The 122,606-nt window shown below is 37.2% G+C and overlaps 3 protein-coding genes across 3 annotated transcripts in view; 1 reads left to right on the forward strand and 2 right to left on the reverse strand.

Moving 5' to 3' along the window:
* Positions 1-4,129, reverse strand: part of LOC121425987 (ficolin-1-A-like) — a 6,465-nt gene extending 2,336 nt beyond the window's left edge. The window contains exons 1-2 of the mRNA XM_041622116.1: positions 4,010-4,129; positions 1,787-2,048 (exon numbers count right to left, since the gene is read on the reverse strand). Coding sequence (XP_041478050.1) covers positions 1,787-2,048; positions 4,010-4,096 — 349 coding nt within the window. The 5' untranslated portion in view covers positions 4,097-4,129. The remainder of the gene's footprint in view (positions 1-1,786; positions 2,049-4,009) is intronic.
* Positions 4,130-25,747: 21,618 nt separating this feature from the next.
* On the reverse strand, positions 25,748-29,590 carry LOC121425988 (fibrinogen C domain-containing protein 1-like). Its single transcript, XM_041622117.1, has 3 exons — positions 29,477-29,590; positions 27,787-28,048; positions 25,748-25,980 (listed from the first exon to the last, which is right to left on the reverse strand). Exons 1-3 carry the CDS (start codon positions 29,561-29,563, stop codon positions 25,748-25,750), a joined length of 582 nt encoding a protein of 193 aa, XP_041478051.1. The 5' UTR covers positions 29,564-29,590.
* Positions 29,591-61,295: 31,705 nt separating this feature from the next.
* Positions 61,296-120,190, forward strand: LOC121426392 (polypeptide N-acetylgalactosaminyltransferase 1-like). Its single transcript, XM_041622680.1, has 11 exons — positions 61,296-61,412; positions 71,053-71,401; positions 76,410-76,581; positions 78,119-78,285; positions 99,012-99,219; positions 106,520-106,690; positions 107,676-107,793; positions 108,273-108,590; positions 109,261-109,359; positions 110,764-110,895; positions 115,623-120,190. Exons 2-11 carry the CDS (start codon positions 71,191-71,193, stop codon positions 115,755-115,757), a joined length of 1,731 nt encoding a protein of 576 aa, XP_041478614.1. The 5' UTR covers positions 61,296-61,412; positions 71,053-71,190; the 3' UTR covers positions 115,758-120,190.
* The last annotated feature ends 2,416 nt before the right edge of the window (positions 120,191-122,606 follow it).

Here is a 122,606-nt window from a genome sequence, read left to right on the forward strand (position 1 = left end):
TTTTCTTGGGGTGGACCTGTCCTTAAATATTTAGGGAATATTGGACGGCCTTGAGTTGGATGCGTAGAAATATTGTTCTCCAGTGAGTATTTATACGCATCTAACGCAACCGGGTCATCCATGATTTATTATTTAGATGTAATCTATATAGTTGGAAAAGTCAGCCCAATCCGCCCCTTTACCCAACAATCAATAAATAGTTTAAAACTTCTGAGGGGTTAATGCACCGTACCCATTATTGTCATAGGTTAGCAATTAAAGGTATTGCGTCTGTACCAGCTACATTATTGATGTACAAAATATAATTTCATGAAAAATACATTAAGCGTATAATAATAATAACAATAATTTCAACATTTTAAGGATTAAACATTTTTTTATTTTTTATTTTCACACGGATTAGAGCTCATTATTCTGATTATTGATTAGTTACAGGTATTATAACAACAAAAGTGTAATCAATAAAACCAATAATAATTGAATGAATTACCAAATCTTAGGTTACACAAAAACAAAATGTAACCAAAGTGTGCACATCCATAAAGACCAACCCACAGCTGAAAGTGGAAATATCTAGATATTAAAAAGGTGGATCTTTAGCAAGGTCTTAAATTGATGGCCGGATTTGGCATTATGGGTGAGTGATGGCACTTAATTCCATTGGATTGGGGCAAGAACAGAGAATGTTCGATCACTATAACTGGTATTAGTTCGGGGTCCTATAGCATGTATAGGGTTAGCTGCAAGGTTGGTGAAGAAAGAAGTGGTCTGAGAATGGTAGAAGAGCGTATATAGTGAGAGAGATTCAGGAGCTAGGTCATTGATGCTTTTATATGTCATGAGAAGAACTTTGGAAATGATGCGCTGCCGTATTGGAAGCCAATGAAGTGATTTCAGAATTAGTGTAATCACGAGCAGATCCAGGATTTTCCAAAAGTGGGGCACATTCTTCCGAGGAAAAAGTTGACAAGCAAAAAAAAGAAGGATTTTAACCCAAAATTAAGGATATTGCTACGGTGAAAAAAAAATTACATGCAAAAAAATAATTTTCAAGGGGGAGGGCACACTTCTGTTTCAACGGCATTTTACATTACATATTTTAATTTTGCTTCTCAAAAAGGAGGGGGTATAGGCCGGCTGTGCCCCCCTGGATTCACCATTGGGTGTAGTATGTTCAAATTTTCTATATAGATAGAGTCACAAATTAAGCCTTGCAGCAGAATTTTGAATTCTTTGTAGTCCGGGTGTAAATGTGTGGGATTTCAGAAAGAGCAGAATACATGCACTAATGGAGGTGGTAAGATACAAATTAAAGGAATGGGTAAATTTAGCAGCTGTGAGTTGGTCGAATAGCTTCCTGATTTTTCCAATCTTGAAAATGCCTATTATTCTTAATAATTATGATGTTGAAATGTAAGATTCTTGTCGATTGTCACCCCAAGATCCCTTATCAATTCGCGATAGATCAAAGAGTATTGCACGCGTTACTTGTGCTTGGGGAGGTTTCTGTGTTTATAAAATAAGGCGGAGAGGAATGCATAAAATAAAAGCTCCCGGCCTCCACAAAACAGCAATACATTCAAGCAAGGGAGCAAGGCGAGCAAACTAATTTTCAGAGAGTTTCGTTTGTTTGTGTGTGTTTTTTTTCGGGGGGGGTATTATAATTAAAGGGGCATACATTGGGTGACTTTTGTGAAATACACAATTCAAAGATCCAACGGAATGTGGCAATTTCGGAGAAGCCTTAATGCGCCCCCCTAGTTGCGTACAAATTATTCTAAATTACCTGCATTGCCCGAAAAGCCACTGACACTCAGTTTGTAGCGAAGTGTTTCATTGTCGATTCGAAACAGGGCATAATTTGCATATGCAGTATTTTCTCCAAAGTCTTCCAGATCAACCCGCAGTTCGTAGTTCCTCTGATTCGATAGTTGATGAATCAGATCGTTACCTAGCCAGTGCTCGGAAGAGATACTTCCAAAACCAGTCTTGTAGTCAGACCAGTTTCGGTTGAAATTCTCAGAACCATCATTTCTACGTTGGAAAACCTGTTGTGTTTAGGAACGAAAGTTAATTATCAAAATTTATCATGGTATATCAAATGTAATATCAGACCTACAGAAGAACTTGTTTATTTCAACATTTTCCAATGATACACCTATGGTTTAATAAAATATTTGTTTTCTGTTTTCTGACTGTTTCGGGGGAAATCTACGTTATGACCTTTATGCACTAAGGAAACGGGTGCTAAACCGGGGTGCTAAAGGTTCAACTTTGCGGGAAAGGTGCAAAGCGAGTAATCGTGCATAGTAGAGTTGCACCTTTCACTCGCCACCGTGCCTGCGCAGGACTGCAGCGGGTGGTTTGGGTGCAAGTTTGAAACTTGCGTATATACATTGTAAAAACTGTGGTGTTAAAACTGACACCAATTGGTGTTAATAGAGGACCACACCCTGAGGTTTTAAATTACACCCTAGAGATTGAACATAACACCAAAGAGCGTAAATGTAACAACCATAGGTGTTGTAATAACACCTGTAGGTGTAAAACTAACACCACCAATTTAACACCGGTGTAAAATAACTGGTGTGGTCTTCTATGTACACCGGTTAACACCACAGTTTTTGCTGTGTATTGTTTAGGTCCCTGTCATACTTCATACTTGTCAAAATGCTCGGCAATGAAAAAAAACTTTTTTTTTGTGTTTGTAGGAGTGTGCGTCTTGTATACGTGTTAATAACAAAAAAAGTATTATTTACTTTAATGCGAAATTGCTCCTAAATAATGTCGTCTAGACTTATGGCCTGAGAACAATCTACGTAGAAATCGCCCGAGTTGAGGGGTCTGTTAAAGGTCAAGTCCACCTCAGAAAAAATGTTGATTTGAATCAATAGAGAAAAATCAGACAAGCACAATGCTGAAAATTTCATCAAAATCGGATGTAAAATAAAAATGTTATGACATTTCAAAGTTTCGCTTATTTTTAACGAAATACTTAAATGAACGAGCCAGTTACATCCAAATTAGAGAGTCGATGATGTCACTCACTATTTCTTTTGTTTTTTTATTGTTTGAATTATACAATATTTCAATTTTTACGAATTTGATGATTAAGACCTCCTTGCCTGAAGCACAAAATGTTAAAATAATGGAATTCCACGTGTTCAGGGAGGAATTTCACATGACAATGAACAGAAAATCAAAATATTTCACATTTCATATAATAAAATACAAAAGAAATAGTGAGTGAGTGAGTGATGTCATCAGTTCCCTCATTTGCATACCGACTGAGATGTGCATAAACTGTTTTGTGAAATGAAGCGAAACTTTAAAATGTCATTACTTTCTTATTTTACATCCGATTTTGATGAAATTTTCAGTGTTATGCTTGTTGAATTTTCTCTTTTTATTAAAATCAAGTTTTTGTTGGGGTGGACTTGTCATTTAATATGTTCAGATGTCACACTGGGAGCACGTTCACTAGCGAACCTTCGAGGGAGGGGGGCAGTCTGCCCCCCCCCCCCGATGAACTTTAAAAAGACCTTTTTTGCCCCCCCCCCCTGACGAGGTTGAAGACCTTTATTGCCCCCTCCCCCTTTTTTTGCTTGTCAATTTTTTGGGTGGACGTTTTTGCCCACCCCCCCCCCTGTGGAAAATCCTAGGTACGTCACTGAGCACGTTTACGGTGCAACATTGTATCTTTTTGGAAAGGTACAACTTTGTACTTCTCTTGAATGTTCATTTGGGGTGCAATTCTGCACCTTGTATGTGCAACTTTGCACCATTCAGAGAGGTGCAAAGTTGCACCTTAAAGGTGCTCCCGGTGTGACATTTGGTCTGCATCTTTAAATGTGTAATGTTGAACCGATTTTTGCTAGTGTATTTCATAATATTATTATCCTTACTATAATCATTATTTGTATTATGAAAGAAAAATACGTTCGGAAAGTACGTTCAAAGGAGAGTTCTCACTGATGAATAACTGAGTGTGGCAAAATATTCTACTTACGGTCCAACCTCCCCTATCGGTCTCCATGTCACAATAAACATTGGTATGCTTCCCAGGGTATATGGCATAGACACCACTGACATTCATCCCACGAGCCTGGATGTCGGCACAGTCTACTGGTTGGCCAAGATCCGCGGATGGAAATACTTTCTCATCTTGAAAACAGAAAGTTCATATAGATATCCACACAACTACTCAAAATCATGCTTTTAGAATTATACTGACATCGCAATTCATTAACCCCATAATCATGATAATACAGAATAGACCAAACTGACAATTTTTCATTGGCCCTGACTTCGACATGGCTGTGCCCTTTCTCACTTTTGACAAAAGATAAACGCTGCGAAGAGGGCAATTAACTGTGATCACGTTCACACTGAAACAAAAAAGGCGAGTTCGACACGGCCCACGGTTCACGAACGGAAGTACAACAGACGTCAAAAATATATGCCGTGTTTGATCTAGGTCATGCGGGTTCGACACGGCTTTCTTTTTACACACGAAAAAATGGGGAGTCTGACTCTCGGCTCGCGGGTTAAAACGGCTACGATTTTGGCGGATCAAAAAAATCCGTGTTCGACACGGCTCGCGGATCACATGGATCGCGTTTACACAGCATAAAAATGCGATGTTGAGCACGGCTCGCGTGTCGAACCCCCGAGCCGAGTCACTGAGTAAACACCGTTTGGTGGTGATACAACAGTAATCACCCTTGCGTGCTTTCTAGTAATTCTTTGATAAGTTCCTCTTCATAATGATGTATGTTTGATTTGTATTATACTGTTAATGATTGAAATGAAAAATAAAACTTGAACTTGAATGTATGAAAATAACTGACCGGGTAGGTGATAAGAGCAAGCCTTGTAGCACCCTCCGGGGTGGAATCTTGCACCCAAAGTGAGTGCGGAAAGGGTGCGGAAACGTAACTGTGTGTATGGTTCAAATTTGCACTTTCGTTAAAGGGTTCATTTACACCCTTTATCATGTTATGCACATTACGACCCCTTTTGTGTTGGGATTGTGCCAACTCGGGTTCAAATTTTAACTCCTATCTCTTTAATAGTATATGCAACTCCTTGGGAGGGCCCTGGGAACGATTTTTCTAGTTGGGTACTCAGGGTGCTGATGTTAATTTGACGATAAAAAAGCGGGAAGGTTTCACTTCAAAATGAAAGTCATTTTGGTACCTAGAAATTATAAATTCGACAACCAAAAAACAAACAAAGGGCTTCACTAACAAAGGGACAATTTTTGTTACATTTATCAATTTTTCACACCCACCGGAATTCCAGGGGCCCGTTGCACAAAACTTTTTACCTAAGAAAACTCAGGTTGTTTTTACCGGAGTTTTTGCCCTGTGCTAAAGTCAATGGCGGAAATCAGACTAACCTTAGTTTTCAGTTTTTACCAGAGTTTTCTCAGGTACAAAGCTTTATGCAACAGGCTCCAGGGGTATTGAGAATAATGCACGAAGCAAACCCCCCCCCCCCCCCCTCTGGTGACATAAGTGCGCACGGGCACTTATGTCACCAGGCGCCTGCATACGTAGAAACTTTTACCATTAAACCCACTCTGGCGAATAAACAAAAAACATAAACTGGCAAACCAAATTCTGCCATTGACAGTAACACAGTGAAAAACTCTGTCAACCTAAATTTTCCATTAATGCAACAGGCCCCAAGACGCTTTTACGGGAATTATTGCCAATTAAATTGAGGCGTATTCGTGACTTTCTTGGAAATTGTGCACGTGAAATTGGCAAATAGATATTATCTTAACATTTCTTTAATTGAGCCTGCTCGTGATAGAATACAATTGAACCCCCGGGAACGTTTCAATGAAATTTAAAAAGTAATTTTGGTACCGAGAAATTATAAATTCGACAAGCAAAAAACAAACAAGGGCTTCACTAAAAAAGGGACAATTTTTGTTACATTTATCATTTTTTCCACACCTACCAGAATTCCAGGGTTATTGAGAATAATACACGCAGTTCCCCCCCAAAAAAAAAAAAATCTTAGGGGTACTTCAGCATCCCCCCAGCCCCCAGCTACCCAGAGCCATGTTCGTTGGCTGCACACGAGCACTAGTGTCGCCAGGAGCCTGCATTCGTAGAAACTTTTGCCATAAAAAACACTCTGGCGAATGAACATAAACAAAAAACATAAACTGGCAACCCAAAGTCTGCCATTGACAATAACACAGTGAAAAACTCTGTCAAAATAAGTTTTCCATTAATTAATGCAACAGGTCCCAAGACGCTTAATGACGGGAATTATTGCCAATTAAATTGAGGCGTATTCGTGACTTTCTTGGCAATTGTGCACGTGAAATTGGCAAATAGATATTCTCTTAACATTTCTTTAATTGAGCCTACTCGTGATAAGAATACAATTGAACCACCAGGAACGTTTTAACAACGTATTAGGTTGGTTATCAAACAATTTTCCATTAACCAACCTTTCGCAATCGTAGATTCCATGTTAATGGAGATATTTTTCAATTAGTGTTTTATCACTCTCTAAACAGCTAGTCTGGGTAATTTAACTTTCAGACAGATCTTCAAATACCAGGGAGATGCCTCGAAATTTTGGGTAAATTACAACGATATTATCATTCCAAAAAGACCGTGAACTACCCCCACCAAAATGTAGACACTAATGATGATAGCATTCATATTCGTTTTTCTTAATGTACTCTGGGACATCTCCTGCAAAGCATGTGCAAAGTAATTATTTAATAATAACAGCAAACCCCCTACCGGTTTCGCACTGTTTTCGTTGAACAGGGATAGACTTCTTTCCAGGCCGTCCATAAGACCGTTTGTCATCAACATTGTATTTGACCGTCTGGGGCATTTCCTTCCCGTCCTTAACGGCTGGTGGACAAATGTCTTGACTTCTCTGTCCAGAAGATGTCCAACCTAAAGAGAATCCAATTGAAATAGTGTGAAGGGGTGGGTTTAAAAAATGCCCTCAATTGCTCGCCAAATGTTCCTCTAAAATGGCAAAAAATTGATCATAAGTCATATTAAATAAATATTTGGTAATGCAAAATCGTAAAATAGCCTCAAATCGGACATACTTAAGCTTTTCGACATGATCATAATGATAGTAACAATAAGTGGAGGTGCCGTGACCGAGTGGTCTCAGGCGCTTCTCAATTCACGACACGGGACTTACGTTATCCATAGCTTCTTTTTTTTTATCGTACATCAAATAAATGAAAAATGCTATGTGCATTATGAATACCAATGTGTGTTTGTGTTTTTTTTTTTTAATAATAGCAATATAGCGCTTGACATTTATCAGAACCCTCTAAGGCCGTTTTCATGATGAAGGCGAAGTGGAGTTACTCCAAAGCCGGGCTCCAAAATAACTCCGGAATGAGTTGATACGATTGTACTGTGGACCGACATTACACCTCCTTACAAACTGGGAAGCTCCGCAGGGAGCGGTGTATCCGCAGTCGTTTCCGTGGTTTCCAACCGAGTTCACGCCATATATCTGTGGCGCGCGGAAACTCATGATGCGGAAATGAATGAAGTTACGCGTGAGATAGGCGATACCGCACTTCGGTCACGCGGACTAACTCCGTTTGTAACTCTCTTCTTGAAGTGGGTTGAGTACTCCGCTTTGAATCCAGATTGAAATAATCCTAGAAATTTCATACTGCACTCCAAAGTGGAGTATCTTCCTGGACTCTGGAGTAACTCCACTTTGTCTGTTAGTATGAAAGTGGTATAAGCGATCTAGAATGACACTGGCGCTAGCATGTTTAGCAGGCAAGGCCCCGGGGGGGGGCACTCAGTATATAATGCACAGTGGGTATGTGCCGCGGAGGGGACCCCCATTTTTACACTCAAATTTCCGTTCCAAGGCATAGCATTTTTGCCTTGTTGAGAAAAAGAACAAAGAAAGCCGCTCCAAGGCATAGCATTTTCTTCTTATCGCAAAAAAAGAAGAGAGAAATCCGCTCCAAAGCTTCGCATATTTTTCGTTACGCCGCTCCGATCGCGTTGAATGAGCTGCAATTTTGGTGAAAAGCGGCCGCAGAGCTCCCCGGCGGAGGCCGCGCTAGCTGCATCATGCACGTGCATGACCGTTCCGTAGGGATGCATACGCGCTCACACGCTGGCGATCCGTTCCAAGGACCCCGTTTTCACAAACATTTGTCGTTCCGAAGCCCGTTCCGAGGACCCTGCTTTTTACAATAAGCCCGCTCCAAGGCCCCCGTTTTTTGTCTCGCCCGCGGCACACCCCCACCACTTTTTTGGTCGAGTGCCCCCCCCCCCCGAGGCGCTGTTAGCGTTTGGTATTTCTGTGAATAAATTCCTGCCAGCTCATTGACCACACATAATTTCTTGCCAATGTGCAATAAATCGCTTGATTTTGGCGACTATACTGACTCCATAAACGGAGATCCGAACCAACCGTAACCATAATTACCCCAACCCTAAGCCTAACTCACTTTGTTCTTATATATATAGACACGTTTATCATACACAATCAGGGCCAATTTTGTCTCGAGAAATTTGACAAGCAAAAAAGGGGAGGAGGATTCACTAAAAAAATGAAGGTTGTTTTGGTCTCGAGAAATTTGCCAGGCAAAAAAGGTGAAAATCATTATAAAATTAAGATAAGTTTTGGTCTCGACAAATTTGAAAAGCAAAAAAGTGGAATTCAATTCAAAATCAAGGTTGTTTGGTTGTTATCTTTCTCTATTTTGGCGCACCTTACCCCCGGACCGCACCTACCTTACATAATTCCAGGGGGTGCTGCCAGCTCTATGGAGAATAACACACTCAACACCCCCACTAAAATATTGGGGGTGCTTCAGTACAGTTTGGTGGAAATAAGGTATATAAAATGCCATCTACCGGCATGAAATGCTGGCAGAATGCAGCGGATCGCATCGTCACTTTGGCAAATAAACGCTCTCATATCCATGATATTATCACTCCCATCTTGAATTCGCTGTATTTGGTTCTGGCAGTCTCGCCTGCATTACTCAATTCGATATAGCAGCACTGCAGTGCTGCCTTTGAAAACAGCTAATGAATAATTATTCACAGAAGAAAACACTAAAACGATACAGTATTATGTCCATTGGCCCAAAATAACCTTTAACCATTATCATGTGACCTAATTATCCAAAACAATCACTCTTAATCTGTTAATTGATTACCCTTATGTCGACGTTTCATGAGCTAGATCCATTAACTTTATGTTATGATGCCAATTCAACACATACTCCCAACACGGTCAGAGTTCATTGACCTTTTAATGACCTTGGTCTTGTGACCTGAAACTCGCACAGGATGTTCAAGGATACTTGATTGTTCTTATGTTCAAGTTTCATGAACTAGATCCATTTACTTTGAAAGTTATGATGAAAATTCCTCAAATAACCCCTTCATGGCCAAAGTTTGTTGAACCTAATTGACCTTTGACCTTAATCATGTGACCTGAAACTCATGCAATATGTTTTGTCTAAGTTTATGAACTGGGTCCATATACTTTTGAAGTTATGACAACATTTCAAAAACTTAACCTTGGTCAAGATTTCGATATTGATTCCCCCAACATGGTCTAAGTTCAATGACCCTAAATGACCTTTGACTTTGATCATGTGACTTGAAAATTTAGTAATACTTGATTACCCATATGCCTAAGTTTCATGAACTAGGTCTATGAGGACATTTCAAAAACTTAACCTTGGTTAAGATTTCAAGGCTGACGACTCCGCCGTCGCCGCCTTCAGAAAAGCGGTGCCTGTATAGTCTCACTCTGCTATGAAGGCTAGACGAAAATCGGGTAATCTTAAAAATGTATTGCTTGCTTTTCATAGCATTCATGTTTCAGCACCACAATACAGTATTTACTTTATCATTTGCTTTACCAATATTCTAGCTCATTGCGCTCAGGATCATCCACTTCTAGCTACCTTGTTATTCCAAAAGTTTAAAAAACTTGGGGGGATAAAGCCCTCCTAAAGACATCTAAAAATGTACCTCTGTCGAGACTTCTAAAACAAAATAATTTGGCGCTTTATAAGTCACATTATTATTATTTACATCATTATTGAATGTTGAGATTTATGGAACATCCAGGAAATGTCGTAACCCATAACTTACCCTTCTTAAAATAAATGATAATCAGGACCGTAACGAAAATTCCTCTAACTCTATGACCAGCCATTGTAGAAAAAAATTATGTATAACTTAAGGCAGATGCATGCAAGGAGCGTCAGATGACGTGCAAGTTTCGATTGAGAGAACCACCTCACGGATATACGCCAACTCATGTCTTTTTGTTTAGTTCTTTGAGCAGATGCGCACATCAATTTTAACGATCCCCAAACCGTGGGCCCCTACACTGTTTTATTATCATTTTCTCATTAATTTTCAAGATGATAGAGATAGCTATAAAGATGAGCGAGTATGACTAAAAGCACATGACATTTCAGGTTGAGACTGGATGTGTAGTGTTTTATGATAGGGAATGTTTTGTGTGCAAGAGTGTAGGCCTCTATGATGTATGTGGGTCAGTGGGTGGGGTTGTCTGTATGACTATTGCGCGAGTGGGTGGGCCTTGGGTGGGTGTAGGTCAATGCGCAGTGTCTATAATTATAAACGGGATGTGCTTAAAATGTCTGTGAAGTTACCAAGCCTCAGTGTATGACGAAGAACATGTAAAATATACTTCTTTTTTAACTCCTAACTTTCATGAGATAACGTCCCATCAAATGTGTCAATGGGCTTGACATAAAAGTTCGAGTGCATTAAATTCAAAATTCGGCTAAATCCCCGACGATGGCCAGTCGATAACATAATCATATCTGTAATACCCCCTTCACACCAGACGAAGTTCCCGCTACGTTCTTGAAGTTCAGAAGAAACTCTGGGACGTGGCGCCAACTTTGTTTGAATTTCTCTAAAGATGTGAAATTGTCACGTGCGTGCTACGTCCGCATCACGTTAATGTGACGTTTATGCTGCGTGTGCCCACAAAGTTCATTCTGCGCGCAGAGCCGGTCCATGCTGCGTCGAAACGGTTCCCGCTATACGTTTCGCTACATCCAGCAGATTGCGCGACTTTCTGTACTTCGTCTATTTGGACGTAGAGCCAACCGAGTTTACGTGGTGGCCGCGTAGTGGCAGTACAGTAGACATGGACAGAGTTGTTGCCACGTTTTTTCGGTGTCCGCTACGTCTATGAAGCTGTTGGTAGGTCTTTACTGCGTCATTACTACGCTCGGTTTAGACGGCGCTTCCGCTACGCGGACTTTGGACATGTTCAAAGTCCACGTAGCGGAAAATTTGTTTTCGGAGATCATGCAGACTTTGCCACGTCAATAACAGTTCTCTCTACGCTCTCAGTGCGCTGCAGCAGTTCCCACTGCGTCATGGCAATTTTTCTTTCACGTAGCGAGAACTGCATGGACGTAGCGTTGGTGTAATGGGGGTATAAACGAGCGGGTGCGGGCTATATGCATGCGCATGCGTTAAACGTACGTCGTATGATTGTATGAATTTTCTCTATTTGTAGACCTTGTTTTCAAAGCTGAAGAAGGGAGAGAAATGATCTGTTGATCATAAGGAACCGATTACAAAAGATTTTTTTTTTTTTAGAATCAAATCATCGACAGCAAGTATACGGTAGGGGGCGGGAGCTTCAATACAGGGCTTCCATGGACCTTATGATACAGTTGTCATCTAAAAAAAAAATTTTTAGATCAGGATGTAAAAAAATCATGTATTTAGTTACGTAGTTTGTTCACGATCACAAACATTGCCCAGAATGCTCAATTTTCATTCAGGACAAAATACATGAAATTTCAAAAAATAGAAATTTGCTCACGCTTTTCAATCAGGGCTTATATGAGATTAATATTGTCAGAATAGGAAGTGACTGCTAGGAATTCCCCTTCAAAGAAACAAAAAAAAATCGACTTTGGGCGGCCGATCGGGGATACTTGGGCGATTTCTTTTCGCCCCCCCCCCCCCCCCCTGTTGGCGAAAACTGGATCCGCCCCTGTGAGCAGATGCCTTCATCAATAAGTGGTGAAAACAGCTTGTCTATCTACACAGCCTAGGCCTACAGCACCGCCCACTTCCCCTGATTACATACAACACGATTTTCTTTTGTTACTGATGAACATGACTGTGGCAGCCATTGAAATAAAAATGAAGTATAAGAATACATACGAAGACATTCCAAGGAGCCTTCCAACATTGTCATCGAAATTGAAGGTAAATTATTAGACCAGACAGTAACAAAATTATGTCATTATTTTGATACCCGATTAAACTTGACATGCATTGATAAATTTTTTTTTTGAAAATGATCAAAAGACCCCATACCCCATTTTATAAGGCAGCATCTGTTTGTGACTTTTAAAAAGGTTCAATTTGGAACCCTTTAAAATTTTGTGTTTTACTACCTCAAAAGATTGAAGAAAAAAATCATACCATTTTTAGTTTTGAAGCCCCTACGACGTTTTATTATCATTTTTCTCATTAATTTTCAAGATGACAGAGATAACTATAAAGATGAGCGAGCATGACTAAAAGCACATGACATTTCAGGTTGAGACTGGGTGTGTAGTGTTTTATGATAGGGAATATTTTGTGTGCTAGAGTATAGGCCTCCATGATGTATGTGGGCCAGTGGGTGAGGTTGAATGGCATTTATTTAATCACGGTTAAAAAGCCTGCTTTCAGCTAGAAGCTGCTTTAAGTAAGGCCGTGGACAAATTATAAAAACAAATAATATCAACATAAAACAAGCATACAAAAATAAGAACAAAAAATAGAATAAATCAAAGCATGGGTAAAATACAATTGGCAAAAGTAAAATTGGAGTAAATGAAAAATAAAAAGACGAAAATAATAAACAAAGTTATGTAAAAATTAAACATAAAAAATGAAGTTATATAATGCCCTATCATCAAGGGTGATCGGGGTGGAGAATTAAATTAAGAAAGTGATATTAGACGTGCAAATGTAGTCGGGTTTTTTTCTAATCGGGTTGGTGCGGGTATAGGTTATTGAATAATTTAGAAGCTGAATAAAGGGGACTGTTTTTCGTAGATGATTAGAATGAGGCTTCGGTAATTGAATTTGTCGGTCTATGTTTCTTAGAAGACATTCTCGTGATTTAAGTGTGTTTCGAGTACAAAGAACAGATGGAGCTAGATTATTGACCAATTTAAAAATGGTAAAAAATGACTGATTGTTCCATCTCTTGTTGAGTTGATCAACCTTTAAAATAGCATATAATATTCGCTGTACTAAATCTACTGTTCACTTCTAAGACAGATTTCAGTGCCCTGTTTTGTAGAACTTGGAGACGATTTAGTTGGTTTTTATTGCCATTTCTCCAGATTGTACAATAATAGTCAATTATCGGTTGGATTAAAGCCTTATACAACATAAGAGCTGTGTTTTGGGGGTATATAACATAGAATGCGTTGTAAAGAATAATATGTCTGTAAAACTTTTTTCCTAACAACGTCAATTTGGGGGGTCCAGGTTAGGGAGCTGTCTATTATTACACCAAGATATTTACATTGCCTTACCCTTTGCAATTCATAATTTTGCATTTGTATTTTTATATTATCAAATAGACTGAGCTTTGCTTTTGATCCTAATAACATAAATTGACACGAGGTTAATAGTTCATTATTAGGAAACCATTTAGAAATTAACTTTAAATCTCTGTTAATAGTCATTTCTAAATTTCTGGGCTCTTTAGATGAGATCCTCCTTTAGCCATATTTTCGGTCCGTTGGCATTTTTCAATTTCGCTCTCGCCTTGTAGACGTCATTCCTCATGTTGTACGTGCTAAACTTGACTATTATCGGTCTCGGCTGGTTCCTCCTTGAACCAGTTGCGTATGATGACGATTCGTGTCTCTGTTCATCAACTTGCCTCGGACGTGGAGAGATGCGATAACTGCAATCAATCACATCTGGTGGAACTGTAAGACCAAGTTTGCTGTTAAAAACATCCAGGATGAGCTCGTCAGTCCTTTCTTCTGGTCCTTCAGGAATGCCATAAAGTCGCAGACAGTTTCTTCTGCTGTATTATTCTGCCTCCTCATTCTCGTCTTGTAGCATTTTTGTTTCCTGCTTCATTTCAGACATTTTCTTTTTCATAGTTTCGACTTCTTCCATGTACTTCTTCAAGTCCAAGTTGACAGCTTTGTACACCTTATCCACCACTTGTTCTTCCAACTTTGCAGCTATAACGTCATGTACATCATCTGCTATGATATCTCCTTGGTTTGATCAGGCTCGATGAACGTAGTGAATGCGCAATCTGTTTTTCAGTGTGCTATCAAGGAGCTGGCCCCTTGATTCATCCGCTACAGTTGAGTGACCAGCTGAAATTGTGTTATCATGTCCACCATCGTCCCTATTTTCTTCACCAGAGTCACCGGCTATATTTTAATATCGGCTCGAAAATCGTGTCTTCGTAAGATCTCTTCTTTTGCTCTTTTTGGTGGCGGTTTTATTCGACTGTTCTTGCAGAATTACGCTACTTGGAGGTTAAAAAACACCAGATGTAGCTTACCAAGATAATGAATATCACCGGCGTTTACGAGATATGAGGCAAGAATATCACAAAATGTTGAAAATAGTTGAAAATGTTTGACAGTTTTTTGTCTGTGTCCGTCAGAAGCGTATGCAGTGTATGAACGGGGATGTGCTTAAAATGTCTGTGAAGGTAAGCCTCAGTGTATGACGAACAAAAATATAAATTTACTTCTTTTTTAACTCCTAACTTTTATGAGATGACGTCCCATCAAATGTGTCAATGGGCTTTCTCCTGTGGACGACAAGAAAACACTTGTCGAAACGTCGAGATTGGGTGGTCCTTTTCAGGACCAACACTTGCCCAAGAAAGATACCTAGTGTATCGTGAAACCTACTATACACTATTCTTCTTCGCCATGGAAACCTTCAGAAGTTACAAGCAAAAATCATTTGCTAAGTTGAAATGCCATTGTTTCTAATGTCAAACGAAAGGAGCGAACGAAATTATTTTTTATCATCATCCATGGCTGTCTTCGTATTAGTAATAATTCAATGAATATCATACCAGTTATTCTGACTGGTCCACATGGCAATTGAAAGTATTGGTAAAGGGACCACAGATGAATCAACCAACTGATAATTAAGTGAACCATTTTGGTTAATTTCAGTGATTAGACGGGCCAATATATTGTTTGAACCGGAAAAAATGCAACAAAAGGTTTTTGTCTCACCTGCATAGCAGAGTGAGACTATAGGCGCCGCTTTTCCGACGGCGGCTGCGGCGTCAACACCAAATATTAACCAGAGGTTAAGTTTTTGAAATGACAGCATAACTTAGACAGGATATGAACCTAGTTCATGAAACTTGGCCATAAGCTTAATCAAGTCTTACTGAACATCCTATAAGAGTTTCATGTCACATGATCAAGGTCAAATGTCATTTAGGGTCAATGAACTTAGACCATGTTGGGGGAATCAACATCAAAATCTTAACCTTAGGTTAAGTTTTTGAAATGTCATCATAACATAGAAAATATATGGACCTAGTTCATGAAACTTATACATAAGGTTAATCAAGTATCACTGAACATCCTGCATGAGTTTCACGTCACATGACCAAGGTCAAGGGTCATTTAGGGTCAATGAACTTTGGCCGAATTGGGGGTATCTGTTGAATTACCATCATAACTTTGAAAGTTTATGGATCTGATTCATGAAACTTGGACATAAGAGTAATCAAGTATCACTGAACATCCTGTGCGCATTTTAGGTCACATGACCAAGGTCAAAGGTTAATGAACTTTGGCCATAATGGGGGTATCTGTTGAATTACCATCATAACTTTGAAAGTTTATGGATCTGACTTGTGAAACTTTGACATAAGAGTAATCAAGTATCACTGAACATCCTGTGCGAGTTTCAGGTCACATGATCAAGGTCAAAGGTCATGTAAGGTCAATGAACTTTGGCCACGTTGGTGGTATTTGTTGAATTACCATCATATCTCTTTAAGTGTATTGGTCTAGTTCATAATTAACGTGGAAATAAGAGTAACCAAGTATCACTGAACATCTTGTGTGAGTTATAGTAGTTTTCAAAATCAGCACTGCAGCTATATTGAATCGCGTGATGCGGGTGAGACCGCCAGAAGCATTCCACTTGTTAAACGTTTCTGGCAGTATTTGACCTCAGGAATAACATACTAAAAATCTACCAAAATCCGCATCCGGGAAAGTGGTTATTTTTAAGATGGCGTCCAAGATGGCCGTCATTCACTGAAAATTGATAGAACTCACTCGTTTTCTACCCTAGAATCCTATGTCGGTTCATATTTCATGGTCCAGTGGGTAAAAGAATTTGTTGATACAAATTAGAGTGAATATTAGCATTCCAGGGTACCATAAAAACTCCAAGATGACGCCCAAAATGGCTGTCGTAGGCTAAAAACTGGATATCCAGCTAAACTCTCTGGCGGCACCGGCCAGCTCTCTCCCGGGCAAGTCCCGCGATGCGTCGGCGCAGGCACTAATCTGCGTTCCGCTGAGTGCGGTGGCTCGGAGAAAAGTAGGTAATTCAACGCAAGTAACCGGACTTTGCAAGCTCAGCGCATAGATTTTGGTTATAAATTATTAAAAGTAGGATATAAAACAAATATATCAGGCGTTTCATTCGAAAGCATAGTGGAAATTATTAATCCTCGGTTGGACTGGCAAAACTACTATATATTTCCCTCGGGGCTTCGCCCCTCGGGAAAAATAGTAATTGCCAGACCAACCTCGGATATAATTCGACTATACTTTCTCAAAGCCTGATATATTTGTTTGATATGATATAATGTTAAACGCAGAAACTGATGCAGAAAGATGACACACGACACCATTCCTTGTGTTCCTGTTCGTTTAATAATCGATGGATCGTTATATACAAAATTCGAAATACAAGAACAAAAGAAAAAAAACGGTAACTAAACCCCTGCAAAAACCAATAAGAATAAAACGATTAAATAGAATGATGATGTATATATATATATCATCTTTATTCGCCAAATAATATACATGTAACAAATTTATGTGGCACTTCTATAAAAAAAAGAGAGAAAGAACAAAACAAAACAAATTATACACAATAAATCACAATTAATAAAATATAGGGAGAGAAGATAGATTAAATTGAAGCTAAGAAATACATAGGTATTCAATCAACTGACCCAATTCTGTTTGAAAAACGCACAAAATAGAAATATACACATATTTGTTTGTGACTCTAAGATAAAACATTCATCAATATGACGTCATGTAGACTCGTAATAATAAATGATAAACATGTTATATCCATCCATTAAAACCTAATCAATATTGCCTGAATTCAACTCATCTAATCACAAATTCAGTTCCTCCATCGTTATGGATAACTCTTCCAACAAGTAAACAAAATACAACCATTCAGTGAAGTTTACCAAACAACAATTAAAATATGCCAACAAATTAACATTGAAATACAGTGGTTTATAAATGATAACCACTCGATCACCCTGGCAATCTGGCGTAGAGGACCATATTTCTTCTGGTGATAGCCTCACCCGCTACACGAATGTCATGTCAAATACCTTTAAAAGGAAAATAACAATTATTACACATAGTAAGCAATCATCGTGACCCTTTGCGCTGAAAACACTAAAATGAAACATTGAATTAACAATTCAATAACCAAAATTAATTTGTCCAAAATCTTTAGACTCTAAAGATCATTTTACTAAATCGTTTCGTTATAAGATTAGAACCGAACACATTTTATGTTTATAACTACATACTACAATCAAGTATACAAGTAATTAATACAAAATATAACAAAATGACATAAAAATCATCTGAAGTAACAAAGACAGATGCATAACTGATAAATTATTTAATTCACAAAACCCCTTTAAAATATGACAGATAAAACGCTATGCTAGCAAAAATAGCACTTTAATATAACAGAACCTCTTATTCAAAACAATAGAAAATACATTGTGAACCAACTTTATAAACTATTATTCAAAACTAACAGAATTGACAAAATATGATGATTATCTTAGCTAAATTCTGACCCAACAATGAAGAAGCCTCTCTGCCTGCCCCATGAATGCGGTGCAGTGCAGGAGTGAATTGGAGCAAAATCCTTTCTCCCTTTTATGCAGTTATCACTCTCCATTCACAGATGCTAAGCCTTGACCATACTTATCTATGTCATACGTAAGCTCATAGCTCTGGAAATGATGTTTTAACCCAAAGACCGTTCAGCATCACTCTTACCCTGAAAGGGTGTGAATCGTACTTCTCAAAAAGTATGAAGACTGTTAAACATTTCTACTTTCTACTACTTCCTGTGCACTTCCTGTGAAGGCATCTATTATACTTATGCAGACAAATAATTTAGAGTAATGAAAATATATGAATTTCCATTAAACAGTTCATTTTGACCTGTTAAAATAATACAATATGATTATGATATGATATAATATAATATGAAACAAAAACTGGCTATAACGTATAACAAAATAATCATGTAATGATATTACAAAATTATATACATACAAAAAATAGGCTACTACATTATTTAGTGATTCTTGATTACAACAAAATCAAAGCTATCAAAGTTAATTACATTTTAGCAGGCGTTTTATGAAAATGTATAAAAAGATGTTTTAGGAAAATATATTAACATCATGCGGACGAATTCTTATGAAATATGTTTGTTATAATATACAACACACAATTGGTTCATTAGTTAAAGATAAATTCCAGTTTTGGTAACGATCTCAAAATGACTTTTTACAGAATCTAATATAATGACCACCCAAGTGTCTGTTTGTATGAATAAAAAATATGTGCCAAAGGATTCTGGGAGAAATTGTGTAATTGCTGAGAAATAAGCAAAATAAGCCCGGATTCGGTCAATTCCTTCGGGTCTTTATTCCAGCAATAATAATACACTGTCCCACGTGTGCCTATCTTTGTTGGTGGTCTTCAGTGTGAACGTTTTTCAGCGTAGATTTCAAGATTTCACAAAGTTCGTTTTATGTAACTGTACCAGATCTAGATCCTCGATGATATTCTGACAATTAAGCCTGGTTTTACAGACTTTCTCATTAAATCAGTGTTTACTGCACTACTGGCATTTCTCTTTAAGATATTGGTTTCTGGTATGTACCTTTTGTAATAGGATTCACATATAAGCACGCAAACTATATATATTATATATGTATGAACGTAAGACGTAAGTACTTTCGCGATCTCACACACTCACGCACCACTACACTCCCACATTCACGCACCCATTCATGCATACACATAAATTATCAATCCTAGATACACTTCAGAGAGCTAATAGTATGTCGAAAAGCTGTAACAATAATGAAAATATCAATAATGATAATCAAATTCAACATTCATATTTATATACTTATACATAATATAATACAATGTATTACCCCCAGCTTTAGCAAGGCTACGCTGATCGGACGCTCGAGCATTGAAGGAATTCCTTCCTACAGGGTACCCGTTTACTACACCTGGGTGGAGAGTGGCAAATGTAGATGAGCGCCGTGCCAAAGGATGTGAGTGCTGCGCTGGGATTCAAATCCTGGACCTTATGGTTCAGAGTCCGGAGACATGTCTACTGAGTCACAACACCTCTACGTGTAGTCTTGCTATGATAAAATGGTTTATATACAGTACATTGCAGATTTCTTACCCCAGATTTCATAGTCAATGCTCGACCATTACTTAGGCGATGTGTGGGTCTATATATATATATATTCAGGTGTTGTGTCTCAGTGGATATGTATCCGGTCTCTGAACCACAAGGTCAAGGGTTGTATTAAACTTTTATACACACACATATTATATATGAAAGAATTTACCACAAAAGATTGATTGTAAAATGGATGATGGCGATGATAGCCATGACAATATTTTTGTTTCATTAAGTTAAAGTTCACCCCCCAAAAATGTTGATTTTTAATCAATAGAGAAAGATCAAACAAGCATACCGGTAATGGTCCGGCAGCCCGAGAGGTTTATTCGACCGAAAGCCGGACAAGCAAATGACCCTATAGCTGGATGGTATGGACCCTGAAGTTTTCAAAATGCATTGCTACCGGGTTCTATCCGTGGTCTTCCCTCCGAAATGACGTAATATATGACGTCACTACAAAATGGCCCTATTTCACAATTTTTAAGACATTCTACACATAGCATGAAGTCAAGGGAGAATATCTCAGCCAAATCATGCTTTTTTTGTATGAAACTTTCGAAATATATTGTTCAAGTAGTGCACAAGAGATACGCAAAATTTCACGAACAGAAATTATTGTTTACATATGCAAATTACGTAATGAAATTTGCATATCATTAGTTTAGGATATTTCTTGCATCAAAAATTGTCAAAAATCAATTTAGAAATTTAATTTTCGTTTTTAGTGTACTTTATTTGATATATTTTCTCTCAAGCATAATATTATTCTCTTTATCTATATCTCTACTTTAAGAAAATATATGTCAGTAATTGGAAATGACATGATAGACTATGATTTCAGCCCCCTTTTCAATATGGTGCGCACATAGAAATCGTGCGGGTTTTTTTGCCTATGTTCACCATATAGCTGAGGTGTGCGAACGATATGCCTACTTTATTGACGTTTCCTGCAGTTTGCATGGTATTGAATCTTCCAAACAACATATTCTCCTCTTCATTATGTCTCTGCTGATAAACCAATGATTTCAGCAAAGATTGATTACCCACCATGCCCACTGGGCAGTCTATAAGGTACGTTTTCAGCCTAGTTTTCAACAAAGAACCTATACCATGTATGACTGCATCGTTGTAGTCGAGTTAGATAAGGGGGTTCCTATGTACCATCAAAATATTTTTATATTTGCCTTAAGTGTCTAGTTAATGAATCTTGATGTTCCCTTTGTAAAATCGTGTCCAACAGGGTTCAAAATTGATATCTTTGGCGGTCCCCTTGGACTTGTTTTTAATGAAAGTCAATTATTTTCATATTTTGTTGCACAGAGTCTGACAATGGGAAATCTTAAATCAATACGTATTTCACTATGATTTGGATAGTATAAATCGGTTGAAATTGTTTTCTGAATAGTCCGGTTAATATATTTTGAAAAAAAAAAAAGATCATAAAAAAATTGAACCAAAATGTTCATGTGCATTGACATCTATCTGTTTTATCTTGCATCGCCTTTGTTGAAATGCCTATACATGCAGAAATGCATGTAATGTGCTTAGCGATCGATAGAAAGATATGTATTACTTGTACCAGGTGTACGAAGGTAAACAAGGGTTTTCTACACAAAGCAACTTTTATAATAATGAAATCTCTTGAAAAAGACAGAGGATCAAGGCATTGCTCTGCATTTTCATTTTGCATGCAATTACTCTCGGTACCAGTAGAAGGTTATATACCACACCCTTATCCGTAGCTTGACTATTATGATATCGTGCTTTTCGGAGCCCCCAATGTGGCAAAATCTTGTTTTGGGTATGTAGTTTTTTCCTTTAAATCGCTTAGAGACAAAAGGGTAGGCTTTTCTCTATTAGCTACATATAAATAAGTTAGGGCATACCAAAGCCTACCCCTCAGGGGGCTGCCAAACTCACCCAATCTTTTTTTCGTATTTTGCCAATTTCTCGGAAAATTCGTCATTTTGGAGAACCATTGAGGCAAAAAGTACTTGTGCCTGCCTTGCAGAAAAGCCCTTGTGTTTGTTTTGTAACCACATAAAGATGACAAAGTAGGATCTTCTTTATCAGTTACATGTGGTAGCACACTGAAGCCTTCCCCTTCAGGGGCTGCCGAACTCTTCCAACTTTTATGTCTATTTTCCCTCTTTATTGGAAAAAAATGCCGTGTTTGAGCCCCCATTCATGCAAAAGGGCATTTCTGCTTTATAGTAAAGCTAGTTCTGATTTTGGAAACCACTTGGAAATAAAAGAATATGCTTTTTCTATCAGCTACATGTAAAGAAAAGTGCTGGAATATCGACTTCTACCTTCTTCAGAAACTCCAAGATTGGCAGATTTTCCCCATATATTGGAAAAAATATGAAAAAGGAGTGGGTGACTTTCGGAACCCCCAAAGGGGATAGGCTTTGCTGTGCAACCACTTATTAGCAGCAGATAGAAGTCTACTCTTTTAATTCCACGTAGTTTCAAAACCATAAAACTGGCTTTACTATGTAGCAGAAACACTTTTTGCCTCAATGGGGGCTCGAAAATAGCATGATTTCCCATAAATAGGTAAAATATGGAAAAGGGGTAGGTGATTTTGACGACCCCCTTAGGGGGTATGCTTTAATATGCCAACACTTCTTTATATGTACCAGATAGAGGAAACTCGACCCTTTTGTCTCCATATAGTTTAAATAATATAAGTGGCCTTATTACATAGCAGTAACATTTTTGCCTCAATGGGGGCTCGAAAATAGCACATTTTCCCATAAATAGGAAAAATATGGAAAAGGGGTAGGTGATTTCGACGACCCCCTTAGGGGGTATGCTTTAATATGCCAACACTTCTTTATATGTACCAGATAGAGGAAACTCTACTCTTTTGTCTCCATATAGTTTAAAATAATATAGGTGGCCTTACTACATAGCACCAACACTTTTGCCTCAATGGGGGCTCGAAAATAGCACATTTCTCCATAAATAGGTAAAATATGAGAAAGGGTTAGGTGATTCGACGACCCCCTTAGGGGGTATGCTTCAATATGCTAGCACTTTTTATATGTAGCAGATAGCCTTTTATCGCAATGCCGCTTTAAAAGAATGAAAGTGGCTTTATTCCACATCAGAAACGCTTTTGCCTCAATTGGGGCGCCAAAGTGGCACATTTTCCAATAAATGGGTAAAATTCGTAAATGGGGTGGGTAACTTCGGCAGTCCCCAGAAGGGATAGGCTTTTGTACCAGCACTTCTTTATATGTATCAGATAGAAAAAAAATCTACTCTTTTTTTCCCTAAGTGATTGAATAAAAATGACCTAACTGCAAAGCAGAACGCCTTTTCCCTTCGATGGGGCTCCAAGAATGTCGAATTTTCCAAGAAATTGGCAAAATACGAAAAGAGGATGGGGGACTCCGGCAGTCCCATAAGGGGGGTAGGCTTTGATGCGCCCTCATTTCTTTATAATGTAGCTAATATGGAAAAATATACTGTAACAGAGGTTGCGTTTTGGTGTCACTTGGTGTCGCAATATTGAGTAATAATGGTATTTGCTCTTTTAATAAGCAAATTAAACATACATACTGTCATGAAGCGTTTCTGTATTATCGGTATATTTTATCCTCTTTCGTGTCGAATGCTGATATTTTGAAATAGTTGTTGATGTTAATGATTGAACAGATAAATATCAATGCTCATGCAAATTTTTGACCAAAATCATGCCGATTTCGGGATAAATTTTATTTCAAAATATATTAGCTGTCCAGAAAACGAATTCAATCGATTTCTACTATCCGAATCATTTAGTGAAATGCGTATTGATTAAGATTGTCCCATTGTCAGACTCTGTGCAATAAAATATAAAATAATTGTTTTCATTTTTTTTAAGTCCAAGAGGGCGGCAAAAGACAAAATTTTGAACCCCGTTGGACACGATTTTGCAAAGAGAACATCAATACTCATTAACTAGACACTTTAGCAAATATAAAAACATTGACTGAAAAATATTTTGATGGTACAGGAACTTAACCCCTTATCCAACTCGACTACAACGATGCAGTCATACATGGTATAGGTTCGTTGTTGAAAACTAGGCTGAAAATGTAGCCTATAGACTGCCCAGTGGGCAATCAATCTTAGCTGAAATCACTGATTTATCAGAAGAGACATAATGAAGAGGAAAGTATGTTGTTTGGAAGATTTAATATCATGCAAAAGAAAAAACATCAATAAAGTAGGCCTATCGTTCGCACACCTCAGCTATATGGTGAAAACGCACGATTTCTATGTGCGCACCAAATTGAAAAGGGGGCTGAAATCAAAGTCTATCATGTCATTTCCGATTACTGACATATGTTTTCTTAAAGTAGAGATACAGCTAAAGAGAATGATAATATGCTTGAGAGGAAATATATCAAATAAAGTACACTAAAAAAGAAAAATTCTAAATCGATTTTCGACAATTTTTGATGCAAGAAATCTCCCAAACTAATGATATGCAAATTTCATTACGTAATTTGCATAATTATGTAAACAATAATTTCTGTTCGGGAAATTTTGCATATCTCTTGTGCACTACTTGAACAATATATTTTGAAAGTTTCATACAAAACAAGCATGGTTTGGCTGAGATATTCTTCCTTGACTTCATGCTATGTGTAGAATGTCTGAAAATGGTGAAATAGGGCCATTTTGTAGTGACGTCATATATTACGTCATTTCCGAGGGAAGACCACGGAGAGAACCCGGCAGCAATGCATTTTTGTAAACTTCAGGGTCCATGCCATCCACCTATATGGGGTCATTTGCTTGTGCGGCTTTCGGTTGAATAAACCTCTCGGGCTGCCGGACTATAACGCTGAAAAATCGGATGTAAAATAAGAATGTTATATACCGCAGTTTAAAATTTCGCTTAGTGTTCACAAAACAGATATATGCACAAGTCAGTGAAATGCTAATGAAAGAGTGGTGGATGTCACTCACTATTGCCTTTGTGTTTTATTGTTTGAATGATACAATGTTTCAATTTTTGCAGATTTGACAATCAGGACCAACTTGATTGAACCATAAAAATATGTTAGAACAATAGAAACCGGGGAGAAAATTTAAATATTTTATATCATGAAATGCAAAAGAAATAATGGGTTAGTGATGTCATCGATCCCCCTATTTTGCATACCGACCGGGATGTGAATATATTTGTTTTGTGAAATTAAGCGAAACTTGAATATGTCATAACTTTCTTATTTTACATCCGATTTTGATGAAATTTTTAGTGTTGTGCTTTTTGGATTTTTCTCTTTCTATTCAAATCAACGTTGTATTGCCGTGGACTTGTCCTTTAACAACAATGATAAATATAATGTTTAACTTTTATTGTAATCTTTTTCTACACAGAGAGATTATTAGACCGTATGAAAATTAGACTAAATAGTCAGTAGCCTAACTGATTATTAGACCAAAATGGCAGTTAGACTAAGTTTATAGGTATACCATATGATATCAGACAAATTGGGTGTAGCCCAAATTAATATTAGACCAAGTGGCATGTAGACGAAGTGAATGTTAGACTGTCTGGAAATTATACGAAGTCGAAATTAGACCAGTGTTAGACAAACTGGGAATTAGACTAAATGGTTTTAATCCAACTGTTCACTAGACGTATGCATATTAGACCAAGTGGGAATTTACAAAATGGATAACAGTCTTACTGGTTGTAGATGAAATGAATGGCTTTGATGCCTTTCCTAATAATTTGAAGACACAAAGGCCAAAAAGGAGCTGCGCCCTTTTTGCCTGATGCCTTGGTGCCCTGTGTTCCATTGAAAAGTTCATTTTAGTAATGGTGTCCTTTTAATTGCCTTTGATGCCCCATAAGTGAGCTCCGCGTTCCTTTTCTGTGCCCACTGTCCATTTGAATTCTTAATTCCAGCCCTGAGCATGCTGAGACATCGTCGTTAGTCGGTTTCCTAGGGCTTTACTGGTCGAATCTTCATCTCACTCATTTTGAAAGTGTAATGCTTCCACATTTTCCATTTAATGCCATTTATGCCATTGGCCTCACCACGGAAATAGACGCCATTGAGGTTACTTAAAAGGCAGTTGCGGAACCACCATCCTGATCTAAAATAATGGGCGCAATTCAAGTAGTCACGGTCATAGGTACTAAACTTCATCCCGTTGTGGTAACTAAGACTATCGCCTGCGATAAAAAGATAGAATATCATCAAGTATTATGGCATTGTATTATATTGTATTAAATTAAGGGATGTGTGGAATACTTTAAAGCATCGATGTAAAAGAAAAATAGATGGAGCAACAACGCGGTATTTCGAGGTCACCGGAAACAATTAAAAGTACATCTAATCATACGGTCTTAAAGCGTGCAAAGTTCCACACCTTTTGAAAGGTCAAGTGCACCTCAGAAAAATGTTGATATGAATCAATAGCGAAAAATCAGACAAGCATTATGCTGAAAATGTCATCAACTGAAAATGGGATTTAAAATAAGAATAAAAAGTTATGAGTTATTTCAAAGTTTTGCTTATTTTTCCAAAAATAGTAAAATGCACAGTTAAGTCACTTGCAAATGAGAGAATCGATGATGTACCTCACTCACTATTTCTTTGGGTTTTTTTTGTTTTAATAATATAGTATTTTATTTTTTGCAGATTTGGCAATAAGGACCAAATTGACTGAACAATTAAATGGTAATTCAACTTGATCTGGGAAAAATAAAACTTTGCTTCACAGGACAATGAAAAGAAAATTAGAATATTTCATATAATAAAATACAAAAGAAATAGTGAGTGAGTGATATCATCAGTTAACTCATGTGCATATAACTATTTTGTGAAATTCAGCGAAACTTAGATATGTCACAACCGTCTTATTTTGCATCCGTTTTCGATGAAATTTTCAGTGTTATGCATGTTGGATTTTTCTCTTTTTATTTAAATCAACGTATTGTTGGAGTGGACTTGTCCTTTAATTGCGTGTGTGTGTTGTCTCTTAATACTGTCAAGGCCTACATTTCCTGTAGCTTCAAGGTGGTGTGTGTGGCAGCATACATTCGTAATTCCGAAGCTTCGTTATTCCGAAGGTTCGTTAGTCCGAAAACGAAATGAGGTTCGTTATTCCGAAGGTTCGTTAGTCCGAAAACGAAATGAGGTTCGTAATTCCGAAGGTTCGTTAGTCCGAAAACGAAGTGAGGTTCGTAATTTTGAAGGTTCGTTAATCCGAAAAAGAAATAAAGGTTCGTAATTCCAAAGGTCCGTCAGTCCGAAAACTAAGTGATTAACGAACCTTATTTCGTTTTCGGATTAACGACTTTTGGAACAACGAACCTTATTACGTTTTCGGATTAACGAACCTTCGGAACAACGAACCTTATTTCGTTTTCGGATTAACGAACCTTCGGAACAACGAACCTTATTACGTTTTCGGATTAACGAACCTACGGAACATCGAACCTTATTTCGTTTTCGGATTATCGAACCTTCGGAACAACGCCACAAATGTTCGGATTAACGAACACTTTTACGTTTTCGGATTAACGAACATCGAGGTATAGGTAATTTACATGTTTCGGAATTACGAACCTTCAAAATAAAGAACCTTCGGAATTACGAACCTTCGGAATTACGAAGTGTAACCTGTGTGGCAGCATACAACTAACGAACTCTTCTTTTTTTTAAATATCGATGGTTGCAATAGTGTGAAGGTGGCGGGAAGGTGGATGTGTGTGTGTGGGGGGGGCTACCATGTAACACAACGAACAAATTTCGAAGAAGGCATTTAAGTGGTGATAGTAATTGGATGATGTCCTCTTTTTCTTTTTTAATTTTCTTGTATTTTGTTATTTCCTCCCGTGTTTGGGCGGTTTTTCGAAATTAAATTCAAGTAATCAGCACGCTTCAAGTGTCACCTTTTTCGTTTATTTCTTGTCGTAAAATGAGCTACATTTGAGATGGGGCAGTGCTGAAACTTGGAATTCATTAATGCTTACTTGCATTGCCAGAATGTCCTCTAATGGTCAACTTGTAATCCAGTGTCTCATCCTCAATTCGAAAGAGGCCATAATTTGCATATCCAGTAATTCCTTTGAAGTCTTCCAGATCAACCCGCAGTTCGTAGTTCCTCTGATTCGATAGTCGATGAATCAGATCGTTACCTAGCCAGTGCTCGGAAGAGATACTTCCAAAACCAATCTTGTAGTCAGACCAGTTTCGGTTGAAATTCTCAGACCCATCACTCCTGCGTTGGAACACCTTTTTAGTCCAGGTCAGAAGGGAGAACAAATAATTTCATAAAACCCAATTTATTATAATATATTTGTTACATTGTGATGATTCAGCAGTATATTAGAAGACAATAAAAATACAACATAGATATTCATTAATTTGCAACCAAAAACATTAGAATAACAAAATATATTTGATATGAATATTGAACGCTACATGAAGCTTTAAGCGCCCAAATTCCTCGATTAGTACTTAAACCAAATTCCAGCCCCAACAATCATGACAACAGGTTGATAAAAACATAAATATAAACATAATATAGGATTTGTATAGCGCACGTATTCACCTTGCTAAGTGCTGAAGGTGCTCCTATATTACCCCGGCTACCGATTCCGGTGCTTCCTGCCGGTAACCATTTACCGCACCTGGGTTGAGTACAGCACGATGTGGGTAAATTTCTTGCTGAAGGAAAGCACGCCGTGGCTTGGAATCGAACCCACGTCCTTCAGATTGAAACACGAGAGTCTTTACCACAAGACCACGGCGTCCCCACATTTAAAATGAAACAGAAAACCAAACCCCCGAGGAAGGTGCTTGCTTGAATTTTCTCAACTTGTTTATAATTATGTGTATTGGAGAAAAATAATTATTTGGTTCATAAACCTAGTTTGCAGTCGTCTGCCCATAATTTCTATCAGGCATGTTAAGTTCTTCCTAAATCATGTATTTTTTTATAACCTCCAAAAGAAATAGGAAACCTCTCTTTAATCCCGAATCTAAACCAAGGTAACACCCTTGAGTGAATGTTGTCGTGTGATGACGAGGTAGCTTCTACCAAGTATCACGGTTCCAACCAATTTGAAGAGTGGGCAGAATCCGCAAGAATCGTCAGAAAAAAAGGCACACTCAACGAGGATCTAGGGACAGGCTGGTAGGACACCCTAAACACTACTGTGTGTAGATGTCCCATATTTCACACCTTAAACAGTGATACGTCTGATTATTCGTACATACTCTAAACCAGGATGTTGCATTTTCATACAAGAACTATGCGCTAATTACCCTTTCTTGCCATATATTGTACAGGGGCGGATCCAGGATTTTCCAGGGGGGGGGCATTTTTGTACAGGATCAATTTTGAAAGCAAAAAAGGTCCTCATATAGGAATACATGACAGACTGACCTGTTTTGTTGTGGCTAAATGTGCAAGGCATTCTTGGCATTCATTAAAATATGACGGACTTGCACTGACCCCTGAAATCATCCAAAAGTATGAATAGAATATTGATTGGGGCAACTTGTCACGAGAATAAAGATAAACAGCTCCGTTATGCCCTCGAATTTGTCAATTTTGACGCACTTTGAATGAATGAATGAATGAATGAATTAATTAATTAATTAATAAATGAAAAAAATGAATGAATGAATGAAAAAAGAAAAGCTTGCAGTACTTACAGTCCAACCGCCCCCATCGGTCTCCATATCACAATAAACATTGGTATGCTTCCCAGGGTATATGGCATAGACACCACTGACGTTCATCCCACGAGCCTGGATGTCGGCACAGTCTACTGGTTGCTCAGGAACCACGGTAGGCAATAAACTTTCATCTGTAATCAGAGTAATAGATAGATAGATAGATAGGTCGGCACACATGTAGATAGATAGATAGACGGACGGACGGACGGACAGACAGACAGACAGACAGACAGACAGATAGATAGATAGATAGATAGATAGATAGATAGATAGATGGACGGACGGACGGACGGACAGACAGACAGACAGACGGATGGATGGATGGACGGACGGACGGACAGACAGACAGATAGATATATAGATAGACAGATAGACAGATAGATAGATAGATAGATAGACAGACAGACAGACAGACAGGTAGATAGATAGATAGATAGATAGATAGATAGACAGATAGATAGATAGATAGATAGATGGATGGATGGATGGATGGACGGACAGACAGACAGACAGACAGACAGACAGACAGACAGACAGACAGATAGATAGATAGATAGATAGATAGATAGATAGATAGACAGACGGACGGATGGACGGACGGACAGACAGACAGACAGACAGACAGACAGATAGATAGATAGATAGATAGATGCATGGATTAGAAAAAGATTAACGTTAATAGATTGCGTCAAAAAAATCAAAGTTATCAGACAATAAAATCAGGAAAACAGATGTGTCAAGTTTGTAATTAAAAGAAATTAGATTTGGAAAAAAAACTCTGCCATAGTGTTATTCGCATTACATAGACTATAAGCACATTAAGGATGCTATTATTACAACTTTATACATTCAAACGTAATGATTTATCGATAAAGAGGCAACCTAAAAAAAAATCGAATTCACTGATCGACAATATACCCTACTGTGATCAGATGCTTGTACAAAAAAAATAAGTTCGGCATCTATTTCACATTGATAAACATTTCACTTATTGCTTTGTTTAGAATTATCCTTCATTGGCCCATTAGTGCCATTACTTAACTGTCAGTTTAGTTTTATATTTTACTGTTGAATTTCATGTCAAAGCTGAATGAAATAAGTCATACGTTTCATAAACTAATCTCACAAACTCCAAATAGTTGCAATGTGAAAATAATACGAACTGACCGATTTCGCAAGTTTTCCGCTTAACAGGAATAGCCTTATTCCCAGGCTTTCCGTAAGAACGTTTCTCATCAACACGATACGTCGTCTTTCGAGGAACTTCTTTCCCATCCTGGAGGACTGCCATACAAGGATCGTTGCCATGGTTTCTCTCTTTCTCTAATTTGCTAGATGATATCCCATCTGAATAAAATGCATAATATTCTATTAAAACACATGACTGTGGAGAGGTGAAGGGTAGTCACTAGGCACTAAGTTCCATTTAAATATTTCATGTGTACTTTTATTTCAAATTAAAAATTAGAATAATTATTCTCACTCTTTCGGTAAAAACTATCCCCAACATCTCCAATGATACCGTGAGATTTCATGCGTAATAAATTTTGTCTATTTTCAATCTGATTTGAACACGCTATTATTACATGAGTAGCTTAATATCATTGGACTACATATGATGCAGACGATATAATTTTTCACTGTTTCTTTATAGACTTTAGCATTGCAATGCGATCAATAAGAACAATGTTGGCCCTAGCGCAGAGCGTTGTGGAACTCCTCGTATCCAGTAGTAATATCACAAGCAACCTCCAGGGGGGCGTTTCATGAAAGGACTTGTCGGACATTTTATCCGACAAGTCCCATTTTATCTGACAGTTACCATAGTAACAGTACCTCTCAGCCAATCAACATCAGGGAAAGATGTCAGATCTGACAACTTGTCGGATGAAAATGTTGATGAAACACTCCCCTGAAGTCCAGAACACTTTTACCATGTTTACAGTCACTCGTACAACATTGCTTTCCCTGCAGATATTACACCAACCACAAAATAATGAATTTTGCAAAATTCTGGAGCGTTCCATGAAAGGAGTGGTCAGAAGTTTTATCCGGCTATCCCATTTTATCCGACAGTTATAGTAACAGTGCTTTTTAGCCAATCAGAATCAAGGAGACATGTCAGATCTGACAACTTGTCGGACAAAATGTTGATGAAATGCTCCCCAGAAGTGCGGTGAATGTTCATTCCATGGCTTCCTATTTTAGTCTCCTCGCAACACGTCAACTCATATTTACAGTGTATCCCCGTAACCATGGTAACAATATAGAGATGCTTACAAATTGATATCACGATACCTTGCGAAGAATACAAATATTGCACAGGCTACCTCCTTTGGGTGATTTTATTCCGATTGGTCCACTGCCACAAGTACATTGCCTACATCGTCTAACATCGTTTGGTCTATCATGTCTATCGTCCATGGGCAGAATTCCCAGGGGGGCAGGGGGACGTGTCCCCCTACTCCAAATAGTAGGGGGACACAATATCAAATGTCCCCCCTACAATTTGTGGTCGTTTATGATGGTAAGAAAAAAAATCATTCAAAATCGAAATAAAACATCATTTTAGGTAGGACGAGATTACCTCACTTTTTGGATGATAACTTTTTTTTTTGCGTGTCAAATTTATTTTCGTCGAAATCACCTTGAATTTGGGGTGCACACTTTTTTTCCTTGTCAAATTTCCCAGCCTCTTGTCCCCCCTACCTTTTGGGAGAGATTTCCGCCCCTGCTATCGTCTATCAACGATTCAAGCAATGACCAATGTGGTCTATATCCATATGTCCATGCGTATAGGTCTAAATACTACCTAGTATATTATTCATCTTTTCCATTATACCGTTTGGCTAAATGTGAAAATTTACACCATTCATCTTTAATGTGGTGATTGTTTGTTTTGAATAAAGCTGGAACCAGACATAATGAGCACTGGGCCATTGTTCATATTGATGTAGAATGATATAATTAGAAAAAAAAAGTTTTATGAAGACTCCACTATTACATCAAGTCCCGCTAGTAAACCTTAGTTTTGTGGAAGCGCCGTGGTGTAGCGGCTCTGACTCTCGCCTGGTAATCAGAGGGTCGTGTGTTCGAATCCCACTATGGCCTATCGTCCTTTGGCAAGGCGTCAATCTACAATTTACCACTCTCCACCCAGGTGTTAAATGGGCACCCGGTAGGATGCGAAAGCCTATGTAGTATGCGTAGCAATTGAGTCATACAGTGGCGGACCGTGACCCAGAGGAGACAAAGCATTGGAGGGGCCACAGCATTGTTCACAGACAATGCAATGCCCCCCCCCCCATGTTTGTCTCGTCCGGGTCACGGTCCGCTACTGGAGTCATGTAACTCTTGTTGGAATGCTCCCCAGGGTGGAGAAGGTGCATACATTGTATGCGGGGATCCGATGCGGGGATCCGATGACCGGGATAATAATAAAACTGTAATACACTTGTCGTTCCGATGTGTTAAGCGCTATAAATGCGGATTATTATGATTATTAATTACATATTTATTTCTTTAATTCGGATCCGATCTTTTATATCTGATCACACGACACTAATTCTATATTAGGAAAAGGGAAGAAATCAATATTCAAAGTTGAACGAAACTGATTAGCGAGTGAGGGGAAAGGTCGGAAACGTGTGCGTTATCACTTTTCACCTTGATTGCTGTTTTGTTTTATTTTATGAACCGTCATGAACCTACGCAGTGAGCAATAAACAGAAATTGAAAGCGCTTTAAAAATTTATCTCACTTGCTGAGCACGTTCGCTATATACTCAAACGAATGAAGTAATAAAAAAGAGCACTTTCTTATGTGGGTAATGACGTAATATATCTGGACTGTGATTGGCCAGAAGTAAAAAAAAAAAACCGTGTGTCATGCTCTGACAATGGCTTGCTGATCGATCTGCCAATCCGGCAAATTACGCCGTTGAAGTGGGAACAGTTTAATATGATTTAGTGGTTGTCGAATGGGGGGGGGGCCTTGCCGGATTGCCATGGCGCCGTGCACGGTCACCATGCCGAATGCAGTGTAAAGCGGGCCTTTATTCTGAAAGACGTGAAGATAAACATGCTAGGCCTGTTTCACGTACCATGACTCTTGCACCGCTATAGATTCCACACACTAATGGAATGGTCAACTTCAACACTGAAACTGACAATACATCCTATCCTAAACGTAACCCTAAATCTATACACTCTAAAAAATAATCAGTCAAAAATGGGTGCAACTGTTATTCTAGTCATATTTGATTATTTTCTAGTCATATTTTAGTAGAACAGAGTTATTTTTCACTAGAATATATGTCAGAAATGTGAATAACAGTTATTGCCATATTATCAGTTGCTCCCAGCTGACTACTGGTCTAGTCAATTTGACTGATTTGTTTTAAGAGTGTATCTCAAACGAAATTATGCCCGAGGCATCAGAGTTTCACCGTGTTTTGCGATATCCAAACCGTGATAAATAAAAAGTATTTTCAGGGCATATATAGTTTGTTGGTGTATTGCATGGTCTAATTGCATTATATGCCTACTCTCTATAAAAATTGCAACTTTCCACTTTTAGAGGTGCAAAAACAGGGACCTGGTACATGTTTCATAAAGCTATTTGTAAGTTGCCAATGTCTGGTGATTTTCTTACGCTAAGTTGTATCCCCATGTACCTGACAATGACAATGACAATGACATTTATTCCCATGTCACCCATAGAGTGGGTATTGGAGAAACAATCATATAAATGTACAAAATCTTAAATAGTATTTCATCAAGTAATTTACAACTCATTTAGAGTACATTTAGAAAAAATAAAAATAATACAAATTTTAGCATTAAAAATAATTTTATGATTACATTTAAAATATTACCTTGAAGCTTCAAAAATATAATCAAAGTTTACATATGATTAAAAAAAAGATAAATCATATAGTAACGACATTATCGCATCGTTGGATATTAAACCACAGCCTTTGAAAAAGCTCAAAATTTTCTATTTCGAGCGTGTCAAAGTTTAGAGAATTTGATAAGGCCTACAGATGAGATAATGGATAAATTAAAGTTTAAAAACCCAGGTTATTAACATTATAATTAGCATAAACATTTGTTTAATATAAGGCAAGTAATGGCATCAGCATATGATTGGCTGTTATACCACTTCAATTACAGCTCAAAATATTGAATTTAAAGCATAACTTATTTAGAAACGAAGCATAATTTTCTTGCAAAATTTTACAAGGTTGGAACGGATTTCTGGTTTTTCACAGCTAAATAGCTGATTCATTTTGAGTGTATTCGGTCTATCAGTGTAATATGTTTTAAGATGAAACTTTCTTTCTTTAGCAAAAGAAGGACAAACGAATATATAGTGAAATTCATCACCAATTGATTGAAGGTTGCATAATGTACAAAGCCTCATGTTTCTTTGACGGTTGTAATTTCTACCTGAGGTAATAGGAAGTCAATGATTTCCACAACGAAATCTACAAAAATTGATTCTATCTTTTTTATTCATATTAATGAGGTAACTTTCTAGATCTACAGCTTGCTTTACCCAATTTCTGCTCGAGGAATCAGAAATGTCAAATAAATTTGTCATACCCAATCTATCAAGAGTTTGCTTTATCTTTGTTAACCAGCTTGTCTGATATACATTGGCGGCGGAAGCCAAAAATTTTAGGGGACAACCAAAAAAATTTTGACAAGCAAAAAAAAAAAGCTTCTCAACCCAAAAATTTTAGGGGGGACGTAGGAAAATAAATTGACAAGCAAAAAAAAAAAAAAAAAAAAAAAAAAAAAGGTCATCAACAAATTTAGGGGGGACACGACCCCCCGCCCCCCCCCCCCGCTTCCGCCGCCTATGCTGATATATACCTTGATCAGAAAGTATTATTACAATCTCATAAATCATACCAGACATTTTTGTTTTACTAAACTGTGAACTAATCCACACCAAAAGTTTATCATTCTATTTTCAATATATTTATCTTTCCAAGTTCGCCTAAAACCATGCAGTTTGCCGTTGATTTATTAACTTTAAGAATCTGCTTGCAAAATTTCATGTGAAACACTTCTAAATCTCTAATCACATCGAAACCCCATATTTCTGACCCATAGAGGAGTATCGGTAAAACAAGTTGATCAAATAATTCAATTTGGATATCCACTGGTAAATCAAGATGATAAATCTTATTCAACATGCTATATACATTGCTCTTCTTGCTTGATTCAGTTGTTTAGCTTGAGCTTTCCGAAATGAATTATTATAATTGAAGGTAATTCCAAGATATACATAGTCATCTACTACTTCAAGAGCGTGGTTATTAAATGTAAATGAACCAGTTTTCCTTACTTTGCCACGGGAGAATATAACAATTTTCGTCTTGTCTATATTCACATTTAAATACCATCTTTTACAATAATCTGATACTGCATTGAGCGCACATTGAAGTTCTTGCTCAGATTTGGCAAGGACAATGGTATCATCTGCATATAGTAATGTAAATAACTTCATGTACACATCAATTCCACGATCTAGTAATGATGACTGAAGCTTCTCAGGTAAGACATCAAGACCATCATAACATTCACTGATATATTCTTTAAAATCATTTATGAACATAGCAAATAATAATGGTGATAAATTTTCTCCTTGACGTACTCCGATATTACAGTCGAATAGGCTTGATTTTTCACCATCTTTGATAACACACGATTTAGCTTGTGTGTACATATTTTTAACCACTTTGAAAAAGTTTCCATTTATATCACTTGAAAGTAATTTGTTCCAAAGTGATGTCCTATCAACAATATCAAACGCCTTACGATAATCGATGAACGCACAATATACCCTTTCTCTGCCAAACAAGTATAATTCAAGTAACGAATGTAAAGTAAAAATGTGATCTAGCGTTGAATGATTATTCCTAAACCCTGCTTGTTCATTTCCAATCTTTTCACAGTCTTCTAAATATAAATTCAGTCGATGATTTAAAACAGCTGTGAATAGTTTACCCAGACAACTCAATAAAGTGATACCTCTATAATTGTTTGGATCATCCGGTTTCCCCTTCTTGTAAATTGGCCGTATTAAACCAATAGTCCAATATGTTGGTACAATTCCACTTTCAAACACAGCATTGAATAATTCAAGAATAAAATGAAGCAGAGAATTAGTTGAGTTCTTCAAAAATTCATTCGGTAGCAAATCTTCACCATGCGCCTTACCGGTTTTTAATTTTTTCAACTGAGTGATTACCTCATCTCTGTCAATTGGTCTATTTAAAACTGGATTACTTGTTGGCGATTGAATGATTATTTCACTATTTCTTTCTTTGTGATCTTGATTCAAGTTTCTGAAATGTTCACAAAATGCTTCAATTTCAATATTACCTGACCATAGCGCCTTGGTCGTGCGTATAAAAGTTGTGCGCGTAATCTTACGATTAGATACATGTATATGAAATGACCGCCTGGGCTGCCCGGGATTCTAATTGGGATGATATTTCTATATGTAAATCATTTGTTGAAAAGCGATTATATCTAATTTCAAATTAATTAAAGAAAAATTGTTCCAAATATCACCCAATTCCTCTTCTTCGTAATTTGGTAGAAATGTTCTTCACATTCAAATATTGTTCCATGTTTTGCTTGTGATATAGTTAGTGGGTTTTATTTTTCCTTCTTATTCTAGCGCCGTTAGTGAAGGTGATTGGCAAACTATATCACTTGCGAGGCCAGCTGGATATGAAACTTTTTCTCCGAATCAAATCCGGGTAAATCATGCCCTTGGGAAGCAGGGTTTATGAAATAACTTTTACCCCCCCCCAAAAAAAAAAAAAAAACTTCAAGTCTTTCTTAACAAACAGGAAACTAGCAGCTCTTAAAAAAATTCGTTCCCAGTCTCCTGGTGTTTTTTTTAACCTAAATAACTTGATCACGTCATTAGCATGACCAATCCATAGTCAATTAGATTCTTCAAGTTCAAGTTCATGTATTCGAAACCCAAAACATCACATTATAATCAAAATAAATAGCATAGAGTACATAAACACGTATCAATTATATTGTAGCATAGACGAATTGGTGTTAGGACCCCTTTAAAAGCAAGGCCCGTGAGCGGGGCCCTGGAATACTTGACATGATTTTAAAAAAATATATAGGATATACTAATCTACAAAATACAAAAAGAGAGAAAAACAATTATGATAAGGTTAAGATGCTAAACTAGAATGGAAAACTATTTACAAACACACATATACGCGCACACGCACCGACATCCACCCACACATGTACACGCTTAGTATTAATGAGTAGGTCATCAACTTAAATGCAAACAAGTACTAAAATACATATTGAAGGAAAATTTTCATAATCTTTCAAGAAAGTATTGGATAACCTTTTGAAAATGCAAAGAGTTTTACTATTTTCTTTTATATCAACAGGTAACTGTTCCACCCTTTTAAACAGGATATATGAAAGGAGGACAGAGTGGCATTTGTTCTTGCAAATGGCTGACGAACAAGATCCCTTTGACGTGTATTATAATTTTGTATTTATGAGTTCGGAAGAAATAATTTTTTCGATGTACATTCTGGAGGCATTGATTGTAGTTTGAACATGAACAATACGCAACTGAACGACACCTGTTCATTTAGTGGTAGCATTTTTCAGACAAAGAGATATCGGAGAACCCCGGAGAACTTGTATGTATATCATTAGAACTCTTGTTCTTTAAGATGTATCAATGTTTTTACTTGCACATCAAGTATCAAGTAGAATTTGTTATAAGTCGTTTTTGCCCTTCTATGCCACATTCTCAACATATCAAGGTAAGACTTGTGTCCCCAGGCACATTACACTATGTCAAGTAAGGTAGAACAATACTATTATAGATTGTTTGTTATAAGTATCATTTCAGGAAAAATTGATTTTAACCTACACTGCGAGACACTTTTGTGCAGACACCATCTAGATGATTTTTCCAGGATAGGCGCTCATCGATATATAATCCAAGGAACAAAATATTGGCACAAGGTTCAACATTATGACACCTTATATGAAGACAAGTTCTCGAAGCTTTTTACCCATAGAGCGGAAAATTATGCACTTTTTAAAAAGATTTAACAATAGCTTATTAAAACAAAACCATGCATACAGCTTCTTAATTTCTCGATTTGCAACTAGTAACAAATTTTCTACTGACTTATCAGCTAGCATCAGAATGGTATCATCAGCAAACAGGGAGTATGGGAATAATGTTGATGGGTGGATCATATCATTTATTTCGATCAGAAACAACAGGGGGTCGAGGACAGAACCCGGAGGTACACCTTATTTGATCGTATCATGTTTGGATCTAGATCGATCTATTACACCAAATTGTGTCCTGTCACATAAATAGCTTCGGAACCATGACAATGCTACACCACGAATTCCATAATGCTCAAGTTTCCTGAGAAGGATATCATGGTCAATGGTATCAAATGCTTTTGACAGTTCTAAAAATATCCCCAAGCAGTATTTGTTTCCATCAATCGCTTTTATGATATTACTCAATAAATTAAAGCACACATTTGTGTGGAGAAGTTTCTACGAAACCCGCACTGCTGATGAATCAAGAAATTCTTTTTAGATACAAACTCATTTAAACGTTTATAAATTATTTTCTCTAGAATCTTTGAAAAAAATTGTAATAATGTAATCGGCCTATAATTTATGATATTCTTACGATCAGAACTTTTTATACACCGGCACAAGTTTAGCTACCTAGTTTATCTGGAACGATCCTCTGATTTTACATAAAGGTTTAGCAAAAAGATGATTGCTCTCCTTTATAATTCGAGGTAAAATATCATCTGACTGTGCGGAATATAATGATAATATAATCGTCTGAATATTCAACTTATTTTACATATTTTGCCAACCCTCCCCACCCACCCATCCCCCACCCCCACACACACACACACACACATCCCCTCACCCATTTACGTGGGTTTTTGGGGGGTGGTGGTAAATGGGGCTTGAAGCATCCCAGTCTCAAATCTGGAGATTTCATGACAGCTCGTGTTGTTGGTTTTTTACTCATATTCTACATACATTCACGGTGATACAGCTTTTTTACGGTTGCACTTGAGTTCTGTTTCATAACACTTGTTGAAATAACAAATCTACATTGACAGTTAAAGGCTACTGAAATCCTCCAATTTGGTTGGTTGATAATAGTTTCTTTACTGTCCATTTGTTGTTGTTGTTATTATTATAAGTGTTCATGAAACAGCGCTCATCAAAGTCCCTAAAAGACGCACTTCAAACTCGCGTGACTTACCCATGTTGGAGAGAACTGTAACTAGCACAAAGACAAAAACACATCTGCATGTTGCTATGGCCATAGCGAGAGAAGAAATGCAGGGTAGGCCCTATCAGCTAGGAAAAACCTAAAAAGATGAGCCAAAACAACACCATCATATCACCTTGTTATCAAATGCTATCAGGTGTATTAGAGAGTGAGTTTTATCTAGAGGGAGAGAGTGTCTGTGCGTGCTCTTTCGTTAGGTTTTCGATCAATATCCATATTTTATAGCTCCTAAAAATCCTCATCAACTTTGTACATCCCTTTTTACCTATCATAATTAGAACGTTTCTGTAGACTTTGTAGAAATGTAAGTTGTTAGTGGATGCTGGTTCCATTTTCTAATGAACTAAGAACGGTTATTCAAATTACGAAATACAGGTGAAGTTTGAAAGGTATAAAAGAAATATACACAATTCCAATACATTACCAGTGTACCATATTTGATATCCAAGTTTAACTGTTGAAAACAGCTTGTTCATAGGTGAAAAGGAGACCCCCCCCCCTTAAAAAAAAATGAAAAGATTTTGTAAAAAATTGAAAAACAAGAATTCTTTTTTTCGGCTAGAAATGGGTGTCTTCGTAATGACGAGCTGCTTTCATAATGACAAAGGGCACAAACCGTACTTAATTTGGAGTTCCTAAAATTCTACGACATAAATCGGTTTTAAGAAAGTACCCCCAACGTCCTTTCTGATGAAACCTAGCTTTATCCTCCAAAGGCTTATCATTGATTGTCTGATTGACTTAGGGCCATCATATTGTACATTCCAAAACTAATAAAAACGGGGGGGGGGAGGAAACGTGAATTTCAATGTCGAACATGAATTTTGACGGCGAGAATGTTATGGGCGTTCCACTTGTTTAATGTGGTAACATAAGCGTAACAAAAGATGAAAGATGTTGTAGACCGTCCAAGAGAACTGCTTGTTGATTAAGATTTCATTAAGGGGTCTGTCTGCGGACTGGCATGTCCCAGTTCCTTTCATTTCTTTCATCTATATTGTCATAATTATGTGCCAACTATCATCCTTTTTATTACCACTGTTCGTTTCGGTTGTGTTCTGTTTATACCTTTGTTTTTGTTTTTGTTGTTATCTATATTGTCTTTGTGATATATAATTTTGTTCTTATTGTGATCTTTTTAACTATCTACGGCAGAAAAACTATCCATTGGCCAAGATTTAATTATTATGAAAGATTTCTGCCTAAATGAGACAAAAAATCGTGTACAACTCTTGAACGCACACACAGGTCACGGAGTGACCCTGAGTGCAAACAGCTGACTGTGTTACAACTTGGGGAGTGATACATTTTTACAATAGGGGTGATCAAACTCACTGGAGGGACTTTAATTCACTTAAACAAAGAAATGCTAACTACAGTACTCATGATGAATGCTCTGATGAAAATTATATGAGTTTCACATTCATTTGAACGAGAAGACAAGATTATTGTATATATCCAGTGCATTATGCGTGAATCATATTACTATTGCGACCCCTGCCCTGCCGATGGTTCAGGCATGGCGATCCTGAGTGACGTCACCGATAGAGACCTCAAATGCTAGGAGAGCCGATTCGACAACTAACTTCATCTAAAAAACACGTATTGAAGAAAACATCCAATGGGGAAATGGTTTTCATTTTCGTGAAATATACATTCCATTTTTCAATAAATCGTTCACCCGTCGTTAACTGCCCATTCATTCTCGAGCAATGGGGAAATGAATACAGAGTGTCTCAAAGTTTGTGTGAAAAAAGGTGCATTTTCCATAGAACTTCTGCCAAAAAGCAATGCGTAAGGGAAAGATTAGCCCCAAAACACGAATAGATGAATTAATCAACTGGGATGAATCATAAAAATCAGTGAAATATAGTTTCTTCTGTCCTTATTACTGAACGCCCCGACTTGATACGATTAATTTTCCCCCCTCTCCATCAACTTTTAAGAAAAAAGGTGCATATTTTCGTAGAAATTCCATGTGTTATATCGACGGACACCCGTGCGTACGAGCAGGAGGAAGCCAAATGTCTCGTATTTTTCATAAAAAAAAACAATCGAGTAGATACACGAAAACGAACCTTCTGTTTATTGCCAGTTTAATGGATTCAGTAATTTCCTATAATACTTTATCAGGGCACCACCTTTGACACGTCGCGAAGTTGGTAATATTTTCATCATTACCTATACAGTGCGTATAAAAAAACGGGACAGTTTTGAAAAGTCTATAAAAAAAGATTTGTTTCAAATCATTATATCTATATTTTGATGTTAATAGATGCTCTAAAATCCTATCTTTGAAATGCCATTTAAAAAAATAAATTTTGTTCATGCTTGAGCGAACACGGGACGTTTTTGTCGGGGGTTCAAAAAGAGGCTTGCGCCAAAATGGCAGAAATGAGAAATTTGATGATTAGACTTTTGGCTAATCAGCAGACTTCCTCTTAATCTTTTCATTATCTTTGCCATAATTTTCGAATTATGCTGTCAAATTTCATTTACAAATTTATTTATTTACCTGAATTTTATTGTTTTTCATTTAAACTTTTTTTACCCTTGAATTTCCCTCATAAGTAAGAAAAGAAGAGACTTTTTGTCAACCCAAGTAAGAAGATTCGCATTAATTGGGAAAATTGGTAATTATTCAAATCGTTTTATTATGTGAAACAAAATATGTTATGGTACCTATATGGCAGATCGGGTAAAATGTATTAAAAAGTTGCGAAGCGAGCAAGCAAAAATTTCCACTTTTTTATCAAAATATCCAATCTTGTGATTTTGACACAATATTCAGAAAATTATATCATACTTCACTTTCTATGTTTTCTGTTATTTTCCTTTTCCATTTTTTTCCTTGGTAATATTTTTTTATTGGGGGGAGCAACCCGAGCCCCCACCCTCAGTATGCCACTGTTCAAAGGCACCATAACCTTTGTAGCACATAATGAAAGGATTTGAAAAAAAAACACGCTCTCCCCTACTTTGGTTTAAAAAAATGTTCTTGCCTAAAGAAGGAATAATCAAAGCTAAAAGAGAACAGATTAAAAAGAAATGACAACAGAACTATTCAAGCAAATAAGTAGATTTGGAAATGAATTTTGACTGCATAATTCGAAAATTATGGCAAAGATAATGAAAAGGTTAAGAGGAAGTCTGCTGATTAGCAAGAAGTCCGACCACCATATTTATCATTTTATGCCATTTTGGCGCAAGCCTCCTTCTTTACCCCAGACAAAAACATTCCGCGTTCACTCAAGCATGAACGAAACTAAATCATTTTAATGGCATTTGAAGGATAAGACTCCAGAGCATGTATTGACACCAAAATATAGAGATCATAATTTGAAACAAAAAAAATTATTGACTTTTCAAATCTGTCCCGTTTTTTTTTTTTTTGATACGCACTGTATAGCTGACTACCAGGGTTACAAAGCCGAGCAGTAAATGAAGATCGAGAACCCACAGTAGACCATAAACGCCTAATGACCATAATCGTTATTTTTTTGTTTAATCCTGCACCTTTACCAATAGGTATGATAGGCAGTAGATGGCACAACAGAACTCCTGATGTTATGTAGGATTAATCGTCGTCGTATCCATGGTAACTCCCACTATAGAAATGGCTCTTTGTAGGTCGATGAAGACGTGTTTTCGTTATCGTCCTTGTTATTTCTCAGCTCGACAAAGATAAGTCGTCTCTTTCTGAATTCAACTATAATATATATATGTAAATATGTTTATACAGTGCGTATCAAAAAAAGTTTACACTTAGAAAAAGTCCTGTAAATTATACGTTTGGAATATCCTGAAGATTTTTCCACATTAATTGGTACAGATCCATTTAATCAAATGACGATATAACTGTCGAAAAATATTTCCGCTTGAGTGAGCACCACTTACTTTTGAAAAGCTGGTGAAAAATGATTTGCGCAGAACTTTGAAATAGTTATGCAAATAAAAGTAGACCTTAATCATGAAGAACACGTGGAATTTAGCTAGTAAAATTGATTTGAAGATCTCTTTAACCTTTTTAAACTAGTTTCCTTTCCCAAAACCCTCCAAAGAGTGCATTGCGCCCCACCCAACTCCCCCACACACCGAGTCCATCGTAACGATATTTGCTTTACACTGAGCTGTGAATTACATGAAATAACTTAAGCTTGATTTTCATTGTGTTAATCATTTTCAAGCTTGGGAAAAGTGTGGAGAAATAAGTATTAAATGAAAAATGAAATGTAAGCCCACTTTAAATGATAAAAACTTAGTGAAACAATGCTAGAGATGTCTGATTTAATTTTTTCAGATTCACTTATGTCCTCAGATCCAGCTGGCACAAAAATGGTAAAGGTTGTGCTTACTAAGCGTTGAAATTTCAATTTAGGTGGACAATTGTTACAAAACGGTTGAATGTATCCGTTTTATTTCAATTGACTGAAAGTGCAAAAGAAATGTATGAGAAATGTTTCGCAAGGTAAGTTTGATTTCGCCCTTTCCCCTTGACACAGCGTGAAAACGAGCATTTCTGCGCAAACAGATTTCTGCGAGCTTTAAAAAAATGGACAGTGCTCACTCAAGTGTAACATTCTGTCAAACTTTTACTTTTATGTGATAGATGAGACCCTGACCCAAGATTACATGTCAAAAAATCACCCACATGTTGTATATTTTTTAATTCCCAGAGCTTTTTCAAAGTGTAAACTTTTTTTTTGATACGCACTGTATATTAAAAAATGAAGTTACAAGGCCTACAATATTGAATGTGTGACCAAGGCGAATTTCCATGTGCTTTGAAATAGGCTCATGATGAAATGAACTGAATTGAATTAAATGAGATACAGGATTTCTCTATCTGGCAAGCTGTTGGAAACCTTAGAGCGAAGACGGAGTTCCTCAAGGATGATTGCCCTCGCTTTTTTTTCTTCCACGTAATATAATGGATCATGAAGATCACCATGGCCGAAGACGGAGTTCCTCAAGGATGATTGCCCTCGCTTTTTTTTCTTCCACGTAATATAATGGATCATGAAGATCACCATGGCAGACAGGAATAAAATTCAATAGTGTTGCCCTGGGCCCTGAAAGAAAACCATTGAGAAAATATTGCACATTGACCATTATATCCAATTAATTAAAAATAATTTCCCAAAACAGTTATATGCTCATCTTGGTTGGTACGCTAATGAGGGGACCAATGACATTACCCACTCACTATTTCCTTAGCAGTTTATCATTTGAATCATGAAATATTTCAATTTTCTCCTAATTGTCTTGTGAAACAAAGTTCTATTCTTCCCTGAACATGTGGAATTACCATTGTTTTAACATAATATGGTTCAGTTCAGGGTTCTTATTGTCATATCTGTAAATATTAAAAATGTTGTATAATTCAAACGATAAAAAATAACGAAATAAATAAAATATAAATGAATAAATAAGAGTGAGTGACACCATCGACACTCATGCATTTGCATATCACCGAGTTGTGCATATAACTGTTTTGTGAAATGTTTTAACTTTCTTATTTTTTGGATGACATTTTGATTTTCTCTGGTGATTCAAATCGGCTACTTTCTTGGCTGGACTTGACCGTGAGGTAAGAACACCCAACAGACATGTAACAAAGGGAGAGTATGCTCCCCTGTTTCCAGTAAGAATTTTTTTTTCCATCATAAAAATCTTGTGATCATCGATCGTAATCTTGATTAGCTGAGTTTCATCACGTGATAGTCAGGTAATTTAGCCAACAGGCAAAGTTTCGAATCACTATACTTCTATTGACCAGTCATGTTTTTTGTATGAAGACGATTTATCAAATAACTATAATTCAAATCATCTTATAAAACACGACTATATAGTACGCGTCTTTCTGCCCGGGTATTGGAATGATAATTTGTACCCCTTTTATACACATGATTGGGGTTTCAGAACACATCGAGAACCGTTCCCTAATACAAATAAGCCTGTTTCACATTGGTTATTCACGTAAAACGAGTCACCTGACTCTTTAAGTCAAAATTTTCTATTGTTCATTAGCAATAACTATTGCTCGCTGCAATGGTTCTTGCCCCCCCCCCCACAAAAAAAAAAAAAAATCTTAACCTATAGAAAAAAGAGAAAGTGACAGAAAAGGAAAGAAAGAAGGGTGGGATATATCATTAATTTCTGATTATCATGTCAAAATCTATCGCATATCGCAAAATTTGATTTTTATAATAAAAATGTAAAAATTCTTGTTCGCCCGATTCGCTCGCTTGCAACTTTGTCTAGGAAGTGTCTTGATAATGCAATATAGAATATGATTAAGTCCATTTATAAATTATATAAGTAAAGAAAATTTATGAGTACGTAATGGGCATATTATTGTACAATGAAAACAAAGAATACAAATTTGTAGATGTTGTTTTTAGAATACATACCTATTACTATAAGCCTATCTATTACTTTTGATGGGTGCATACAATTTTCTTAAGAGATGTAAATACCTACTTTTATAAGCCCAATCTATATCTCTTTATTATATAACGTTCTATTTATCTATGTCAGACATTTATTCAGTGAGTTGTACTCTCATATACCCTGAAGTGGGTCGAATAAAATCTTATAAAAGTCTAAGGAGGTGTTGCAAGAAAATATTTGCGACCAATTGCAAATATTCTGTCGCAATTTTACAATTGACAGATGAACGTTAGCTATAGCGAATCAGATTAAACTTTTTTGTTTCAAGGAGCAGATTAGCAATCAATCACTATAATTTCCGATTACTTGCGAGATATATGATTGATTTAGGGACTAAAAAAAGATTTGCAATTGATCGCAAGTTTCTTGCAACATCCCATAAATCTAATCTAGTATTTGCATCAGTGCATGGACAGTAGTAGGTCCATGATCAGTGGGAATGTAGGGGCGGGTTAATAAACTATTTGTATTTCAAAAGAATATTAGATTTAACTTATTATCAATCATTTTTTTGCGGGCAGTCTTACGACTCAATGAATGCATTTGTTATATTCAATGTTACGATACTGCAACAAATAACAATAAAACGATTTGAAATTTGATTTCCCTTTTTTATTATTACAGGAAATAATTAACCATATACAAACAAATCATAAATGATAATGGTCTTACGTCTCTTGATATCAGTTCTGGCGATTATCCCAAATGATAGTATCCAGATAAATGTCCAAGTTGGCTGGCGAAAATTCCTTAAGTTAAAGTTCACAATGATGGCGATGATGAAACTGATGTTGAAGCACGATGAATAACAAGAGTCACTGTAAAGAGTTGAAATGTCCATAGAGACGATGTTGATGATGATTATATATATATATATATATATATATATATATATATATATATATATAATATATATATATATATATATATATATATATAATGCACCTGGATTTTTGTATGCTATAATACATATCATGACTTCGTTTACCCAATAATTTAGAAAGTCGATCTTTTTTTTTGTAGTTTTTTTCATTGTAGCAGTAGTTACTATTTCTTTGTATGACTAATTCTGTCATGTCTCTTTTGTCTATAGGTACGATTAATAACACAACCGAAATGACGTCAAATGTCATCCTAGCTACGTTTGTTCTCTTATTAATCTCTTCGGATGGTGGATTCATTGGATCACTCTTCGTCAATGGTAGGCATCTGAACATGATTTCTCAATTAATACTATGGTATTTCTTCTTTTTTTAGAAAACGCAACGGGTACTCCTCGGGCCAGGCTGAAATCGGAAAAAAACTGTCAACAGTTTCATTTAAAAAATGACAAGAGAATTAAGCTATCAGGTTATGAGAAATCTTGGATTTTCCATTTTTTTGTCTTTTTATGTTACAGAAGTATCGAGCAGTGATCATAGGCGGCGGAAGCGGGGGGGACGGGGGGTACGTGTCCCCCCTAAATTTGAGGAGGGGGGACAGTCCCCCCCCCCCTAAATTTGTTGTTGATGACCTTTTTTTTTTTTTTTTCTTGTCAACATTTTTTGGGTTGTGATCCCCTCCTAAAATTTTTTTTGCTTCCGCCGCCAATGGCAGTGATTATGACTGATATGTCTATGCGTTGAAGCTTGTAGCGACAGAGCGAAAAAATTCTTTGACATTTCAAGATCTTTAACATCAAAAATATTCACCTCAGATCGCCTAACGGGCTGAATGGAATGCAGTCAATATTTTGCACACCATTATCAATAAATCTTTGTCATGATGTTTTATATTTTAATGTTATTGTCCATTTCATTGCGCTGAAATTATGTAAAGTTGGTTATAAAGCAATGTTTCTACTTCCTTTTGAAGGTTTTTCCGTGGAGGAACAAGAACGTCCTGACAGTTCTGCGATGACTGAACAAGATCGTCCCAACAGGACTAAAAATCCAAAAGGGCAAATTCTCCCTTTTGGATCCGAGACATTGAAAGAAAAAGAGTCATGACGGCTCTGCATGGTGCGATAGCCGAGCAGGAGCAGTCGCCAAAAGCCACTGTAATTCATCCTGGTTTAGGGCGATTCCACACTAGAACTTCAAAAATGTCATAAATTTCAACATGCTTTCAATAAGTCATAAGTAGTGTAATATTTTACTATGATACCTAAATTTTATGAAAATTATGAGTTTTAACTAAAATTGAAGACAGATATAGTTTTTTGGGGGGAGAACAATGGAATTTTAAATTTTCAATAATTTTGCTCATTGAATAGTCAAGTACAAATTCCACCTGAAACAATTATTTGCAAAGCAAGAGAAGATTGAAAATATTGCAGGTCAATAGAATAATATATCATTGATGGTTCCAAATAATATCTACAACATTTTCATGATCCATAATAGGGGCAGCCCTGATTTTTCCGAACCTATTTTTGGCAATGTCCCGTACGACACATGACAATGCAAAAGTTTTTCCTACAATTTTATTTTTGATGATGCAATTTCATAAAATGAGTTTCTCTTTGTTTGACCCATGGGTGATCAATTTATCCCATAAGGATCTAATTACTGCCCTTCATTTTTCAATTATTGTCCTATTAAAAAATGTCCCGTACGACACACAATATAATAATGCATTTAATTGCAGGATTTGAATTCAGAAACCATAAATAGTAGGCATATTTAAATTCATTTAATTGATTTAACATTAAGTGAACTGAAAAAGTACTTTGTTTATCTCCACAGAACATGAAATAGGTGATTCTAAACATTTTAATTGATTTCATGTAGGCTTATTCTTTTGTGAATCCCTTAAGCTAAACTGGTGATTTTCACTGATCAGAGCAGGTTAATTTCTTTTCATTGAGCATGAAAAGAAAACTTTTATAATTATTTCAACCTAGCCGGGAAGATGACTCCCTCTTGCATGCTAATGTGGAATTATTATAAGATGTAAAAAAAAATACATATCAATCATCATGATCATCTATTTGGACTTCCCTTGATGATCACTATTTTTTATATACAGTATTGAAACTCCTTACTTTTTTCAAGTTGTAAAAAAAATCTGGAAAATAAGACAAACCATATGGTTTCATGAAATGCAGATGGGTTTGAAAAAGTAGAACCGCATTTCTTTAGAAAAGAAAATTGTGACCAAAAAAGCAAAAAAAGTGACAGTTGTGACATATATCATGAAGATATACATTTTATATAAAAAATCATAACATCATCATTTTAGCCCCATAATTTATACAAAGTTTCATTCATTTATAGTTTAAATAATGTTTGGATATCATCAATTAGTTCCCTAAAATATAACTTCACACGAAACCTGAAGTTTTTCAGCTCGTAAAAATGCTGTGAACACTTGTTCATTTCCCATCATGAAAAAAATTATAACATATTGCTCCCAATTGTATATATTGAGGTTACTTAATTGTATTGTCCTGAATGACTGCTTATTAAAAGATTATTCATAAATAAGCAAGAATTTAGGGGTAATGCTCCTTCTGATTGATAAAAAGTTCATGTTTATTTATTCAGGCTGCCCAGTACAACACGCAAGTGCCTGTACAACACACAAGTGTCCCGTACGACACACATGTGTCCCGTACGACACAGAAGTGTCCTGTACGACACACAATTGTCCCGTACGACACATTATTTTGTTTATGATATATTGACAGAAATATTCACCTAATAGCGGTTTCTAACCTAATGAATGTCTTAGTTTGATGGGATTATCATTATCATCAACCAAATAATGTGATTGAAGAAGTCAAAGTGACATAAAGTAAGAAAGTTTGGCTTCAATTTAGAGATGTCCCGTACGACACATTTTGAATGTCCCGTACGCCACAATGTTCTCGAAAATTATAATTTGCTTTATTTATTCATGAATGTTTATTTTGCTTTCTTTTATAAATGTGTTTGTTCTTGGGTAATTGAGTGTCAATTTGAGTTCAGTTTCTATGAAATTTATCTGCCCAACTCACAGACTTTTGAGTACAAACTTGAGGTTTCTAAAAAAGCCACTTTTTCTGCGTCCGTACGACACATTACTATTTTTAATCTGTATTATACAGGATGTGAATTCAAGTCATGTTAAGTCTTGGTTTTTCTTACACTCTGGTAGTAGTTGATGACCACCTATAGTTACTGGAATATTTTTTGTTTTTTCTTGTCAAAAACTGTCAAATGTTCTCTAAATGTCCCGTACGACACGTATGGAATCACCCTTTAGCGGCATTGAGAGAACAACCGCAACCTAGCGCTTAAGAATTTTTTTCTTCTTCCCAATAATTGTAATTCATATTCCTCCCAAATTACGTGCCAAATCACAAGATTTGGTATCAAGGATAGGTTCAATATCTGGATAGGGGTGTACTATCGGGATTTAGATATTCGTGAATGCAAAACATCAAGGAAACACTTTTCATCATTTCACTGGGGGATTTCAGTGACATGTTATAGAAAAATTTGGTGTACACTTTAATGTATCAATAGGCGAAGGGGCCTGTTACAACCGATATTCCCGACCTTTCGTTTGAGGACGCGGACGCTAATTTACAACGGTAGTTGACTTTGGAAGAGACTTTTTGGGCCCGTCGTAAAACTCTGGCCGGTAATGCAAATTGTGTGACATGAGATTTTTTTTTCGTTTCGCATCTGCGACGGAAACATTCAATATGCGTTTCGTGTGCAAAATTCTGGTTGCTACTATGGTAACAGCGATTTATCCGATTGAGGACGACTTTCCAAAGCCACATTTGACTCCTCCTAGAGCTCGAGAGGCCGCCCGGGGGCCCACTTCCATTGATTAGTGGATACCAAGAGCGACCACGCGTAAAAGGGGACAGAGTGGGCAAGTACATTACGTATAGACCTATGTAACGTTATAAAGGTGTCAAAACGATGTTTAAAATGCTGAAAAAGGGATACATATCCAATACTTGTAGGGTTTCACACTTGTTAAGAGATGCATTTTCATAATCTGGAAAATAATTAATTGCTTCCCTTGTTTAGCGGGGTACTGTTCGAAACCCCATGGTCGTGCCTGGTATCCACTCATCAATGGAAGTGGTCCCCCCGGAATTTGAATCTAATCCACATTTCTGCGGAAAGTAAAACATAATGCCCATTACATCGTGTGCTAGAGGCATATCGTTTGTGTAGAAGGGGTTAAACAAAAGAAACCCGCGAGGTCAACACGTCCCTGGTCAAACGTATTGCATGCTGTGTACATACGTGTATCAACGCATGCGAAATGAAATGTTCGGCTGGAGAGGTTGATCTAACCCATGAAATCAATTGCCAGTGATCCACCAATAATCCACATTAAATGCAATATCGATTCGATGGACTGTAATGATCTATATCTAAGCCTTCATTCAGTAAGTTTTTCCTCTCTCAATATGTAGTCGATTTTTTTGAAAAACCACTTTCTTATCCATGTCATAATTTATTTTAGGTCCTGCATTTCGAATATCTCCAGCCATCAGTCGTAATATACATGACACATATGGTGCGGGTGTCGCGGGAAAGGATTTTGCACACGAAAGGCAGATCTGTAGGGCCTGTAATCCCCCGGTAACACAAAGCTTTGCATTGATTGTAGAACAGTTTTCTACGTTTGATTCTATTGACTACAATGTACAATCAATCTTAAAAATCAAGTGTATGATTAAGCGTTAACATTTGTGTTAGGGGATCCTAATATCAGCGTCGGTGAAGATTGCGAAAGGTCCCAAATGTCGCACCAAAGCATAATGTCGCAGCAACGCATAATGTCGCAGTTTGCGACATTATGCCAAGAGCGTCCGACGCATAATGTCGCAGTCAACGCATAATGTCGTAGTTTTCTAACGCATAATTGGGACCTTTCGCAATCATCACGGACGCTAGTATTAGGGTCCCCTAACACAAAAGTTAACGCTTAATCATACACTTGATTTTTAAGATTGATTGTGCATTACAGTCAATAGAATCAAACGTAGAAAACTGCTCTACGATCAATGCTAAGCTTTGTGTAACGGGGGTTACAGGCCCTACAAATCTGCTTTTCGTGTGCAAAATCCCTTTCCGCGACACCCGTACCGCATACATGCATGTATATTACGACTGATGGCTGGAGATATTCAAAATGCAGGACCTAAAATAGATTTATGACATGGAGAAGAAAGTGGTTTTTCAAACAAATCGAGAACATATTGAGTGAGGAAAAACTTACTGAATGAAGGCTTAAATATAGATCATTACAGTCCATCGAATCGATATTACATTTAATGTGGATTATTGGTGGATCACTGGCAATTGATTTCATGGATAAGATCAACCTCTCCAGCCGAACATTTCGCATGCGTTGATATGTACACATCATATGCGATACCTTTGAACTCGTTTCCTTTTGTTTATTTTGTTTCTTTGTTTCTTTTGTTTACTCCTTATACACAAACGATATGCCTCTCGCACACGATGTGAGGGGCATTATGTTTTACATTCCCCAGAAATGGGGATTAGATTCAAATTCCGGGGGGACCACTTCCATTGATGAGTGGATACCAGGCACGACCATGGGGTTTCGAAAAGTACCCTAAACATGCTAAACAAGGGAAGCAATTCTTTTCCAGATTATGAAAATGCATCTCTTAACAAGTATTTGGCTTGTGAAACCCTACAAGTATCGAATATCCCTTATTTCAGCATTTTAAACATCGTTTTGACACCCTTATAACGTTACATAGGCCTATATACGTAACGTACCTGCCCACTCTGTCCCCTTTTACGGGTGGTCGCTACTGGTATCCACCAATCAATGGAAGTGGGCCCCCGGGCGGCCTCTCGAGCTCTAGGAGGAGTCAAATGTGGCTTTGGAAAGTCGTCCTCAATCGGATAAATCGCTGTTACCATAGTAGCAACCATAATTTTGCACACGAAACGCATATTGAATGTTTCCGTCGCAGATGCGAAACGAAAAAAAAATCTCATGTCACACAATTTGCATTGCAGGACTGAGTTTTACGACCATGATGACGGGCCCAAAAAGTCCCTTCCAAAGTCAACTACCGTTGTAAATAAGCGTCCGCGTCCTCAAACGAAAGGTCGGGAATGTCACATGTCGCAACGCATAATGTCGCAGCAAATTGTCAACGCATAATGTCACATGTCGCAACGCATAATGTCACAGCGGTATTTTCTTTAGGACTCGAGCTACAGATAAGATATAAAATATGCTTTCACTTAGTATTTTGAGACACGAGAAAGAGAAAGGAATTATTTGGAAATCAGGATTACTCTTTGTATGGATATTTATCGGTTTATTGCCATTTCGTCTACTGCCTTTTCCCCCACTATCGCATGGTCTGATATCATTTCGACTACTATTAGTTAGTCAACTATCAACATAGTCCAATAACCATTTCGTCTAATTACCATCTCGTCTAATAGCCAGTTGGTCTAATAGCCGTTTTGTTTATTATCATTTAGTCTGATTGTAGTTTTTCAATTGGTCCGATATCCACTTTGTCCATTATCATTACGTCTATTACATTTTGGTCTAATAGCCAATTGGTCTAATAACCACTTTGTGTACTCTCATTTTCGTCCATGTTCCATTTGGTCTAACTTCAGTTGGTTCGCTATCACTTCGTCTAAATCCATTTCTGCTAACAATCATTTGGCATCGTTGCCATGGGTCCAATCACCAATAGGTCCGATCACCTGTTCTAGGACAATTACCCCCCCCCCCCAAGACAATCACCTTCCGGACAACTACCCCCCTGACAATGGGCCCCCGAGGACAATTACCACCTGGAAAACTTTCCCCATCAGACAATTATCCCCGAACAATTACCCCCCAGCAATTGCTCCCGAGGACAATGATTCCCCAGACAGTTGCTCCCGGACAATTACCCCCCCCCCCCAAATAAAAAAAAATCCCTTAATGTGGGGACAATTTCCCCGGAAAATCCCCCCCCCCACCTTCTCTCCGGCATCGATGTTAGAATCAAGCGTGACCACGGGGGGGGGGGGCACTCGACAAAAAAGTGGTAGGGGTGTGCCGCGGGCGAGACAAAAAAACGGGGTCCTTGGAACGGATCGCCAGCGTGTGAGTACGTATGCATCCCAATGGAACGGGCATGCGTGCATGATGCAACTAGCCCGGCGGCACGGCCACCGGGTGCGCTCGCGCAGAATCGATGGTCGGACAGCGCTCTGCGGCCGCATTTCACCAAAATTGCAGCTCATTGTAGCAGATCAATGCGACCGGAACGGCGTAACGAAAAATATGCCACGTTTTGGAGCGGATTTCTTTCTTTTTTCTCGATAAGAACAAAATGCTTTGCTATGGAGCGGCTTTCTTGGTTCTTTTTCTCAACCAGATAAAGATGCTATGCCTTTGAACTGAAATTTGAGTGTAAAAATGGGGGTACCCTCCGCGGCACATACCCGGCCACTATGCATTATATACTAAGTGCCCCCCCCCCCCCGGGCGTGAACCATTCGTGAGTCTTAGTCGGTGGCACAGGTTTCAATATATTTAGAATAGTTGTCCAGGAGGTAATTAATTGTCCGGTGGGTAGTTGTCCGGGGTTATTGTTCTAGGGGGTAGTTGTCCGGGACTAATTGTCCTCAGGGGATAATTGTTCTCGGGGTAGTTGTCTGGGGAAAATTGTTCTCGATGATAATTTTTCGGGGGTAATTGTCCTCAGGGGGTAATTTCCGGGGTTAATTGTCCTGGGGGGGGGGTAATTGTCCTCAGGGGTAATTGTCCAGGGGTAATTGTCCTCAGGGGGTAAAATTGTCAGGGGGTAGTTGTCCGGAAGGGTGATCGTCCGGGGGGGGGTAATTGTCCTAAAACGGGTAATTGGACCTATTGGTGATTGAACCCATGGCAATGATACCAAATGATTGTTAGCCGAAATGGGTTAAGACAAAGTAATAGCGAACTAACTGAAGTTAGACCAAATGGAACATAGACGAAAATGAGAGTACACCAAGTGGTTATTAGACCAATTGGCTATTAGACCAAAAGGTAATAGTAATGAAATTGGACAAGGTGGATATTGGACCAACTGAAAAAATGCAATTAGACGAAATAATAATATAAAAAAACGGCTATTAGACCAACTGGCTATTAGACGAGATGGTAATTAGACGAAATGGTTATTGGACTATGTTGATAGTTGACTAACTAATAGTAGTCGAAATGATATCAGACCATGCGATAGTGGGGGAAAAGGCAGTAGAAGAAATGGCAATAAACCGGTAAATATCCATACAAAGAGTAATCCTGATTTCCAAATAATTCCTTTCTCTTTCTCGTGTCTCAAAATACTAAGTGAAAGCATATTTTACATCTTATCTGTAGCTCGAGTCCTAAAGAAAATACCGCTGTGACATTATGCGTTGCGACATGTGACATTATGCGTTGCGACATGTGACATTATGCGTTGACAATTTGCTGCGACATTATGCGTTGCGACATGTGACATTATGCGTTAGAAAACTACGACATTATGCGTTGACTGCGACATTATGCGTCGGACGCTCTTGGCATAATGTCGCAAACTGCGACATTATGCGTTGGTGCGACATTTGGGACCTTTCGCAATCTTCACCGACGCTAATATTGGGGTCTCCTAACACAAAAGTTAACGCTTAATCATACACTTGATTTTTAAGATTGATTGTACATTATAGTCAATAGAATCAAACGTAGAAAACTGCTGTACGATCAATGCTAAGCTTTGTGTTACAGGGGGGTTACAGGCCCTACAGATCTGCTTTTCGTGTGCAAAATCCTTTCCCGCGACACCCGCACCATACATACATGTATATTATGACTGATGGCTGGAGATATTCGAAATGCAGGACCTAAAATAGATTATGACATGGATAAGAAAGTGGTTTTTCAAACAGATCGAGTACATATTGAATGAGGAAAAACTTACTGAATGAAGGCTTAGATATAGATCATTACAGTCCATCGAATCGATATTGCATTTAATGTGGATTATTTGTGGATCACTGGCAATTAATTTCATGCGTCAGATCAACCTCTCTAGCCGAAACCATTTCTGTACACATCATATACATGTACAATACGTTTAAGCACGGACCCTATTGGGTCCATGGTTTGAGCTAACGGGTTTCTTTGTTCTATTGTGTACGCTTTCTACACAAACGATATGCCTCTAGCACACGATGTAATGGGCATTATGTTTTACTTTCCCCAGAAATGGGGATTAGATTCAAATTCCCGGGGGACCACTTCCATTGATGAGTGGATACCAGGCGCGACAATGGGGTTTCGAAAAGCACCCTAAACAATGGAAGTAAGTCTTTTTCATATTATGAAAATGCATCTCTTAATTAGTATTTGGATTGTGACACCCTACAAGTATTGGATATGTATCCCTTTTTCAGCATTTTAAACATCGTTTTGACACCCTTATTACGCTACATAGGTCTATACGTAATGTACTTGCCCACGTACTCTGTCCCCTTTTACGCGTGATCGCTCTTGGTATCCACTAATCAATGGAAGTGGGCCCCCGGGCGGCTTCTCGAGCTCTAGGAGGAGTCAAATGTGGCTTTGGAAAGTAGTCCTTAATCGGATATATCGCTGTTACCATAGTAGCAACCAGAATTTTGCACACGAAACGCATATTGAACGTTTCCGTCGCAGATGCGAAACGAAAAAAAAATCTCATGTCACACAATTTGCATTGCCGGCCAGAGTTTTACGACGGGCCCAAAAAGTCTCTTCCAAAATCAACTACCGTTGTAAATTGGCGTCTGCGTCCTCAAACGAAAGGTCGGGAATATCGGTTGTAACAGAGCCAAACTTTCATAAACTGTATCAAAACTTGATTCATTAAACTGAAGCTTTCGAAATATCCGGAAATATCTGTCGCCACTTCTGTTAAAAGTGCCACGTATCTTTTAACTTATTGTTTGCTTGACTGATAATTCGCAGAACGCAATAAAAAAAAGTTAAAGTGGATCTTTAGACACGTTTCCTATAAAATTACCCATCGAAAATTATTTTCTTCTCTGGTGTATTAAATCATTTGAAAAAAATCCTGAATTTTACCGTGTATTAAGGCTGACTTGAAACACTAAAAATTGCAGTTCAAATGCCAAATGCAATCCATGCAATGTGGAGCTTATTCAACAACATATTGGTTTTGCATGAAGGGAATGAGAGAGGAGATGAGAGAGTGTAAGAGAGGGAGGGAGAGAGACAAAGTTAAGAAGGAATGAAGGTACGAAGGAAAGGAAGAAGGAAAGAAGCGATTGAAGAAAGAAGGCCTGGAAGTAAGTAAGAAAGAAAGAAAGAGAGAGAGGGAGGGGGAAAGAGGGGAGGGAGGCTATTGTAGTAAATTTTGGGTTTCTCTCTCAGGTGCATCAAAACGCGTATGCCCTGATCAATCAAACGCTCAAGCTGCTCTGACAGAACTTGAAAATCCCCAAGCAAATTGTTTGCTTCATGCAGACGCTTTTCAGCAGTTGCTTGGTCGTCAAGCAAATGCTAGCAGGCAGTTAGACATTGCTTGAGCTTACTATAGCAAAAGCATTTGCTCGCTCATTTTGTTTGAGCAGACAGCATAGAGCGGGTACAACGTAGGGCTCTCAGGATGATATCGTACCCTGACCAATATCACTATGAGGAACTCCCACTAGTACCTATGGGGGGGGGCAGTCTGCCCCCTGTCGAGCCACAACCCATGCACAGGACGTATCCATGCCCCCCCCCCCATGACGAGCTTGAAGACCTTTTTTTGCCCCCCCCCCCCTGACGAGCTTGAAGACCTTTTTTTTTTTTTTTGCTTGTCACATTTTTTGGCGGACGGTTTTGCCCCCCCCCCCCTCCCTGTGGAAAATCCTAGGTACGCTACTGGGAACTCCTGAGCAGTTTTAACATTCCTTCCCTTGCCAAGAGAAGAACAGACCTGCTGACAAACTTTGCCAAGTCAATCCTCGTCTCATCGCGACATCGCTACCTGCTGAACGGCAGCATGTCTCGCGAGGTAGACTGAGGAATTCTCTTCACTTGGACCTTCCTTATACTAGAACTGAACGATCTAAGAAATCAAGTGTACCCTCACTTGTCAAACTGGTCAATGATCAGTTGTAAATGTTTAGCCATGTGAATGATTTTTCTATTTATATGCATGTATTTGTTCTCATCAATTGTTAAGTTTGATTTTCTTATATTATTATGAATTATTTTATCAGCGTCAATCCCATATCTCAAAATAATCTCTGTTCCATTCTTAATGGATTTCATATCTCAAAGGTTGTGTTTTTTTATTTAAATGTTCTATAACTATATGATTGATTCTGTTGCAATAACTTGATTCTATTTCTAAATCTCTATTTCATAACTTCATAATGAAAATCAAATCTATATTATATTTCTGACCTTTTGTTGTATGACTTTACGTTTAAAACAGGTTTTTCCCCCCCAATACACAATTATCAGAATCCCATGCTAGTATTATCTACCGAAATCTCACTTATGCATGACTCAATCAATCAACCAACTGTTTCTCATTTATAGGGTGAATGATTTTTTAAATGTATTCAAATGTAAATAGTATTCAATGTAAACATTGCACAGTTAGTCTTCGGACTACAGTATTGTATTCTGTTTTATATCTAATAAACCGAATTGATTTGAATTTAATGCATTCACATTCAAGCAAAAGCAATTGCTATACTGCCCCAATCGGTCTTCCCCAACAAAAAGAAAGAGAGATAAAATCAACTAAGTACTGAATATCCATTTGCTTGGTTTATTTCCTCCATGCAAAAAAATAAGTCGGTTTCGATTTTGTACCGAGGGTCGTCTTGCAGGGACAAAGATCAACAAATAATATAAAAAAATCGCCGCATATGGAACGAGCAGTGGCGTACCTAGGATTTTCCACAGGGGGGGGGGGCAAAACCGTCCGCCAAAGAATTTGACAAGCAAAAAAAAAAAAAAAGGGTCTTCGATCACAAATAAAGGATTTCGTACCAGAAAAAAAATTGACAAGTAAAAATAAAAAAAATAAGGGCTTCAAGCTCATCGGGGGGGGGGGGAAAAAAGGTCTTTCAAGCTCGTCAGGGGGGGGGGCAAGGATACGTCTTTTGCATTGGTTGTGACGCGTCACACCCCGTAGGTACGCTAGTGGGAACGAGAGCAGCATAGTACAGGGAGAATCACATCCAGGAAATTATCCTTGATCTCAATTTTCGAAACAAGTTTCACAATCTTTTCCTGGATTTCTGACTCAAGAGGACGCGAGATGGCGCTAGAGAACTTCACATACGTTGGCTACTTTACTCTTATGGGGGGGGGGGCGAATCCGTGTACTGTAGCAGATGGGGAGGAGAATCTCCGATATATTCTGAAAGTAATTTGTAAATGCATATTTGTAAACTAGAATAAATTCACGATGCTGTTCTTACACATGTGAACCGTTTGTACCTCAGAAGATCTTATCAGTATTTCAAAGCTTTTGATACCCCCATATACTTGTCGACTAGGCCTAACAATTGAGGGAAAAACCCATACTTGTTGTCCTGTCCAGACCCCCCCCCCCCTCCCCGCCAGCAATCCTTGACCATGGCGTGATTTGATGGAAAACCAATTTAAATCCGCTTAATTCCGGCATAGCGGAGGGGAGATATTAATTGGCCTATACATAAAAAACACAAACAAACAGAAAAAGCAAAAACATGAGGGTGTCAATGCACAAGAAAAAAAATAACTATAGAAACTGCTCCAATTTTCATTTTGAATGAAAAGACTTGACAACAACAACAAAAAATCATCGTGTGAACATCGCTGAAAAGTTCTTCTCCAATATTCAAGAGCGGTCGGCATAAAATGAGCAGAATAATTCACTATTCACCGTTTTTAAAGCCTCTCATTTTTTCCCCAGGGATAGATCGGGGGTCTACATCTGATTTTCATTTTTCTTACACTAAAAAGACCTCTTCATCCGCTGCATACGAGCTCAGTTGCAAAGGGGAGATCCATTTTTCATCAAATTTGATTTTTTTTTTCTAAATGTATAGACTTTTAGTAGCTGTATAGGATGACATAAAAGCAAAATTGAATTTCCCATTAAAAAGTGAACAAAAATAGCAAAGAAAAAAAAAATCACTTTTTTGTTCAAAAGGGGTTAGATCCATTTCCGTTTGGTTGCAAAAGGGGTTAGATCCACAAAGAAATTTTGTTAAAAAGAATATTTTTTTAAATATGAAGACAGGTAGAAATATTTTATACCCAATATTATGTTCACATGGTAGGGTATCATGAAAATCTTGTTTCCCATAAGAATATTGCAATATGGGAGAATTTAAAAAAAATTGATTTTCTCGGAGTGGATCTAACCCCTTTTGCAACCAAACTCTTCTGACGAGCTCATTTGTCAAAAGGAGTAAGATTGATTTTTCATAAATTTTATTGTTTTCTCAAAACCTACAGATATTTAGTAGCTCTGATGATACCAAGGAAAATTTGAAATTCACATTAAAAGGTGAAAAAATGTTGCGAAGAAAAATCAGTTTTTTATTCAAATGGGATTGGATTCATTTCAGTTAAAAGGGGTACTTGAGGCCTAGATCCACAATAATATTTTTTTTTACATATATATTAAAAAAAATTAAAGACAGGTAGATTTGTTTTATACCCATCATCCGTTAAACAGTCCACCAGGGTAGTGTATCATCGTACTTGTGCCGGGACTTGTGCCAACATTATGTTCGTATGATAGGGTGGGAAAGTACATCATTCATGGCAATCTAGTTTCTCACAATGCAATATGGGAGAATAAAAAAACATATTTTTTCTCGGAATGGTGAAGTGGATCTAACCCATATACATGTAGGCCTACTATATACGCCGGTAAAAACGCTCGGAACTCTCTCAATAAAGTTTACCCAAAACAGCACTGAGGCTAGGCTAGCTCGATGCTGGTAATTTGCGCATGCGCATATCAATTAACTTCAGAATCCGTGTTCTGTGTACACAAACTACGTGGCCTCGTTGGTGTGGCTAATCCCTTGAAAAACGACTTATTAGTTTATGTCTGGAATAATATCCACAGTAATAGGCAAGTAAAATGTGCTTATTTGGTTTTCCGTCTTGTCATAACGCTCTTTGTGTAATAATATGTGTAAAAAAGTAGTAAATGTACTCTTCTTGCAGCACGTCCAGGAAGAAAGTGAGCCGGAAATTGCAGATTGTCGACCCCGAAGATGTCGGCGAAAACTTATGACTGGACTGGTTGTTGGGAATTGCGCGAAGCTTGTTCACATTCAGTGATTCGTACTGAATTCACACTGATATGATTATGAAGAAGGGCTAAGGCAAGGGGTCGCCACAGGGGGAGGGGGGCATGCCATGTCTGTGTACCTAACTTTCAGATTTGACATGAATTTTTTATTTCACATAAAAAGGTATGCCATCATGGTATGATGATGGTTCCTGCATACATTCCATTTCCAGGCATGCCTAGACCAAAACAAAAGCTTCAGTCTCTGTAAATGTAATTTCCACTGAACTACATTGGCTCCACAAAACCTGAAACTTTCGCAAAACCTGAGATTTCTGTATTCCCTCAAAGATCTAGCCCTAATTCTAAAACATGTACATGTCATGGGCCATGACTTGGGCCCGCAACTTGGGGTTCAACTTCATTTCCAACATTTTTGCGATATCGATTTAGTTTTTAACAAAGAATTCATTTAAAAAACGAGAAAAATGTTATGAAAAGATGGGAAGAGCTTACGGCAGAGTTTACGTCGCCATATTGATTTCTTAGTTTGTCTTTTTCTTTCCGCTTGGCGACAGCACGCAAATCGCGCGAAATAGCGAAAAAATATATCGTCAACGAAGTCATAATGGATAAACAATTTGCAAAACTGGTACATGATGCGTGTGTGCGTGGATGTCATCATGGTACATAGAACTGTTTGCTTTGCCAGAGTTTATCCAAGTCATTTTTGAAAGCGACAATATTACATGCAAATATAAATGATTCAGGCAAGGCATGCCATGAAGTAATAATACGTATGCTGAAGGAACTACTTCTAACATTAAGTCTCTGATGTGTGCTAAAAAGCTTCAAAGAGTGACCACGAGTTATACCATAATGAGACCTTTCGAAAAAGTAATCTGGGACAAGTCTGTCTAAGCGAGTATCTTGTAAACTTGAATCATATCAGCCCTTTCACGGCGGTGGTGAAGAGAGAAGAGCTGAAGCTTTTTCAATCTTTCAGTGTAGGTTAGAGAAGACATACCAGGAACCATTTTTGTACATGTAGCTCTCCTCTGCACTGCCTCAATTTTACGGTCATCGGTTAATACAAAGTGTGGATTCCAAGACACAGTACAATATTCGAGATGCGGATAGACAAGAGTTTTATACAAAGGTATGAACTTGAAGATTCTGAGTTGTATTTACAAAGGCTTGTAATAATGATCCCTAGCATCTGGTTAGCCTTCTGTACCATTACTGCTATGTGCTTATGGAAAGTCAGATTATTATCAACAATGACAACGAGGTCTTTTTCAGAGACCACATTCTCAAGATGTCTGTTTTCCATCACATATGTATGTTTAGGATTATTGTAACCAAGATGTAGGGTCTTGCATTTTTGAGAGTTTAAAGGAAGTTGCAAAAGTGAAGACCAGGTAGAAATGTTATCTAAATCCTCTTGTAATTCATGGCAAGAATTTTGGCAGTTGATGGACGTATAAACTTTAGCATCATCTGCATACATCTGAGTTCGACAAGGAGAAATGTCAGGCAAGTCATTCACAAACAAAACAAAAAGAGTCAGACCGAGTATGCTGCCCTCCGGAATTCCGCTGATGACAGTAGACCAGTCTGAACACATATTCACGGCCGATTTCAAAAGATCGCATGCGATCGGTCGTAGGTCAAACAGCATTGGATGGCTCAGAAAATACCAGAATTTTGGAAAAATATTTCACTGATTGGCAGTTTCCAAATATCGGACGTGTAGAGTTGTGCGCCGCAATCAATTCCCGCAATTTAAATTGCACTCTAGACCCAAAAATACTTGCTTAATTATTGATGAAATAAGGCCAAGTAACAAAAAAAAGTAGTTGATCATCCCCGCGCCGATTCTATTTTGTCTGCCACATGAAAGTTTTTACAATGTTCTATTTTCAAAAATTGGCAAAAAAAATTGTTGTCCACGCCTGCTTCCCTTTTTGATTGCCGCATCAATTTTCTTGATATTTACTTTTTTTATGGCTGCTGAAAAGCGAAAAAATACACAAAATTTGCGAGCGATTTGCTCTCATGTGCTCTGGATCTCTCCTAAAACAATTGCAAAGTCCGATATCGTCGTAACTATAAAGAAAGAAAATCTGATTTTTTGTGGTAACTTTGAAGATACGATCATAAATTAAGGAGAAAATAAAGTTTGCAAGTTAAAGAAAAATATCAGATTTCTTCATTTTTTTACTGCATTTCAAGGACCCCGAATTTGAAATGATCCGTTGCGTGCTTTTGAAATATGGTGCGGATAAATCAATTTAAATGATTTCAGCAGGGGTTTTTGGTGAGTGATAGAGCCCCTACTTCGGTGTGTGTTGCGGTGATTCACTGTGCTTGTGACCGAGTTTGGTGTGCATGTGTGCTGCGGTGATGTGATTGACTGTCCTGGCGCTACGTGAAATTGTGAAATAAATAATTTTCTGGCAAGTTTTATAATGTTACCTTTCCAGCGGCAGTGCATTGAATATTCAAAAATATATTTTCAAGTGAGAAATTGAATATTACATGTATGAAAATGATAATGACAGGAACCAATTCTGTTCAAATTTGATAAATTTCATCCTTCCTTGGCTATTCAATTTGATGGACAGTTGTCAGTTTGGAAAAGATCTAGATCTAACAGTAACAGTTACCAAGGCTCAACATTAGCGAATTCACCTCGGCAACCATTACTGAAAAAATGTTCAGTTTTGGTGGCCCGGTCACCAGCCTTCTTAAAGTCACTCTTTATATGAACAGCTTTATGAAACAGGCCCCCAGATCTACTTCTAGTACATACTTGTCATTTGTTAAAAGCAAACCAATATTGGTCTGTGTTGGTAAATGTGCTGGTACAGGTACAGTATAATGTATGCCACATGCACTAATGTGTATCATGCCATGTATTCTTTCTTACCCTCTCTCTCTTTGATACATGTACATGTACCTTATCTTGTCTTGGAAATAAGCCATGTCTCTTTGATATGACATTGCCTGGGTTTTTGCCCTAGATCCGATTACTCATATTACATGTAGATGCATATATATGCACATGTACTGGACCAAATGTACAGCAGCTCTATTACATGTAGGTCAAGAGATTCAATGATACAAGGTACATGTACAATACAGTCAGTGGTGAGTTTTAACCCCCACCAGAAAATTGTTCAAGTTCTGCCATGTACATGTAATAGTGAAGTCAGGTGATAATCTGAACTTGCCGAACATTGCAGAGCTGTCTACAGTACATTCAACACTCAGCATGAAGGAGTGCATTTTGTGATGGTGTTTACTTAAAGTGATTGGTTAACATTGGTTTGACCTTTAAAAAATCTGAGCTAGAAGGTCATAATTGTCACCTGTGTCTGTGATATGTTACAAAAATGAAGCCCTGAAAAAAATTGCGTTCGAAAATCATTATTTAGTCCTTCAAAAATTGAAATATTAAGTGACCGGAAACACCATCTTAATTTCATCCCATACAGTTATGTGTACTATTTAGGCATCTATAAGACGCCTATTTACAAAATCGGGTTTGCCTTGTAGTTTTAGCTTTTCATTCTCAATAATGTTGTTGTTGTTGTTCGTTTAGGGCCTGTTTCACGCCCTAGTAGTCTCCTTGGTAGACACTTGGTGTTAGGAACTCAAAGGTAGAAAAAACTGCTACATGTAGGTAATTGTTTTGTTGGCGAGTAAGGTGGCTAGATGTTAGCGCTTGTGGATGAGACAAATGCTACCACCGATGCTCTAATAGTAGATTGCATTTGCTTGGTCATTGCAGGGTTGAAACCCAGGAGGGTAACCACTGAGATCTCTCTGAGATGGTATGGAGTGTTAGTTTTGCTGTATCCTTTCTCTATAGTCTGTATCATCTTCAGTCTACTGGACTCATAGAGTGGACAGTGGAGAAGGACATGCTCTATAGTTTCCCTGTCTCTGTTGCAACTGCAATTAGGTGAAGGGTGGTTGTGAGGGAAAATTCTGTGCATATTGTCATTGAGTTTGGTATGTCCTGTGAGCATCCTCATCAACTTCACTTCTGTGGATCTTGGAAGAGAGCTGTGTGCATTCTTCCTGGCAACTGTGGGCTGGAGTTGGTATGTCCATCTTCCTTTTGTAGATCTGTCCCATCGTCGTTGCCAGAGCTTCTCAGTATTCTTACGGATAGTCTTTGCACTTTCCTTGTGCAGAGTAATTGCGGAAGCTAATGATGATGAGCTTGCAGCTTCCAAAGCAGCATCCTTGGCTAGTTGGTCAGCAAGTTCGTTTCCCATGATATTTGCATGTCCAGCGATCCATGTGATTGTGACAGTAGTGCCTCTACTTCTTAGAAGAGTGATGTTTTTATTAGTGCGAGACACAACCTCTGGGAACGATGAAGAGTGGAGAGAACTGGTCATGGCCATGACAGCACTTTGACAGTCAGTGAGAATGTGCACTACCTGATCAACTAGGGGCTGGTTTCTTCAGGGTGACGTGTTCCACAGCTGTTTCTATGGCGACCATTTCAGCATTAAAGCTACTCGAACTGCTAGCAACAGGCTTGCCGATGCAGATTGGTATGCAGTTCAGTCCTGTCCAGTAGATGACAATGCCTGCTCCGCAAGGACCTGGGTTCAACAATGCAGACCTATCTGTGAAGATGATAGTATCGGTGTTGAGACTTAGAATGAAATCAGTCGCCAACTTCAGAGCCTGGTCCCTCTGCTCACTGCTTCTGTCTCTACTATTTCCAAGGTTTCTCCACTCAATACGAACCTCTTCCATTCTGCACGAGAGGATGTCAGACATATCTTCGATAGGTTGGGAGCCAGGATCACTTAGATGTAGGCTAACATTCAGATCTTTAAGGGCCCTGGTCATCAAGCAGAGAGGGGTGCTTCTGGGTCCATGTGAGAATGCTGGATCACCCAAGAGACTTTGGACTAAAACCCTAAAGTTATCTGTTTCTTCCTTACTAAGAATGTACTGGCACAAAGTTCTTGCAAGTATTTCACGTAGTCTTATGTCAAGAGGAATAGTGTGAGACATTACTTCCACAGCATCAGAAGAGCAATGAACGAAGGTCCCTGTGGCCATTCGAAGCGCAAGATTTTGAACTCTTTCCAGCGACGAGATGGACCTGACTGTACACCATACAGGGTAGGCAAACTCCAGGTGTGGTCGAATACATGCCGAGTACAATAGAAGCATGAGTTCCATGCTGGCACCAGCAGTGTGTGATGTTAAGGCAGAGATCTTGCAAAGTGCTCTCATGGCTTTTGATGCTGCTGTTTCAACCTGACTACTGAAACGCAGATTCTCGTCCAAGATGACACCTAGACATCTGCACTTGTCTTCCAGATTAGCAACTGCTTGTCTCCCATAGGGTGATATCATCAGCATACTTAATGTGATGGCCTAGATGTGGAGAAACATTGATTGCAATGATGAAAAGGATCGGAGCAATGACCGAACCCTGAGGAACGCCTACACTTGTCTCTTGCCAATCTGTTCTGACAGTGTTAACAAGGCATCTGCAGTATCTGTCTCTGAAAAAACTGGAGATAGACAACAACAGTCTCCCAGAGATACCGGCTTTGGCCAATTTATAGAGGACTGCTTCTCTCCATACATTGTCGAAGGCACCTTCAAGGTCGATCAGAACTGCAGCAGTGTCGTGGTTGTGTTTGAAACCACTCAGTATAGGGAGAGTCATACTGAGCAAAGCTTGAGTGATGTCGCGTCCCTGTAGGTATGCAAACTGTTCAGGTTCAAAGAAGGCTTGTTCATGTAGGGCTGCCAACAGTCTTCTGGTAATGACCCTTTCATATAGTTTGCCAGCAACAGAGGTAAGTCCTAGTGGGCGATAAGATTTCTCAGTATGGTACGACTCTTTGCCTGGTTTTGGTATGAATATTTTGTTTTCTCTCTTCCACATCTTGGGTATCTTCCCCGTCTTCCAGCAAAGCTGAAAGAGTTGAAGGAGATAGCGTTTCATTGACAATCCAGCAAACTTGATTAACTTAGGATGAATTTCGTCAGGTCCTGGGCTACTATTTGACTTCATTAGTGAAAGAGCGACAGCAATCTCAGCAGATGTCAGGTCTGAGTTGTAATTCTTTGCTGAAACACTTGCATCAGTAACCAACGCATTGGATTCATGTTCTATTGTATTCTGAACAGAATTATTAATCTCATTGAACCATACATCATCAAATCTGCCTGGGGTGACGGTTTTCATGATATGAACTTTCTTCAGTCGCTCAGCTATATCTACATCATTGAAATCGTAGTCGTCATCGTCTCTTTCAAGGGGCTGAACAGGAGCAGAGGTACCTCCATTCAGTAATTTGTTGATAGTTCTCCATGGGTCCTCACAATTCTCTTTAAGTTGCTCACATTTCTCAAGCTGCCACTCTTGAAAGGCCTTCTTGTACTCCACCATGAACTTTGATACATTTCCTTGATGGATAGTAAAGTTGTTAGGTGTTCTCCTCTTGTACGTCTTTTTGGAGAGCTTGCAAAGTACGAGGAGGAATTGAGACATTTTAGAATTCCAGAAAGGCTTACTATGTCTACATATCCTTTTTTGGGGAATCTTTTCAGCTGCCAGGGATTGTATGGTATCTGTGAAATCTTTGCAAGCTTGGTCAGGATCTGTCATTCCTGTAAGTGATCTACCCAGATCCTCAAGTTTATTTGACACTGCATGTTCCCATGCGGTCCAGTCAACATCAGCCAGGGATAGATGACTTCTGACTTGAGGGGAATCTCCCATGGTCTTCAAGGTAATCAAAATGGGATAATGGTCAGACGGTCACTCAGACCAAATTGCATTTTTCTTATCTACTTGCCAAGTTATGAGATTCGGGTTGCATCTGGCTGAAAGGGTGAGGTCTATATTCTCAATAATGGTTGTTTTCAGGGTTTATTAGTTCTAATACATGCACTTGTACACATGTTTCATATTGGTTTGAGATTTTTTTAAATTGGCTGCTCACAAAGTTAAACAATGCATTTAATACTATTAAAACCTCTTGAGCACAACTATGTATTAATTAACTTAAATTTACTCTCAAAATAAAAAGACATACTAGTAACTATACAGAGACAAGTGAGCTTTGTACTAGTGTTGCATATCACTGTATTTTCCAATTCTGTATAAAAGTGAGTCAGAAGTATGTAGTCAAAAATTTATAAATATGTGGGACCAGTCATAAGTCAGGCAGACCCGTCTTGCAGTGGAGGAACAGTTTCATCAAGACTCGGACAGTTTGTCTTTCCTGTCATGTCTGGATCAGGATACTGCTATTTACCTATTTTTAAAGGTCAAGTCCACCCAAGAAAAATGATGATTTTGAATAAATAGAGAAAAATCCAATTAGCAAAATGCTAAAAATTTCATCAAAATCGGATGTAAAATAAGAAAGTTATGACATTTTAAAGTTTCGCCTATTTTTTACAAAACAGTTATATGCACATCTCAGTGACTTGCAAATGAGATAGGGGATGATGTCCATCACTCACTATTTCTTTTGTTTTTTATTGTTTGAATTATACAATATTTCATTTTTTACAGATTTGACAATAAGGACCAATTTGACTGAACCATATAGTATTAATAGATCTATGCTATATCGACATGTTCAAGGAGGAATTAATCTTTGTTTCATTTGACAATGAGGAGAAAATTAGAATATTTCATATTTCATATAATGAAATACAAAATAAATAGTGAGTGGATGACGTCATCAGTCTCTTCATTTGCATACTGACCAGGATGTGCATATAGCTGTTTTGTGAAATTAAGCGAAAGTTTAAAATGTCATAACTTTCTTCTTTTACATCCGATGATGAAATTTTCAGTGTTATGCTTGTTGGATTTTTCTCTTTTTATTCAAATCAACCATTGGTTGGGGTGGACTTTTCCTTTAATGATTTCTCAAATTTTATTTCCCAAGAAAACAATGCTGAGTATTAAACAAATTGTAAATTCAACGGCATAACTGAACATCAAATACATGTAAAGTAGGGAAATTCAGTTCCATTGCAGTCCCTATAATTTTGCACTAGACTGAGTTGCGTTTCATGGATTAAAAACCATCTCTTTCTATTAAACCCTGGTTTCCTACATTGTACATGTACACATTAAACATAATTTCCTGGTCTGATGGTGGGTTTTGAAATTGATGGTCACAAGTGAAACCCTTTGAGATAGCTCTGTATCCTTTCACTTTCACACCTTGTCATCAATGTGTAAATGGTATGTACATGTACATGCAACAGTGAATACGTACTTCTGAGTAAAATTGAATTGACATGTACACATTCGGGACTACATAGGTGACTGCACTTTGATCCACATGTTATAAGGGTGTCCCTTTTTTCTCTTGAAAGGAGGATCCAGTCCAAATGGAATGTTCGAGAGGCAGACACTTTCACTTTTTAGGTGCGTTAGCCCTGTACATGTCTGCGTACCTATTTTTCACCAAAAAAATCTGTTGATAATGTTCCTTTTAATATAATAAATATATTCTTATAGGAAAAGGTTTGCCAAAAATCTTGTGAAAATTTGAAAGATATGCATGTGTGATTTTCTTGGAAAAACCCTTGGACAGTCATTTTCAGATTGAACAAAACAATTGTGCCCCATGCCTGCACACCCATTCATTTTGATGAGAAAGGCTGCATTTTGAGGCTGTCACATGAAATGCCTGAAATTCCATATTCCCCCCCCCCCCCCCATCATTTTGAGTCAGATTTTTAAATGAATATCTGTCTATGTAATTGCAGGTGTAAATTTTGTGGTTGTTGCATATCTTTTTTCACTAGCATCGTACATTTACATGTACAATGTACATGTACGTGTGCAGAGTGCAGACAAGGGGGACTGCGCAGACTTGGAGGAGCTACCATATCGACCGAACTATGTAGAGGCCGTTCTCATTACGCTTTCTAAAACTACAAGGTAGTTTACTGGAAGCCGATTCAGGAAACCAGTTTGGAAGATCGCTTTGCTAGCGTTCCCACTTGTGGTTTTCTAAATCACTTCACATAAAGCGCTCTTGTTGCTATGGAAACGCTCTCAGTGGGACGACACGATTAGCGCGAAATCCGAAACCGCAGCATAGGCATTCTACACCTGTCGTGTGGAGTAGCGCGCTCAAAATGTGCGAAGATCGCTTCCCGAAGAACGGTTGTGTCCTCACTTTACATTGTAATACGTTAAAATCAGTTTAACGAGGCAAAGTGATCTTGAAAACTACATCGTGAGGTGGTTTTCCAAACTGGTTTGGAAGATCGCTTCCAAGACCGCTTCGACCATTCTCACTAAATGTTAAACTAGTTTCCACTATTAGTTTTAGGAACGTAGTGAGAACAGCCTCGTAGATTCTAGAACAAGGTTGAAATAATACAAATATTTTTATTCTTTACTAGTATGAATTCTATTCTTTTTTTTTATTTCCTCTCTTCTATCCAGGTCCAATCACCCAGCAGACTAGATCACTGATACAAATGAACATGACCCGCTCATGACGTCAACCAAAAGAATATTTGTGAAATTCTGTATACTTTGAGGAATTAAGCCAGACCGGCTTACAAACTTTATCCTGCAAACATGTTGCCTAAAAGAAGACAATGTAAAATTATCATAGCCACATCGCTATTCTGGATCTTTGTGGACTTTGTGTTATTACTGTACTATACGGCGCCGTGCGTGGGGCCGACGTGTCAGCAGCAAGCCGGTGAAGATGAAGGACCCATCAAAAGAATTATTGACAGAGCTAATAAATGGATGAATGAATTACCAGAAGAGAGAAAACAAATAGGTGAGTTTAATTCGGAAGTTTGAGCAAAAGCAATTTAAAACAGATTAACAGATGTACAATGTATATATGTACCTCATTTGCATAACAACTTTTTTTGCACAAAGGTTTTTTTTCAAATTCCGAACCACAACTTTCTTGTCAATTGATGTTACATGCATGGTGGTGTGAACAACCGTGGAAGTAGTTTATGGTACACTATAAAGTCCTGGAAGGACTGAGAAGAGAAAGTGGACAGAAATGGAGATGAAATGAACAGGTGAGAAAGTGGAGATTTGAAAGTAGTATTCTGTTCGAAATGAGTGAAGTCCTTAAAGGGATGGTCAGGGCTGAAAATATATCTTATTACATAGAGTAGAAGTCACTGAGCAAAATGTCGAAAATTTCATCAAAATCAGATAACAAAAAATAAAGTTATTCAAGTTTAAAATTTAGCAATATTTTGTGAAAACAGTCATCATGAATATTCATTACATGTAGGTGGGCTGATGATGTCACACTCACATCCCCACTATCTGTTTTGTTAATTTATTACATTAAGTCATAATTTTTTCAGTATTTCATACATGTGTGAATGATATGTCTCCCTTTATAATGAATAAAGTTACAGCGATAAATATCTAATGCAGTTCTTGGAGGAAAAAAATTGAATAAACCTAATTTCATACAATAAAATACAAAAGAACAAGTGGAGATGTGACATCATCAGCCCACCTAATGAATATTCATGATGAGTCTGACCGTTTTCACAAAATATTGCTAAACTTTAAAATTCAATATTAACTTTATTATTTGTTATCCGATTTTGATGAAATTTTTGGCATTTTGCTTTAATAGTGAATTCTACTCTATTTATTAAGCTATAAATATTTTCAGCCCGTACCATCCCTTTACCAGAAGGAGTGGAAAGCTGAGAAGATAGGCTTGAGTAGGTGAGAAAAGGCTGGCTTGAGTCGGCGAATGGAGCAGTAGCATTCTAGCAGAAGCAGGAGAGTAGACTCAACGTTTCAGGCAGGTTGACTGTCCATCATCTCTATGAGGCTGTTCTCACTATATTCCTAAAACTACTTTACTGGAAACCGATTCAGGAAACCACTTTGGAAGATCGCTTTGCTACAAAATGTAGCGTTCTCACTTGATCACACGAAAGTGGTTTTCAAAGTCACTTCGCTCTTGTTGCTATGGAAACGCTCTCAGGGGGTGACACGTTTCGCGCGAAATTCGAAACCGCAGCTACACCTGTCGTGTGCAGTAGCGCGCTCAAAATGTGAGAAGAACGCTTGTGTCCTCACTTACAATGTACGCTAAAACCAGTTTAACGAGGCAAAGCGATCTTGAAAACTACATCGCGAGGTGGTTTTTCAAACTGGTTTGGAAGATCGCTTCCAAGACTGCTTTGACCGTTCTCACTACGCGTTAAACTAGTTTCCACTAAACTAGTTTCCAGTAAACTAGTTTTAGGAACGTAGTGAGAACAGCCTCTATTTCTATCCACTTTTCTCATCTCAGTCCTTCTGGACTTTACACATGGTGTACCGTAAAACCACATGTTCTTCTGCAATTGATGAAAATTGTTGTGATGTCAGGGTTTCTTAACCTTGCATTGAAATCTGAGTGGCCTTTGCCTTCTACAAAAATGAATATGAATTTCTACAATGAATTATGGTTACATGTATACAAATTATGTATCAATATGTTCTATTCAATATCAACAAAAATGTTTCACTCAGGACGACGTTGATAGACCATGGCCACGCAACCCCTCCGCAATACTTCATTTGCAGAGCTTTGATTTTTATACAGAACGTGTGTGAAACCAAGTTTATATTGATTTTAAATGCATGAAGTGAAGGTCATTGACTGTAAAGAAATCATCAACTGAAGCATGAACTTCCATTTTGATTGAATGTACACGTACAGTATGTAAACTAGAGGAGATGTGAACAGCTTTACATACAACCATCCTTGACAATATGGTTTGCATTGATGTTGGTGTTTTGTTTCTTTTCTTCCAACTTTGATGAAATAATAAGAATATTCAATGTTGATTTGCTTTTTAGATAATCTTAATGACACATTAATACAGTATTTAAAATCATGACTTGGCTGTTAAGATTCTCATACAAGTCTGTATCTTAAAATAAGAAAATAAGGATAGCGAAGATAAATAAAATTTCACATAAAATATGCTCTTTATTGCAAACTTCACAGAGGTGCAAGAATTAAAATACAATAATTACAACTTATGTGAGCTACATGTACCTAATCAATAGCTCAAATTTCGATAACAAATGCTTAACAGCTCAGCCACAAAATTCAGCCCCCCCCCCCCCCCGGTTCTTCTCTGTAAATGTAGTATATTCTCAAAAGAAAACATTAAATCCCACCCCCGGCCCCCCACTCAGCGGTCGGAGGGATCGCATGCGAGTGCAGCCCATGAAATGTATTGGGGGTGTATTTGACTTTTCACCTGGAGATTTCTTTAAAAAGCGGGCGTTTTTTTATCTCTTTCTCTTTGGACTCCTGAGAAATTAAAAAAGGGGGTTATGAAATATCTTAGAAAAATTGATCAAACCCCGGGATCGAATTCCTGAAATTCTTGTTAGTTTTGAAAGCTCGTCCTCCATCATGACATCAGGGAACCTCTATTGTAATGACAGCTTACCTGAGGTGAAGGAGGGGGGATGGGGTTGTCAGTTCTGAGATAGGGGGTTCGAATGAGAGCTCACCGGAGATAGGGGGGTACATTGAGCGGTGTTCCGGATTTTATAGGGGTCTCCAAGGCAGGAAAAGGGGGGGGGGGTTCAGAAAGTTTGGCAGACATGAGATGGAGTGATTTCAAAGGGAGGGAACGAGGGTAGGCGTACCCTAAATACATGTAACACTGAGTGGGGGGTGGCGGGTCACCACCCTTCCTCTGACCAATATTTTACTTTTGGTCCGTTCATTTGGATTTGTGGTTGAAGAATTGCCTTACAGTTACATGTACATGTATCTCTGACAGTATTTCATTCTGGGATAATTCAAGTAGGCAACAGCTGACGGGATATATTTCAGAGATTCTGAAAGTGAAAAAAAATTGCAATATATTAGAAAAAATGAAAAAAAATCAATATTATAGCACAGCCTTTTCCGGAAGAACTTGTCATCTGCTCAATATGAAAGTAGGTTGAGTGGATGAAAACCTAGCATAGAGTAGGGGCCTGTAACACAAAGGTTAGCGATTGATCGTAGAACATTTTTCTACGATTGATTCCATTGACTACAATGTACAATCAATCGTGAAAATCAAGTGTACAATCAATCGCTAACCTTTGTGTTACGGGACCCAGGGCCCTGTATTACAAAAAATTGCGACTGATCCGATCAAACACAACTATGAAAAGCCAGCAATGTCAACCTCTAAAATGCATGTTTATTCAATATGTTCACATATGTAATCATTGTTTTCTTGACAATTCAGTATGCTTCTCTTTGTTTTCAAAGGCCATTGTGCAAATTTCCTAAAGAAAAACATTATGACATTGATGGATTTCCATAGACTTACGGTTGGTCAGATCAATCGTAACTCTTTGTAAGATGGGGACCCTAATACCTCTATGGAATGATAAAAAATGTCAGTGGTACTGTACCTGTATACTGGTCTTTACAAAATTGTATTCATCTTCACAGGGTAGGAAACAGTTACGGGGAATTTGCCGAATTTTAGGGGCTACACATGTGTATGTTTCGTTATGAAATAGGGATACAATTATGCAGTAAATGCAATTTATTCTGCAGTATGTAAAATATTGATTTTCAAATTATTTTTGAATAATATTGTAATAGGACAGATCTTGTGGAACTCTGGAGCTTGCGAATTGGGGTCTGTTAGGGGGTTATTTATGAGGGTCAAATTATTGTTGTCCTCATGTGCATGTACAATGTATTTCCTACTCTGCATCTTCAACATTATTGATCTTCATATCAGAATCGAAGTAAACTTTTTGGTTACAATTTTTTTCTGCCAAAATACTGAAAATAAAATAGTGCAATAAACTTAATACTCTGTGCAGTAAAGTATGGAATCGAATATTAACATACAAAGAAAGGGAAACTACATGTACTGTCCTGATCATTGTCTTTTAATGTTTGAAGACATTCTTCTCAAATCTATTGTTTTGACTATATGATTCTTTTAACTGTTTTGAATGAATTGCGTGCATGCTTCCTCTTTACTTTCTTGAGCTATCAAAATCAATGTCCACAGCTCTCAGTGCCTAATGAGAGGGGATATACTTGGTGACAGTTTATGCAAGAACACAGACCAGTTGCCATGGAAATGGGTTAATCATTCATGAAGCATTCAGTTTCATCAGTTTCTGAGCTGTGCAATTACCAGAGACAGAAGCCCCTCTGTGAGCAACATGACAAAGCAGCTTCAACTACTTTAGTACTGATAATCTGACATTTAACTGTATTTTACAATAGTGATAATATAATGATGATAGTGCTTAGTAATAATGATTATGATAGTGATGAGGGTAATGGTGGTGGTGGTGGTAGTCATGATGATGATGATGATACAATGTAATGACGATGATGATGGTGATGATGATGATGATGAGATGATGATGGTGATGATGATGATGATGAGATGATGATGGTGATGATTATGACGATGATGGTGATGAATGATGGTGATGATGATCATCATCATCACCATCATCATCATCACCATTATGGTGATGACTTTGATGATGATGGTGATGATCATGATGATGATGATGGTGATGATGAATGATGGTGATGATCGTGGTGGTGGTGGTGATGGTAATGATGATGATGATGATGATTAGGCCTAATAATGGTGATGACGATGATGATATTGGTGACGATGATGATGATGATCACGATGATTATGATGATGGTGGTGGTGATGATTTTGTAATCTGTAAACTTACATACAATTCTGAAATTGTGAAATTTTCCAGTAACTTTAATAAATTCTCAATTTGTCTTTTCTTTTCAGACATACCAAAGCCTGTAAATTTAGATGGCCCCGGTGAGATGGGCAAACCTGTTATTATAGAGCCAGAGAAGAAAGCAGAATCAGAGAGACTATGGCACATCAATGAATTCAACTTGATGGCTAGTGATAGAATAGCACTCAATAGATCATTGCCTGATGTTAGGCCTAGAGGGTAAGAATACATCATTCACACCAGAAGAAAACGTTTTTCTGTATTTTCTGTATTTCTTCTTTTTGATATTTTATAGGTGTAATAGTATGCTGGTCGGTAAGTATTCAGGCACAGACCCTATACATTAATACCCCTTTCATAGTGAAAGCCGAAGTGGAGTTAGTCCGGAGTCCAGGAGGAGTTACTCCACTTTGGAGGGCAATATGAAAATTCTGAGATTAGTTCGATCTGGATTCAAAGCGGAGTACTCAACCCACTTCGAGAAGAGGGTTACAAACGGAGTTACTCCGCACCGGAAATGCGGTATGCGCTTATCGCTGTGATCTCGCCACACGTATTGCGCGAACTCGCTTGGAAACCATGGCAACGACTGTGGATACACCGCTGCGGTGCTTGCCAATATGAAAGGGGGTTTAAAGTCGGTCCCCAGTACAAGCGTATAAACTCAGTCCGGAGTAACTCCACTTCTCCTTCAGTATGAAAACGGTATAAGACTACAATGTACCTGTAATTGTTAGCACAAATATGGTTTAATGTTTCTTTGCACAAGTCATCATTAGGGACATCAGGCTCAGGCTATAGTATTTTCAGACCACTTTCCACTAGTGAAATATTTGCAAAGCAATAAGTCAGTGATGAACAGGAGCTACAATAACATACTTTATAAAATGCACAATATCTATTAAATTCTTATATAAATAGAGCATGGCTCTGTATCCGACCAACTAATATACAAATAAAAGAGAAATACAAGTAGAAATTAATTTATTCATTTTCAGTTCAAAAGCATTCGTTTACATTGCAGTCCCAAAGATTCTTTTATGCATTTTAGCCAATATAGTTCATACTAGATTTTAGGCCAATGTTCATAAAACCGTCACTAAATATGTGAACATCCCCCGCCCCCCTTGCTGTTAGGTGTATGCCTTGATGCACAGTAATTCGTCACCAATTTGTGAGGCCACCATTATTGGTGTGTCGAATCTTGCTGGCTAGACAAATTACCTGACCGAGATGCATACACTATTCGTTTCCTTTCATTAAGGTCCCATAGCAACAAAAGTTGTTTTTTAAGAAAGATACTATTAAAGCAGAAATTGAAATTTCCAAATATTTTTCTGAATAAGTTTGCAATTTTTAACAGGGTATGAATGGAATGTGAGTACATCTACATACATGTATATAGACCTAAATACGGAATCTTCCTTTTTCATAACGTAGTGTATTTCAAGAACAAGCAAAAGTAGGAAGCCATATACATTGTAATGATATCCCCCCCCCCCCCGATGAAATTAATAAAATTATTTTCATGGAAAGTTTTATGATTTTATTTCCCTTCATTCACCATGATATTCTGTTTATGATTTATTTAAAAACTGTGTACATACAGTGTAATATATTTTGTTGTCATCATTTTTTTAAAAATACACTTTATTCAGGATTATCAACCCATCACCATCATCAAACTATAACTAATACTCTTTTGTCATTATTTCAACACCATATATCTTGTCCATTGTTTGTTTTGTTGCTGCAGTTGTGCCAACAAAGTGTATCCTAAGAATCTTCCTACCACAAGTGTCATTTTGGTATACCACAATGAAGCTAGAAGCACCTTGCTGCGTAATGTTCATAGTATCATCAACCGGTCGCCTCACGATCTTCTAGCAGAGATCATCCTGGTGGATGATGCAAGTGATCAAGGTAAGCATTGCCGTAGTTACATTCTAATGCAGATATTGGTAATAATTGTTTTAAAAATTCAGCATGATGAAAAAAATATCTAAAATAGCACTCTGTGTCCCACTGGGGCTAAGGGCGATTTCACCCACAAAATGCCCCAAAGCTCCCTGGTAAATAAAAATAGAGCCCCAAAAATTCCCATTTACTGACATGTTTTATACACTTAACCAGTGTCACAGATTTTTAGGCTGTAGTAAAAAAAAAGTAAATAAATGAATGAGTAAATAAAATCAATAAATGAATGAATGAACAAATACATGTAGGTAAATGAATAAACAAATGAATTGATATTAAAGAAAATAAATAAAAATAAAAATAAATATTGAATGAATAAATAAAATTGCCTGTACATGTACATGTACCTTGTTAGTGAGACTGAATGAGATGAATGGCAAAGTGTATGCTTGGTTGTGTGGTGAGATTGGAACGCACAAACTTCAGATTGCAAGGCAAGTGTCAAAACCATTGCACCGCAGTGATACCACAGGATATGAGATTATTCAGTGACACGAACAGGATAATGGGACAAGAAGACAGAAGACAATTGTAGTCTGGTTCAGTCAATTTTGTCCATTTTGATACAAGTCAAGTTTGACTTGATGGGGGGAGGGGAGGGGGGAGGAGATGGCAATTCCCTGTATCTTTTTTTTTTCATGATGAATAGACAAGAAAACAAGACATCAAGGTTCTTTTCTTCTTGTCCTCATCATGTCATTGAATTTAAAAGTCCACTGATCTTCTTGTCTTTGTATCCTGGGATACAGTCACAGATCCCAGAACCATCCCGGAACCGTTGAGAAACCTGAAACCACTGGTGTTTCTTACCGATCCCGGATACATGTCTGTCTTCAAATTAGCATGTAGTAGAGCAGGGTTAGATGGAAAAGCCACTCGGTCTGAAATCTGAATTCAATAGAAAAAATACTCCTTAATTCTTCTCCTTTCTCATGTTATTCTTGTATTACTTTGACCCTCCCTCCCACTAGAACTTTGTATATCAATGCAGGGGGTGTTTCACAAAGATTAAAGTATGATGTTGAGTCGCACTGAAATGTCTAGTTGCGTGCGGTATTCAAAGGCATGACCGCATTGGTCAGATCATGCCAAGAGGACACACACTACTGTGTATTGATCAGTCAGATTGCGCGTTGCATATTTTGTACACGTCAGCATTAAAGTGCGACTCTAAAGTCATACTTCATTCTTTGTGAAACACCCCCAGGTGTCTCAGTACAAATTAAATGTTCAGTTTCCATGCCCCTATATGAAATTAGACCAAGGGATCACTGTTTGTATGAATCTGCCAATATTTGTGTTACAAGCCCTGAAATTGATTTTTTTTTTAATTCCCTGTATGTCGGTAGGTAATTAAAGGAGTGTGGACTTGTGCAACAGCTGCTCTTTGCTTCCATCCTCTAGTATTACAATCTGTTGGCAATTATGAATGGAATATAGAATTTATCAGGAAAATGGATCAATTATTACTCTTCACCTGCCATGCATGACCGATCTAGAGAAAAGTCTAAAATCTGTTGTTATGTCCTAAACCTGTAAACAGCAGATGTTTTTATTGTCATACCTTGAACTTCACCTATATATGTAGAATTCAAACTGTTTGGGGTGTGATTTTCTTTTCTTCACTGATATAAAAAACGATACAGGTACAGTATAAAGTTGAGTTAAAATTTAATGTAAAACATACATGTATAAAAATGCAGTGTGAACAAGTTAACTTTGATAAACCCATGAAATTAGCACAGACATCACTTTTATTACATGTACGTTCAGAATGCCAGTGCATACATGTACATCGTCACTTGTGTGGTAAGGCAATGGTTAATCTTGAATGCATCATGAATTATTGTAGAAGTCTTGAAGAAAAGGTCAAAGGCCGACCAAATTCCCAATTCAGGGGCCTTATTGCTCGTATATCGTCTTCATCAAGGCCCTTTTATAGTTTGGTTACATGTACATGAAGAATAATTCTTCAATTTCCCCCTATTTTTCAGCCACAGAAAGGTGATAATGATGATAATAATAATAGGCATTTACAGTATATTGCCATCTATCTAGAAATATTCTATTCGCGTTATTATTATTATTACCCCGGCTTTAGCTCTAGCTGCCTTTCAGCGCTCATGCATTCAAGGAAATAATCCTGCCGGGTACCCATTCACTTCACCTGGGTTGAGTACAGCACAGTGTAGATAAATTTCTTGCTGAAGGAAATTACGCTGTGGCTAGGATTCGAACCCACGACCCTCTGTTTCTAAGTCAGAAGACTAATCCACTCGGCCACAACGCTCATACATGTACATGTACATGTACAATTACATGAAGGCATACCTGTAGCTGAGATTATTGAGTGGGTGCAACAAGTGGGTCAAGGCAACTACTTGTACTAATATGCAATTATGTTACTTACATGTGGTCATTTTCAAACAAAAGTGGACATGGGGGTGAAAATTAAAACTTGCTAGAAATCATTAGGCTTCAATGTTTTTTGAAACTAGACATCTTGAAGTATATTTTTCCATTTCATTTACATAAAATTATTAATTATGTCTTGAGATACAGTGAATTTTATGCAAGGGAAATTAAATGTTACAAAATGTTGATTTTTGCATTAAAATTCACATATTGCCTATCACAATATAAAATTTGTATTAGAAGCACATTTGTTGGCAAGATACAAGCTGTGTATTGTATCTAACTCCTAAATAGCAAAAAAAAATTCTGTGAAGTGTTTTTCTCAAAAAAATTGGATTTCGAAGTTTTCAAAACTGGTTGTCGTGTCACTCACGTTTTAAATGCAAAAAGTTTTCTAGAGCTGTGTATTCTGAAAATTAATTTATCCCAGTACTGGAGCAAATACAGTTTATTTGTACCTTATTGTATATAAAGTTACTTGGTCCAATGTGTTAAGGTGAAGCTAAAATTAACTGTTAAAGTTGTGTCGTGTCACTCACAATGTCGTGTCACTCACGAAATGTCGTGTCACTCACGGTATTATATTGTGTATAAAAAAGGACATCCAGTAATTTTTGAAGCGTTTTACCAGGGATACAGTCAAAATGTTGTTCCCGACATCATTTAGGCCTATTTTAGGCTAATAATTTCCTCCATCTTCCTAATTTTACTCCTTTTTATGGAAATATTGAATTTGACATTAAGTTCATCTATTTTCTCTCCTCTCCGTGGTTGCCTTGGTTTAAAAAATCCTGACAATTTTCCATTGGTGTGAAGACTCGGATCCTAATTCATATTTTGGTGAATGAACTGTGATTAAGAATATAACAACATAGTCAATCAACACAAAATTATGAATGTATCAAGAGAAAAACCACTATACTTTAGCAATGGACATATTTACAATGCATAAATGGTTGGTGTTGGTGATGGGTCAAGTCATAGGTCTAGGTATTACTCGAACATTCTGTGTCTGCATTTACAGAAATGAGCAGAAAGTTCACTTTTCTTTTGAGCAATGTTATTTCTTTGTTATACTCATAGCGAGAAAAGTCAGGGATCCTTTTTTGAAATTTGCAGAAATTTTAGTAGTAGTGTGTATAAGAGATCACCATGAACACCAAACATTTTTTTCAAATTCGGAAAAGAAAATGTTTTTCTTTTCCTTCTGATTGATTAAATCAACCTTTTCATTTGCCATAAAGCTTGTATTCCAGGACATGACATAAACAAATTTGCAAGAAAACATAAACATTTCAGGTGAGAATGTACTGAGATTTGACAGAACATTTTGGATATTGCTTGAAGCAGCTACATGCCAAGTTCAAAATCACTATTTGTTCGGCCACCATTCATACCGCTAGTGATTCCCGTAAGCGGGCCGATGCGTGTTCAGAGCAGATTTGCATTTACTAAAGAGGAGAGTGGTAGAAGCTCTAGTGTGACAATGTGGTATGGTAGAGGGAATGTGAGTTGATGGGCAAACATGACCATAAACCAAGAATAAAACATCAGGATGACATATTATGAACTTCAAAGAAAGCAGTTATTATGTAATTAAGCTTGTTTTTTGGTTAATGGTATTTTACTCTTCTACATCATGCAAAAAATACTTTCAATGTTGAGATAAATGTTGTATTTTTGCACTTGTCGTGTCACTCACGTTTTGGATGTCGTGTCACTCACGATATATAGGAGGGTACCATTTTCCATAGAGAAGGTTTGATTGATTTTGACTATATGTGTTAGATAGGTACACTATTTATGTCCATTTACTGGTACTCACAATACTCCATGACAACTACTTGGGCACGAATCCAACCATATGTGTTAATGGTCAGAAACCCATGTCCGAAATTTGTCGTGTCACTCACGCACCGTTTTTTAATCATATCTACTAAACGAATTGTTGAATTCAAATCAAACTTGTAGTGGCCCATGCCAGTCCTACATTGTATATAATATGGTCATGCGTCATGAGCTCGCCCCCCAAAAAGGGTGGTGCTGTTACACATTTTCGCTTCGTGCTATAGTAATTCTTAATTATTTTCAAAACCATAGAGGCTATTCCAACAAATTTAGTATCATTTTAAAGCTGAATTATCAATGCAATAGCCTGGAAAGTTTCATTGCTGTAGACTTTTTAGAACTTGAGTTATAGCTCTCAAAAGTCAGGACACCAGAGGTGATGAGGGGTGGTGCCGGAAGCGGCGCTCCCGGAAGCGGCGCCGCCTGTACAAAGTCAATGGGAAAACGCAATTTTTGGTGTAATTTTTGGGAAAGCATCAATATTTTTGTCAAAACTTGGCCTAAACCTACAAACTTGGTATCAAATTGAAGCTAACATACTCTACTTTACTGTCTAATGATTGAAAAGTATGTTTTTCCATGTCATAGACCTGTGTGATTAGGTTGAAACATAAAAATCTGATAAATTTGCAATGTCTTAATTTTGACATTTTTTCCAGATTGACACATATTTGAATGACAGTTATTGTTAGCACTAAACTTGCATCAATTACAAAAAAAAACCACTTCCTACAATTCTGAGGGGATGAAAATACTGCTCAGTATTAAGGCAAATCATCCAAATTATTAACTGACAAAGGTCAATGACCTTCAAACATCCAGAAAATGTGTTATGAATTTTAGAAAGTTTAGCATTATTTTCTTAAAAGCACCAAGTTTGTACATCTTCACTGATGTCTTATTACACATTCATGTATACATATTTCACTAAATACACACACTGACATTTAACAATAAGTGTCTGTGTGAAATGGTCAAATGGACATAACCTACCTCAAATGTTATCATACCAAAGGACTGCATACTATATTTTGGCTTTGAACTCATCAAAACCCACCATGGCTTTAAACTATCAAACACAGACTATGTGGATATAATGCGTGCAATTGCACTTTAGAAACTTCTTTCATGAAGCTGCAGTAGTCATATAAATTGATGTATGTTTGTACATACAGCATCTGCAAACTTGTTTCAGTCTTTACTCCTGAACCTATAGACATTGTCTCTTGCATGTCATCATCACTTGGCAGATCATTGTAATAAGAGCCTCGGTATTAAGCAAATTGTGTAACTTACATTTCAATTGTTACTTTTTCTTTGAATTGTTTATGTACCTACATGTACCTTCAATTCATTTTAAAATGTTAATAACTTATAAATTCTGATACATCATACATGTACAAGTCAAAGAAAACCCAACAAATGTTGGTATTGCAAGCATTATAACACCTGATATATAGTACATGTATATGATTCCTGAAACGCATGATTTTTTTGGCTAAAGTCGGGGTCAATTTTCAGATCATTAATTGAACATGAACCCTACACAATTATATATTGTTAGAAAGGTCTGAATGTGTTCTGTCATAATATAGCATTATTTTTGTCATAGGGGTACTACACAAAATTTTATGACAAAAACCATGAGATTAAAAAAAATATCAGAATTTCCCTATTCAAGTCCATTGCCTTACACCTAATGCTATTTTTGAGTGCAGATTTGGATTCCTTGTGCAATTTCCTTTCAGAAAATGTATACTTTTGCTATCATAGGGTGTATACTTTGTCAGATAAATGTTTTTAAAGTTGAAAGTGTGTCGCGAAAGCAAAAATCACCATGTAACGCAAAAGGGGGCGACCTCATGACGCATGACCATATAGTAGTCATGATTGATTCATAACCTTTAAGTTTGAAGATATGAGCCCTTAAACCTCTCCGATTGTCGTGTCACTCACGTTTGAAAATGACCATGTACGTGCCCCCACACATGCTACCTCAGCTATACGCATGGTCTTTATGGTAAAAGGTTTGTTTTGTTTTTAGATGTGCAAGGGATATATTGATTTCCCTGTTAGTTTTAGGGTTTTGAATGTAAATACTAAAGATCATTCGTCATTATAAATATGTCAATATTGCTTTCAGATTCCAAAACCAGAAATGAAAAACATGATAACCAATTTACCATACCGGTATTTGTACTTCATTTACATGATCTTTAATTGGAAAATAAGAAAGTATTCTGCATGCTGCCACACCCCACCCCACCCCCTCGCCCACTCCCAACTTTGGGTATTGGCAGCATACAGGGACAGTTGAAAGGTAAATTTGTGAATATCAGATACTTTTTCAGAAATTATTACAGAAAAAAATCAACTAAACTCAAGAGTGATGGACCATGAAGTCGTGTACATGTAGTCTTTCCCATATTATGGTGAGTGATATAAAAGCTGTGGTATACTAAAGTTCTACCCAAATTATACATTTAGTGTGTGGATGTTCGGTGATAAGCAGACCAAATCTGTGAAGCCTAGATAGTGGATATCTGGTTTCAGGATAATCATTCTTCTGATTTCAATTTTAGATGTTGAATTCATTTACATGGGAGGGGGGGGGATGTTGATTTTAACTGTGCATGTTGGAGGGATAGGAGGGAGGGGCATTTGAATATCAATCAGTTTCCGTTTCCGTTTTTTTTTTTCTCATTTCCAACAAAACAGTAGACAAAATCCATCATGAATAACCATTGAAATGTAATAAAAAAACATGTAACACAATATATATTCATCTAAATTATACATTATTCGTGTCAGAGCTATTCATGTAGGCCTACATACCTGTGCAAGCGTGCCCACACAAACTTTTTAATAGAAGATGGGAGTTGGGATATACATGTATACTGTATAGCTCGGGCTATTTTGAAATTGCATAGCCAAGGGGGAGGGCAAAAACAACCCCCCCCCCTTCAGATCTCGGCCGTTGATCGTGAGACCACAAAGGAAATTGGTACCCGCATTACCCATAACGTACATGTAATCTCCACCATTCAATTGTCAATTGTATCATAATTATTCAAATTTATTTTCAATTAATTATAGGCAAGTCCAAGAAAAGGTCAAGGCAAAATTTCATCTTTGATTTCAGAAGTTATTTGCGTACCGGTAATTGATAAAATGAGCTTTGTATGGGACAATTATAAAAATTCATAGAAAATCAAAGCAAAACTTGTGAAATTTAATCATTGGTGGGACATGGACCTAACATCTACTTTGGGGGGAAAAGTGGTGTCTTTACCACACTGATAACCCTAACTGCCCATTTATCAATAAAATTTAAACATTTTTTCGTCATAATTTGAAATAATGACCAGGGGCCCGTTGCAGAAAGAGTTGCGTTCAAAGGCAAGTCAAAAATCAATCGCAAGTCCCAAATGCGCGCTGTTGATTGACTGAAAATCAAGTTGATATGATTTTTAGAGTTGCGATTGATTACAACTCTTTCTGCAACGGGCCCCTGGGCCTATACCATACCCCAGGAGACAGAGCATTTGGGTGGCTCAGTCTGAGCGCATCATCATGCAAGAAACTGAGACCATTTCTGTTGGAAGAATTCTTTAACAAATGTTGAACCCTTCCTTATTGTGCCATCATAGATCCAAAGTTCTGTATACCTTAAATAAATGATTGCTTGGCTATAAGTATAAAGATCTGACCATTCCTGTGTTGCAGTTTAATACAGGTATAGGGGAGACCGGGGTTAGTTAGAACATTTTTGTACAAAAAATGTCTGTAAAATCCAAATAGATTTTATTCAAGAAACAATCAATATATCAGCTTGAAGCATATATCTAAAGGGCTTCAAATGTACCCCATGAAATTGTTAACTCTATTACATGTATGGTTACTGAAAAAATCCACCTTGAACAAGACCATCGCAAACGTTCCAACTTACCCCAATACGGGGTAAGTTGGAACATGGTATGGGGTAAGTTGGAACACTGCATGGTCAATTAAGAATACTAAAACTACTTAAAACTGTATTATTACATGGAATAACCTATTTGCTTATATTTTTTTCAAGTTCAAAATATTTAAAGTGTGGATTTGTTGAACTTTATGTTTTCTATTATACAGCCACTCACGCAAGCAGACTGTGTAGTAGAATTCCGCATATTTGGGTGCGTTTGATTTTGGTTTTTGCGTTTTGGAAACTGTCTGATAGAGACAGGGCTTCAGTTGCATCATGTAGGGATCTATCAGGATTACAGAGATCTTGCTACTTCCCTCTTCCCTCTGGATACTGTACAGACAGCAGATTACATCTCACTCATCTCCTCCCTACACTGTAAATGTAAATGTACATGAATATTTATGCACTGTACGTAGTCTTTTTGATAATCTTCAGCATGTGCATCCAGTATGTGTTTAAAACTGTTAATCAGCTTTTTATAAAAAGTTCACTGTCTCCAATCCATTTTAGACTCTGAAACTAGTATGTTTGAAGTAAAATACATATTAATACACCAATTTTAGCCTCAATAAACTACAGTATTCTTAGAATTGCAATAGTGGTCAATATTTTATTCATAATTAACCCCCATTGACGAGTGGATACCATGTGTGTCCAAAGAAATTTGTAAAAAGGATCTCTTCTACAAAATTGGGCATGTTGCGTAGAAAACGTAATAAGGTGTAAAAAACGCTAAAATATTGATAAAGTATATAAATTTCGTTAGGAAAGCTACGTGTTTATGGAACAATTTTCTAGGTTATACAAAGTTAAGCTTACTCAGCAGTTGTTTGTTTGTTTCTCTGATGTGTTTTGTATAACTCAAATGTGCATACACATGCATTAGAAAAACGATTACTTGGGCTGTTAAACTATCGCTGTACTTGTTAGGGGGTCAAATTAAGGGAATGCTTGTCAAGGGTAGGCCTACTGTTTTTTTTTCCAATACTTGTTCAAGGTAGATTTTCACACACCAATACCTGTTAACGGTTGCATTTGCAGACTGAATAATTGTTTAGGGTGCTTTTCAAAACCCTATGGACGCGCATGGTATCCACTCGTCAATGGAAGTGCCCCCCCCCCCCCCGGAATTTACCATGAACCCAATTATCCAAAAAGAGTCAGTTGTTGCCAGAATAGTCCACTTTTGTTTGAATAGATTGCCCTACATGTACATAGTACATGTTCGTCTAGCTGGTAATGAGAGGAAGGTCAAAGTCATATTGACTCTCTATGGACAACGTCAAACTCAGGTTGTGGATGGGTCCTGAATAACCTGAATTACTATAGCCCAGTTAAAATGTATGCAAAGTTTGAAGGCAAGGCTCCACACTAGCTTTTTTTCTTGGTGGCCCAAACAATCTACCAAAATCATCAATTTCACATTTTTGGTGGCCCTAAAACAACAGAAAACATTACAATTTATCAAAACTTTGGTAGCCCAACCGGGCCACCAAGTGTTGGCTTTTACAAAATTTTGGTGGCCCGACTCTCTTTTTTGGTTGCCCCGGGCCACTGCTAATGTCGAGCCCTGTTGAAGGTGTATGCATACATGTACATGTAGGAATCATTGTATGGTCAGGCAGGTGGTCTGTACATTGCAGGGGTCTGTTTCATATACCGTGTTTACACATTGACTCGGCTCGCGTGTTGAATCCGCGAGCCGGGTTGAACACTGCGAAGAAGGGATCAGAGATCGCGTTTATACGTACATATAAAAAGGCGAGTTCAACACGGCTCGCGGATCTCGAACGGAAGAAGAATTATGACGTCGCAAATTAAAGGCGGGAAATTCACCGCCGGAATCGAATCTTGTCCGTGCGAACAACAACAATGCCAAAAGTGAAAGCGCGCGCAGTGACCTAGGTCAAGAGAGTTCGACACGGCTTTCTGTTTACACACGAAAAAATTGCCGAGTCTGACTCGGCTCGCGGGTTGAAACCTACGATTTTGGCGGATCGAAAAAGCCGTGTTCGACACGGCTCGCGGATCACACTGATCGCGTTTACACAGCATAAAATTGCCGTGTTGAGCACGGCTCGCGTGTCGAACCCCCGAGCCGTGTCCCTGTGTAAACACGGTAATAAAGGACTTGCAACTGTTGTAACTTTGCCATTATGGCAACTACCTTGGTAACCTTGATTCTGATTGGCTGCTGAGCCCTGTTACCATGGTAGTTGCCATAATGGCAAAGCTACAACAGTTGCAAATTCTTTATGAAATGGGCCCCTGATCTTGCAGATCAAACTACACTGTACACTGTACATGTACTTCCTCAAATTTTTCCCAATGCTCGTGAGTGCATGGACATAAATTCCACATGCATGTATGTACATCTCCATGCTGAATAGATGTGTTGTGGGAATGTGTCAGAAACTGGGTTGCCACTACGTTAAATTATGCACATTATGATCATGATCAGTTTTTGCCCACTACTAATGAAACTTGGCATATACAGGAGTTTTGTGATACCTTGGATGTTGTCTCGTAGACCCTTGCAATGACGCTTTGCACCACCCTTTCTGTGATCTTGGAGTGAAGAAAATGATCTTATATCTTTTTGTATTTTAGAAATGATCTTGTTCTTGAAAGTTATTTTATTTAAAGAAAATCACAACGAAATTCATGAAATAAAATTGTATCTTTCAATTTAACAAATTTATCTCAATATCGTTCTGGTCCATGTACAAACTAATGTACATGTACATTAATTTCTAAATAGAGGGATAAATTGAAGAGGTTTTGATGACAAATGTACATGTAGAGTGGCCTATTTCTAAAGGATGATTTCACTCAAACACAAAAGTGTTTACAAATTATGCACCTCACATACTCTCAGAAATAACCAACCCAAAAGTTAGTTAAAAGTTAACGGACCAACTGTTGGTTAAAAAATAACGCAATTCATTTTGTGTGCAATTTTTTTTAACCAACTTGTTTAAAGATGGAAGATACATGAAGAGGATTATTAAAGGATATCTCTGGTATTTAGGGCCGACTTATTCTGAAACAAATACTTGAAACAGCTACATGTATTAATGGGTGTAATAAAAGAGCTTCCATGGATGAAGAATGCATTCTTAAAAATCCAACTAGATCTGTTTGCGGTGACAATGAATGATGTAAATGGAAATGTACTTGATGTTTTTGTCCAGAAGGCGCAGCTAACACAGTTTTCTGAAAAGTCATTTGCCGACCGTAAAAGGCGTAAGTACTGTATATTGATGCTATCAATGTGAATTAAAGAATACCAGAAAGTAAAGAAATAAGATCGATATAACCATGTTTACAGCTACATGTATTGAGGGGTTTTTTTTCAAACATCTTTACAGGGCAAAACAAATGATAAGTAAAATAATAATTATTCTGCTTTTACACCAGAGCCACCTTTCTATTTAAAGCACTTAATATGTTATTATTCCGGTTATCATATTTTGGCATGCAATATACGCATTCTCCCCTCCCTGAGGTTTCCTGGCAGTGCTTGCACATGTTTAGAAAATTAAGTTCTGAAACTCAGTCACTATCGTTTTTACCAGTGGGCAAAGCTTTAACAAGTCAGAGCATTTTTTAAGAGATAAAGATGCTATACAATCGATTCTCCAAGAAGAAAAAAGGGTTGTTGGAAATGTTCTGGAGGGGTGTATGAAATATTCATTTGTTTGTCACTGCTTGAAAATTCCACGTTAGATGGTTTCAGACCTCCTCGAAGTTCGTCAATTCCAGGTATTTTCTGATAGGAAAATTTACCCTGATCAGAAAATACCAGGTAATATTGGCAGTGTGAAAGCAAATTGCGCATAATCTCCCAGAAAGAAAATACCCACTAAAATAGTAGGTACTTGTCAAAATTACGAAAACTTTCGCAGGGATTTTTCCAAGGTCGCAGGTATTTTGGCAATGTGAAAGCAATTTACGGGAACTTTTAGCCCAGCGTGTAGTTGGGCACGAGCAATTGGGGGGCTGCTGAACTAGTGATTTTGGATATCGTGCTTTGCTTGCTTATCAGACCCATAATGCGCAAGCTCGTAACTTCAGGAACTTATTCCGTAGGGTATGTTTTGGGGCGATGTGAATGCAGGAACAAGAAATAGGCATTTCTTAGCCTAAAAAAGTTTTCGGAATTTAACAGGGATTCTCATGATCGAGGTGGTTTGAAACCACCTTTTGTGGCAGCTTATATGGTGTATTATGACTGTGGATGCATTGATCGGGTTAAATCCATTTCAAAATGAGTTGCTTGAGGCAAAAGAAGTGTTCTGTTACGCGCTGGACATATCCGGCATATGAGGAAAAAAATAAAGAAAAAAAGACAAAAAGGCAAGACATTACAAAGATGATTAGATGATGTCGACAAAAGAGAGGGACACATCTACATGTAGATATATATAGAGGAAAGGGGGTCAATCATAAGACACTATAATTACTAGTAACTTGTGACATTTCAATAGCAAAAGCTTTTGAAAATTCCCAATTGATTAATCTTGCAGTATTTTTTCCATTCTTTCCCCTCTAAATTAGATATAGAAGAAAGGTATTTAGGAGATCATGGAAATACTGGGGTTTTATGGCATTATTTTCAGAAATGGGATGAAAATACCCATCTTCTTGTTTGGGGATGTTTTTTATCATCCCCCCCCCATAAATTCCCGGGTTAATTGCCATATCGTCTACTGCCAGCTTGTCTTCTCACCACATATACCCTTTTCATAAACCTATCCTCCAATTAGCCGCCTATTATAGAGTAATGCGGATAATTCAATAAAAATTGCGTTCATAAACTCCGAAAATAAGCCGCATTATTTTTACGAGCGCCCGTCCTGAAAAAGGTGGATAATCGCCATGACAACTGGACACGCCCCCTCCGATGCGGTTGTGTTGGAAAAGGGTGACCTTGTGACCGCACCATGGCAATTATCCGCATTATTTGGAAATGCGTTCATAAACTCAAAATCTTGTCCCGATGCCGCTATTATGCGGATAATAACAGCATCAGAGTAATGCGGATAACTCTTGTCCTCCTCCAATTTTACGACCAAATTATGCTGCTATTAGCCGCCTAATTCATAGTAATTGGGTTTATGAAAGGGGTATCAGTCTAACTTCAATTAGTCTATAAAATGCCATGCTCTCCTTCATCATTTTGCCTAACAACCATTTGGTCTAACCATTACTTCATTTAATCACCAGTTTTTCTGTTACCATTTCGTCTCATTACCAGATCATTAAACACCAAATGGTATGGACTAAAATGGCTATTGGACCAACTGGTTGTAATAGATGATATGATGAATGGACGAAATGGGAATTAGACCATGTAGATAATGGCCGAATTGATGGTACACCAAATGATAGTGGATGATTGGTACTGGTATAAAATGGACGAATGAACAAATTTATGCTGATATGATATGAAATGGGCCCTACGTGTACATGTATATAAATACAGAAAAGCTTCCTTGCCCTAAAAAAACAAATTGAAATCAAAGTTGTGGCCTGATCTGCATGGATTGAACCTCTAGCCAAAAGGCTCAAAATATTGTTAGAGAGACCTTTTAATATAGGAGTAAAAAACATCCAAATGTAGTTTGTTTGAACCATCAACACTGACCAGCTTGAAATAAAATTCATAAATACAATATTCTTGGGTCCGAGATGTACTCAAACTAGAATTCGGCTTTATACAAATCTGCTTCTTTTCTACAACATTCATCCTTGTTCAAATGTTGTTTATGGTGTTCACCCTTATTAATGGATCTCACAGAGGAAGGGGAATTAATCGTTCCTGACAAAAAGCTGGCATGCGTGAACAGTCGACATACATCTTGCGACATCGGTGAAAATAGTTTGACAGATCGTAGACCTACATTTTACAGAGATGTAATCAGAACAAACGATTAAGTGACTACAAGAGGAGGCCTGTCTGCCCTCATGCTCCAGAAATAGCCAAAATACAGGGATGACATCTTAAGAGCTTTTTTTCATTCCTCAGTATTCAAAAGTTCATTCTTCAATATTTTTCACACACGATACAAATATATCGTCTCTGATTGGATATCCAAATTGTGATTTAGGTTGTAAAAGAAAGTGATTTGAAAGATGAATATTTTGGCCGTATTCTGAAGCCAGGTTTAACTTAGACCATGGTCTAACTCTGCTAAAATTATGGGAAGCCAAAAGTGTCAAAATTTTGTTTGCATTGTATGCTTCTCAGGTTAACTGTTCTCTTTCCAATTTTCTTAATTGTGAGGAAGATGATCTTCCCAGGCAGATAAGAATCATTTGAGAGTAAAATAAGCTGATACATTCAACCTCTATTGTGATACAATTTACGGTTTATGTCACAACTGGCTTTCCATAGTTAAACCCCAACTTTAAACCAGAGTTTAACTTAAACCTGACTTCAGAATACAAGCCTTTGAGTCTTTGTATATCTATCACAGCCATACGCTGCATCAAACTGGGCGTCATGGTCTTGTGGTTATGACTCATTGTCTTTCAATCTGAAAGATGGTTCGATTCCAAGCCATGTCATATTTTCCTTCAGTAAGACATTTACCCACATTGTGCTGCACTTCACCCAGGTGAGGTGAGTGGGTACCCGGTGGGAGGAAATTCGCTGAATGCTTGAGCGCCTAGGCAGCCAAGCTATTTAAATGCGGGGGTAATAATGATAGCAGGGCCCGCTGGGAGAACAGTTTTCGGAATTGAAGTGTCTACCCTGGGTAATTGTGCCGTTATCATAATTATTATTATATTTTTGTAGGTGTCAAACATGCGCATGTACAACACAGTTCCAAAGCAAAGTGCCATGCTATTTAGATGAATCTTGACATAAAAAATGTCTCTTTTCCACAGGTTTTGGGGGCTGGCAATATTTCCAAATTTAAACCCCCATTCATAATTACCATAAGGATCAATTATGTGAAATACCCAAAAAGATCCTCACTTCTGTCTATTTGGAAGGTAAAAAAAATTAGTTATAGCAAACAATTATTTCATAAGAAATCCTTTAAATCAAGGTAATTATTTCAACCTTATTATATCTGGGGGGTGTTTCACAAAGATTTAGTATGACTTAGAGTCGCACTTAAATACTTGCATAGGGTATGAAAGGCTTGTCCGCATTGGTCAGATCATGTCATGAGGACGCGTTGCATATCATGTACGCGTCGGCATTTAAGTGGGACTTAAGTCACACTTAAATCTTTGTGAAACACCCCCAGGTACATTAAAATCAGCTCAATTTTGTGAAATCAAGAAATCTTTAATAGCTGAAAACTGATAATTCTGCTGACAACTATGTGGGACAGGGCTTTAGAAAAATACCCAACATTTTATGGAATTCCATGCTTATTTTGCTCATTTCACAGCAATTACAAATTCTTTTACAGAGCCAAATGGCATATATTTTTTATTTACAGATACAAACACGTGGGTTTTCATATTATTGAATTCTGTTCGAACTAATTTTGAGATCATTACCACCACTGGTATTTATCTTTGAGCAAATTTTTGTAGTTGACAGCGGCATGGGGGCCTCAGATGGCAATTTTCAGCTTGAATAGAAAATGAAGACTCTATCAAATGGCTTGTTTAATTAGCCTATCACCTCAGCAGTAGTACAGTATCCATTAGCGTACAAAATACAATGAGATCAAGTTGCTATTTCACCCTCACAACAGCCGAAATCACCTCTTATATTTGCAATATGGATTTCTTTGCGGCAACTATCTTTTTTAAAGTAACCACAAGGTCTGCCACAAACAATAAATTTAGAAAAATCAATATTCTACTTGTACATCCAGTAGAATATAATTCTTTTATAGTGCACTTGTAAGTTGCTCATAGAGAAAAAAGTAGCCCTTGTAAAGCTGAAAAGACCTAATAGCCCCCAAAATTGAGCAATCGCCCATTCCCCCCCCCCCAATAAAAAAGAAAATATTTCCTACCCTTTTCTCCAGGGAATAAAGAATTATTAGAAAAGGGTTCAACATCAATTCCTTTGAAAAAAAAGAACATAAAGGCCAAATCAGTTTGGGCTTCTGAAATTCTCTGCACTTCACATGGAAACCAGTATGTGATTTATCTAAATCTTGCATTTAAATGTTTGGCCAAAATTATCAGATATGAAGTCTTGTCATAATTTCATTACAAGACTTTTTTTATTAAAACTATATTAAATCAGAACTTTTCCAGGCTCTCAATCTGCATCCAAACTCTCCATGTTTGAAATCTATTTATAGCTGAATGATTGACTCGTCTAGCCCATGGGCTCGTATCTCTCTATCTCCATCGTTCCATACGAAGACTTCCTCTGGGTGAATCTGCCACGTACTGCACAAGTGTGATTGATAGCATGACATTTCTTATTCAAATATTTGTGAATTATTTTCCAGCATTAAAGGTCCAGATTAGATTTCCCATTCAGTATTTGTGAATTCCATTTTATGGGTTCTCTTGCAAAAGTCCAACTCTGCACTTTAAATGACTTGAATTTTCAGAAATGGTTGATACGAATGGGAATTCCCGAGTAGGGGAAGGGGACGTTCAGCTCTGTATGAAAAACACTGACAAACAACTCTTCTTCTGGTATAAAGGGAGATTTTATGTGTTTTCAAGGGGAATTAGACACTATTGGGATAGATTGTAAAATCACCCAGTTTTGAACCAGATACATGCAGGGAATAATTTTCCTGGTATCGCATCACAATTTGCTCCACATTTCTTACAGACTGCAATGCATTACAAGTATTTTGTATAGCATATTTTTTACATAGGATTGTACATTATAGTTGAGAGCTTTTCTCTTATGACCAAAAATGTAAGTATTTTGTATAGCATATTTTTACATACATAGGAATGTACATTATAGTTGAGAGCTTTTCTCTTATGACCAAAATGTCATTCACATTTGTAAAGCAAAATTATTCCCTGACATGTATGATCAGCAGACAAAGCCGTAGTATATTGCTTTTGATTATCTCACTTTTCCCTAGCCTGGGAGTTTTCAGAGGTTGTCCAGGCTATTTGGCCAAAGATTTTTTTTGTGTGTGGTGTACCAGAGTTTGATTTTGACGTCATACAGTGTATGTGACTGTGAGCGGCTTTCATACAAATCATATGGTAAATAATCAAATAAAATGTCATAAAAGATCATATTTTTCAAAAAATTGAAAGTGTTTTTTTTACTGTACCTTCAGTAAAATCTTATAATGTAGTAGTAGAGCTTTTTCGTTCACTTTAAATATATGTAATTATCTAAATTAATGCATTCATTTTTATATGATCCCTGAATAAACTTAGATACCGTTCTCACTACCGTTGGAAACTAGTTTAATGTGTAATGAGAACGGTTGAAGCGTGTCTTCTAAACCAGTTTGGAAAACCACCTTGCAATGTAGTTTTCAAGATCGCTTTCCCTCGTTAAACTGGTTTTAGCGTGAGGACAAAATCGTTTTCTTATGTGAAGCGATCTACACACAATATGAGCGCGCTACTCCACACACCGTGCGTAGAATGTCTACGCTGTGGTTCCAAATTTTGCGCGAAACATGTCACCCCCACTGAGAGCATTCCCATTGCAACAAGGCCACTTTACGCAAAATGGTTTTAAAAACCACTTTCGGCTGATCAAATGGGAATGCTAGCAAAGCGATTTTCCAAACAGCTGATTTCCTGATCCGGTTTCTAGTAAACTAGTTTTAGAAAGTATAGTGAGAATATATTAAAATATTCCCCTACCAGTCAAGGTTTTGGGTACATGTTTCATCTTTGGTTGGTTGGTTTTGGTGGTTCATTGAAGTTCTTGCGGATCCAACTACTTCCTCATATTCAGAGTATTATTCATGAAATTTAACCTCACATTGGTCATGCAGTAGGATGGTCTGCTACTGTGTTGTCATGGCAATGGTATATGTTTTGATATACCAGGGGGAAGTCTTGTGATCATTCAAAGTGCCTCATCTTTAGAGCATTTGCCATATATACATGTACAGTACTACTACTACATGTAGGCCTTAAGATTGATGAAGAAGTGCTCTTTGAATTTGTCCAAAAAAATATATAACCATGGTAACTGCTTATCTGGTGGTAGAGCGTCTGCCTCACGAACGGAATGTCGCGGGTCCGATGACATTTGCTCTGGCGACAATTGCTCCTATGGAAAATCTGCAGGTTATAGCCAAACATAAAACGTAACTAAATAAACCCTAATCCTTATCTTTGCATGTACATTAATTTTCGTACCAAAACTATTACAACATTATCTCTAACCCTATGCTCTCTGAGATGTTAGGACCGGAGCAAATGTCGTAGGAGCAAATGTCGTTTCGCCTTAATAGGTGGTTTCAGACCGCCTCGAAGTTCGCCAGTTCCAGGTATTCTCTGATCGGGAAATTTACCCCGATCAGAAAATACCAGGTATTTTGGTAATTAATGTGAAAGCAAACTACGCGTAATTTCCCCGAAAGAAAATACCCGCTAAATAGTAGGTACTTGGCGAAATTACGAGAACTTTCGTGGGGATTTATCCAAGGTCGCAGGTATTTTGGCAATGTGAAGGCAAATTACGGGAACTTTTAGCCCAGCGTGTCGTTGGGCGCGGCGGCGCGGGTGGCTGCTGGGCTAGTGATTTTGAATCTCGCGCCTTGCCTGCTTATCAGACCACACTGCGCATGCTCGTAACTTCGGGAAGTTATCCCGAAGGATGTGTTTCGGGGCGGTGTGAATGCAGGAATGATTAACGGGTATTTTTTAGCCTTAAAAAGTTCTCGTAATTTAACGGGGATTCTTGTGATCGAGGCGGTTTGAAACCATCTATCATGGTCTTCATGGATCTCTGTATTAAAGCCCTACTCCTGCTACCTGTTGTGTACTGGGTGTATTTTGGAGTCAATAATTGTGAAAGATTTCAGAGGTCCACAAGACTCCACATTAAGTCACATCCTGATGGTAATTTAATCTACTGTTGGAACAACTCGACATGAATGTACTATTCACCAAGCCAATTACAAACTGACCTAAGAAGCCCCACTGGTAGTCTAATGTCACAAACCCCTGTCAATCGTACTGCCAGAAAACTACCCATGATGCACTGTACGTTGGCTGCTGTTGTAGGCAACCTAAAGCCCTGTATGCTATATTCATCTTTGGTCTAATATTGTGGTTTCACTGTGGATAGTCACGTGTGACTCAAATCTCTAATAGTAGAAGTTCAGTTTGTCAGCTCGCTTGACACTAAATTATTCATAACTGGCTAGAAATGAATTAAAATCGTGTTCTCCGCCAAGTAAATAAAATCGTGGGGAAAGGACACATTGTTACCAAAAGTTTGCACTAAGAGTACTGGCCATCCCTTTGATCGAGGAAAGTGACCTGAATATGGAGCCTAAAATATTAAAGTGCCTGGCACTCTGGCAGTGTCTTGTGCACAGAAGGTCCAGGTTGAGACATCAAGTTGTATTTATGTTAGTCTTGTATTAAAGGACACCCACTTGTTGATCAAAACAGGGTCTGTGCCTGCAGACTAGCCATTGATGAAGGCTACAAGTACAATGGTTTTCATCCAATTGCAAATGGAGTCTGTTTTTGCAGACAACTCAAAAGTTTGCAAAACGCTTGCCAAACTTGGCATTGATGGATGCATGGTAATTGGGTAACGGTATTATGAGATATGATGGAAAGATTGAAAAAAAATATATCACCTCATGTAGAAGTGACATTAGGGAGCTTGCTGGCACAAAACGTGCAGTTTGTTGTTTTTATTATAATTCATCTTTATCTTTTTCTTTATCCCTGCCCCTTCTTCTATCTATACATGTACCTCTTTCTCTATAAAACTTTCTCTAGATTTCTTCTCTGCTCCTTCATCTTTACCTCAATGTTCAATCTCACAATTGAGGCTCTATTTCCTATAAAGATTATGATCTCTTGGCCCAAGAATGCTAGAAAATTGTTTATAGTTTTATGATTGAATATAGGCCTAATGATAAATGGAATTTTATTATGTCATAGCTATAGGATTCTGTACAGCAGTAACCCCATTGAAATAAAAATGCAATAAACATCCAGTTGGCAAAATGGATTTTGGAACATTTTTTTTTTTCAAATTCCAATGAATGTCCAGTTTGATGACCATATTGGCTGTACTTGCCTTACACTGTTTCTTTTTGATGATGATGAACAGCATATGTATAGCGCCGTTTATCTGAGAAAAAAAAAACATTCAAAGCGCTGGCTCCCCAGTATATAAACTCATTATTTACAAGGTTGCTGAATTTTATCATTTGATTGAAATTAGACTCTGGCACTGACTTTGAATAGATGTATGGAGGTGAATTTGATAATGATAAAATAATTTTGCATGAATGAGTTTGTTATTGGCACTTTTTTCCTTCCACAGAACATCTGGGTAAACCGCTTGAGGACTACATTGCCAAGCTCCCCGTCTCCGTCCACGTGGTGAAGATGAAGGATCGATCTGGTCTGATCAGAGCCAGGATGGCAGGGGCTGCCGTTGCTAAGGGACAGGTTCTTACCTTCCTCGACTCCCATTGTGAGGTCACCGAAGGATGGCTTGAACCAATGCTTGCTAGGATAGCGGAAGACAGGTACGGTATTATCATCATTAGATTGACACTTGGTCTACAGCTGATGATTAAACCTAGTGGCCCGTATTCTGAAGTCTGGTTTAACTTACACTCAGGTTTGAAGTTGTGGTTTAAGTTTGGAAAGCCAATTGGGGCACAAATTCCTAATAGTACCCAATTTAGTAACTGATATGACACACAAATTATTCATAATTGTCAAAGAAGTATAAAAAGATGATTGTCTACACAATCAATGAATCAGGGAAGAGCACAGCAAACATAAAAAACATGAAACTTAGTAAAAAAAAAAATTGACACTTTTGGCTTCCCATAATTTTAGCACAGAGTTAGACCATGGTCTAAATTAAACCTGACTTCAGAATACGGGCCCATAGGTTCAATCCTAGTCTAAAGTAGAATTTTAAACACACTTCTATGGAATGCAGTCTTCATAATACTTCTTCCATCTTCATGGACACTATTATTAATTCATTGAAATTCATATTTGTCAGTCCTTCACATTTATGATTTCGTGGAGCTCAATAAATCACTCTCCTTATATTTTTGAGGAGCTCAATTGAGCTCCTCAGAATCGCTCTCTGTGAGGAGCTCAAATCAATTCATTACAGTACATGTATGATAAATTGTAGATTTTTCTTAACATTGTATATACTAGTATGCAATAGCTGTGTTAGTTATTAATCTGTGGTGAAACTAGGCCTGGGTCACGTCAATACATTTACAAGATGTCGTATGCGCTCCTGCTTTTAAAAAAAAATGCTACAATTTCACCTTTAAATCCATGAAATGGCATTCTTTTTTCCATAATTCCATGAAATTACTTTGATTTAGTTGAAAACTATCAGAAAAATAAAGAATATTCACCTCTTTCCCGACTCTGATTTGAACTTTCCTCGGTAAATATTGTAGTCCCACATGTAGACTTCTACATATGGGACTACATGGGACTGCAATATTTACCGAGTTTAAATTAAAATCAGAGTCGGGAAAGAGATGATTATTCTTCATTTTTCTGATAGTTTTCAACTAAATCAAAGTAATTTCAAGGAATTATGGAAAAAAGAAGGCCATTTCATGGATTCAAAGATGTGAAATGTGAAATTTTAGCAACTTTTTTTCCTTTTTTTTTTAGGAGAGCGCGATTTTTTGCTCTCCTTATTTTTTTAGGAGCGCTGGCGCGATCGCGCTCCTCAAAAATGAAGGTCTGATTTGTGTATTTTCATATTCTTTCCTTCTTTATGACTTAATTAATTTCTTGACAACTTTTTTTGCAGCTGCAGGATAAATGTAATTTTTAAATGGTGTGTGAGTGGACAACTGGCACTCATATAAAGTATGGTCTTTAAAGTTGACCCTGGTTTAACTCAACCATGGCTATCATACCCAATAGCCTTTGAACACGGCCCTGTGACTTGGCTGTATTCCTCGTCAAGTAGTGGTCAAGACGAGACTAGTACCGGCGAAGAGATTTGGGGAGACCCACATATGGATTATTCATGGGCATGCCGATGCACCAATCTGTAGCGTCAATGCTGATGACATCATGGGACCGGGTAGATGGGGTGCATTGATGCGAGCAATACGCTCGTTGATATAAAGCTTCTACCTCTCAGAAAGCAATCGCGAATCAGAAACAATTGTTAGCATGAATCCAAGTCTGTTGGTGAGCTTGTGTTCACCCAGCCTTTCGCGGTTAGTCATTTCTTTTTCAGATTTGGTTCTTACTGATCTGTGCATGAATAAACTGGTGATGTCCTCGTTTTTTTTGCAGAAAAGGAATCTACATGAAGGTATTTTTTTAAATGAAGAATACAGGTACCACTTCCAGGAAGAGAAACATCGATTCCACAACAGATACGATACCTGATACATGTACTTTGTTTTCGATTACTTGTTCCAATCTTCGTGTGAGATGATATGATACCTTAAGGCACCCATAAAAAGATATGAAATCCTATATTACCAAACCTATTTGCAGCAAAAACTAAAAGCATATTTACTTTGATATTCAAAGCACCTCATGTCCATGAATAGAAAATAATGAAATTGAAAAGCTATGTCCACCAATAAACAATGACGACGACGATGATGATGATTATGATTATGATGGTGATGATGATGGGGATGATGATGATGATGATGCTGGAGATCGTGATGATGATGATGATGATGACGATGGTGATCGTAATGATCAGCATTTGTATAGCGCCATTGTAAGAAATATCAAAGTACATTTGTAGATATACTCATATACATGTACATGTACACAAAGGAGGTAATGTGATATTGGTACAGAAATCTTCAGTTTCTAATTAAAGCTGTTAGAGTTTATTTGAGCATCATTGAAAATAAAAAAATGGCAGCATTCTACGCTGATGAAATGCTACTTAAGCTGATATTATAGCTTCTATTAAATCAAAGAAACATTTTAACAGCATTGGAAAGAAGAATACTGGTCTAACAAGATGTTCAGATTTTTTCTAGGGCTTTGATGAATGTGAATAAACTTTGGTGCCTCCTTCATGGTTTTTGTACACAAGTAACGACAGTTACTGGTCAGTACCCCCAAACCCTGGAAAACAGATAATCGATATCCACTCACTCAGCTCATTTTACATCCCATCCCCTTGCCTTAGGATGCATTTGCATTGAATGTGGATGTAAAACTGGCACACTCTTTCCCACCATGACTCATTAGAAATGTAGCGCATATGTTGATTCGTCTGTGTCTATTTGGTGAAAGTTGTGATGTGTTGTGTCTCTTGCCACACGAACTTCACATCCGTTTTACTTGGTTGCTTGACAGTATGTGGAATGTATCCTAATTAATCTCTTTCCTTGTCTGTGTTATTTCTGTTATGTGTACATGCAGAATTCTACAGTAGCTCCCGGGCTGTTTATTTAAAAAAATATATAGACATTTCCAGTTATTACTTCCTATAAAAGTGCATTGAAATAGTAATGGAATGCAATATATAAATTTAACTTGTATTGTATTATTTGACTACTGGCATAGAGTTATTTTCAGATCTAATACTGTAATTCCCATGGCGATGAATTCAGTGTAGATTTTTATCAATATGGTCCCTATTTTGTAACATCTTGGGGGAGGCACCAATCCCTGTCATTCTTTAGTAGATTATTATTTTTTTTTTTGGGGGGGGGTAGAAATGTCAAAGATTTCCTGTCCAATTCAAACTTTAAACTTTTTTAATTCCTTCTGTTTATATTGGCTGTACCCAAATGAGACCACCATAAGAGCAACTTGACTCATTACTCAAAAGATGTCTAGAAAACCAGACTACCAGTCTATGACTTTCCTTGGCAGATCCCTTTTTGTGGAAAGCGCACTGCCATGTTTTCAATAGATCAATGGGAAAGTCCCAGGAAGTTATGATCCACTATTGTTGTGTCATGATAGGTTTGGGTATAATGAACTATGCCTTGCCCAGTTTATGAGTGATGCTGTGCTAGTCTACAGAGCGCAGGCAACATCAGGTAGTTTTTAGGTTTGCTCAATTGTAGTTTCTGCTCCCAGTGTTTAAAGCATATGGAGTGATATGCTCATACAGCCTCGGGAGGTTATGAAGTGCATTTTAGTCTACCCTTGTTTGGAATGCAAAGTTTAATTCATTTAATTTGGATCCGTGGCAAATTTGATTTAGATATTTTTTAATGATACAATCATTTATATGTGTCCATGTTATCTTTTATCATTTTGTCATAATATTTGTTTTTTAAACATTATACTGCAGGAGTTGAATCAGTGAAAGTAGGTTTTGTTTTCTTATCAGTTATGAATGTAAAAAGGAATAGCCTAGATAGTCCAATGGCTTTTTGTTACTTCCTCACATCCCATTCATATACTTTATATTTTATGTTTTGTCTTCAGTTGTCAATTTTGTCTAAACAATGTACAACTGTCAATGTTGTGTTACTCAATTAGATTAACTCACTATTACATTGTACCCTGTTTTTTAAGAGATGTGAAATAAATGAATTTTGAATTCTGAACCTGATCAATCCTATGAGAGTATCACACATTTGGGTTTTAAGGGGAAGTTCACCCTGACAATAAGTTTGTTATCAAAATAGCAGAATAAAAATATATATTGGCGAAGGTTTTAGGAAAATCCGTGAAAGATTATAAAGGAAATTAATGAGAATATAAGTTTTGGATTTGTGACGTTATAAACGAGCAGCTATCCCATACTGTACATGTACTGTACATATATCGTATGTAATATAAAGTGTATGAATTTCACTTTTTTTAAATGGTTCCTGATGATTTTTGTTTTCTTTTCATGATCGGGTGTGATATGATTTGCCTATTGATATGCAAAAGGTACAGTAAAAACCAATTTCAATTTTCTGAGAAAATTTCATTTCATTGATTTTTTTACCATTCGCTATGTACAGTAGGAATGCCTCTCACATATGACGTCACAAATCAAATTATTGAAATTCTATCTTTTATTTTTCATTATTTTTTTTGCTATTTTTAGAATACTTTTTGTCATGGGGAACTTCCCCTTTTATAAGGCCTCATCATGTGCATGAACAAATGCATGACTGTGGTACTATGTTATGCCAACTTTGATGTGCTAAATTAAGAACACGTCTAGCCCCATCTCCATGCACATAATGGCGTTTATGCATGATGAAATAAGGCTGGTATTTCGACATTTTTGTCCCAATATTAAATACAGATTACCTCAATAACTGTACTCTTTTATGTGTAGTGTATACTTTAACAAACATTTGCATTGTCCCTCCATGTAAATGCTATGTAATTACATGAAGTATAGCAGCTGTTGCCACATTTCAAGAAGAAAAAAAGTTATCTTGGTTCCTGCAAACACAGAACTTAAAGAGAAATGCCAGTAGTTGCAGTAAACACTGATTAAATGAGAAAGTCTGTAAAACCAGGTTTAATTGTCAGTATATCATAGAGGATCTAGATCTGGTACAGTTACATAAACTGAACTTTGTGAAATCTTGAAATCTACGCTCTTCTGTTCACACTGAAGATCCCCAACACAGATAGGCGCACGTGGGACAGTGTATTATTATTGCTGGAATAAAGACCCGACGGAAGTGACCGAATCCGCGCTTATTTTGCTTATTTCTCTGCAATTACACAATTTCTTCCAGAATCCTTTGGCACATATTTTTTATTCATACAAACAGACACTTGGGTGGTCATTATATTAGATTCTGTAAAAAGTCATTTTGAGATCGTTACCAAAACTGGAATTTATCTTTAAAGGAAAGTGAAACCTTTGGAACAAAACAGCTTGTGCAAAAACAGAAAAATCACAGAAACAGATCAACAATAATTTGAGAAAAAAATATACAATAAGAAAGCTATGAGCATTTGGAGTTTAGATTGTAGATCCTTCCATTGGCAATGGGACATAGATGTGTGATGTCACATGTGAACAGCTTTCCCATAAACTTTTATTTCACTTAAAATGCCTCTTTTATCACATCTATCAGTACATTAAGGAGGGCATGTAATACAGATTCTCAAAAAATACCTTATAGATCTATAAGAGCATTTGTATCACCATAAGAAAAAGCAAAAAGAGACATTTTTGGGGTATTTTATACATGTAGTCCATCAAAGAAAAATTTGTTCACATATGACATCACACATAATTTGTTGCATTGCCAAAGGGAGGATCTCCATAGCATTAATTTTGTGATCGCAATATTCAAATGCTCATATTTCTCTCATTATTTATCTGATTTTTCTCAAACTTTCTTTGATCTCATTCTTTGATTTTTCTCTTCCCGCACAAGCCCACTTGTTCCAAAGGTATCATTCCCCTTAAAGGAGTGTCAATGATTGATTTTTGCAAGTGATTGCATCATTTGCATGGGTCATAATGTACAATCAATTGTAATGAAGTTCTATGTTTATTGGAAAGTTTTGTGTTTCAAACCCTAGGTTTCTTTTTCCTCATATCAGTCAGTACATGGATCGCAGCACTTTTGTGGAAATTTGAGAAATTACCGCCTTGGTCGTGAATGCAAATGAGCGAAAGCTGAGTCCCTTGCATTCATCAGCTGCAAGCTATAGCACCATGTATAATCATCGGTTGATTATAAATGGCATTGAAGTTGCGTTTAACTAGACTCACTATAAAGTATTGCTTTCATTTTCTATGCATTAAAGCCATTAAAATGTACCTGCTCTTTATGTACATATAGATAAATTTGGACATTTATAGAACTTTCCAATCCAAGAGACATTTGATATAGAGCCTTTTCCTTTTAGATACAAAGCGCTACACACGCTCTACTCCATTTTTGGGCCACTAAAACAATAATTCATCACCTCACAATGATCTGCTTTAGTCCATACAATCCATCATCCAAGTACTTTCACAGTACTTGTGTTCAGGTGTAAATAGCAGGTTAATATTATGAGAAATTTACAATCTATTAATCTGCTAATTGATAATCGAAACAAGTCATAATGGTTCATTGAGGTGGGTAGATGTGGTTAGGTAGAAACTGTATAGAAAATTTATACTTACCTGTATATTTTCTTTGAAGAGGGAATTGAATAGACAGTTTATTTTTTAGTGTAAGGGTACGTGTAGATGTACTGTACATATGCACATTCAGAAAGTCTTTTTTCCAACCCCTCTTCTTCCTCATATCCATTCTCATGCCTTCCATAACAGTGGATTTGACTTCATGTCAGGCATTGACTTTTTTTATTTTGATACTCCTCGATACATGTAGCTCTTCTCCTTTAATACTCGTATTGTTAATTCTTTGATATTGAAGTGTATTTTCTGCATATACATGTACCGGTATCTACTATAAAAAAAAATGCCATTATATTTGCAGTATATATGTATTTTGTTTTGTTCTATTGGTGAATGTAAATCAAGTTACAGTATGAAATGAACAAACTTTGAACCCGTAACACAAAGCTTAATAGCAATGATTGTAGAACATTTTCTACAATTGATTCCATTGGCTACAGTGTACAATCAATCGTAAAATCAAACGTACGATTAATTGCTAACCTTTATGTTATGGGACCCTACAGGTATCTATCTATGAATTATGTACCTGGGGCCTGTCACACAATACCTCATGATTAATCATACAGTGGATTTCTGCACTTGACTGCACATAGTGACCACTGTCTGTCTGCTTTGTGTTTGATATGGGTCCCTGCTTGCCTTTTCAATGAATACTAATAGTTCATATTCAAAACTTGGCTATCCTCTGCCACATTTTTATATTGATAATGTTCCTCTTGTTTCATGGTGTACAGGACAACATCCGTATGCCCCGTCATTGATGTCATCAGCGACGACACCTTCCAGTACCAACATGGTAACGATCCGCAGATGGGGGGCTTCGGTTGGTCCCTGTTCTTCAAGTGGTATCCGGTTCCAAAGAGGGAACAGGTCAGGAGGAAAGGAGATCCAACAGAACCTGTCAGGTAGGATTCTATGAAGGTTGTTTCTGTCCTTTGCCAACTGGCATCACAGGTTCCCTGTACACTTCCTTTAGGATATATGAAGAATTCGACACCTTGATTCCTTTGTAGACGCAGGATTCAGGTTCTGCCTCTGAACATTTGGGAGGATTGTAAGATTGATTGATAGTGTGGAAACAATCCTCACATTGCTGCAACAGAACCTGACGGGTAGGAATATATGAAGGGGTGATCGGACATCTGCTCTTGCGACAAGTGCCTCTGCCTCCTGGAACCATGTGTCCCTTTTTTATAAAACCTATAGGAAATAAGGAATATTTTGTTGCCAATGTCTTAATTTCTTTACAGAGTAAGGGTTAGCATTGTGATAGATAGGGTTTTGGTTAAGAATACTGTGATGATTATGATTAGGATGAGAATTGCCAGTGTCAACATGGTAATGACTCTCTTATGAATGGCAAGGTTGGTCTCTCTTATAAAGGTGGTATCCGGTTCCAAACAGGGAACAGTTCAGGAAGAACGAATACCTAAATGGAACCTGGCAATGTATCCAGGGGAAAAAGGCTATTTGGTCTTGCACTTGCTACAATGACTTCTGCTGACTAGAAGTGGATGTTCCTTTCCAGGATATATGGAAAATTTGCTTATCAACTGGTTGATATCTCAACAGATGGAGGACGAGGGTTGGGGTTTAGAATACTGCGAGGATTAGGATCAGGATTAGAATTATACCTTCCAGTGCCATCATGACCATGATCTTCATATGGTTTATTCCGCCAAATACAATCCTCTCCAAAGAAATTAAGCTTGTTCCTATTCATGCTCCACAAACAACCTTTGACCCTTCAGGGGTTTTAATTCCCCCTTCATATTGATTCTCTTCTGGATTGCCTCTGGTTCTTGTGATATTGTCTCAATCAAAATTCTAGTAACCATGGAACATCTACTACATGTACCATTAATTTCGTTATCACTTTTTTTCTAATAGGTCTCCTACAATGGCCGGTGGACTGTTTGCCATTGACAAGAGTTATTTTGAGGAACTTGGGCAGTATGATCCCGGCTTCAACATCTGGGGCGGGGAAAATCTGGAGCTGTCTTTCAAGGTTAGTTAATTGTTTCATTTATAAACGAATATTTGCAGATATACAGGTATTTTTAATTGATAGTTTGATGCGATATTTTGTTTTTCTAGACATGAATTGCCTTTGTTTTCCCATTGACAACAAACCTTGGTGCAGTTTCATAAGAATTATGCTCGTAATTTTCACTTGGACAACCTAGCTGTACAAATATAATTGACACATTAATCAGCAATTTGGTATGTTGAAATGTCCAGTACAAGTTTCAACTCAGCGCACTGACAGTAGTTGACATATCTATCGACAAAAGTTCTAACTGGAAGGAAGGTCTGTGCAGAAGTCCAATTTTAAGAGCTCTTTTAGTCAGGAAATTCAGACCACTTTGACTGGGCTTTGATGCCTGCAAACTAGATCCTGTGCTTGTGAGAACTGTGTTTCCTTGGTCCTTGATGATTATTGTACATGTATTTCCCCTTTCTTGTTTGGTTTCTCCTTTTCTTTAGTTATGGATGTGTGGAGGTAAACTGGAGTTCATCCCATGCTCTCACGTGGGCCATGTGTTCCGCAAGAAGTCCCCCTACCACTTTCCCCCTGGTACCAACTACGTCAACAAGAACAACAAGCGCCTTGCCGAGGTCTGGTTGGATGAGTACAAGAACTTCTACTACAGGATATCACCTTCCGTGGCCAAGACGGATCCTGGAGATCTCTCCGATCGTTTGAACCTGAGGAAGAGCCTGAACTGCAAGTCGTTCAAGTGGTACCTTGAAAACATCTACCCAGAGTCATCCTGGCCAGTCAACTACCAGTTTATGGGTGAAGTAAGTACCGGACTTTGGGTTGTCGATGAGGACTCTGACCAACTTTTCTCCTGCTGCAACTCCTCCCAGCTAAATTCTGTCAGAGATTTATGTTAAGACTTGATGGGGCTTTGGTTTCAGAATAATTCACAATTTTTTTTAGATATCCATGCATTTGTGTGGCACTCATTTTGGGCCTCAAAGCGCTATGATGCACATGGATCATACAGTTGGTCACAATCATGCTCCATCTGATTTCTAACAATAGATGTAACTTCACAATGTTGTAATTATCTCAGTGCTTTGCTCCAAATGTGACATCATAAAGGGAGGTTGTATTGCCTGAATGGTATATTGAATTTTTCCAAAATCTGAAGCCATGTTTGAATAAGATGTTGGATAATTTATAAGTGCTCGTACTGTGGTCAATAAAATGACACATCACAAATCTAAAACTCACATCTTTTGATTTTTTTATGAATGCAAACTGCAGTCCATGGTGTTGATTAGTTGCCCAGTAGGTAGCCAAAGCCACGCAGCATGCTTAATTGAGCTTTGTGGAATGATCCACAGGGAGTGGAGACAGCGCATTCATAATGCTAAAGCTAAATAATAGAGACATTGTTAGGTTGTGGAATATCATTATTTAGCACCTTTTCATTTTCTTCCATCGTTATTGTCATCCATGTAGGTGAGGAATATGGAGGCTCATGTCTGCTTGGATACCATGATGAAAGAGGCTGGCCACAAGGTTGGTCTCTATGGCTGCCACGGGCAGGGCGGAAACCAGGTAAACCCACATCTCAAACCTCTTTAAAATTCTGAGAAAAGAATCCCAAACACCCTTACAACTAAAAGGTTATTCTCTTTCCAATTTCCATCTCGTGCTTTCCCTTTTCTTTTGTGTTATCCCTATTTCTTTCCTTTTCTCATCCTTTTCTTCTCTTTCTTCCTAATCTTTCACTCCTCCTATTCTTCATTGGTGACACTTTGTAGTAATTATGTTATGGCCTTTGGTAATTACATGTACTTATGATACATTTCTTTTTCATCTGTATGAATTTGTATTGTGTTTAAATATTTATTTATAATGTATACTTAATATTTTATTGTTTCTATTTGTACGTGTAAACATTCACACATTTCAGTCTCTGACTGCTTGTGACTGTATTTTGATAGGTTTTATTGCAATAAAATCCAATATATATGAAGAATCCCAATTTGCATCTATCGTGACCGTGTCCCTCCAGTTTGTGTCCCCTTAGTCTTCAGGCAAAGACCCTGATTAATACTGTGATCAGCAAGTGGGTCTCCAAACAAGACTAGCACAAATACAGTTTGCTTTTTCACGAGGGACCTGCTGTAGTGTAGTTATTGGCAGGGAGCTTAGGCTGCATATTCATACCACTTTTAACTTGAATGGAGGGTTTGCACAGCAGACAAGTATCCCTGCAGATTACTGCATGATTCTCACTGTGAAGTGATCGGAGTTAACTTCCTATTCCGATTGCAAGGTGTAGCATTAGAACAACAATTTCAGCTCAAATTTGGGACATTAGATGTAACCAATAATCCTTATCCTCTACTTTCTGACCTTGTTTTTATTTTAATCCTAAAATTAACATGGGGCAGTGGAAGGAAAGCAAACCATTGCTTCTGTTTTGCAAATGATTTCATGCTATTAGATTTTCGGGCAAATGCCCCATTGAAAAAACATTCAACATGAAAACTATATATTCAAATCTTTTGTATGCCCTATGAAAGGAACGGCCGGTCCGCAAGCTTTTGGAATATACCAAACTTGAGTTGTAGGGGTGTTTGGTTCACGAGATAGGACCAGTTTTGGAGGGACTTTTTTATGTGGCAATAATGTAACATTGGTATTTGTGACAAGTTTGTGATCCGTCGCTTACTTCAGCCTTAATAGAGATTATAGATTTTGTTATGTTGTCATGTGACTGACCGTGATATGCGTAGGTATCTATTTAAAAACTTGACCAACTGACCAGAGTTTTTTTTATTTTTGGCGTATGAGGGCATCATTACAATATTTCTGGACCTTATTAATTCCTTCCATATTCCACCTTATTTTCAAAAAATGACCGACTGACCCAACTTTCCAAAGTTGGGCTTATGAGGGCAACATTACAATATTCATATTATTCCTCTCATATCCCTTACCTCTGTTATTCAGATCTGGGCGTATACAAGGAACAATGAGCTGAGGCATGATGATATTTGCCTGGATGTAGCCAGAGGGGGGCCCGTCATGATGCTGAGCTGTCATATGCAGGGAGGCAACCAGCATTGGAACTATGATGAATCGGTAATGGATTACTGTCAATTTTTGTTTGTCTGTTCATCATGTCAAAAATATTTGCATTGACAAAAGTATGCATAATATGTTGAGGACAATGTCCAGGAAAAAAAAGTGGTTTGTCTCTAAAATCTCAAAGACTTGATGTTTTGCTGGGATGAAACATTGCTTGAAATAAAGTGTTCCATACTTAAATTTTGACAAACAATATTTCTAAAAATATTAAGATAACTGAAACTTGCCTATCACTTCTGCAGACATTCGTGTGTAAATTTATTAATCTTCATTGGTTACTATAACAAATTTGGCTTCAAAAGATAAATGAGACCGAAAAAATAAATATGTTGCAACAAGAAAAGTTATAAGCATGATTGTCTGAAGTGGGCTAATTTAGCCTCCATCTCACAAGATTTTGGGTTGTTTTTTTTCAACACATTCACATCCTTTGTCATCCACACAACCATGAAAACCCAGCTCAAGCATCTCTTGTGTGTCCAAACCTGTTTTAGGCCTAAACAGGTTGTCTTGTTTTTACAATACTCGCAACATTAACATGACAGGGTTCCCAAAGTCATGCAAAATCCTGGAAAAATTTGTGGTCATGGAAAGTCAGGAAATTTGGAAAATTTGGTCATGGAAAAGTCATAGAATTGCATTTACCCTCTTGGTTATGGCAGCTTTTCAGTTTGTCGTGCCTCGCAACTCTCATACTATGTGATCATACTATGCTATTATTTTGGTGCTCATAAATTCCATTATTCCCAGTTTTGTGACATTCCAAAGTCTACATAACTCCCGGGACGTCACGGGAAGTCATGGAAAGCAGCAATTTAGTCATTCAAAATTCTGTTTTCAAATCTCTGTGGGAACCCTGCATGCGCTTTCTAATATCATTGTGTTGATGTGGTCAGTACTTGTGTGTACAAATTCAAATTTTGTATATTTCTTAACAGTTCTTAATCAACCTGTTTAACAGATTAAATCTTACCTGCATGTATGAAATGGTGATTTGTAAGCACGCAACTTACACCTGCACAAAAGAGAACATTCAAAATGTCATATACTGTAACATGAAATTATTAAACTGGAAGAATTGATCATCATTGTTAGGTAATACTGATGGGCTTCAATTGCACAGGAAATTGTTCTCTAACCAAATTTTGTTTCGCATGCTTACTCTCTATATGCTTTTCCCATAGCGCCAGAGCCAAACCTGGATATACACAGAGGTTGCTAAAAAGAACTGCATGTTTTTATTTTACGATTAAATTCCAGATTCACATCATCCCCTGTATACATTGTAGAAAATCATACCACCATATATACATGTATATTGGGTGATGTGTTAGGAAAAAGAATGCATTTATGTTATCCTAGTGCATGCCAATATACAAATAGCGAATAGGCATGAGTGCGATGGTGCGAGGTGAAAGAAAGATGCTCTATTCAACGAGGCGTTAGTTGAGTTGAATAGAGTGTTTCTTTCTTTCACCGATTGCGAAATCTCGCACTATTGCACGGATATGAATATTCGCTATTTGTGTTGTACAACGCCTCAGAATTTTTTTAATAGCGAAAATATGAAGAAAAAAAGAGTTTTTCCCTGAAGTAATCTATGAAAAGGAAGCAAAAATATTGAAAGCGAAATGCAAAATCCCACAAGCGCACATGTCCTTGGGCAGCATTGCGCATGTAGCCTGCAGGCTTATACACGCATTGCACCTTCATTTTACTGAGCGCAATGAATTAAATTGTATTGTGACGTCACCTCCTAAGGCCGTGCAACGGTACAGTTTGGATGGTGCGTCGTGTGTGCAACGGTGCGAATATTTGACATTCAGTCTCCCATTTTCTCGCGTGCAACAAGCTAAGTAGGCGTTGTACAATACCCGTTGTCCTAGGTTCCAGTTAGTTCCTTTCATTGAGGTATTTATCCTCATTACCCTTGGAGGTCCATCGGAATAGACCTCAAGTTGACCATCCTCTGGGGCCCATTGCATAAAACTTTTTACCTGAGAAAACTCAAGTTGTTTTTACCGGAGTTTTTGCCCTGTGTTAAAGTCAATGCCAGAAATCAGACTTACCTTAGTTTTCAGTTTTTACCAGAGTTTTCTCAGGTAAAAAGTTTTATGCAACAGGCCCCTGGTTGCTTAACATGCATTCATGCTTTCTTGGCTGTCAGGTGAAATAATTACCATGACCACCTATAAAGCTAGCATTGTTTTAAATTGTACATTTTCAGCGATGTTAGCTGTTCACTTATTGCAGTAGTTTATACTGTTTTTGTTTTGATGAAAACACATGTACTTCTTTCCCCCAATTGGAATCATAGACACCATCTATTACAGAAAATCAGTAATATTGTTTTTATACCCCCAAAATACCCTTTTTGATTCCCCAGAATATTGCTGAATATGTTTGTTTTACATGGTTGTCATCACAGGGCTTCTAGTTTGATAGTCTAGACTGAGTCATGCTCAAGTTTATTGGAATACTGCCATTGTATTTTCACCCTCTCATACTCTTCTGTGCGTTAGGGGAAGTTGTAGAAACAAACTGTAGGGTTTGCTCTTTGGTGTTTGTGGTGGTATACACTCTAGTTTTAAAAAATGAAACATGTACACCCCCCTCCCCTCTTGAAACCGTAAAAGACAGTCTAATAAAATGAGAAGTGTGCACATTCATTCCCATATTAATTGTGATTTGAATTCTTTTTTTTGTATTGTCATCTTTATGTCATTTGATTCTTTTTTCTTTTTTTTGCTCCTTGTTCATCTGTAATTTAGTCTCTATGATTCATCAGGGGGCCATTTCATAAGTTTATAGTGATTTTAAAAATGACTGGTGATCCTTTCTTTTGGCATATGGTATACACCAAAATGTTGATTGATGATTATTTAGTGTGTACGAAAGGTTCACCAGTCGTTCTTAAAGTCGCTCTTAGCTTATGAACAGCTTTATGAAACACCCCCTGCTCTGGTGGGTGTTTCATAAAGCTGCTCGTAAAGTTGCGCACAACTTTGCGCACGACTGTAACATGTTCTTATGTCCTAAATGAATGACATAGGGATGTATCATTTAGCACAAGAAGGGGTCACCAGTCATGCGTAAAGTCATTCGTATCTTACAAACAGCTTTATGAAACACCCCCTGCTCTGTTTATTTCATCGGTGCCAGGGCTTCTTTTCCCTTTTAATCTTGAACATAGGTATAGGAAAAAATTTTCTTCATTTCATGGTGGGGGGTCAATAACAGTTCCAAAAGGGGTCACTTTTGATCACAAGCAAGTACTTCCAATAGTCTAGTCTTTCCAAATCAAAAGGTTGATATACATAAAACAACAAAAATCAAATTATAAGCTCAATGCTGAAAATTAAATCAAAATTGGATATGTTTGTTTCATAAGAAACTTATGACATACAGGTATGCAAATGAGAGATCCGATGAAATTAACCTGTGGGCTTTATACACTTTTGTTATTTTCAGTTTTACAGGATTTTCAAATCTGCAAAAATTTGAATATTGTATTTGTGCAATAAGAAAACCAGTGAGCAGTATCATTCACTCTCATCTGAATATCACTTTCTCGTGTATAAATTTCGTGAAATAGAGAATTTTAGAATGTCATGACTTTATTTTCTCCATTTTATTTTGATAGATTTTTTTTCACCATTATACTTGTTTGATCCCCCCCCCCCTGCCCTGTTAATGTGAATCAAACTTTTGTTTAGGTTACATGTAGCTTCCCTTTTAATAATGTACTTGTTCAACATGCAGTTCAAGAGAGAGAGAAAAAAAAAGGAGTGGGTGATGTGTTTCGCACTTACAGTGTACTCTTGTTTTTTTATTGTTTCTGTTTGCATGATATACTTGGTTATAGAGGGTAGCAGCCCTGCCCCCCTCCCCCCCCCCCCCCCATCATTAACTCTTTCAATTGAATGTATATGATCAGTCTCAAGTTAAAATTGATCTGAATCGATCACAATCCATCAATATAATGAATGAAAATGCATCCTTTTCTATACATGTACATGTTTTATCCATTTCCAAGACTTCCTTGTAAGAGAATTCATCCTGTCTGTGTACATCATCCATTTTAATTTATCTAGATTCTAGTGTCTTTTCATCTAGATCTCTTGTACTGGTGTATGATGGGCAATGAACTTGTGAATGAACTTTGTAGATAAACTTTTTTTGTGGTGTGCTTATGTCTTTATTAAACACAAAGTATTGTTTTGGGCTATTTAACCTCCACTTTATAGATAATTACACTTCGTTATTGACCCAGTCACAATTATTAACCTATTGATTACTGAATTGTATGATTTCCCATCGGCTTTTGTACAGGGCCCACTTGGTTCCAATAGGCAATGGGTTATTAAGGTTTTTTTTTTCGTTTGCTACCTGTAAGAGCTTCTTTAAGCACTTCATGATACATACTGTTTTAATCATATTTATTGACATGAAATGAAGAAAATTAGAGAATAGGATTACATTAACATTCATTCATGATTGCTGAACAAGCTTCTCAGATATGAGTTGCTTTTATATGCACCGGAAAAGTGAATTCTTTACAAATCTCTGAGAAGTGTGCAGTATTCGCTTCTGATGAGGATGATATAATTTAAAATTGCCAAGTCCACTCTGTAGATTGCTCTAGGTTCTTATTGAGATACCTGTCTTTCCATAACTTAATATCTAATCCTGTTTTCTCTTCTTTCAACATTTCATTGCAGTCTAAAGAGATGAAGCACAGTAGCGGTTTGTGTCTTGATATGAGCGACAAATCGCGGGAGGAGCCAACCGTCCAAGCTTGCAACGGGAAGAAATCGCAAAAATGGGATCTTAAGACGCTGGACTTAATAAGTTAGGGCTGCCTTCTGAGGCAAAGTAGATACCTATATTTAATTGATAACTTCTCCAATATTGCAATGTTGATTGGGTATGATTATGATTATCAGTATGGCCTAATGATTTGGTTTTCTGGTAATGGATTGTGGAAAACAGTCCACATGGATTTTGGGAGTGGATATTACGAAGGACGAGGCCTGAACTTTTTTAATGTGATTATTGAAATGCATTGATGTATGATGGGAAGATATATTAATGCTGTATCGAAGTGTCTTTTGGCGATTTCCCAGACCTCTTAATTTCATTGTTATTTGATTTGCAAATAATTTGTTTTGTTATATTAATGCCATTGTGAACGAAAGTCAACCAGACCATAGAAGTGATCCAACATGCCACTGAATGGTTCTCTGCATCTCCAAGGGAGAAATGATACCCAAAGTCCTGTAATTCTCTCCAAGATTTTCATCCATGTTACTTAAAATGGGCATGAGGTGTATCTTTTTTTTATTTCATTTTGATTTTTTTCAACTTTGTGATAATTCCTAGAAGAATGATAGCAATAATATGCTGTTTTGAACAACAAATTTTCAGCTGATGTGACTGTTACGTTGTTTATTTTTTTCTATTAGGAGTAGAAAGTCTGTGTTCTTGATTTACAGAATTCCATCAACGTTGCTTTTGATCACCAAACAAGAATGTTTGTAGTATGAAACCAATACTCATACATGTTTGTGAATATCATACACATTGCAAATCCATGCTATGATTTAATCTATATTTGTAATAATTGATTGTCCATAATTTCTTGGATGCTGCATGGTTTTCACTTTCTATTTTTCACGATTTTTTTTTGTCTGGGTGGACGTTTCATCAAGTTGTTCACGGAGAGGATCAATTTTCAAGCGGAAAGTCATTTGTAACTTACTAACAGCTTTTTTGAACTCCCATCTGGTTTCAATGCTTCTTCAAATAATCTAGCCCCAATTTGTTCAGAATTGGGTAAAATGTGATTACTGGACATTTTTAAGGAAAACCAGAGGAGCATATCATCATCAGATAAAGCTAGCTAGCCTATTGGTAAATGTCATCAGCAAGTGTTATAAGCTATCAAAATCAGTGAACCTGATTCGCTAAGAGTATATTTTTAAGGAATAATCACTCAAAAAGTTCTTTGTGTAAACTAAAGCCACAACTGATTTTATTTTTTTTTAAACACTGGTATAGATATTTTTCATATTAATCTGTGGTCACTCTTTAATACACTGAGAGCAAAAGAATCTATTTAAGCAAATTGGAAATAGACATGAATTAAAAAGGCTATTTTAAGAAATATAAAGTAAATATATTGATGTGTGGATTTTTGTCTTTGCCTATTGATGATCATGTAGCTATAAAATAAAACTAGGTAAAGTGCTTTAATTTTATTATATTCAAAGAAAATATGTAAACTTGTCTTTCTTGATTTGGTAGATACACATGTGCTGTAAATGTTTGTGTTTGGTTATGACAATCTAGAACTTGTTTGGCGGTTTATGTGTAAGTAAAACAAGATACAAAGTCTGTAGGTGATGTGATGATATTGCTGTTGGATGTATTATGTTGTTTACTTATTATAAAATCAGATTAGGATATTTGATAACTGTAATGCAAGTTGACCCAGTTCACACTCATGAAGTAAGAGTGGTCCAAGTCCATTGATCATGAAGAAAATTTTCTTCTGTTTTGGGGGTTTCCTGAGTGGACTGAAATATGTAATTTGCTGTTGGAGACCCGTTATTATTTTATTTCTCGAGTATTGGCAGTGGCCAGCCTTGTCTGTACGTTGCTTGATCAAAGGATGCCCATAATAGAACACTCTTCTCATTGTCCAACTAATCCTTATCATCCTTGGTTAGAATTGGGCTGCAATGCTTGATACAAATTGCTGGGCAGATCCTGTGCAATTCACATTTGAAACATAAGCAGTTGCATATTAGCTGTGTATCTAAATGTGTGTGTTATAAATTAGAGTCACTAAAATTTAAAAAATGCACCATATCATACATTGTTGGCTTGTGAAGCAGGCTTTGGTAAATGAATTATAGTGTTTTCTTGTCTTTTCAGGGTATTTATCCTATAGGTAAATAACAAAACTCTTATCAGATTTTATTTCTGAGTATAAATATCCAAGCGTCTGTTCTCTTCTCCTTTGATTGTGCCATTTCCATATATTCATTTAAGCTTGCATTTATGATCGGTTAAAACTTTTAACACTTCAATCAGACTTAAACCTTATTGTCATTGCATTTTCATCTTGCATTTTTGTACTTCAACTTCTATCTCTGTTTTTAAAGAAAAACACAGCATATTTATGGTCGTCAATTTATTTGTGGGTGGAGTACAAATTGAATTGTGTTGTTATAATACCATCATTTTAGTCTAATTTGTTAGTTTATAATGATCTGTTTTAGTGTCTGTAATAAAACTGTTGTCCACATTTTCTTTTAGCCATACATGTACTTATACTTGCAATTAAATAACTTGCATGTATATTGTTCATCTAAAATCATGCTTTGTCTCAAACTACATGTGACTTTTTTAAATTTACCTATTCAAGTGCATTATGCTTGTAATATACGCAATTGTGATTTATCTTCTCTAATTCTTCCATCATTTAAGAGTTGAACTTTTTATTTGTAATTGTATTTTAAAGTTGATAGCTGCATTTCTGGTAGATATAAAAAGATATCACAGAAATCTGTTTCATTTCTGAAACGAGAGATTAGACTTATGACTTCATCGAAAAAGGAGGTTTTTTTTTTAGCTATTAGAGATGCGACTCAGGCGTGGATCCAGGAGGGGTGGTACAGGGGGCACGTGCCCCCCCCTTTTAGAAGAAAAATTATTGATCCGATCGATTGTAACTATGAACGGCCAGCAACGTCAGCATGTATTATTCATGTTCGTTCAAAATATTTTCTAACTATTATGTATATTCATGCATTTTTTCTGGAAAATTCACTGTGCTTCTCTTTGTTTACAAAGGACGTGCAAATTTCCTTATAAAAAATTATGACACTGATGGATTTCCATAGACTTACGTCTGATTGGATCAATCGTAACTCTTTGTAAGATGGGGCCCAGGTTTATCTGGATTTAAAAAAAAGAATGATTGGATCAATTGTCACTCTTTGTAAGACAGGGCCCAGGTTTATCTGGATTTAAAAAAAAAAGATTGATGGGATCAATCGTAACTCTTTGTATGACGGGCCCAGGTTTATCTGGATTTTAAAAAACAATTGATTGGATGATTTGGATCAATCGTTACTCTTTGAAAGACGGGGGCCCAGGTTTACCTGGAAAAAAAAAGTTGTGTAAATGTCTTTATTTATGGTACCTGTACAGTATTCCTGTGCTTCAATGATGGAAGTCTAATGATGAAAATATTACGAGATTAATGATTATGAGATTGATAATTATATTTATCACATTTGGAGATTTAAATTTGCAATCTTGTCTGGAAATTGGACAAAATGGTGATTACAAATAGCTGTAAAGTGCCAATTTATCTCATTGAGCAATTATTGATCGAGTCTTGAGCATATACATGTATGTGATAAAATGTATACCTTGTTTAGAACTTGATTCTGTTTTTGTCCTATCTTGTAAAATGATCATATTTGGCATGTATGCTATTTGGTCCATGTGCACATTGGCTGAGCAGTAAGAACTTGTTGTTTATGTTCTATAAGTAGCAGCTCACATTGAAATGGCTATTTTCTGTAATTGTATTGTTGCAAAGCTTGCACTGAAAGTAATTTGATTTGTTTTATATCTTGGAACTTGTTCATGCTCTGTCTATTGCTCTGCAAGCACACAATTAATGACAGTAAGATTTAAACTTTCTGATGTTGGTCTTTGTGCATTTGGACCAAAGAAGTGATGGGTGAATTTTCTCTTAAATCAACTCAAAGATTCATGAACTTTAGTGCCTTAGTCATAAGTCGATATTTCTCAACTGCATAATTTGTAACTATTTTACATTCATTTATATTGTATTAAAGTCAATCAATAGACAGATAAATGTGTAGGCCTATTATGTACTTCATTTTTTGTAGTTTTTTTTTCAATACTTGTTTCATTTATACAGATGTCTTCTTTGACTATTTATTTTGTATAATTTGTAATGTTATCGTTGATTATTACTTTAATTTTCTATTTCGAGGTATTGAAGTCTAATTTTTTTGGACATTATAAATTGAAGGAAGCATCCTTTGCAGTGTACAATTCATCATACATGTACTTTATTGATTATTCTAAAGTTCCTTGTTTTTCATTACCTGAAATTCAAATTCTGGGTTCCTCTTTGTTCTAGACCTCAATTTGTACATTTGAAAATACATAAGCCCAATTTTTACAATAAGTTATCCTCAACAATTACCCTACAGTGTATTCAAGATTTGCAAACATAGCATATGCATTAACCACTGCAAAGCTAATTGATTTTTTTTTTCAAAAATTCGATTTATTTTTCTTTTTGAATTGTATGCTGGTATAGTATTGGAATTTGCCTTTTTATTAAAACAAAATTATGTTTTCTGTGAAACTCTAGAAATTATATAATAATTCTTAAAATAAGATAAATTACATCTGAGTTTTTGTGAATTTGTGTTTTTTTAATTTTAATTGGTAACCAAACCAAAGAATTCTCATGACTTTTGAATAATATGAAGCCAAACCTCTTTATCTAGTATTGTTTTCTTCTTAATTTCTCCATTCATACATGTACATGTTTTTGTTCATATTCGATAATGTAATGTATATTTAGACTTTTCATAAATATGTTACTTATTGCCATAGAATGCATATCATGTATACAAGTAAATATAATAATTTATGATTAGATATGTTTAGTAAAGAAGGTTTGTTTCAGGAAGATAAATGTATCAATTATGATATTATGAGCCATAAATTTAGAGTTGGGCAAAACATAGTCTAGGATTAGGAAATATTTCGAAGGATTTAGGAAGGTAGGTAAATTACTTTTATTATTATAATTAAATTATAATCTAAACTACTGCTTTGTTTATAAAGGTTGAGATGTTTTAATAACAAATCTGTATTTATTGTAATTTTTCTTCCATAGTATGAATATTTTATTCTATTTCTTCCCTTCATTCAGTTACATTTCTATCATGCTTCTCAATTGTGAGAATGTGTTGCAGGGGATGTATGTGTAGTGAATAATGATTAGTAATAACCTCTTGAAAATAGATTTGAAGTTCTCTGAATTGTTTATTAAATGGCGACCATGGATCCTAGTCACATGATTGGCTGTAATCCATCACATGACCTGTCCTATATTTTGGCTTCACAGGAAAAAGTGCTAATGACTGGTACTGATCACCAGTGGGGTGTTTCACAAAGATTTAAGTATGACTTAGAGTCGCACTTAAATGCCGAGTTTCGTACGGTATGAAAGGCTTGACCGCATTGGTCAGATCGTGCCATGAGGACGCGCACTACTGCGTATCTATCAATAAGATCGCGCATTGCATATCATGTACTCGTCGGCATTTAAGTGCGACTTAAGTCATACTTAAATCTTTGTGAAACACCCCCCAGATCTAATGGCCGGTCTAGGGTCTTGAGATGAGGATGGTTTATCAAGTAACAAAGATCCACATCACTATCCAATAAAGATATATAATATGCATCATTTTTGCATTGGCATTAGAACAATTATTCACACTGTTACATTTGAAACAGTCCAAATGCCCTCTGCTATGCCTTGGGCATGTTAGAACTGTTCCAAAGGTGTCTTGTGTGTTTAATTCTTACTAATGACCTGGATGATATGTGTTAGTTGTATAATAATCCGCATTAATACACCAAATTATAATGAGATAAGGTTTTTAATCTGTTGCCTACTGGAACCAGGTGGTCCCTGTGTAATGCCTATAAGAATTACAGATATTGGTAGTCGATGGGTTAATAGTTGAATGTGAACTTATATCGATGTACAAGTGATGATGATCACATTGTAAACTCATTTTCTGTGCCTTTCTGTAGTATAGCGTCACTGTAAAGTAGAATGCCTTTTTGATGACCTTGTAAATATCTCATCTGTACTACTACTACCGAATTGATCTATGAAAAAATATATACCAAGTCCATATTTTCTGTTGGACTTAACAAAAGAAAGGTGCTTGTTTTGAATGGTAGTTTCTTTTTACAATATTCATCTTGTGTGGATATGAGTAGATTTTGATGAATTGCTAGTTGTGATTGATTGGGGTAGTTGGGAGGAATAGATTTGTAGATTTCAAGAAGAGAGAGAGGGGGAGAGAGAGACGGGGGGGGGGGAGAAAGATAACATGTATGTGAAGAAGGGTGAGGTGACTGAGGTCAATGGTGAAGAAGAATCAGAAGAGGAAGGAGAATGAAAGAATAAGTAAAAGAAGCAGAAGGGAGTAAAGGAAGAGAGATCAGAGGAAGAGAAAGAGCGGATGAAGGAGGATATAAGCAGACTGAAGAGGAAGGAGGGGTAGGGGAGAATAAAAATGAAAGAAGAATAATACCGAGGGGAGAAAGAAGAACATAAAGGATGAAGAAATGAAGAATAAGCAGGAGTGGTCAGTGGTGAAGAAGAATCAGAAGATGGAAGAGGAAGGGGAATGAAAGAATAAGTAAAGGAAGACGGGAGTAAAGGAAGAGAAAGAGCGGATGACGAAGGATATAAGCAGACTGAAGGAGGGGTAGGGGAGAAGAAAAATGAAAGAAGAAGAATAGCGAGGGAAGAAAGAAGAACATAAAGGATGATGAAATGAAGAATAAGCAGCTAGGAGTGGAGGATGAATATGGATGATAGTGAATATGAAAAGAAGGAA

This window comes from Lytechinus variegatus, chromosome 13 (genome assembly GCF_018143015.1).
Source record: "Lytechinus variegatus isolate NC3 chromosome 13, Lvar_3.0, whole genome shotgun sequence".
Classification (NCBI taxonomy): Eukaryota; Metazoa; Echinodermata; class Echinoidea; order Temnopleuroida; family Toxopneustidae; genus Lytechinus; species Lytechinus variegatus.

Bases quoted from the DNA above. Each gene is read 5' to 3' on its own strand.
- LOC121425988 (XM_041622117.1), bottom strand. From the start codon at position 29,563: ATGAACGTCAGTGGTGTCTATGCCATATACCCTGGGAAGCATACCAAT. The intron at 28,049-29,476 runs GTAAGTACTGCA...TGGACTAAAAAG, and splicing joins CCGATGGGGGCGGTTGGACT to GTGTTCCAACGCAGGAGTGA. The intron at 25,981-27,786 runs GTAAGCATTAAT...TTTTTATCGCAG, and splicing joins AGGACATTCTGGCAATGCAA to GCGATAGTCTTAGTTACCAC.
- LOC121426392 (XM_041622680.1), top strand. From the start codon at position 71,191: ATGTTGCCTAAAAGAAGACAATGTAAAATTATCATAGCCACATCGCTA. The intron at 78,286-99,011 runs GTAAGCATTGCC...TTCCTTCCACAG, and splicing joins GGATGATGCAAGTGATCAAG to AACATCTGGGTAAACCGCTT. The intron at 108,591-109,260 runs GTAAGTACCGGA...TCATCCATGTAG, and splicing joins ACTACCAGTTTATGGGTGAA to GTGAGGAATATGGAGGCTCA.